The following is a 143203-nucleotide window of genomic DNA, read 5'->3' as shown; positions in this document are numbered from 1 at the left end:
TTCTCCAGAAAGGATTTCCAGGCTTCATCTTCTGTGGTGAAGGAGCGACGCTGGCCGCCATAGCCCGGCTCGTTCTGGAGAACCAGGACCGCACGCTTACTGCGAGAAAAGAAGAGGATGTTTCATAAGTTGCTGTGTACTAACCAAATTATTAAGATGCTAATGTTTTTTTTAATGCAGAGATGTGCTTATGTGATGTCATTTATCTTTATCAAATCATGTTTCAGTTGATGTCAACAATTGATGGCATTACTTTAAATATACTCTATGGATGCAATGTTGTCATCATGTTGAATCATGGTGACAAATAGCAGATATAGACTCTGGATTATATGAGCTTCTTATCAAGCATATAAATGATTTATTTTCCTCACTGACATGTACCAGTTTACAAAGCCAAGAAGTACAACCAAAACCTCGTTCAGAACACACAAACAGGTTATAAGAGCGAGAGATCAACCATGTAGATGTTCTTTATCTGTAAGACCTGTTGTTCAAGCTTTTCAATGATTGCACAACAATTCTCAGCCATCGAACCACTGAAGTGTCTCTAGCGAAAGATGCTCTACAGGCTCATCCAGTGTGACGACTCTGGTTCGGGGACTTCTCATTGGCTGAGAACTGACCGCAAATGACGCACCTGACCCTGCCACATTCCAGCGCCATGCTACTGTTTTTTTTTTGTAAGAGAATCATGAGTTTTTATTCTAAGTCACCGGCTGCATCCCTCTCCTCCTCTTCCGCCTTGTGAGGCCTTTAGAGTCATTGCTAAACAGAACTCAGTTGGACAAATTAGAACACAACGGCTTGTGTTTCTATGTGTCTCATCTGCTTGCAGTGGTATTAAAGGGGTACATTTAAGTTCATTGAACTCAGGTAAACAGCTTGAATTTAAAAGGAAATTAAGCTTCAGTTTCGAGAAGTGAGATACATTCAAAATTTCAACACTGAACATGCCTATTTACTGTAAATTGTAATGTTTGCTCAGCTTCTATTTACTTAGATGGGTTAAGCGTAACGCCTAAAACAAGGAAAAGTCATTAGTCGAGCTCTTGTTATTAAAGTTTCATATAGATCACTAGCTTTCTGTGTCAAACTTTAGAAACTACACACACATTCAATCATCCTGCCACCAAATCTGTCTGCTGGATTTTCTGCCACGACAAAGTAATTATGATGAAGTACAAACGGACTGGCTCAGTTTCCACATTGAGTATCTACAACAAACATAGCTTTTTTCCCTCTCAGTGGTCAAAGCAAAGTGATAATTAGTAATCTTATATCTAATTGTGCTATTCATATAATGCAACCTGATAAGATCCATTATTAACTGGCAATAAAACTCTAAGGAAATGTAATCCATTACTAAACCAAAACAAAGACGACTTTGATTGATTTAGCTTGTAGTCAGTAATGCAGCATACATTAACAGATTGTCACTTTTAATGTACAAAAGCATGAAAAAAACCCTTTAACATTTAGAAGTGTGCATGTAGTCTCTATTTTAAGATTTTTAACATTTGAGTCATGTAGTCATATAGCCTATAGTAAAATCCACCAAAACCTCATAAGGTCCTGTGCTTGCTTACATTGTCTGTGTTAGTAAAGGCGAGCCAACGCCTAGCAGGTGTACAATTTCACTCCCCTTAAAATTCTCCTTGTCATTGACCTCAAAAACATACAGAATATAGGCTAAGCATTTATATCAACATGAAAATTATTCATCTTTAAAAAAGAATACTTTTTTAGTGAAGCTGTTGATCAAAACTCTTACATGAATAGAATAACCATCTGCAGAGCCAGCTTTCTTTAGCTGACAGCTCCATGCTGCTGAGGTCCATGTTTATTCCTGAATAAACATAATTAAGACTATCCACATAACTTCTAGAGCTTAAAGCAAAACCAACAGGCGTTATTCTAACAGGCGCCTCTGCTCGCACGACAGGTGGAGATACACCTGTACAGGCTTGAACATGACAGGTGAAATGAGCGCAGTTACACCATGGGAAACTATGAGATATAATCGCTTTCCCACTTGGCAGCCCAGTCTTAAAGTAAACTTCCCTTGTTTAAAAAAGAAAGAATCTATAATAAATAATCCTAAAAGAATGCTTAAATATCAGCAGCCGCAGGTCAGAGGTGGACCACAAAGTTTCCTCGGATTTTAAAATCGGTCTGTGCAATGAACTCACAGAAAAAGTATAAAAATTCCAAAAAATATTTACAGTCAGTATTACAAGCTTATAGTGTCTCGTGCTCGTTCTGCAGGCTAAAAGTGGAGCGTCAGGACAACTTACTTGTCATGCTCCTGTGACATCTCTGTCGGTCGAACTGGACTTTCTAGTTGGTACTGAAAATCCGATCCGTCTTCTTTACCGTGAAAAACTCCGCCGCTAACGCTGGATGAGGGCCGCGGCAACAAACAAGGTGTCCCCTAGTGAGAGAACGGGTTTTGTCGGCTTTTCTCGCTTTTTTGGGGCAATGCTTAGATATTAAGGCCGGTTTTACCTATGACAGGCCCGCGGATTGGATTACAGGTGTCTGGGAGGGCGGGGCCAACTGTCAATTACCCTCTCCGAGGTTGTGATTGGCTCATCTGGTGGCCTACCTGAGAGCTGTAGAAGGACTCAGGGTGAGCCAGAGGAGGAGCAGGTTTTAACAGCTGTGATTTTATCATTGGGTTATTCATTTGGAAAGAAATAATGTCTATGTTCAAATTGGCTAGGCCTACATAATTTGTTTAAAAACGTGATTAAAGGGTTTAAGGTTAAAACAAAGGTGATTAAAAGAAAAAAACGGATAAAACACTAAAGGGAAAAAAATTATTAAAAAAAACTAAAGATGCATGAATATTACAACTATACAACTGATGAATGTGTTTGCACAAATCAGTGGTGGGGTGCTAATTTAAGGACTGGAGCAAGGAACATCTTCTCATGATTACTGCAGCATTATGGGCAGTAATGGTAATTATGTATGTTTTAGGTATGAAGACTTTATGTTCAGTAATGTAGTCTATATGTATGGAATGCCTGTCCTCCAATGAGAATCAAAAATAATAATTATCATAAAAAAACGCATGTGTATCTGCAGGTATTGAGTACTGACCAGATACAGTGCTCTCTTTTCCCCAAATGTCAAATCTGTAATCATCACTGCATGGAGATCACTAAAATCAATTTAATGTAAGTTAACATGAGGCTTAAAATTGACTCAGTTTATAATGACATCGACAAAGAAGCTGTTTTTAAAGTGTTGGTTCAACATTTTCAGTCAGGTGCCCACATGAACATTGAAACAGGTTTTACTTGCTGTGGCCATTAAAAAACCCACGCTTTGTTCTGTACATATAGGCTTTACTCTAAAGTTTATCCAAAGAAAATATGAGGTTTCAGCAGTCTGACTTAGACAAATCAAGTGAGTATCTTCTGTAGTTAATGTCTTTTACAGTAAGTTCAAAATTCAGAGACTGACTTAAAAAATTGTCTACCTATCCTTTGATGTCATGGTCCTATAATCTGCTTAAAAATGTCAGGATCTGAATGGATATCAGTATTGGATCGGTGCATAAAATATGAATATGTTTTATGTTTGGTTTATTGTTTAGATTTATAGTGTTATTGACCTGATTACAATTAATTGCTTGAAAAAAAATAATTAAAACCTGAACATCTACAATTTATATACGGATCCTGGTCGAAAGCTCCAGAACAGAGAGTTTTCCACTAAATGGACCTTGTGGTGAGATGGTTGTTTTGGCCGCTAATCAATAGTTTTGAAACCTTTTGTTGGATCACTTGATCATAAAACAATTGATTACAATTTTTGTAAGAAATGTAAATCCATAAAAATTGAAACGCTCTAGATCTGTCCGTTTACATCTTTGAGCATTTTGTGAGCTTGGAAATTTGGAAAAATCAATTTCAATAAATAAAATAATAAAATTAAGTAAAACATAATGTAAAAGTAGGTTTTCTTTCCTCCATTACATCCCCAGAAGACACCAAGAGACTGAATCCTAAAATCTTGTTTCAGATTACCACGTGCAAACTGACAAAATAAAATATACGTAACATTTTCCTCCACATGGCTGAGTCAGTTTTTCATTCTGCTTAGGTTAACTTTCCTCCACATTTTATGAAGAAATACTCCCACCTGTGCCAGTGTTACTGGATGATGACATAGAACGTTGTTGACATTCTCTTTGAGGACAGATTACCATCAGCCTGCACAGCTGCAGGTGAGAGGCAAATAAGTCCTGAAACCTCAACAGAACCATCAAAAGTGCAAATGAAAAACTGAATTAGCATGCAACCAAATCAGGGGGACAACTCTTAACAGCTAACATCTAATCTACAGCATCCTGCAGCAAGTAGCATGAATCAGTGGCAAATTACTCTCAATGGGGTTTTATTGAACGGGGAGTTTTTTTTATGGAAGACTGGTATGACAAATGTTAACAATTAGTTGCCAACTTTACTGTAAACAAGTTTATCAGTCTATCAGATATTTTGAGCCGGTCCGATGTGACATACTGTGTTTGCATTGGCTTTATTTTTCATAATCCTCTACAACTAGCTATGATGATTGTGAAAAAACCCTTTACAATAAAACCTTAAAACCCCAAAACAGGAGATGAAAAGAAACACCCTGAGTGAAAACAAACAGCTTTGTTAGAGACAGTGGGAGCTTAAAAGATGCTATCAGCAATATTCAAAGTTTCTCCCCACAAACACCACTGAGACAGAAACTAACATAAATCACTCCTCCCACCACCCACCCACACACACACGCACACACACACGCACACGCACACGCACACGCACACGCACACGCACACACACACACACACACACACGCACACACACACACACACACACACACACACACACACACACACACACACACACCAAAACGGACTCAACCTCCTGCTCCTGGATCCTGGTTTACTGTTTATTTATCCCAGTGGAAGGACACCTGCTTCTCCTGAAGCTTGTTTGTGTTTGCACTGAGGACATGGGATAATACAGTGAGAGAGGATAGGAGGGTGTGTGTGTGTGTGTGTGTGTGTGTGAGGCTGGGAATATGTGCCCGGAGTGCTGATGGTGGGTCCGACTTGATCCTGACTCGACATGGAGCCGAGAGGCCAAACCATGGGGGGAAAACAGACAAACGAAAAAGAGTGTGGATCAAAGCGTGAGATCAAACCTGAGAAAAGACCTGCCGAGTTATTCTCGGTAGGTGGAAGATAGATAGATAGATTTAGACAGATACTTGAGTAAAAGTACAAATGCAGCAATGCAAAAACACTCCATTACAAGTAGAAGTCTTTTCATTTAAAATCCTACTTAAGTAAAAGTTCAGAATTATTAGCAAAATGTATAGTTGACAGATGATGATTAATGGGAGAGGAAAGAATAAAAAGCAACATTTATATTCACCTTTTTTGACTTTTCTCTAAACTCGGTTACATTTTTAAATATTGGATCATTTTACCTCTCTGAACCTCAACTCTTGACTTGAAACATAACAAGCGCACAGTAGACACTGACTTTCTGGGTCACAAGCCAAAAAGCTTGTAAACCACAGGTTTACTATTTAACAATGCATTGTGTTTTATAATCTTAGCATGTGTTTTTTTATGTAAAATCTAAATCTCTAACTAATTTAATGTGCTGGTAGCTTCAAATACAAAGATAATTAAAGAAAAAATAGGTGTTTAGATAAACATATATTATTAATAAGTACCTCTCTTATGGGAGTTTTTCAACTTTGTGTCCTCTGCATCTTTGTCTTGTGGTGTGCCCCAGGGTTCTGTTTATGGTCCAATCTCCTTTGCTTTGTATACATATTAAGATGTTTTAAAAGTATATATTATCAATCAAAGCAAGCAAAACTTTATTTAGGTAGCATATTTCATTTTCCTGACCTAAAAGTCCTGATAGAGTAGCTAGAGTACAGTGGAGCAAGGCTGCGTCGGGTTTTATATACTAAATTTTATAATCAATGAAACTAACTAGAAACTTATGAAATGTGATCACTGCTATGCAGATGATATTCAATTAAACATCTCTCTTAACCCTCAACACATGATTTAATGTACATGACTGCCAAAATTAGATTAAAATGTATGGCTGATTCTTTCTACAACTTAATCCTGATAAAACAGAGGTTATCTGTGCCCCTGCCGCTCTTGTCCCTGAGGTGCAGGAAAACCTTGGTTCCTTCTTTACTGTACGTGTCACTTTTGAGCAGGCACTCATCTCTTGACCAGTATGTGAAGTGTTTGATTTGTTCCTGTTTTTCCAGCAGAGGAATTTTGCTTAACTTGAACGTATTGTGTCTTAAACTGAGATGGAGATAATTATTCATGCTTTTATTTCATCTTCACCTGTCTAATGTAAGCAAACTTCCCTGAATCATTTACAAGCGGTCCAGACTACTTGCTGCTGCAAGGCTTTAGACCAGGTCCCCATCAAATTCAAAACCCAATTCTTGTGATTACTTTTAGAGGTCTGTATGGTCTATTCCAGCCTTATATCACCAGTAGGTCTCTAAGATTCTCTGATCTGGTTTTATTTGTTTTTCCTTGTTCCAGACGCAGTCATGGCTTATAAACTTTGCGACTCTCTCCTGTTGGATTTAAGATCTGTGCACAACAAGCAGTTTTTTTTTATTATTATTATTATTGTGAAACACTTTGTGACGTCTAACCTACAAAGGTGCAAAACAACTTTGCTCCCTTTACTTAAACACATTCAATAACAGGAGTAAAAACCCTAAAAACATGCGAAAAGAGAAAGAAAACCTGTCTTGAAGAGAGAAAATAATCTTGATATCCAAAGCAAAAGAAGTACTCATTACTCATACTCATTTTTTTGTTGTTGCTTTAATTAAACCCACACCCAGGCCAGGCTTGCAGTAGTTGCTGGTGTTAAATAGCTCGAGGCAAAGAGATGATCTCATGATTGTTTGGAAGAGAAACAAACATACAGCGAGAAATGAAAGGCGGCGGTGCTGCAATAAAGCACAGACAGTGGACTTCCAAGCATGTGTCAGTGCAGCCTGGATGCAACATAAAGCCAATCTCAACAGTTTCCAACGACTCAAACCCTCCAGGATGCCTTGTGTCATCAATTTGCTCAGTGTGATTCAATCCCTCCCCCCTTGTCCTGTATCCCATCCCTCTTTTCCATCTCCCTCCTCCTAGAAGGCAGTTGGTTTTTAATGCCGTTTCTCCAGGCATCTAACTGGGATGGAAATAAGATGCAAATCCATCCCCACTTTTTTAGCATGTGAGCACTTGTCTGAGCTAAGAGCGCTTGTAACTGTATTGAGGTCTGTTTGAATCACACTGAACTGTCAGAGTAGGTTTGAAGTTTGGGAGCTCATAGTGAAGCTCGCTGTTGTTGGCTAAACAGCTGAAGAGCCTATATGAACAATGAAACAGCGTTGTAGTGTGTTTGAAGATCATTATCATGTTGTTGGTCGTTGTCTCAATAAATGTTGACAGACATACTATATGTGGACACAGACTGACAAAGAGCAGTTGAGGTTTGAAATGATGTGTAGGAATATTATTTGCATCTGCTCAACTCTACCTGGATGACAGATGAGTCTGATGCACAAATATCATTTTATTGACTTTGTGGGATTGTCATTGCTACTGTATTTAATTACTTGTGGTTTTCTTTTGCCAATACAGCTTCATCAGAATTCCTCCATGGTCGTGATACTTTTCAGTGCTTTGCTAAGGCCAGGGTTAGATGGTATCACACTGTTGATGACAGTAAAAACATACACAGACACTGAGGGCACGGCACACCCACATGCTGCTGCGCTACTCCTAAAACACTTGAGCTAATGCACACACACACACACACACACACACACACACACACACACACACACACAAAGGAGGAAACAGGTCAGTACTTTTTTTAGGTGTTATTGTATTCTGGGATTCTTGGGTGTTTGTGTGTTTTGCTTCACAACACTGCTGATGTTTTAGCTCAAACACTGCTGATGTTTTAGCTCTGAGCTGTGGATGTTACTGACCATTCAGTCCGATTAAAGGGGTTGGTTCCACTTTTCGGTAATCTTTTAATTATGATTTTTTTCTACTAAATATTCCATCATCCATTACATATACACTTACACTTTACTGTTTGTTAACACAAATATCTAATCAGCCAATCACGTGGCAGCAACTCAATGCATTTAGGCATGTAGACATTGCTACTTCCAGCAGGATAACATGCCATGTCACAATGTTCAAATCATCTCAACCTGCTTCTTAAATATGCAGCAACTGCGTGATGCTATATCATGTCACCAAAATCTGAGGAATGTTTCCAGCACAGCAATCTATGCCACGAAGAAGTAAGGCAATTCTGAAGGCAAAAGGACGTCCAACCCTTTACTAGCAAGGTGTAGGTGTAGGGTCGGCATAGATATCCCAAATACTCTGAAACCCCAGCAATTCCTTGTTTTCCTTTTAAGTTTAAAAACACAGTCATAACCCTAAATATTTAAACATCCCACCAAATGTATCATATGCAGCATACATTTACTGAGGCAGCACCTGTTGGTTGATGGTGAAACAACAGGGAAAGTGAAGCTGCAATTTGAGAACATTCCAACACGTTCCAAGACTTGATCTGATCCAGTAAATAGCTAATGTTTAATTCTATCAACAACAAAAAAACAGGCTAAAAACTTGAACAAAGACCCTCCAGGGTGTGTGTCTCATGCCTCATATTGTAAAACAGACTACTGCAGTAAAACTGTAAGCCAAATTAATTTTACATCTCCTTGCGTTTTTGTGACTTCCACTTCATTTACCTAAGGTTTTATTTGGAGGTGAGATGATGATCTGTGAAACGTTAGTGTGGGACTCAGCCACCTGATAAATAGAAAACAGCCGTGTTATGGAGGAGCTCCTCAGGCTCGAAAATTTCCATGGGTAAATGTAGGAGGATGTTTGCAAGTAGCATATACCCAAATTACACTCATCACATATACTATTGCTGTTATTAAAGGAAATGTTGTGTGCATCCTTTATTTTCCCAGCTGCAACTGTTGGGCTAAGTATCTATTTAGTAACATGTTTAATTCCATAAAAAGTGACTGTTTTTGTACTTACAGTCACCTATAAGTGTAAGGTGAGTGAGGTTTGAGTAATGCAGGCCAACACAACACATAACATTCTTGAGTGTACATGGTCGCTTCAATGTACTATTTTAAGACCTACATCCATGGGAAATCTTGTCACCTTCATTTAAAACACACATAGAGACATACTGTATGTCTCGAGACACAATAACAGAACTCTTTAAATTTACCTGTAGAAAAAAAAAAACAGCTCACTATTATCAGCTGGGATCATGCTCTCCAGTTTTAGATAGCATATCAGATGCAAAACCAATCCACTATTTTTAGTGGGGAGTAAGTGTGATGTTGTAACTCAACCTCTGCTGCTGTAACATGCTGATCAGATGAGATCTCCACGGTTGAAATCCCTCAATCTTCTAATCAGGCCTCAGACACAAGTGGTTTGTCTGGATCTGTCTCTCATTTTAGGGTTCTTGTTCTGACATATACGTAGAGCCTTGCATGTTAAGGCACCTGTGTACATCTCGGACCTGCTCCGTCCGTATATTACCAGCAGGTTACGGACGTTCTGTGGTCTCTGTTGACGTTTTTAAAGCTGAAGCTGAAGATGCACCTATTTAAACTGGCCTTTGTCTCATGTTTGTAATTTTGTTAAGTTTTATTTTCCATTTTTATTTTATTCTTTTTCATTGCTTGTTCTTTTTACAGTTTTTTGGTCTCATTTTTAACACTTTTACTCTTGTGAAGCATTTTGTGACTGTTCTGTAAAAAAAAAAAAAGTTTGATCTGCAAAGTAACTACTGTAGTAGCTGTGAAATTAATGTAAAAATCTGCTTCTGAAATGTAGTGAAGTTGGAGTAGAAGGTTACATAAAATGAAAATATTCTGGTACCTCATCGTACTACTTCAGTTCTTGAGTAAATGTACTTTTAACCACTGCATTGACTATTTGGCACACATGTCGTTTCCCCCCAGAGAGAAGACGTACAAAGAACTGCAGCCATCAAAAAGTAAAGGGGAGAAAGGAAAGCTGGATTTATGCGCGCAGTGGTCTCATTTTTAACACTTTTTCTCTTGTGAAGCACTTTGTGACTGTTCTGCAAAATGTGCTAAATAAACTTATTATATTATTGGTATCTGCTTGAATTGTAGATTCTACATTGTTTGGCATTCTGTGGACAGCAAAGGAAGAATGTCATTGTACAGGGGAACATGTTTCCTTACTGTGCATATGACAATTAAAAACTTTGAAACTTGAAACATGAATGTCTGGATGTTTACAACCTTCACAGGTCTTATAATATCAATGTTGATAAAGCATCCAAGGTTTAGGATAATCAAACAAAATCCTCTTTTTGCCTTTTTTTCTGTGGTTGATAATTGCTCAACCTTTATCAATTGCACTGCTGTGACTTGAGAAACATGCAGACAAAACTGTGGGCCTTATTTATATGTCACATGGGAGCTGAATGTAGTTCATGGATGGGAGCAGTGAGGGGACTTGTGACTGAAGGCAGTTATTGTTGAAGAAAGCGTGGGCGACTGCCAAACAAGCTCAGCCACTTGTCACCTGGTTCAACCACCCAGTCTGCCCAGTCCAGTTTTCTTTCTGCTGTGATTGATTCTAACTAATTGCAGCAATAAGCAGCAATCACAGCCTCCTCATGTTTCATTGCACTGAAGAAGTAGTCAGTTTTTTTACTCAAGTAAAAGTAGCAATGCTACAATGTAAAAAATATAATTTGATGTATTTACTTAGTTCTACTACTTACGTGTCAGCAAAATGTACTTAAGGTATAACAAAGAAAAACAGCTGTGAGTGTGAGTGTTCTACATCTGTATATCATTGGACTGATGCGTTAAAATGTACGTAGCATTTTAATGTTGTAGCACACCAAGGTGGAAGTCATTTTAACTTCTTTTAAAGATTCAATTCAAACGTATGAAAAAAAGATTAAATTATGAATATGTATGTAAATTATGCATATGCCACAATTTTAAGGCAATCTACTGTATATAATATATGTATACAATTTTGCACATGGTCAACTGCAAATATGCAGGACTATGCAAAGGATTTACAGAGAGCAATGTAGACATTTTTCATAGTGTTGTAGATTCAATGCAATTTATATCTTTTGCTCAGTAAAGGTTTTTAAAAGTTTGATCTGCAAAGTAACTACTGTAGTAGCTACAGCTGTGAAATTAATGTAAAAATCTGCTTCTGAAATGTAGTGAAGTTGGAGTAGACGTACAAAGAACTGCAGCCATCAAAAAGTAAAGGGGAGAAAGGAAAGCTGGATTTATGTGCGTAGTGGGAGTTCATGTCACATTCATGCACTCAGGCATACGTACGTTCACTCTCACCCACACACAAACACACTTGCGTGACAAACTCAGTCACACCACCCAGCAGAGAGGAATCCTTCCTGAACAGATTTGCTGTCAAACCTGAAATGTGTCTTCAGGAGGAAGCAGGAAACAAAAAGAGATTATACATGTTTCTGGAAAATGTACTTTGTTATAAAACAACAGTTTGACATTCTCAGTCATTTTGATTTGGCTGGATGTTTTCATGTAGCTTTAGTGTAATATCTCTTAGATACATGATGTCTTTAATTTACTTTCACAGCTGTCAAAATGACACAATATATAAACACACGATGCATAAACCCCACATATCATCAGTGATGTTTTGGTGAACTGAGGGGACTTTGACCAGACCTGATGTAGTTCCTTTTCCTGCCTATTGGTAGAGACGTTTCAACACTGCTCAAAGTGGAATCAGGCCTTCTTTCTGTTTCACTGTTTCCCCCTAAACACATTCCACAGAGGATACGACAGTACAACCAGAACTTTGTAAGGTGGCCATTTGTCTTTGAGTTGTATTTCAATGGTTCTTTAAACAGATGTTAACAGACGTTATCATGCAACATATAGTTTGATGTTGTTTTTATCTATAGGTTTATTATTAATTTCTGATGTTTTGTTAATCTGTGTGGGTTGATTAGGATGGAAGCATTGTCATTTTGAAACTTGAACCTTGAAAAGTCTTTTATTTTGTAATTATCAGAGGTCAAATCCCTCTATTCCTCCAACTTTACTCTATTTTTACACAGGGGAATACCTGTGAGGAGAGATTTTACACATAAAAAGTGTCAATCAAACCACTTTTTTTTTCATAGTGTTCACAACAATCAAAAGAGGTTCAAACAAGAAATATAGGAGAAGTTTCACTCAGGGATTATAAATCACACACACACTCTTCTTTTGTCTTTTAATGTCTCTGTGGTGATACAGTCAACAGGATCTCAGAGGGCATGTATAAACCTGCAGGAGTTTCTGTTGTCTTCAAGCCAACCGTTGCTTTTTGGCGATAACTGCAAGCTTCATGTTGTGAAGGAGCTGCTGTAGTGAAACCCATTTGTCCTCCTCCACCTGTTTAACCTGTAACATATAGAAAGCATCAACTTCGCTGAAACGCTGAGCAGGACCCTGCCTCCTTCTGAACAGGAAGATTTTGGGGAATCCTTGAGGAACTCCAAAAGATAGGTTGGAGGCAAGTGACAAGACAGCCACACTAAAAAAGTTCATGTTAGGCCTTGACAGAGAGTGGAAGAAAACAGAGGAGTTTCACTTGAACCAGGGCCAAACCTCTGAGCCTGGGGGAGGTGAGAAACAGGGAAGATTTTTCAACACACTACATTATAGAAAATTTTAAAGTTGATTTGTAGTACAATATGGTGGACAGTTTCCTCATCTGCAGAAATGTATATGCTTTAGTGAGGTAGTTTACAGTTAAAAACGTGTCCATTTTGTAATAAAGGCCTAAAAATGCCACACACAAAACAATATTCCAAAAACATGGCCATTTTGTTAGACTGACTCGAAAATCTGACTATTTTTAGAACAAATAAAAAAATCAATAAACCTTTCAGTATTGCCCCAACAAAATGTTATTCCTGGCAGCATGGAGAGATTGTTGTTAGGACACTAATAACCTTGCGTTCCTGAAAGGTCCTGAATTTCCTAAAAATTTTGTAGGAAGTTTCCAGGATATAAATATACAATATATAATCCATAGGTACAGTAGAGAAAAAAACTAAAAACAGGTCTTTTAGCTAGAGATGAGTTATTTTGGTTGAGTTTATTTTGCAAATGCAGAAAATATAATTGAGAAAATTATTAATTTAAAAAAAATATGTACTAACATTAATCTCAAATTTTTAACTCTACTTGATAATAATTTTACATTATTAAGCGTTGGAATCTTAATAATCTATGTAGTTGATTAACAGTTTGATAACAGTAAAGCAGTAAAATTGCTTTAGTCTCGATTTTCTTCTATCTGTCTCAACATCAGGTTTTCGGCTTTTACATGTGAACAGAGCGCAGAGCTCAGAGGGAGTGTGAAACTGCTGCTAAAACAACTTCTTTACATGAATGGCTATTGTTAGCTGATCTACAGACCAGTCAAACCAGCAACACCTCCGTCCTTGTTCTTACCAGGGTGGAGCAGAGAAATCACTGCAGTTGACAAGCTGGGTTAGGCTAACCGTCACCTTTGGTTTTGGATTTTAATGTGGGTCATTGTTTCAATTTGTGTGTTGTTGAGATATGTCCATAGAAATGTATGTGGCACGTGTATGTAAACGCACACATACACACGGAAAGACCCAACTGCATGCTCTCACAGAAAATCTTGAATAATCTTTTGTTTTTCATATGGAATATTCTTTTTTTTATTCACTTTTGAGTATTTTGAACTCTGTAAAACAATTTGAAATTATGTCTGGAGACGACTGCTGTCAAGACTCAAAGATTTGTATTGTATTCATCACCAGACATGACTTCTTATTTAAAGAGGCACCTAAACAGCCGGGCTATAAATGCACACCAAAGTTAGTAGAACCCAGAGACGTTGTTCTAATGACCTGAGACGCCTAGTGGGTGTATATGCAGGCCCAAAGCTAGAGAAAACTGAGGTCATATCCTCCCATTTTTGGGAATGTGGGAGATTTAGAAACCTGTTGCCTTGTGTAAATTTAAAATTTTAGTCGGAATTTTACTAGGGTTATAATCACTGACCACATCACAATCTTCCCCAGGAAGAGTAGCTGATGTTCTGCATCAGCTAATGAGGATCCTAATAAAATCAAATCAAATCAACTTTTAAAAAAAAAGGTCACATATGTGATTATTAAAATAAGATTAACATGATGTATGTCAGCCTATTAACCTGCTTTCTTTACAGCTATGTTTGCACTTTTTCGAGCCTTTAAATTAATTCCCTTTTTAAAACTATGTGTCCGGAAATGATCAAATAGTTTCATTTTTACAATTAAACCAGGCCGAAAAGGCTCATCTAGGATTTACCTCAGTATTTCTGATTAAAATCCCTGTTTGGCAGCAATTTCATGATATATGTTGGACTCGTGTTCGGCCCTAAAAGTCATTAGAAGTATTTTGAATTCAATCCTAAATTTACCCGGAAGCCAGCGATATGGCACCTCTGTAGACTCTTATGTAATCATGCAGCATAATTTAGAAAATACTGTAATGGTGGCACTGTTTTTTTGGCTGAAACAACAAGACGTTCCATTACAATGATCAGGATGAGAGGAGACAAAAGACTGGATTATTTGTTTTAGAGGTTGGAAAGGTCAGAAGAGGAAGTGTAGTTTTACAATGTTTCTTTCCTGGAAATAACTAACATGTTTCTTAAAAGTCAACTGAAAATCTAAGGTGATCAGTTAAATACAATAAATGCACAGTAGAAGCACAATGAAGCTAAACACAACGTCTGTTTTATTTTAGTACACCTCTAACAAAACGACAGACACAACAATGCATCATTATGATCCCCCCTCTCTGCACCTACAGAGACGAGGCAGCACCATCTTTAACAGTGCAGTAGTGTCAGCTACAGGCCAGATGAGGGCAGCATATGATAACATTTATGTGAAATCAAAATGCAGTAATCAAACCCACTCCACGTATTTTAAAAAGAAACAGGTTGTATAACATTGATCTTTTTTAAAGATCTGTTCCAACACACCTTCTGTCCTGTTCTGCCTTCAGGCAATAAACTGAGCTTCACACACACACACACACACACACGCACGCACGCACGCACGCACGCACGCACACACACACACACACACACACACACACACACACACACACACACACACACACACACACACACACACACATAAATAAATATCTTCCTGTAGTAGATGCTCTTGTCTATGGAAATTAGTAGCAGGCTTAAACTGACACTGCAGATAAAAGAAAATGTTTGATATGTAAGGGCCTGATATTAGGAATAATACTCACTCATACACACATGCATGCACTGTGTCTGACTCATTGTCTCTTTCTTTTCTGCTCGCCTCTCTTTTTCTCTCTCTTATGAATATTTCACCATTTTCATTCCCCTGTTGAGTTTTGCTCATGCTTCTCTCTCTCTAACCCCTTCTTCCTCTCTTATCTTATTCTCCCCTCCTTTCCTTTTCTTTCATCCTGATCAGTGCGAGCAGGGGGTATGGCATTCATCTGTTTGTGTCCAAAAAAAAAAGGAAAGAATTTATTATCACAGATAATTACACCCGTGAACAGGAGGGCGAGGGAGCTACCTAAACAGCGAGGGGTCTGTTACCCAAAACCTCGCGCTGATATCTGCAAATGATTTCTGCCGCAATTAAGAGTCTATTTAAAGGGGAAATATGCTCTGTGCTGCATGTTCCACAGACATGCACTGAGGCTGATAAGGCAGTATATTATAACAAGACAGATGGAGAATGAACAGATACTCCCCTCCACTCAGGAGAGGAAACAGGAAACAGGATATCAAGACGGGAAGTGCGGCAACATCATTCCTCCTCCTCCTCCTCCTCCTCCTCCTCCTCCTCCTCCTCCTCCTCTTCACCACACTCACACACAGTTGTCCCCATGTAGCCTACCTCCCTTCCTTCCCAATACCCTGCACTTGTAAAACGTTGGCGTGTCTCTGGTAACCATGGAAACTGCTGCATGTCGGGCCTGCTTGAAAATGTATTCATAAGAATCACGCAGTGGGGAAAAAAAGGGGACTGTCCCGCCCACTAGAGGGGAAAAAAAAGGCTGCATTCATCCCCATGACGAGGGCACAGTGTGCTGGGTGTTGATGTGGTCGACTTTACTGTCCACACAACACGTAGAGTCCAAGAATAACATATCCTCTTGATTCTTTTGTTCCACAGCACACATGGATGTATTATGTCCAAGAGAAACAATGGCTTAAACACAAGAAAGATGTGAACATTCAATGTTGCATTTGTCCTTCCATGTGTTTCAGTATTGTCCCTGTTGAATAAACAAACAAGTACAACCAATAAATAAAGTTCTCATAATAGGCTTAATAATGAATAAACCTAATAATAGTAACTTAAAACCTAACCTTCTTTCTAATGTCTTTTTCTCCTTCTCCTTGTATGTAAATAAATTAATCCACAGTAGTTTAACAGAGAACTAAAGGTCCACAACAGCTTTTTCTGGAGCTTCTCATCTCAGGGTCTTCCTCTGTGGATTAAGTTTGCTAACATCCATGACAACTAAAGTTCAAACTTCTGGTTGAAAGCTCTGCAAAAAGCTAGTAAGTGGACTACCTACATATATTTTTATTAGGGCGTCCCAGTAGTCCAGTGGCTAAAATGCACACTATATAATCGCAACATTCCTTGTGCATCTTTGTTGCATGCCATCCCCAGCTCTCATCCAATCTACTGTTTGTATCTACTAAACTTTTAAGTATATTACTATTATTCCATGTCCAGAAAATGACAAAAACACACACAAAAAAAAGTTTGTTTGTGAAGAAAGGTTTTGGTTTTTGAAAAATACTTTCTAAGTGACATTACTTATACACACACCTTCCTGTCTTAGTCTTTCTGTCTGGTTTCTCTTATTGTGTCTACTGGTGCACACTGCGGTCCAGTTATCAGCCCAGTTAACGCCCTGGGACAACTGTCATGGTGGAATGTAAACAGCACTGATGGAGTCATATCAAGAGTCACGGTTAAAGAGAGGGAAAATAACCTCTACTTAATAATACTAGAAGCCACAGTGAAGCCACAGAATCACCATTTATTCTGCCATTCTTCCTTTGTGTGTGTAGTACCAGGTGTCTGCCAGATTACTGACCAGTCAGCGGTGACACACTCTCCTGGCATCCTCCCGCTGTCTGCACCCCACGTGTCTGTCTCTGTCTGTGTTTGACTCTCTTCATCTGTCTGTCTGTCTCTCTCATGGTGTTGTATGCACCACATGCCCTCACTGCCAGGAGATCACACAGTGATGCCAGTGAGCATGTCAATCTGTTTTTTTTTTACTGCCCTTGGTCTCCATGGCAACAGTTAGGGAGTAAGTCAGGGAGTGGGAGAGAGAAAAAGCAATAACAGACAGAGAGAGGCAGGTTTTTAGAGATAAATCTCAACAGGATGCAGACCATTTTAAGCATTTAAAATGTGACTGGATGAGCACACTCACTCTACAGTAACAGATATACACTTAATTACCCAGGTATTAAGTACACTTAGCTAAAACTAATGCAGTTTAATACAAGTGTTGATTCAGGGTAGAGGATGCGGTTTTAGGTGCTGTTTGAGAGGTGTTTCTATTATTTAGTACCCTCATTGATATAAATGGGCTGAACAAAATATTAAAAATACCTCTCAGTGTAATCTAAAACAGTTTAAACAAAAGTATCTATTTTGAGGTGGCTATTTTAGGACAAAAGATCAGAAAAAGGGGATATAAAATGTAAATGTGACTTCCTGCTTAAATAAAACATTTTAAATGGTTTATGGTGGACAGCAGAAAAGGACAAACAACAGATGACAAAGGAGAGGAGTTTGGTGCAAAAGCTCTCTGCTGCATCATCACCGGGCAGGGTCACCTTGGGTGAGGAGAGGAGGAGGAGAGGAGGAGGAGAAAAGGAGGAAAAAATAGAAAGGACAGCAGAGTGCTCGTCATTAGAGCAGAACGTGACCTGAGGCCTGGACACAGATTGAAGCCTCTCTCTGTCTCTCTCCGCCCTGCCGTCTGTGCTTCTCAGCCTTTTATCCAGATTACCTCAGTAAAACAAAGCCGTTGCGTCGACAGTTTTGTGCTTGTGGAAAAAATCATCAAGTGTCAAAGCTGAAGACCATGCAGATATCCATCTGTGTGTGTCTGGTAGTGTTGCATAATCAGACAATAGCAGACAATAGCCTAAAGTTAAACCAAACAAACAGATTTACTGTCATACACAGGACATACAACAGTGTTGTAAATATGTTTTTAGAGAATAGAATGTTCTCTAGAATAGAATGTTAAAAAAACATAAAGTGATGAAAATATGGAGGAAACACACAACAACAAGCACCAAATATCGTATCAGATTTTCCATATATTGGTTCATAAATCACTTCCTGTTGAAGCATAGTGTCCGGAAGACAGTGTGGCAGTACTTCCTCCAGGGATATCCTTTGTGTGTTTATAGCCACAGGATATTTGTACCAGTCCTGGCTCCTTGCCTATTCCAAATATAGCATTTGGCATAGTAAACGAATAGAAATAATGAATAATAAGGACATTTTAGCCCACGTATTCTTTATCAGCCACAGTGACAGTAGCTCAGTCCGTAGGGAGTTGGGTTAGGAACCAGAGGGTTGCTGGTTCAAGTTCCCGTACGGACTAAAGTACGGAGTGTGGATTGTAAGCTGGAGAGATGCCAGTTTGCCTCCTGGGCACTGCCAAGGTGCTCTTAAGCAAGGCACCGAACTCTCCCCATCTGCTTCAGTGGCCTGTGACTGCTGAGTCACTGTGACATCTCTCCATTAGTGCATGTATAGAACCTGAGCATGTATGCGTGTAAATTGTAATTTCCCCATTGGGGATCAATAAAGAGTATAAATTATTATTATTATTATAGAATAACCTCTAATAATACAGAAAAAATGGGCAATGAAAGTTTACCTTAGATACTCAAAATATCTTCTCTGTTTTTAATTCTTTTCGACACAGCCATTGTCTTTCAATGATAATAGAAAGCGTAGGCAGGCAACTCACATTGCTATGGTGACAAGACCACAGCAGGAAGTAAGCGAGGCAAAAGAGTAGGAATCTGTAACATGAGAGTGAAGAGGGAGCAGATCAAATGAAAAAATGATAATGAACCATGGTGGAAATAAAAGCATAGACATGGAGATAAAGGGGCTCACAATATGGCAAAGGCAAAGAGCCTCTCATATCATCTCTAAAAGAAGTTTAATGTTGTAGAGGAAATGTCAGCAGCTCAATGGTATCTACAGCAAACACTTTAGCTGAAGGGCCTTGGTATGATGGAGTGATTTGTGGCAATAGGTTACTGGAATTTTGAAAGTGTGATGGTTTTCTTGCCTGTACTCAAATGTTCATGTTCTTTTTTATTTAACATGTTCAAAACTATATAAAAAAAAATTGGGATATATGTTTATTTGCGTTCTTGCTGAGAGTTAGATGGAAAGATTGATTCTGCCCTCATGTTTATATGCTAAATATAAGGCTACAGCGAGCTTAGCACAAACACTGGAAACAGGGGGACACAGCTAGCACTGCTGGTTCAAAGGTAACAAAATCCACCTTCCCACACCTCTAAAGCGACACGTTATGGTTCACAGCTGGTTACCTACCAGACTATAGTCTTCTCATCTAACTTTCAACAAAAAAACTAGTTTCTTAAACATTAATGATACGTGTATAGTGTTTATCTCGTTTTGTCTTCATTATGTCAAGTAAAATGCTTAACAAGCCAACAGAACTAACTAACTTTTTTCTGTAATTTCAGTGTTCATGTTGACCTGTTTTACCTGCTGTGTCTCATATATTCTGGCATAAACTGCATCCCCCACTCACTCACTCTTCCTCTTCTCTTGCTCTCTCTCTCTATTAGGGCTGCAGTCTGACCCGGCTAGCGGTTGCTAAGTTTATCTCTGTGCCAATCTGTGCCCCAGAGGCATGCAGAGGCAACCCAGAAAAGACAGAGTGCACTGTCAGTTAGAATAATCAGGGGAGGGAGGAGGGGATGAAAACTCATGATGGCCTGCTCTGTTTTACACAAACTGCAGAACAAGAACAAGGGACTGTGGGCGAGCGTCTGCCTGTAAGCGAGTGGTTATGTGAGCGCATGGGTGTGTGTGATGGTTAAACGTGAGAATACAGTAGCATCAAAATTATTAGCTGCAAATGATAGTAGGGTACTTTTTAATCATTAGAAATTAGCTTGATGCCCTGTTCCCGGTGACCTTTCTGCTGCTATTTGCCTGCTTTGGAATTGACTCAGACACTTAATAATTAACACCAACCCCCCAAACCATTTCATGTGGTCCATGATAATTATGCCAGGGTTACAGAAGCACGGTATTGTGTGAACTAGGTTTCCAGTCTGCCATGCTAGAGCTTGGTACATGTGAACTGAAATAGAAATATATATAGAAATGAACTATACTGTTTTAACTGGTGCACCGGAATATACTCCAAACAGTCAATATATTGATCCAAAGTGAGGCATCCTTGTGAATAATTGAGTCCATGACCTCTGTGCAGTGAGCTGACATCATCACTCTGGGTCTGGAGCCAAATGCCCTGCCGCACTGGAAAAGCCCCTCTGGCCAGGACTGGGAGATGCTGGTGGTGTGCTGCATTGGCTGCAGCTGAGAGCAGGATATGATGCAGTGGCTCACAGATAGGGGAGTTTTGGCTGAGGCCTTAGAGGTAATACTGCACTGCAGCAGGGTGTTGCTCTTTTTTTTCTTTACCTTTACCTTTCCTTTTTTTTTTTTATGATTATGCAACATGTCGCTGCTTATTACATAACGTCTTTTAAGTCATCATCGAGGTTGAAATTGTTTCTGAGGGGTGGTAATTGATATGAAATTCACCTGGTTTTCACCAGGTTTGATTCCTAATTCAGTAGAGACAATTTTGGAGGAAATAACCTTAAATTCAAAACACAATAGTTTAAAGGTTATCCTCTGTTTCATGTTTCTAGCAGTCAGTAACTGGTTTAGGACTGGTTTAATTTAGAAGGTCTCTTTTTTTTATAAGGTGTAATTTCATATGTATTGTTTTTAGACGTGTTCTTTTTAAGATTTCAGTTTATATTTAATATTAATTGTGCGAAATTATCTAATTGAATGCAATTTAATCTAAAAATTGCTATTATGATAATCTATATGATAATCTATTCATTGGTTTCTAAAAGCTTCATAGTCCTGTCATGTAACTATAAAATCACATTTCCATGACTCATCTTTTATTTAGCTGCAGGCACTTTCTCTTTGGGCATGTTTAAGCATAGTTAGGGCAGTGTCTATTTGCCTGCTGGCCCAGTGGTTGAGCCCTGCCCTCTGATGACTCAAAAAAAAAAAACACACATCCGTACAGGCTTCTGCACTTTGCAATTATGCCCATGTCTTGGTCAAACTGTTGCTATTTTGTTTGTCACAAGCAAATACATGCACCCTGCATTTATTAGTCTTAACTGCTAATCTGCGCCACAGTCACACAAGGGACACGCCCGGCCACACATTACAGAGCATGACTGTGAGGGATACTGCAGCACGCCACCTCACCTATGAGTAAACCACAGGGAGTGGCCGACGTACCATAAAAAACAGCTTTAGTAACTTTCCATTACAGTTCAATTCGCCTCACTAGAGAGGAGGAAGGGAGAGGCTTGTGTGATAGCCAGACTCCATTATTGAGCAATGGGTAGTTTTATTGTCTGAACATAATCACATAAACCTCCTTAATAATACGAATTGGAAGGACCATACCAGTGTTTTTGTAATTATTAATCATGATCAAAACGTGCTGCACATTTGCATGTGTCATGTAATCTATCATAGTGAACATTCAAGTCTGCATTAGCATTTTTGTCAAAGTTATCTTACTGTTGTGAGGCAACACAGTGCAGACTTTTTGTATCAATCTGAGCATCAACTACATTATTATGCAACAATAATGTACAAAATTAATCCAGACGTGATGTTTAGGGGAGACCGGGGTTGGTTGTCACACGGGTTGGTTGTCACACTGCTCATTACAGCTGAACTAGAGGGCACTGTGACAATGTATTTGTTATTAAACAGTTGTCCTGCTCATTTTGAACTGGTCGTTTTGTGAAACACTCACAAAACATTATGAGGTGAGGAGATATTTTGTGATTTTTATGTGTCAGAGTAATTTTTCATGTTGGTGTTGTTTTTGTATTAAAAGCTTGTTGGTTATTAGTCATTTAGAACTTAAAAATGTATGAAAAAGTTGAAGTTTATAGCTTTGATTTGAGTCAACTTCAAGCTAGCAAGCTATAGCAATGTGGTAGCTAGCTTAAAATGTTTGTCAAGAAGTCGGTTGGGAATGGTTGTCTCACTGCTCTGGGGGTTGGTTGTCACATATGTGGAGATTAATCTATTTCTCACTGCTTTATTTAACTTATATGCATGATGAATTGTTATGAAACAATGGCTTTAATAAAGGCTAGATTTTTTTCAGCACTGTAAATTCCTTTTTTTTTACTTCTCATTACAGAGAATAATTGAAACAAAGAATTATGGTTTAAAGTGCCCATATTATGAAAAAATCACTTTTGTGTGTTATTTTGTGTCTCTGTTGCTTCCACATGCATACAACCTTTGAAAAAAAAAACATCCATGCTGTTTTGAGTGAGATACTGGTTTCTGAATGAGTCCTGCCTTCAGTCTTCGGGTGAGCTGTTCAAAATCTGCACGGCTTTCTACGTCACTAGCCGAGAAGAGGGGCCTATGGGTTAACCGTTAGCATACTAGCTCGTTCTTAATGGCAAAACACTGCTACATCACACACAAATTCACCCTAATCTACAAAATAAATTGTATAGAACTACGTACATGTCCCTGTTCTGCAGGTATTCCACGCAAAGTTGGAAGTGCGCCCTCGTTTAGAAGAAGTCTCCTGGCTAATTCTGCCTTGTACAGGCCGAAGTTGGAGAAACAGCTAGCTAGCAATTATGAGCTTACCTAGCTACTGCGCATGTGCGACTGCCAACAAAGATGTTACAGAAGTTGAGAGGTCTCACTCTGTAGCTAAAACAGAGACCTGACACAGGGTGAAAAGAGGATCTGCAGCAATGGGCAGTACAACAAAAATATGGTGTTTTTTGAAAATTAAACCATATAAACCTATTTTGAAACAATCTCAAATTACAATTATGAACCTGAAAATGAGCATAATATGGCCACTTCAAACACAAGGGGCATTGATACGTACTATTATAGATGGGGTATCCTTTTCAAAACTTTAAAGGTGTTCCTATAAAACATTTTTTACTGAAACCCCATTCATAACAATAGGGAAAATCAACCCCATACCTTCTTGTTACAATAGGTTGCGAAAATAAAAGGGATACCAATTTCAAGGCATGATATGAAGCTTTCATTCAATGTAGGAATGACTATTGAAAGATGTTTTAATGATGAGCAATTTACACAAGAGTAAAAAGTGTAACAACCAACCCCGGTCTCCCTACTGTGATGAATTACAGAACTCATGCAAGTTTCAAGAATCTGTTTATAGATTTTTATATTGTGCAGAAATTAATGGAAACCAATAAATGCCTGGAACGGCAGATAAAAGCATCCAAATTACTAAAACACAGCAGCAGAGTTTGCCAAATAGTAAATGTAAAATACAGGTGATTTGTAGTAAATGTGCTGCAAACAAACACTCATTTAAGAATTAAGTTACTCTAAGCAAATGCAGAACCAGATCACTCCAGGGATTAAACATAATGTGTACATAAAATGCTTTTATGCACAGCTCTGCTTTCTACCACTGTTACAAAATGCACTCCCACTAGCACAGCAACACTACTCCCCTCAGGAGACACATGTCCTTATCATTTGCACTTCCTGGGAGAAAGCATTCCCTCTCTTTTTAAATGTATTCTTGGCTGCATTCCTGTGCAGAGTTGGCTGCATCTCATCTCTGCATGTCCACACAGGGGCCCATCAGCCATCCTGTCTGATCTCCCTGACAACATGCACACTGAGTAAGGGATGGCATTTGGGTGTGTACATGCATAAAGCAACAATGCTTACTACAAAGATAAATGGATGTTCTTTCCCATGGTGATATTGCATGGGGCTATGTTGCACGTAAGCTAGCAGCACAAAGCAAAAATATATTGAGGGAAAAGAGAGATGAAATGAAACAATGCAATAGAGACATATGGCAAATAAAAGAGAGGTAGGAGCACTTCAACCTACTCCTATCACTGTTTCATTTGGCTGAGTCTCTGGTACTGTAGCATAGGTGGGAGTATTGGAAACCCACTTGTTGTGTAACACCTTTTTTCCCTCCTCCACACTATCGCCAAACTGTGCTACAACAAGGTTGAATCACAACAGCTTTTATCTTCCAGTGTGGGATGTTAAAAAAAGAATGCTGTTTTTTTGTTCCCCCGTCTCCCCACTTCCCCCTTATCAATACTATTAATATAAAAAAATGAACACAGTTTAGTCAGAGAATCACAACTGTCTTTCGTCAATCAGTTGGACCGATAGATCAACCGCAGTTACACACAGATTATCAGATCAGTAGCCAAAATATATATATATACAGTACCTGGTTTTGTAAAGAAATTATTAAAACTCAACTCATTTTCAGAAAATGTTTCCTATTTTCATAGCACCATTAGGCTATATTATTCTTATTATTCTTATTATTTATTTCATAATTACATTTTTCTCAATAACACTTTTTTCATGTATTTTATGTCTTAATCTAAGACCAAACATAACGTTCATGTTCCATAAAGCTGCTGCACATGGGGCAATGACTTACACTGTCATATTGCTAAAGAGCAATCATGCCTTCTGAGGAGCCTCATTGATTTTTTTTGTTCTGATCTGCTCTTCGTTGACCTCGACAATAGTTCTCTATAGTGCTGAGTTGGAGATTAGCTTCCCTGCATGTGCAACTTCAAGATCAATGGAGACAGTGATAAAACAGCCTCTACATCAGCATCTAATTGTAACTTCACTCTCTTCTCTTACTGTATTGGACCAGGCCAATAACACCACAGCTGACTTAGCCAAACAGCTAATTAAATCCACAGAAATCTATAGCCGCAGGAATTCAAAAGCATTAGTTTTAATAATAACCTTCATCATATTACATCCTACATCTTTCATCTGTCTTTCACTTTCTCTCTCTCACTTCCCTCTAGCCAACTGCCTCTCCACTCTGCGAGGTGGAATGATGCTTGGCACGTTGTACGTGTGTGTGTGTGTGTGTGTGTGTGTGTGTGTGTGTGTGTGTGTGTGTGTGTGTGTGTGTGTGTGTGTGTGTGTGTGTGTGTGTGTATGTAGGTGCTTCATCCACGCTTGTTAGCTCAATGGTGTTTTAAGCCTCCAACGTCACCTTCCAGGCAGCTAACCCTAACCTTAACCCTAAACATAACCATTGCCGCGTTGCCTGGAAGGCGACGTTGAGGGCTTAAAACACCAAACACCCGCTTGTTAGAAGAACAAAACATGGAGAGGGAAAATGGGACTGAACAAGCAGTGTGATTTTCTGCCAGTGATGAGCCAGTGCATGTGTGTCTGAACATGTTTGAATGTCGAACATCCACGGAAAGGCTGAGTCAGTCAAGAGAAACATAGCGAGAGATGGGAGGGAGAACTGGCACTGAGCAGACTCCATACATTATGAAAGCAGAGGAGGTGGGAACACTACAGAGGACACTGTCTGAAGGGTACTGCATCTTGATTATTTTCAATATACTTCTGTGCAGAAGAACCATAGCAAAGGGTTTCAGTCTTATTTCTTCAAAAGCACAGAATTCAGGATTAAAAATCTAAAATATGATCTCAGATGCAGCCTTATATGAGTCATGATGGTTGTACCAATCTGTATGCAAGGTGGAGTCACGACCATATATAAAATGCATTGAAAGAATTTAAACATAAAAAACATTTTTTTTTTCTATGGACATGACTTATTTGTGTACTGCATTTAGCTATTGGATCATTATATATACAATCAGCAAAAGTCTTTGCTTTCTACAAATGTTTCCAAATATTCATGTCATTGTTTGAATGTGATTGCTATGTAGAAGAATGCACAGGTACTGTAAGCCCATCATTTGACATAGAGCTGTCGTTCATCATTTGTATTTTTGGGTACTTTTATTCAATTACTTTCCAAAGAAATACCATTATTATGTCAATCAGCGAGGATAGCATGTGTCAAAGTACAAAAGACTTCCTGCTATTGTCAACAAGCGACCATGGTGACAAATCTGTCAGTCGTCATCACAATCCTATAACTCCTCCTTAGATCAAAATATAAACTGTAGAGGTAATTTGTGTTACTTTAACTGCATAGAAATGTGTGTGTTTGCTCTGGATATTCTTTGTCAACAGGACAGCAGAATTAAATGTAACTAGCGCAAATCTTGGTGTGTCAAGAAAAATTTTCACTGCTGAAAAATATGAAGGTCCTCCCTATGTACTTTTTGGGCATCCAAGAATGATTACTCATCCGTCTCAGGGTGCCACAATATAAAACTGCATTTGCTTTCCTAAATATTTTATTTAAAGAGGAGAGGAGCGGAGAAGGCTAGTAAATATAATTTAGCTGACTTGTACAGTGTACAGTGATGGCTGCAGTAAGTATATCCTACGCTATTTGACAGAAAGGCCGACATGCATATGAGCACCCACCCACATAAATTTATATACATATATATATATATATATATATATATATATATATATATATATATATATATATATATATATAAAAAGCTTTGGTGTTGTGAATCTCTACAGCAATGTGCACTTTAGTGAGAACAGGTGATGTATTATTCATATAAGCAGTCAAAGAATAAGAGAGTGAATGCAACCTGCATACCAGGCTGTTTAACGAGCAGTGGATGCAAATGTGCAGAAACTGATTGCCAGTGTAAAGACAGATACAGTAAGTGGAGAGGAAGCTCAGCACGTCCGCAACAGTTAAATCTGCACAAGCTACACGGAAAAAGCACATTGACTTTACTGAAATTCTGGAGGAGAGTTTAAATCCTACTTGATAATTCAGTGGCGTTCTTTGTTGCATTTAATTAGAGCCTAGATCCTTGAACTCCTGGTGTGTGCTTGCATCTGTGCAAGTATGTGTCTGCATGTGAGAGAGAGTAAAAGAAAGTGTTTTAATTACCTCTAATTAGAGCGGAGAGATGGGCTGAGTCAACCTCCCACCACAGCATGGTGTGGAGTGAAGACCACCTTCTACTCTTACAGTCAGTCATTTGGCAGTCACAAACCACTACATTACGTAACACAATGAGGTTTTCAATCACACCTACATTTGTCACTGAATTCATCTAAACTTCATATTCTAATCAGTTTCTGCATTACAGAAAAATTTAGCAAAGTATTGTTAAAAACAGATTATTAAAGATGCCTCTTAAACACAGAAAGAATTTAATGGTTCAGAAAATAGCTTCATCTCTTATGTATTATTCAACCTCTTTCCATCAGCAGCTCCACACACACACACACACACACACACACACACACGCACGAACGCACACACACACACACACACACACACACACACACACACACACACACACACAAGCACGCACGCATGCACACACGCACACAAGCACGCACGCATGCACACACACACACACACACACACACACACACACACACACACACACACAATCTCCATTTGTCCAATGGCAGTAGCACATCAACAATGAGAGAAAGTATTTAGGTGCTCCATGTTTGTGTGAGCACAGCAGTGGTTGTGTGTATGCACGAACTGCATGCAATTTGATGGAATGAATTTGGGCAGATGATGTTACCTTTACCAAAATCAAAAAAACTTTTATTTACAGAGCAAGTTCTTTGTGGAATAAAATCCCTAGTAACATTCGTTTTATCACAGGAAAGGACCATTTTATAAAGAAAGTCAAACCACCTTAGTAAGGTGGCTCCAGTAAGCCACCTTAATGTTAGCCATGTAATATATTGTAATATATAACTTCATTTTCAAGATATTTCTCTATTTGCTTGGTTTGTTTTTGTTTTCAATTGTTTTTTTTTGCTTTTTGTTACTTAGTTATGTTGGCAGATATTGTTGCATGTATTTTATTTTATTTCTTTTTTTATTTCTTTTCTGTATATGTTATGAATTGTTTTAATATTGTTTGACTAAATGTAGTGTTGGAGACTAGCTGGTTGTCAAGGCGTCAGCTAATGGGGATCCTTAATAAACTAAACTAAACTAAAAAATTTGAATGATATTCTCAAGTAGATAGTCTGTAACAGAATATAATTTGATATCTCTAAAATCAATGCATTTTTATCTCAGTGGATAAGAAGGCTATGCATATCATTTTAATCAAGCAGCAAACCTGTACAAGCCATTAATGTTCCTTTCCATCGCAATACAGCAAAATGTACAGTACTGGATGTGGCAGACCTGGAAAACCTAAAATATATTACATTTATAACTCAGACTTATAATCAGCCAATATGTTGTCTCCATCTGGACCTAAAAAGTAGCCCTTTACTGTTCTTCCACAACACTAGCAATAGTACTTTAGGAGACTGCTATTACTGTAATATAAAAAGTTACATATAAGCATCAAATTAGGGGTGGGTGGTATTGCATCAATATCTGTTTTTTGTCTTATCTTGTGACTTAAATATGACAATAATACAGTAAATGACAAATAAAGCTACATCACACATTAATGTAAAATATACAAAAATCCAATACTGCGATGAAAAAGTTCTGCTCACTGATTTGCAACATTACCCACAATGCCCAAATACACCCAGGGAAGCATTGTCCATTTGAGCACAATTTTTTCAAACCTTATATTTTGGCTGCTCCACATATCAGATGGAACAACGGGATTTGTGAACCTGAGCTATAAAAGCTGCCATGCTGCTGGCTAATATTCACACAAGCAGCTCAAAACTAGAGCTGGTGCCGTGGGATTTCCCAACCTATTAACCACTACTATTTATAGCCATCTGGCCTACTGCGGACAAGAGACTCTTCATCTAAGAGCCCCATGTCTAATGACAGAAATAAATGTCTTTGTTTTCAGCCTATGGAGTGTAAGTGGTAATTCAATATAGGCTTTAAAGTTGAGGAAGAGGACCTGATTGTGTTGGAAAGTCAAAATGCATTATTCACTAGAGATATTGAAATTGAAAAGACACTTTGTTCAGAATGCATATTACATCACATCTAGTTTTAGATGTGTTTTAGTTTATATTTTATAGTTTTTTTTTCCTTTGCTGCAGGTGCTCTTAAAATACAAAAGGAAACTACTGTAAATGAGTCTGTAAAGGTGAGAAAAGGCTTGTGTGATTAGGTTTGACCATTAACAGGATGTTAATCTTAATGTTTTTCCTATTGAGAGTAGAAATAGCGTCGTAATGTATCCTGACCTGCAGTGCTGGCTGTAAAAGAGGCTCCTCATGCACTGTTTGTTGGTGCTGAATCTAACTCATGATTAGCTCTTTTCAGAAAAAACTTGCATGGCTTGCTTCAACTGGAGCGGTTGCATTTGCTGTAACATGACTCTTCTGAAGAAATAGGGTTTCAGAAAACATTTAACTGGCTTCATCTTTTGCAAGAAAAACACAATAAACACAAAGATCTATTAAGATATTAAACAGTGTTGGCATCAAATACTGTTGTTGCACCCCCACCATTTGGTGCAAAATTATGATAACAGATTCTTGATAACAAGGCTTACTGTATATGAGCAAAGCATTTATACCCATGCAAAATTATATATTAATAATATACATTCACTAGACTTTAGATCGTCTACGATTTGGGAGAAGATTCCAGAGATATTTAGCAGAGTTGGACTTTCTGTCATGCCCATTTTAAACCACTAATTAAAATGTTATGGAGTGAATGGACGAATACAAGAATGGGAATTGTATTGCCAACTATAAGGTTGCCTCAACTCTTCGCTTACTGTAGGGCAGGGCACATTCCCACCCAGCAGGCAGGTTTGAACAGTTTATTCTAGCTCTGAAGAGTTTTATGTGATTGAGCTGTAGAGTGGTGAGATCCAAATCAACTGAGATGAGTACTAATTAACTGAAGAGTAATGTAAATGGCTGTGTCCGTTTAAGTAATTTAAATCTGTATTTTTGATTTATTTTTGATTTTATTTTACTTTTTTTTTTAAATCTTTTTAATCAATTAAAAGTATGCAAAAGAAGAATTTAACACTTATTACACTCTCAAAATAATTTAAAAAAATGAAAATTTGCTCTTCCTATTTCTTGTAAAATATGTTTCCATGATTTGCATAAGAGCATCAAAAGTTGCTCCTTGACAGTGCCAAAACTCTGTGGACAGAGAAAAATGCACCTGCAATATTGGGCAGCTGAGCATAGAAACAGAGAGATAAAGTCTAACGTGATGGCTCTCTCAACATATCTTTCTTACCTAAATATGGTAATCTCTTACCTGTATTATAATGTATTGTGTACTGTATTAGGATGAATTGTAAAAGTGAGTCAGATTACACAGATTTTGTTTGAATTTTCTTTAAATCGCTTATGACTCCTCACTGCCAACAAGTCACCAGACGGCATCAGACAGCTGGCTTCACCATTGGGGAGTCAGTGCAAGAGCAGGCCTGCAGTCAACCGTGAAGAGGAAATGAGTCAAAAAGTAAATAACTAAATAGAACAACAAGCTTTTTTAAATTACTTTCTCCGTTACAATCATTCACTATTAGTCTGTAGTCTGGGAGTGACTCTTGTGATCCTGTAAAAATGTGCAATCCAACCATTAACACAAAGAAGAAGGAAGAAAGATACAAGGCAGCTTGTTTTAGCAAGATTTAATCCTGTCTGTCTGTCTGTCTGTCTGTCTTTTTTCCAGCTGCGAGTTTGATTAAAGCTGTCATTACCTTGACTGTTGTCTGTCAGCAATGGTAAATAATGCATCTGTGGTTACCTTGGGCATGTATGACTGAGCACACAGTGATACAAGCAGCTAACAGTATAGGAGGAAAACTAAGGCTGTATTTTATTACAGCATTGTACTGCATGTCAACCCCAGGAACATATCCCTTAATTTATCTGAAATATGTTTTACATTTTCCATATCATTCATATTATTGGTTTGGTTTGTACCAGTCATCATTTAGACCAAAGCAAACTGAATGAGAGGTCTTGCCAGGTAGAAAGGTTTCAGCTGAAACCAACTACCCCCATTCAAACATTACATAAGCCCACGCCTTTTCATGACCTCAGCAGCTTGTCACTCTGCCTTCCTCTGTGACTGAGAGGTAAAGCAAGCACAAAGGTCAGAGTCAGAAGGTTTGAATTGTGTAAGAGAAGACATTGGCTTAGAAAAGACCTTTGAAGAGGGTGGCTGATGGCAAACAAGATTTGAATAGAGACTGCCCATTATATTTTCCCAGAGACACATGGTACCTGTTTGAGCCACTGTAAGCTGAGTCAGTTATTAGAGAGAAGTGCCATACACAAGAAGGCCTGTCAAGGTGTTGTGAATATGACACATTCCATTTTGTGATTGAACATAGCCTATCTCATCTGTTTTAATTGGTATCATAAATTGTTACACTGTTTCCCTCCCTGAAGCTTTATCTGTGTGAACCTACCCATTCTTATCTATCTACTCTCACGAAGTGAATAGAACGATTGTTACCAAATGTATATATTCTTGTGTGTCTTATTAAACCTTTAGAACATTGTTGAACTGAACCCTGCTTTGTATCACTTTTTTCTCCGAGATCTTGTAACTGCTTTCAGAGTCAACTCACAGAGGTCAAGCCAGCACATGATAGGATACAAACCAACAATTGTGATTGGATTGTTTAATAACAATAGGTATTCCTTTAATGCACATACAAGGTACAGCTGTATTTGCAGCAACACAAATGAAAGGTTATGTCTGGTGATATTCTGTATTTCTGCATGAAACCTCCCATGCCTGATGTAGCTTTTTTCCTCTGTCCCATAGAGCTCTTTTATCAAAAAAAAAAACAACTATTAGAAACAGTGAGCCATACTGCACTGGGTGCCATGTTGCTTTATTACAACGAGCATCATCTCAAGATCCATTTAGTAGCTCATCTGGCGCTTTCACTAATATCACATCTTAATCAGCAGATTGTCATGATGTTAAAGTTCCCGTTTTTTCTGAGCACTTGAGGGAGTTTTTGTCCATGACGGCTTTAAAGTTGAGTTTCAAAATTATTTTTTGACCCAGGAAACAGCAGTTGACATAACAATCTCAAGGTCCATTTTGTGACTTTTCTGTATTTTCGGTATTGAAATTTTACTGCTGCCATTAATATTCACCAGAACACCAAATCCCCCGCTGAAAATAGTCCCCAACAAATGCACTATTTCCTTCTGTTTGAATCAAATGTGCTAGAAACTACAGGGACATGCTGTTTTAGAAAATGATTGATATATTAGTGAGTCAAGATTTAGCTCTGCAGTAGGAATAATGGGGTTTTGGGGATGAGAGTCACAGACAGGGTAGGGAAGTTGGGAAGTAATGAATGACAAATAAATAGTGCTGTTTTTACTCTACATACAGAATAATACGGAATAATGGCATCATTATCCCTAAACAGCAAAGGGACTGGCATACCAACATGTGTGAGAGTCAATCCTTGTCTGCTCATTTATTGCCAAAGGTTTCAGGTAGAATTTCATTTGTCCGGGGGGGGCATTCCAGAGTGGAAACTGATCCTTCTTAGGATGTACAGAGGCAGGGGTTCAAGTAGGATATGGCAGTGTGTGATATGGCAGTGTGTGGCAGTGTGTGTCTCTATCGATTAAGCTGGAGTTATTCTACAGTTTAATTATCTACTGTCATCTCATGAAAAGACCATAATCACTGTTAGTCCATCACTAAAAACTTTTTGACTTCTCCATACCCATGGTTCCTACTAAAGAGCCATACAGCCATTGAATATACTTAGGCTATCTTTGTAAAAAAGGGCAAACTATTTCCTAAAAAAGCTTTACACTGAATTCAGCATGTTACTCAAACAAGAAAGAGATGCTGTTTGTGGGACTGACTTGAAATAAACTAGTGCCCATATTCCTGGTAGTGAAGGAACATGTCATCCAGTGCAACAGTGTAGCTCATTGATGTGTCTATATGTTTTTTAAGTAGTTTTTTTTAAACAATGGAGGTCTATGGCACAGACAAATAAGCTACATCAGGCTTTGACTATGCAGACAATAGGCTACTTGTGAGAGAGATAAATTCATTGTTGATGTTGGTGTTTGGTGTTGGAATTGGTTGACAATATGACAAATATTACCAGATAATCCTTGAATAAAGATTTAAGAAAGATAATGTCTAGTGAGTGCCAGGGCCACACCCGCCTAGTGCCTACAGCGTGTGAAAGCAGGGAGTGATTGGATGAGCATCACCATGGCAATGGGATGACGTCTTCATCCCTTGCTCTAATTGGAGGAAACCCCGTGGCCCCAGCCGCTGCAGTGTTCCGGTCTGTCAAACTATCCCAGAAGGACCTCCTCTTTCCCCCGCGCTAAACAACTACTGGTTTACACCGCTCAACCTTGCTGTCGATCAAGTGAGATTACGAATTATGATTGGAAAGTCAACATTCACATGAACCGCCCTATTTCAGCATGTTCAGCTGTATTTTCGCTGCTATTGCAGTTCTTTGCCTTTCTGACCAACCTCTCAAATCGGATCAATTTGAGGAGCAAATTTGGACCTCCGTAGGTCAGAAACGATGAGTACTTTTCTTTCCCCTTTTCTTTAAGTATATGATCGCTGTTTGATCGCCAAACTGGCTGTGGTTCGTTTAGTGTTTTGTATGTGTAACGCTAACGTGACATTTTTTACTGAAAGGAGTGGCCGATGTAGCTAACGCCAACTAGCTTTTGCTAACTTGCTAGCTAGCTGCACCAGACAGCTTTGTGGCGGGTTGCCGTGCAAAACGGGCTTGCCAGCAGATCCGATGCACTTCCGATGCTCGTAGCCGACCTCAGTTTAGTTTAGAACCCGTTTAAAGACAGGATTTGTTCGTTTTAATTTACACTGCAGTTTATCAGATTATTGTGCACATTAATGGTGGTGAAAACGGTCTGGTAATTAAAGGTAATTGTTTCTGGAAACGTTTTTTTCCGCTTTGATCGTTTATTAATGACTGCTGTCACCTAGATGGTGCCACTTTCCAGCTCATACCAGGCGGATGTATGTTCTTTTATGTCATGACGGTCGGCGGGCTATTGTGTACTCAAGTTGCATAACGTTACAATTTTATCGACACCTACTAATGTTTTCTACTCCTTTTCGCAGCTTGTAACGTTACTGTGGGGAATAACATCGTCGATCACTTGCTACACCCAATCTTCAACTCAACTGATTGTCACATACAACCGGATTTCCAATTTATCAGTCCCCAAAAATATATTAACTATGGAGAGAACGGATCTTATTCAGAAGGCCAAGCTGGCGGAGCAGGCTGAGCGTTACGACGACATGGCAGAGTCCATGAAGGCGGTTACAGAGAAGGGAGACGAGCTGTCAAACGAGGAGAGGAACCTGCTGTCCGTCGCCTACAAAAACGTGGTTGGGGCGAGGCGCTCCGCATGGAGGGTGATGTCCAGTATCGGACTGAAGACCGAGGGGTGTGAGAAGAAGCAAAAGATGGTCAAGGAGTATCGGGAGACGGTGGAGAAGGAGCTGCAAGAGATCTGCAACAACGTTCTGGTAAAATAGCCCATATACCACTGCATCATTATAATTCAACATGGTTTAGCTTAGCTATTTAGGGATTTACTTAGAAATTGGTGGAATAAACTATATTTGCTCATCTTGAAGGTTAACGTGTCCGCATTGAGTCTTTCACAGCTGTCTGTCTTCATGACGTGACACATCTGTAGTCACAAAATTTGAAGTGGCACATGGTTATTTTAGTCCAATAATGTGTGTCAAATGGCATCAGCCCTGTTTCCTGTGAGCTCCTATGTTCTATGACTATGGCTGGAGAGGACAAGGAAGTATTATGTAGTCCTCCCACTGTTGTTGCCTTTTGGGAATCTGGATTTAGAACAATGGGCTTGAGGGCGTGAACTGACAAAAGGTCATAGTTAATACACCAGCAAGGTGTGTCTGAATGGGTGGCGAGAGAACTCAGAACATACACAGGAAATATGCCAGTATAATCTGTGTTCTGTAAAGCTGTGCTATGTTAAGTATCCATGTAGTCCCATCTGGCAGATAGAAGCCTAATGTGGTTAGCCAAGTGCAAGAATTTACATGTCTAAACGACTCATACACTCCCTCAAGCCCAGTTTGCACAGATCATCATACATGACTCCCTCCTGCTGATCAGAAAAGAAACCAATGAGGCTGTGCTTGACCGTTACGCGAAATAAATGCATTCTCAGACTGTGTGTGTGTGTCTTGTAATGCAACATCACAGATTGGTGCTTTGCATTATTTCTAGCCTGCCTTGATAATGGATTAGGAGATCTGGGTGAAAGCTTAGCCGTAAGATTGAGATCATTTCCCTGAGCTGCTTCTTTTTTTAAAATGCACTGCAAAGCTGCAGGGGCAATTCATTTTCAACCAGGTTTCCATACGTGTTCTGGAGAATATGCACTTGCACAGCTGTGACTCAGCTTTCAGTATCTCTGCCAGTGAGTGTTGACTGGGGGTTTGTCAGCAGAGGAGGGTGTGTCAGTCCTCATGCGTTTACTTGTCTGCAGAAGCCTGACAGGTTAGTTATGCACCCACAAAGGCAGAAGCGCAGAGACCGCATTAGACAAGTAAGCTGCTTGTGGGCCCCTCCACCCCTTGATTTCCTGCAAAGCAGACTGTGAAACCAGATGGACTTGGATCTTAGCTAAGCTGAGAAAAAACTAAGTTGTATAGCAATAAAATAATGAATCTTAAATCTTGAGAAGAAGTTGGGAGGCAGCAGGGGCTTGTGGATGTTTGAGCTCCAGTTTCCACACAGGATGTGAAAGTAGGGCTTGTAGACCAAACAACTGAGCAAATTCAGGCTATTCACTCTTCTTCAGAACATGACACTGTAGACAATACCTTGACATCCGAAGCTTCAGAACAAATAAAATGCTACAAAAATGTGAATCGGATTCCTCCAACTGGATTTCCAGCATAGGCTCGTCTGGTATTCTAGTGGTGTGACATTTCAAAATCTAATTTATGTCAGAGTTGTCATAGAGACTGCCACATGCTTTTCTTTTTCAGTTATCATGTCTGATTATCACTATTATTTTTTTTAAGTTTAAAAAAACAAAAGAACCACCTAACTGCTAATTGAAGTGTTGCTAATTGAATCGATAATGAGGGAGTAGTCCATGCTTGAAAAAAATATATAAATTCCTGACATTTAAGGCGCTCGCACACATAGCCAGTCAGGCTTAATCCAGCAAGACTGTTTGTGCTTTCTTGTCGGTACTGGTGACTGAAATCAGAGCTTTGTGTGAAAGCACTGAAGGCGAGGCTACCCCTCTTCTTGTCTATTGTGCAGAGCATCGAGTGAAAGAGGAATGCTTAGCACTTGAGACATGCATGTGTTTCGGCTGAGCCAATCTTTGTGTCAGTAAATGACCGGGGAGTGGCGGCTGGGGTAGGTTTGGCTCAGACAAGGGCAGCTTCTTTCTCCCAGGGTTTGGAAGGGAACGTTAAATGTAATATATTTAAGTTAAAGAGGATGTTTAGATCCATCCTAAACATCATATTGCTTCTCAGTCAGGACCGTCATTCTTGGTTATTGGCAAGCATTTTCATTCTGAGTGACCGGTTAATCTGCTCTCTAAACCGTTTAATTTGATCATAAACCACGGTTTCACTGACCCAGATTAGCCCCGGTAATCCAATTCAAAGACGGCTGATTTAGCCTAGAGTGTAATCAGAGGATGTGATTTCTAACGCTTGTTTTATATTTTAGCTATATTACCACATGTTTTACTACGATTACTATGTTGTTTAAATCCTGTTGCTGTTTTAAGAAAATATGCCTTTTCAGTGGGAGAGCACAGATTACATTAATTTAAAGATTGTGAAAATGAATATTTAATTTCACTGTTCTGCTATATATTGTGTAATTATATTCAAAATGTGTGGGTGATCTAATAGAAAAGGAGCAGGCAGTTCCAGTAGTAAACTCATCATTGAACATGTTTGAGCTGTTATCTTATTTCTGCACTATATAGACTAGATGGAGGCCGATCCTGCTTGCCGGCCAGAGATGGAGTTGCCTTTTTGTTTTTTACATTCACCTGCCACATTAGGTCCACTTTGCTAGTACTGGGTTAGAACCCTTTTTACCTTCAGAACTGTCTTCATTCTTTTGCAGCATAAGTTCAACAAGATGTTGGAAACACACTTCCTCAAAGATTTTGATGACATGATAGGATAGCATCACACAGTTGCTGCAGATTTGTCGGCTGCAAATCCATAATGTGATTCTCCCACATCACCACATCCCAAAGGTGCTCTATTGGATTGAGATCTGGTGACTCTGGAGGCTGTGAAGATGATTTGAGCTTTGTGACATGGCTCGTTATCCTGCTGGAAGTAGCTATTAAAAGATTGGTTCAATGTGGTCATAAAGGGATGGATTTGGTCCGCAACAATACTTATCTCAATTGGTACTAAGGGGCCCAAAGTGTGCCAAGAAAAATATCCGCCGCATCATTACACCCCCACCTGCCTGAACCGTTGATTCAAGGCAGCATAGATCCATACTTTAATGTTGTTAATGCTAAATTCTGACCCTACCATCTGAATGTCGCAGCAGAAATCGAGACTCGTCAGACAAGGCAACACGTTTCTAATCTTTTATTGTCCAATTTTGGAGAGCCTGTGCCACTTGTAGCCTCAGTTTCCTGTTAGCTGACAGGAGTGGCACCCAGTGTGGTCTTCTGCTGCGGTAGCCCATGTGCTTCAGGTTCGACGTGTTGTGCATTCAGAGATGCTCTTCTGCATACCTTTAGTTGTAACGAGTAGTTATTTGAGTTACTGTTGCCTTTCTATCAGCTCCAACCAGTATGGCCATTCTCCTCTGACATCAACAGGGCATTTTCAGCAGAGAACTGCCCCTCACTGGATATATTCTCTTTTTCGGACCATTCTCTCTTAACCCTAGAGATGATTGTGTGTGTGAAAATCCCAGTAGATTAGCAATTTCTGAAATGCTCAAACCAGCACATCTGGCACCAACAACCATGCCTTGTTCAAAGTCACTTAAATCACCTTTGGTCCCCATTCTGATGGTCGGTTTGAACTTCAGCAGATTATCTTGACGATGTCTCCATGCCTTAATGCATTTGAGTTGCTGCTACGTAAAGTGGCTGATTAGATGTATGCGTTAACGAGCAGTTGAAAAGGTCTACTCAATAATAAAGTGGCCGGTGAGAAATTGTAAGGATGATGCAACGAAGGCAGCGCTTGTATCTTACCCTAGACTTTCAGTAGGGAATTAAATAGTTACACTTAGTCGTTAATAAGGCTGGTGTCAGCGATAAGACACAACATTGCTATACAGTGCTGACTGGAGGGGAGTTCTTGTGGAATCTGGGGCAGAAGACAGTTGGGGACACAATAGAGGCCTGGCTGGGTTGTAGACAAATTTGGAGAGACTTTAGCTGAAACGGACACAGAGAAAATGTTTTCCTCTAAATGACACCGGGTGAGCACATGCACTTGACTCCTGATGGAGCAGAACACTCAATCATTGAGCTGAGCAGCTATGAAGGGCAAAGGGAGTAGTGCTCTGTGGTGGATGGAGGCTAATGGGACACTTACAATGGGTGAGCCCCACCTACTTTTAGTGTTGTAACATTTGATTTGGATATTTGTTCTCACTCCTTAATGTGTGCCTAATTTGGCACTGTTGGTTACTATTCTCTAAATGTAGTGTGTCTGCTGTTTCAGTGAATGTTTTTGTTAATATCCTTCAGATTTAGCTCAGTGTGCAATCTTTCTTTTTAACTGTTCAATATTTGCTCAGTGCATCTAATTCAAATGATCTGACATTTTCTGTCTTCACAGAAACTGCTGGATAATCATTTAATTCAAAACTCCACAAATGCCGAGAGCAAAGTCTTCTATCTAAAGATGAAGGGGGACTACTATAGATACCTTGCTGAAGTTGCCTCTGGAGACGAGAGATCAAGTGAGTTCAGTTTTTCACAGGGACTGCATTTATTTTATTTAGAAAGGCATTTCATCCTGGAAGAAAGTTTCAGTGCTTTGCGTTTCTTTGTATGTACTGTATGTTGTAGTGGGGAGTCTTTGAGATGCCCCCCCGCCCTTATTTTTTATAAATATAAATCTGTGCCTGTTTACACTCCATATAGGAATGTGTCTTCCAGCTAAAAGTTGGAAATGACGTCAAGTAGGGCAATGCGTCATGGCCGTGTAACCACAGGGCCCCATCTCATTGGAGGGTATAACAGGAGTGGATGGCAGCTAATTGGCCTCCAGCTTTCCTACATGGAAAAATGTGTACTGACAGCATTTCTTCCCCACCTCACTGTTCTCTTATTAGCATTGTGTATTTGAGATCCAATTTTAACATGAATAATCATCAAATTATCACCACTGTCTGAGTCAACTGGTTATCTTTGTGCCACATTGATTTCCAATATTCCACTTTAATGTCCCTTTTTTAAATGGCTTTGAGCTTGGATAAAACATCTTCATAATGTGTAAAACATAAGGCTAGTGATAGGATATATGCTTATAGTTTGCTCAGTGAATGTGATGCTTTGAGTCAGCCACCAAATAGCTTAGCTAAGCACAAAGACTGTCCAAAGGTAACAAAATCGATCTACTAGCACCCCTAAAGCTCACTAGTTAACACATTATATCTAGATGTTAAATATGTACAAAAAACCAAAATGTAAAAACGTTTTACTGGCAGTTATGTGCTATTTCTTGGCCAGGAGCAGTAACCTCCTGAAGTCTCTGCTGGCTACTTTGCAACAAGTGCGGTGAATGGTCTAGCACATAACTGCCCACAAAACCACAGATTTATCATTTTTACACTTGCATTTTTGTACAGTCGAACTATAGCTTTAATGTCATGTTCGATCCAATGAGTTAATGTTTAATTTTTGTAGCTTTGAGTAGAAACTTGTATAATTTTCAAAAACTTTTGGAGAAATGTTTGGACAAATTTTGGTAAAATCAAACTTTAAAAAAATGACGTTGCTTTGAGTGGACATGAATCCATACATACATTGACTCTTCTATTCTGTTTGATTCCTTCCTCTGTCTCCAGAGACCATTGAAAACTCACAGCAAGCATACCAGGAAGCGTTTAACATCAGCAAGACTGAGATGGACTCCACACATCCCATCCGCTTGGGCTTGGCACTTAACTTCTCCGTCTTCTACTATGAGATCCTCAACTCCCCACAAAAAGCCTGTGAATTGGCTAAAACGGTCTGCAAACTGTCTTACAAAAATCGTGTCACTTTCCCTTGTTCGCAGTTGTACAGTGAGGGGGTAACATGTTCCTTTTTGCTTACAGGCATTCGATGAAGCCATTGCAGAGCTTGACCAGCTAAATGAGGAGTCCTACAAAGACAGCACTCTTATCATGCAGCTTCTCAGAGACAACCTGACAGTGAGTGTTCTGCTCTCACATGGCACAAAAATGATCTCCATTGTGTGACAATTGTTATGTTTGCCTCAATATGTCTTATGTTCTCTGTATGCTTCAAACAAACTAATTTGTTGAAATGGCCTCACTTAAAGTTAAGGACAAATACTAGCTGTCATAGTAAGGGGTGAGATGCGATGAACCGTTCAAATGGGTATAATGGCGCACGCTTCCGGACAGTCTCTCCCCGGAGGCATTCATGAGGTTTTAATATGGTAATGAACAGCCTGGAATAGGCATGTACCTGAAATCCCAAAAGGTTTTGGAAAACGTCCAGGACACATCCTAAAGGTGTGAGCAAAGAATCTACTGGGTGTGGTGTACTAGCAGCTGCATCATTGCTGCTGCGCAGACGCAGACCCTTTCGTTGAGGAGGCTGTGTGCTGAACAACGTCCACTGAAAGTCGGTAAAGGAGACAATTGAATGATTACCCAGTCCTACTGTGTATACAAATGTACTTTGGAATTCGTGTGGTTAATTTTGACACCCAATATTATACAAACTTGGCACAGAATGATTGCACATGAAAATAGGGTTAAAGACCTGATCCATGGTCTTGCCAGAAAGAGAAGCTCATATCCTACTACACTGCTACGATTGTCAGATTGCCTGTTGCGTAAAGTCACCCCCCTCATCCCCGCCAATTCCGCTGTTTCAAATGCTGTTCGACAATATGACCAGCACTTCTTTTGAAGAATACAGAGTTGCCTCAATATTCATTCACTTACCAGTAACCAAACTTTGTAGGCAGGATTTATTTAAAAAGAGAGGTTTAGTATTTGCATATCAAATGTCTTCATTGTTGTGTTAATCAATCAGAGACATGTGTAATCACTGACAATTACAGCGAGTGCCTCTTGAAAGAAGAGCTTAAAAGCTTTTGAAAACGTGTAAAGGAGCGCTCAGATTGTTTTTTGTTTTTTTTTTCTTAGTACACTTGCACAAATTGCTGATCATGTTTTTACAGTTATAGGATTGTGCATAGACAGAGAAAGTCAAATTTAATAAACTCTAACTCTTCAGAATTCAGAAATAGTGAAGTATTCTGGATATTTGACTGTATTCCACTGTGTTTTTAACAAATGTATGTGTTTCTCTCTTCAGTTATGGACATCAGACACCGCTGCTGAGGAGGGCGATGGTGGAGAAGGAGGAGAGGGCGGCGAGAATGAGAACTAAAGAACACAAGCCCTCGAAGTTGGGGGTCATCTCCAAAAACAACAAAAGGAAAAAAAACAACTTTTTACACATCCTTCATTCCTTATTGCTCCACTCAAACATTCTACCAATGAAACCCATTGCTGAAAAGAGTCATGTAAGGAAATTATAAAAAAAAAAAGAAATTATTCTTTTCACAATGTAGATTTGGACAACTGGTGAAAAGAGAAACCCTCCATTCCTTTGGTTTGTGTTTGTCCTGGCCTTCCCATTTGTGCAGTTTCAGCTGTAGAAAAGTGATTGATAGCTTGACATGGTATCAGACTCCTAGTTTAATTAAGAGGCAGAAAAATAAGTCAAATTGTTGAATAACTGGAAGCTTAAATCCCATCAATTGAGAACGTTTGGATTTTTTTTTTCCAACAAGAAATGTAGAAAGGAAAAAAAACTAGTTTCCCTATAGCTCTTATAAGTGTGTCTATCTCTACACAGTTATGTGGTACGGTTACAGCAGCTGAAGTCCAACTTCAAACAGTTAAAATTTTCTTACTGCAGGGAAAGCTAGTGCACTTTACATGCTGGCAACACAATATAATACAGCCAAGTAGTGCCAATTGGTTAAATCCTCACTTTCTGCCCTGGTTATGATGCCACTCTTTCACTGAAGCATGCCTGTTGTTTGGGGTGGTGGGGGTGGTGGGGATGGTGGGGCTTGTCTGAACAATCGCAGGGACCTTTTTAATGGGAAGAAGACAATTCTGTCATGCATGTCTCTTGAGATATTACACTGGAATGGAAACAAATGCTGTAAAACACAAGTCCAAGTGTCAAGTTTAGTAATTTTCAATGCAGGTTTGTACACATCCTACAAGTGGGTGATTTGTTAGTCTGTCCAGTGATTGTCATTAGAGATTTGGACCACTATTGTTTTGCTATTCATTCAATTGTAGTCCCCAAAAGCCTTGTGGAACTGTTTGAATCCCTATGTATCAGCTATGTTAACATGAATAAAACATTTTATAAACCAAGTCCAAGTTGGTCTTTCTCTTTATTTTATTTGCTTCATAATGTACTTGAATGTTTGTAAGTTCCCTATATCTATTCTTAAATAAATGCTCTGACAACCTTAGACAGTAATGCGATTTCAATGCATTTTGAAATTTAACTCCATTATTGTAAGGGAATTTGACAATTTTGACCATATCATTCTGCTATTGTTTGTATTACAATTTTAGGGTTTTTCTTTTGTGTTTGAGGGGAAATTTAACATTTACTTACTTCACCACTGGCTTGCCCTAACCTGAACTGAAATTGCAAGTTGACAGTTGAGCATGCTCAGTGATGCGAGCATCCACTTATATACAGTAAAGGCGAAATAGCTTTAATAAGGGGAATCTGATATCTGTTGATTGAGTCATTATCTTTGTGTTATAGTTACACAAATGGCACTTGAAGTGGACTAAAAATATTTTACAATTTATGATGACTATAAGTACAATGTATTATAAAAGATTAAACTACCTGTAGTGGCCATTTTCCAGATCCAAAATCAAAGAAATTAAGAATCAATGGGCCATATTAATGTATCCTTGGTAGTGGTGAAATGTGCTAAAGAACATTTATTTAATTACTGTACAGTTTTAAGTGTCTTTACTTGAGTATTTCTAGTTTATGCTACTTAATACTTATATTACTCTACTACATTTTATAGGAAAATAATGTACTGTTTTTTGTTACAGATACTGGTCACTTTACGGTTGAAGATTTTACATAAAAATAACATGATCAGATTGTAAAATATGATGCATTATTACAGATTAAACGGTCCAACAGTATATATGATATTGATACAGTTGTAACTGGTAACGACTCCACCAATTACAACTTTTTTTTTTTTTTTTTTTTTTTTTTTAACTGCCTCTCTTTTGCAGGAACGCCCTGATCACATTCATACAGTTACACATTCATACCTGGAAGCTGCCCAGTACAACCACAGTCTGATCTGCTGCCACTGAGCAGCTCCACTGGAACTTAAAAATAAATTCCAGTAGGGTCCAGTATGCAGTTATTTTTTATTATTATTTTTTTAATATTACAAGTGCATTAACAGTATGTACACACAAAAACTGTCCATACTAGAGGCATATGCAAATATATGTATAAATACAGTATAATATATAAATAAAAAACGTGATACAGTCCATGATAAATTTATCAAAAACAAAAGTCTTAATTGCCTTCTTATTTTTAAGTTCTCCTATAGTGTAGCCATACTGATGCAGTTCTTGATAGAAATGTCCAAAGTTTGGTTTGGAGTCCACCCATTTTTTCTTAAGAATGTGGAAGTTTCCCAATAATAAAATACTGTACAAAAAACATATTTTCCATCGCATTAACTTTAAAACATATAATAATGTTTTTATCCTGAAATTAAATTGTTTGCCAGTTTTACTTCTTACAAAATGTTGAACATCAACACAAAATATTCTGGTAAATTATACTGCAGTGATCAAATAAATGAAAGATTGTTTCTTCTTCTTGTTCACAGAAAGTGCAAGAATATTCAATACCAAGTATACATCTCTAATGTTTTTTGCTGGTTATATGTTATTTCCAAATTTCAAAGGAAACATTTTATCTGTGTCATTAAGACAATAGTCTTAACAGCTAGCCAGTCTCCAACTAAGTTACCCAAATGTCCTGCCATTTAATTTCTCAATAAAGTGAGGCCCAAAATAATCTTCCTGAGGCAGAGTTACAGCTTGTTTATAATTCCTGATGTATTTATTTGAGCATGTATTCTTTGTAATGTCAACTCCTCTAAGGAATATACCACTATATGGATCGATCGTTGAAACGTCGATTACCAAACCTCTAATGTCATAAATTACCTGTGTAGCATGTAGCGTCACGTATTCCCAAGTATGCTAAAAGCGGATGTTTTCCACTCGGTGCCCTTACTTCCGGGTAGCTTAGCTAACTAGCTAGTTGTCCAGACCGACAAACTGACTTAACTTGTGACAATGACAGCACTAGTATAGTTGACTGAGCTGGCTGAAAATGAGGAGCATACTTTTAATTGCTTTGCTGGCTCCTTGTTGGGTCAACAGTGCAATTAAATCAAGAGTTATTATGGAAGAGAATCACGAAGAAAACCCCGAGTTCGGTAAGCAACTTAGCAAGCTAACGTTAGCTTTAATGTTAACTTAATGTTATTTGTGCTATGTTTATTTTCTGTGATTATCAACACTGATATTGATCCCGTTATGTGTCATAAAATGTTTAGGCATTGGCAAATAAAACCACATAATTCAGACTAGAAAGCGGATTAAAGTATTTGACCGTGTTTATCTGGTGATTTAACGTTAAACGAACAAACGCAGTTTTTGCTTGGTCGTGTGTGACCGTTACCGCCATGTGTTCCAGATGCTCTGAACTCCATCCTGTCAGATTTTGAGGTGCTGCCATTGTCAGGCCTCCAGCTGCACTCTGTAAGGAAGAGGGACGTCCACACCCAGTCCCACCTGGAGCGCCTGGTGAGCTTCAAGGCCCTGCACAGGTACAGAGCCTACCTCGAAGTACAGTTGTTTTGATCTTTCGAGTAATGATGGACATCTTTTCAAGACTATTAAAATAAAACTCACACGCCCATGCACATATCGAAAAAGTTATTGGTTGCTGCAGTGTTCACCAAGACCAGAGTGTATTGAGACCAAGTCAAGACCAAGACCAGACCAGTGCCAGACAGCCAGAGTTTCTCCTGCATTCACTTTGTTGGGAGTGTGTGTTAAGGGGACGGGGAGAGGGGGTTAACAGTTACAAAATTCAAATTAGAAATGAGTGAAGTTATTGGTTGCATTTGAAGCAGACAGTTTTACATCCAATCACAGTAATGATGTTAACACATACAATTAGACAACGCAGAGGCAACTTAGTGATATCCCTGCAGTTGTGGTCTTGAAATAAAATCCTGAGTCCTCTTTATCCAGGACCAAGTTAAAATCCACAAACCTTATAGCTAATATAATGCTTCGGCAGTTAGTCTGATGAAGTAGGTATTTTCCAAAATTAGTCTTTTGATTAGGAAATTCCCTCTCTGTATTACTCTCTGTCCATTGCAACTTAGAAACACTGTCAACAGAAACAAAAAGATGGAATTTCTTTTTTTTACTTAAATGACTAACTTTGGAAGATACCCTCTTGATAAATTGCTAAAGAGTCATATTGGTCTCAGCTAATCTTTGCATTTTTGCACGGAACAAGGAATGTGGATTTTTTTTACCCCCCATCACCTACATTGAAGTCAGGCTGAGAAAGGATCGCTTCACAGCCATTATGGACAGGGCGTAGAATTACATTTACAGTGACCAATAACTCCAATGAAAGTATTGTATTGGGATAAACTTGGAAAAAATGTCAATTTTAAATTAATTTTAATTTAAATAAAAAAAGAAAAACAACCTCATTGATCAGACTACAGCCTCAAATAAAGAGACATTATCCCCAAAGTATTTTTGGCAGTAAAACACTAAACACTAAATTCCACGTGACTCCTTATAGTATTGACGGCATGTCATCATGTTTAGGTTAATGTAGATATTGTGCTTCGTTTTGTCTTTTTCAGAAATTTCAAGCTTTACTTGACCACCAACACAGACATTTTCACTGACAACTTTAAAGCGGTGTTTGTTGATAAACATGGAAGCGAGGAAAACTACGATGTTCATCTTCAGAACTATTTCACTGGACATGTTGTAGGTGAGTGAGTAACTTCTAGGTCTAGGGATTCACCAATATGTTTTTTAGAAATGAGATTTTTTTTCCCCTGATCCCATGTTCCCCAGGAGTCTTTGTTTGCATGTGCAAAACAAGTAAAGCTTAACAGACAAAATTATTGTTTTTAAGACCTTTTAATCTAAGAAATTCTGATCAAATAATTGCCACTATTTGCCAAATATGAGTGATAACTGTAATGTTGGGCTTATGCAGATACTGCTATGTTAAGATGATACTGACTGATACAATAGTATGTTAATTTATCATTACAACTTTTACTTGATAGATTACTGGATTTAGTCTGCATATGTCATTATTTTAATAAAACTAACCTGATTTGTGTTGTGTTTGCAGGAGAGGAGAATTCACGTGTGCAGGCACACATAGAAGGAGATGAGTTTTCTGCTCACATTCTAACTGATGAAGCAGAGTACAACGTAGAGGTAAGAATGATAGTTGCGTATTGTAACTCCAGATTCTATTTTGTGTAGGCTTTGCCCTCTAAGAGCTGTTGCTATTGGGCTTATAAACCCAATAGCAACAGCTCTTAGAGGGCGAAGCCTATACAAAATAGAAGCTAGGTGGAAAATCATCATGTCTGTGTAGAATCCAAATAGAGAGGGTATTGACTGTTGACCTTTTTTTATTTTTGTAAGACACTTAACCGTCAGCCATTTCATCCAAGGCATTTTTGACTTTGACAGTTGAGAGCCCACACTGTTGAATACTGTGATGATATTATCAGCATTACTAAAGCCACAAAGAAATCAAGAAAAAGGCAGTTGTACTCTGAATGCTCCCAACAATATTAAATTGATATAGTAGTAGCTGATGTAAAAGATTCTAGAGTAGGAGAGGTAGGTTTTATGTCTTGTAGCCCAGTTTATCTCATGAGGATTTAACTGTTCTAATGTACCACATCTATAGTGTAGGTATGTCAAAGAAAAGTATGCAGCATTTTGTAAGGATTTGAAAGTGACAAATATGCTCTCCAGCAAATTGGTTTTAAAGTGAAACATTTACAGTGAGGGTAAATTCCTCTTGGTGATTCCTTTTTTTTACATCCAAAATGGTTAAACAGTGTATGAATTGTAGCTCCATTATTGTTCTGCTACAGTTTTTTTAAGAGGGCCATACACCACTTCATTCATACAGTATCTTTTTTTACAGTGTCTTTTTTCTTGTCATTCCTCGCCTATATTTTCTTTTTCTGCTTTTGATTAAATGTTTTTTTCTCCCAACCCTGTCATCTCCTTGTGACCTCTCTGACTCCTCTGTTTTGTTATCTAACTCCACCTGTCTTTCTCTGGCCATCCAGCCCCTGTGGAGGTTTACAGATTCCCCAGCTGATGGCAGGTTGCTGGTTTATCGCTCAGATGACATCAGGAATCTGAGCCGCATCGTCTCTCCAAAGGTGTGTGGTTACATCCATGCAGAGGCTAAGGAGCTGCTGCCAGAGACTGCCAGGGATTTGGATGGGCAGGAGGAGGTGGACCAAGAAAAGGGTGAGCTGAGCTCTGCGGTTTGTTTCCCTCACTAGGGGTGTAAAGTCTTGCAAATGTGTGTGTGGTCATATTTGTAGTGAAAATGTGTAGGAGGGTTGAAGATCACAAATCTGGTGGAGCCTAGGCTCTGTGCTCTTGTTTGTGGATTGTAAAGAGTAGATAAAAGAGTAGGAGGATAACAACGGGGAGAGAAGGAAGGAGGAGGCTGTAGTACTTAGACAAAGTAGGTAGGTGTTAGATTCTGTAACAGTCACTTTTAATAAAAGCCTTTTTATCTATAAAACCTAGCCTAAGTTATGCACATATACACTGCTGACAAGTGGCTATTATGTAACAACCAAATGCCTTTTGATTCTTTTGTGCTGCTTTGGAAATGTAAAGCATGTAACAGTGATAATGTGCCAGAGATATCTAACACACCTCTCACTGGCTGCTGGTTGAAAGAACTCATTGGGGATACAAGTTAAGGTGAAGGTTCTTATGGAGGAGGCATTAAAATTCATGGAGGCTCTGCTGCCCAATGAGAAGACTCTGAGTCGTCACTGGTCTCCCACTTCTTGTTGTGGAAGCCAGGGCAGTGCACACTCACACTTCTGAACAGTGTACAGCCTGTGTATGATGTAATGCTCAAATGGGATGTCTTCCTGTTGTCCTTTTCTGTTATTCTTCAACTACTCATTGTTTGAAGAGTTTAGGTTGTATGAAGTTATGAGGCGTCTCTTCAGATTTTTGAGATTTTCTGTGACCGTGAGATCAAACGGATCTTTACTTCCAGCTTCTAAAATGTGAGGATTTGCAATTTAATATATTTGTAAACTACAAAATTGATAAAGTTAAACTTACAATTTTCAAACATGAGAAACATGCATGGATAAAAAGTTTCACATTATATTATGTCAGTGAAATTTAACTTGGCTCATTTTAATAATAGTTTTGAGAACCACTGTTATAGACTAAATGATTATTGGATTTTTCGAAGAAGAAAAAAATATTAATATAGGCAACTATTTATTGCCTATGAAAATTCTTGTTGGGGTTGAACCCCTAAGCATTACCTTTACAAAGTTAAACTTTGTATTGCAGATGCTAAATAAGCATCACTTAATCTATTTGGAAAAGTCAAGTTATGTGGTAACAGATTCAACACAGTTGTTTGTATAGAAGTGAAAACCATCGAGTATACCCCAAATACCTCTGCTCTAGCTGGGTAATTGAACCTAACATTGTGCGGTCTATGTGTGAAATTGGCTGTAGTTTACTGTCGTTGTGTATATACAGCAGACCCCTTAATACTTACTTTAATCCACTCTACTATAAATATAAAATGCTATTTTATTCTGGCTTGAAGAACAGAAGCAGCGCTTAATCAGTTCACTGGCAAACAAAAAAGAACACATGCGGCTAAATGTGAAAATGAGGGCAATTAACAGTGCAATACTTGAGCATGGCCTCATTGTTTAACTTGCTAATGTATCTATCTTTATGCAAGATTAGTCGACTGTTTGAATATGGCAATGCTTAAAAAAATGGATCATTAGTATTTCTTTTGTCTGCCTGCCTGTGACCATTTTTCTTTCTCTACCCCTTCCTGTCTCTCTTACTGCTCCTGCTGCTTCTCCCTCGTAGGGTCCCACCACAGAGAGAAGAGACAGGCTCACGATCACAAGAAGAATACCTGCCCCCTGTTGCTAGTTGCAGATTATCGCTTCTTTAAACACATGGGCCGCGGACAAGAGAGCGTCACCCTCAACTACCTGGTCTGTCTTTAAGATGCTATGTTCAAAAGTAGTGCAGAGAGAATTCACCATCTAAAGTGTTAAACGTAGGGCATTAAGTTGAACAGAACTAGAGGAGAATGTATTGCTTTATTTTTGTTTTTTTTGATTTCCACATTTTAGTTTTATGTCATTAAATTGACAAATCTATAATCTATCAATATGTCTAATATAACCGTATTAAGTTATTTTGTTTCATTGTTATTTTATTTTGTTGTTGTAATATTGTTATATATTTCTGTATGTTGATAATTCTTGCCTCCTTCTCTCACTCCAGATTGAGCTGATTGATCGAGTTGATGACATTTATAGGAACACAACCTGGGATGATGAATTCAAAGGGTATGGGGTCCAGATCCATCAGGTGTGTGTGGCTGGCTGTGTGTTGAACTTCACTGTAATATGGTTCAAGTCTGACTTGTAGCATGATAGCTTTGTTTTACATCGTGTCACTCCCGGAAGTGAAGCTGAGAATATCACTGTCCCTCAGTGTGTTTGAGGACAGCATTCTTAGGAGGAACTGAAAGCTTTTTGTGTGTGCCCCGTGGGGTAATTTAATTTGTTCCACAGGATTTGGGAATGAATGGATACACTGTTTGTCATTTTGTGAGTCACGGGTTTTCTCACTGAAAAGATATGCACTCATTTAGCTGCCCAGAGTTATTTTCCAATTTTCTTTACCATACATGTCCAAAAAAACTTGTAATGTGCCGCTTTCAATCAAAGTACTTTTTTTTTTTTTTTTAGAAAATGTTTATTGCTTGAAACGCAAACCCCAAAACATGATGCTGACTGATTATAAAGCGAGATGTATGCTTCTGCGTAAAATCTACGCCGTGGCTACGCACGTAGGTACGTGGAGACACAGACCTACGCCGTAGCCTTTAAAAAATGTAACTACACGTCACTCGGCCCTGGCTTGGTAGTGTTGCATTTCCCTCTACTCATTTCCTGATTCTCCTTCTCCATAAACAACATGAAATCAATGAGAGGGTTAACTTTTCCTGCTACAGATTTCCGACCGTGGTCAGAAGACACTTTGTTTCTCCCACTATGACTCTAGAGTTGCTACTCGCTCCGAAGCTAATCGCTGTCACGCTCTACCCCACACCAACATGCCGGCCCTGCTATTGAGATCACCGCACACACCAACGCACAAGTATAAACTTGAGGCCACTTACGTAGGCTACGGCGAAAGCTCTGCGTGGAGCGTCCGCACAACCATAAATCAAGGTTAAGAGCCACATGGTCACCTCCCCCTATGCATTACAGCTTTGCTATAACAGGTTCAGGGGCTCTCCTGATACACTATGTTGCAGTTCAATGTAAAATCATTTATAATTCATCTGTGATTTGAGGGGCAAAATAAATTGAATGTGCGTCTTAAAATCTGAACTATGAATTGTTTCACATAACATTAATCATGAGCCAGTACACTAAGATTTGTTTGAATGCTTTGAATACAATTTGATGAATTGTTCATAAATTGAGTCTTTGGTTACCATTCTCAGATTATCATAAACAAGGAGCCTACAAAGCCTCCCCCTGGCCAAGCTGACACCGGCTGGGTCCACTATAACATGGAGGACAGCCCTGTGAGCGGAAAGGCGGTCTGGGACGTAAAGAGACTTCTGGAGGTAGGAAAAAAAGACGGAGAGAAAGATGTATATGAAGAGAGGGGAGGTGTGTGAAATACAGTGGGTCATTTTTCGGGAAATGCAATTGTCAACCAACGGAATGTGGAATGTGTTGACACAGATGTGTAAAATGTACTATCAAGCTGGACCTACAGAAGCTTATCACAGATACATCGGGAATGCTGGCCCGATAAGGAACGTGAAATGCCAGTGTAAGAATATCAAAGATATGTTCGAGGTCATTCGGAAAATAGGTTGACAAAGTTTATGTGAAATGTCCCGCTCAGTACAAATCTTGGTTAAAAAACATAATAAAAAATATTTTGCCAATGCTGCGGTTTATCCTCGTGGTGTCAAGATTTTAGTAGAAACAGGAAGTAAAACTGACTTTGACATATACAAATGTTAGCAGATGATAGTTCTCCTTTTGTCCCTCAGCAATTCAGCTCAGACATAGCTGACAATGCCTCCACTGTATGTCTGGCCCACCTGTTCACCTACCAGGATTTTGATGAGGGCACACTGGGGCTGGCATATGTGGCCCCCTCCAAACCTCAGGCACTGGGCGGCCTCTGCCCAAAACGTAAGGAAACATCCCTTAGTGGCAAAATAGCATATAATATATACGTCATGCAACACCTACAGTACATTACCAATATATGGTTGATGCAGGCTGACTTGAATGTATATCATTTAAATATTTTAAAATATTGTGCTGCTTGTGTCACGCGTAAAGAATATCGGTGTTGCAGTTTAATGAAAATCTGCCACAGTCACGTAAAGGGAAAGTAGTGTGTGAAGCTGTTAATAGAAGTTGGACAGACTGTAATGAATACAGACCAGATAAATGCCAAAAAAGTTCAGTCGAGCCCTGGGCTTTTGTAAAGCAAAACGGATACTGACATGTTGCTTTGATTTTGTCCTTTTGTAGCATACTACCCATCTCACTCTGTAAAGAAGCCCAGTTACCTCAACACAGGCCTGACCAGCACCAAGAACTATGGCAAAACCATCCTAACAAAGGTCTGTTTTACCTCGTCTATCACTCCTCTTCTTTGACAAAACTAATTACTAGGTGTACTCGGTTTTAGCCAGGAAATTATGCAACATGTCATCCTGCCAAGTGTAGGCTCTTAAGTAGAGCAGACACACCTTTTTTGTGTGGGTGTTATGAGTGATGATGTTAACACGGTTGCATTTTGACACCTTAGTAATCAGTATATTGCTGCTCCTCAGCACAGTGTACAGTTAAGTCTCAAAACATTAATGTGAGCTGGGATGAAGTTTGGGGTTTTTATCTACTGTAGCCTCTATGATAATATGAATGTTTTTTTTTTTTGTCAGTGAAATCGGTGTTATGAGTAGGAGATGCACATAGTGTCAGTACTGCATTTGTTGCTTGGTAGAATTTAGTTTTTGTGTGATTTGTTCTTGATTGATAAAGTAGTAATCTATACGTTTAAATCATACCTGCAAACTAGTCGCTTTTGGGTGAAAATCGGCGTTTTGAATGGGGAAAATGTCATCCACATGAATCGTGTAGATCCGAGTTTTTATTTTGGGGGGGCGGGCGGTGCTCATACGGCACCGGTGCCTTAACGACCGTTATCTACCAGACCGAATTGCAACGCGGATTTCGGTGCCATTGAAATGTTTGCGCTTCTTTCTGATGCTCCAAAAACGGACGTTAGAGGCAACCTAAACATTGCCGCATGTCACGCTAGTTAACACTACACTTGGCAGCAGGTAACGTTAGCCTACCGTTAGCTAGCAGCTGGAGTAAACACGGTTAAAATGCTGACAGCTAAACGGTGTAAAAGTTTGTCTGTATTTCACTGGAGAGGAACGTATGTTAAATGAATAACTCTGGTGTGTTTGTGTCCCATCAGGAGGCAGATTTGGTAACCACTCACGAGCTGGGCCATAACTTTGGAGCAGAGCACGATCCTGACAACATCCCTTACTGTGCTCCCAGTGACGACCAGGGCGGGAAGTTTGTCATGTACCCTATAGCTGTGAGCGGAGACCATATCAACAACAAGGTACCTTCTGAAATAGTGAACAAGTAAGAAGTGGTATTCGAACTCCAACATAAAGTAGGATACAGCAGAATCATTTTTTTTCCTTATTTAACACAAGCTAAATTTACAAAACGAGACAGAAACAATTACAAAAATTAAGGAAATAATTCTATCAATATTGGTTGAAATGATGCTACAACAAAATCAAATGCAATCAGTAAACAACAGAGGAACCATTATACTTAAAATCAAGACCATCAAGGAACTGCTAGGAATATAACTTGACAGTTATTGGGATACACTGCGGTCATACTGCAAAGTGTGATATGCAGTGCGAATTTGAGTTGGTTAATCTACAAAGTGTTGGATAAATGTGAGTCACAGTTGTTCCAGTGAAATATAATGACAGACAGCAAAAGTACTGTACCTCCTCCGCCATTGGCCTTAACAGCTAATATGCATTTGACTTTTTTGCTGAAATTTATGGTACAAAGTGCTGCTGTTTATCTGTTGTGACTTGTTCTAAACTTGAAGCCAGACCCTCTTAGAGAGATCTTGAATTGCATCAGAATGTAAATTCATGCTTAATTTTGTCAAAAAAAGAATCACTATTGTTTCACTGACTTTGTATACATTTTATCTATGCAGCCATTTATTTGAGTAAATAGCTGTTGATTTTTTTGCTTAAAAAATACATTTACATCTATTATTCTAGTATTTAGCTTCATAGCAGTCTTTTGTCACACCACCTTTCACAGTTGAGCATAAAGCATCCACTCCTAGTTAATATCTAACCTTGTCTACCTCGCCTTCCCCCCCCAAAGCGCTTCTCCAACTGCAGCAAGATTTCCGTAGGAAAGACGTTACGTTTCAAGGCTCCCGTGTGTTTCAAGGAGAGGAACAGTAAGGTGTGTGGGAACTCCAGAGTGGAGGATGGGGAGGAGTGCGACCCCGGGCTACTCCACCTCAACGAAGACCCCTGCTGCTCAGCCGACTGTAAATTCAGACGCGGTGCACAGTGCAGGTATGAGATCCAAAAGACTGATTAATTGAACAAAACACACTCATCAGGTCTTAAACACACTCAGACTTTGGATTAATTGGACCTAAAATTGCAGAAAATTATTGTGGAACACACACGTTCACGTCTCTGTTCTCTCCACAGCGACAGAAACAGCCCTTGTTGTAGGAATTGCAAGTTTGAGCTTGCAAGAACGAGGTGCCAGGAACCCATTAATGCCACCTGTAAAGGCATATCCTCCTGCACAGGTGAGGGCCTCCTGCCTGTCGAACACGAGAACTGCAGCGATCACTGGAATGCTGTTTGCTGTGGTGTTCGGTACCTTTTTTGAATTGATAAATACAAAATATGTATCTACCTTTCCTTCACGTTAGGCAACAGCAGTCAGTGTCCACCTCCTGAAAACGCTGCTGACGACACAGTGTGTGTGGACAACGGCCGGTGTCTCAATGGAGAGTGCAACCCTTTTTGCGAGGCCATGCAGAAACTTCAGTCCTGTGCTTGCAATGGTAAATAACAGTTCATTTGTCACAAGATCAGGGAAATAATGATAACAGTTTTAAGTGGATTGTTGTCTATTGTTGTGTATCGAGAAATAAAAAGCAGATTCCCAGTGATCATGGAGGTCCAGGAGTGTCCCCGATAGGCAAAATCAAGACACTTGAATGATAGAAATTGAAATCATACCTGGGGAAAAAAATGTGTTTCGTTGAGATAAATAAAAAAAGTATCCTTTCATTGATGTATTCGGGAATATGTTGACAGTTGTACACTAAGATAAACTCTCAGGAAGACACTAGATACGTTTTTATATTTGACCTTCAATCAAGGTCATTAAAAGGATTATTGAGTTGATGTGAAAAGTCTACAAGCCCCAGCCTTATGAAACCATTTAAAACGGTTAAACAAACTCAAACATTTAAATATTATATATAACAAACTCAAAATTGTCACAAACACAGCAGGATGTTTTCAGATGGCAGTGGCTTATTAAAACAATTTGAAGAGATGGTTCACAGGTCTGAAGGAATCTTTTAATTTCTGCTCTGCAAAATAAAGTGAATGTGTGCAGTGAGTGTTAATGGAGGGTATAGTTATTACAATTTTGCAAACATATCAAACAGTTGATCCCCTCTTCTGTTTGCAGAGACCGAGAACTCATGTAAAGTGTGCTGCAGGGGAAAAGGTGGCGCCTGCTCTCCCTTCATCCAGACCAATGGCAGTTTTCTTTTCCTTCGCAAAGGAAAACCCTGCACTGTGGGCTTCTGTGACGGGAACGTGAGTCACCAAATCTTTTATATCTGTCCAGACAGGCTTCCAGCCAATCCTAGCATGTTTCCATCATGTTTAGTTTTTAGTTCCTAGCACAGTCCAGCTCTGAAAGCTCTTACAAAATTGTATGAATGTTACAATGAGTTTGATTTAGCTTTATTTGGCTATTTGGAGAGCTTCAACTTTCTCTTGTTAAAACAGGGAAAGTGCATGAAACAGGTGCAGGACGTAATCGAGAGGTTGTGGGATTTTATCGACAAGCTGGACATTAACACATTTGGTAAGTTGGTTACAACAGGCCACTCTGAAATATAATCCACCCTATGTTAATGTGTAAAAAGGTTCCCAAATCAGACAAATGAGTATTTAAAAAGTCTGTCTTTTTGTTTTATATTGTTGATGACTGTTAGGGCTGAGTCAAGGTCTTGCCACTCGCCTTACCTTACCTGTCTGTCTGTTCTGTTGTCTCTACCACCATCTATGACCAACGTCCCCTCTCCATCAGGGAAGTTTCTGGCTGATAACATAGTGGGCTCTGTCGTGGTGTTTTCACTTGTCTTCTGGATTCCTCTCAGTATCCTGGTTCACTGTGTGGTAAGAATCTGCTGCACACCATTTTACACTAGTTCCCAGTGTCTTTAGTTTGCCAATAACTGCTCCTTTTTGGGTTCTGTAGCACTTTATTTGAAGGCAGATCTTTTCTTTACAGTAATGACCTTACTTATTTTACTTTGTCAAATGCTGACAGTCCTGACCTTTTTGTGCTTATTTCTGCAGGACAAACGACTTGACCAGCAGTATGAGGAGAACACAAAGTCCTTCTATTACCCTCCAAGCGTAAGTTTTTCATCTCTCAAATGCCCATATATGATTCTGTGCACTAGCCTTGCTGCCACACTGACGAAACTAATACAATCCCACATTGTTTTTTAAACACACTGACATCTTTAATAAGAGAGGGAGAGGGGAGAATGAAGGTTGATTGTTCATGTTAAGGTATTTGCCTTTTTGTCTGGATCCCTGCATGATCTGTCACCATTACACTGGCTGCTACATGTACATTTAGCAAAAGTCCTGATGAGAGGAAAATAAGATTAAATTACCAACAATACAATACTAATTTCCTTTTTGCATATTTACCACCAAATGCATCTCTGCTATGTTTGACAGTGGTTAAAAAAAAAGCTTAGAAATTTAAGAGTATTTGCTAAAAATCTAAAAAATTGTTTATGTATTTTTTATTTAGAAAGGCCCAAAAACATATTCTGTCTCAATCAGCGTTTTACTCTGAGAGGAGTAGTACATGAACCCAACATAATGTGCTGAAGTTAAAACATGAGAAATCTTAGTATTTGGGTTTGTGTCTGTTCTCTTTTCACTGCTTTGAAGTGCCTAAGCTTCACTGGAAAAATGTATTGTTAACGCACATTTTGTGCACCATTTGGGTTTTTAGCAATATTTTAAATAAAACCTGATAACAGTTGTGGGGTTGTGTGCTTGTGCTGCGGGCAATTAAATGTGATCAAACCTCATGCACACAGTCCTGATAATGCAGATCAGCTGAGTGTATGAGTGTGAAACACTTGATAATATCTGAGGGTGTCCATTTCAAAACTAACTTTGATTGTTGCTTCGTTTAGTCATAAATATTTAATGTTATTGAGACATATGCAAGATTTGAAACCAAGTTATCTGTTAAAGAAAAGCTGTGTGTGGCATCACAAGAGCTTTATGCCTTACTTTGTAATTTGATAGTGTTTATTGTCTCTTTGACATACCTGATATAAATGTGTAACGGCATCCCCAAGACAGTCCTGAGAAATCTGGTGCTAAATTGGCTTACAGTTTTTAAAAAAAACAACGGGTGAAAGCAGGACACAAATGGATTCAGAATCTGTCAGTAAGGGCTTCACTGTCACTGCCAGCTTCAAGCTCCAAATGACCTGTCCATCACTCTTTGCCTTGGCCCTTTCCATTCTCATTGGAACTGCAGCAGATGGTGGAAGTTTGTAGTAGAGCTCCCGCCATAGGTGAGTGCGTGTGCCATGACTTGGTGTTGCGTTGCCATTGAGTCCATGAAGATGCATGGTCACTGGCCCACGTTTGGGATACTCCTGCAGTCACTTACTCCTTGATGTAATCACTGATCTCGTTGCACATTTTCAGCCCTCGCACTCACCTGCGTCTTTCATCTGGAGAGATAAAATGAGTGAGACTTAAACTAAAGCTGATTAATGTGACTTTATAACTGTAAGTGTGCTCCTCTGCACACATGTCGTCTACACAGTCTTATCTGATCAGAAATTACCGCAAGATTGCATTTAAGGAGTATTCAAACAGAGAGAGGACTGAACGGGTTGCACCTTGTTGTCTTTTGTGAAATCGGATGCGGTGTTTGTCAGCATTTTTAATTTTGCATCTGCTGTTGTTCAAAGCCACAACATGAGGAGGGTAATGTCCTTTAGGTGGTTGTTATTTTTATTTACCTTTCTTTTTGTAATGGCTGTCCGCACTGTTTTTTTTTTTTTGTTGTTTTTTTGTTTTTGTTTTTTTAAGGTTTGATTGGAGACTAAGGGTACATTCCTCTATAGGCCTTTGTCATGGCAGGCATTTTGACTCGTGATAGCAGGAAAAGCAGAGGAGCATCTAATAACATTAGTGATGGCTTAATTCCATTTAGGTTTGAAAGTAAGTCCTGCAAGTGAGCCAGCATGCACAATGTCAAGGCCCACGTGCTCCTAAATGGACCGCAGCCATTATTATTAGCTATTCCTCTGTTTGACAACACAAAATGTCCACTGTGAGAAATGTTTGTTTTACTCATTCCCATTTTTAAAGGGGGTATTGGGGATAGCAATGGGAGGGAGATAGCAAATAGCTATTACTAAATTTCTGAAAGTATAATGGAAACGGCTTTAGGGTTTTGACTATTAACTTATTTCATTCTGCTCTAATCTTCATAGTTTAACTATGAAGATTTGAGCAGTCAGAGATGGTCAGTTTTGATGTGCTTCAGTCTCACATGTAGTTCTTGCTCTTCAGAGTCAAGAAATGCTGAGCAACCTCGAGTCGGCGGCGGTGCGCATCGTCAAGCCTCCTCAGCCTCTCTCATCCTCCGTCGGCCGGACCGCGCCCTTCTCCCTGCCCCCTCAGCAGCAGAGCCAGGTCACTGCCTCTCTCGCGGCCAGCACCAGTACCCAGGCCCCCGACCCGAGCTACGGCGCCACCCAGGACAGCGCAGGGGGGCCGCGGATGGACACCATCCAGGAGGACACCAGCAGCGACTCTCACCTGGGAGAGGAGTGCCTGTCGGACGATTTCACAACCGCAGGAGCCTGCTCGTCGGCTACGAAATCCTCCTACGAGGATCTGACAGAGCAGAACCCCGCAGCCAGGGACCGGCGGCGCCTCAAGAGGCAGGAATGCTTTGAGGCGGACACAAAAGAGACGGAGTGCTGAGATGAAATCACTAGTACTTTTTGTTTAAAAGCAACAACACTTACATGCTACCTGATATGTGTTTAAGGGAACATGCAAATAACATGCAGCATCATAAAAAAAAATTTAAATCCCAAATTAGACGGCAATTGTTCAAAGGTAATAGCATACGTGTTTTGCAGGTCAGATTTGGTGTTAAACAGAACTAAGGACAACATGAGATGTGGATATTATTCAGTCAGCTTCAACTTGGATTGAACCAACACAGATTATACATGAGAAGTCACTATAAGAAGTAAGTAGTTACTGAGTGAATTCATGTTTTTGTGTGCCTGTGGTGAAATAACGCGGTGCCTTTTCTGTTAGGTAGAGGGTCCTTGTCCAGAGAAAGCCTGGGAGGTCTGAGTAGGGCTGTGGAAATAAATCTACCGCGAGCTGGTTGCCCAAACACATCAGAGCATCAGAGTTAAATTATGTTTTTGTCTTAACACAGTGGCTAAATAGTTTCTGAATATGCAACATAAAAACAAAAAAATGTAAAACTGACACACAGATCCCAAAGCTCTATCCAATTTGGCCAGTGTGTTCTGTAAAAAGAAGCCTCATGTTAACAGCCTCAGCCTGGCCTTTTCTCCCCTAAATGCTTGTTCAAAGTACTGTGTTCATAGCACTAACAGTTTAACAGTCAAATGATTAATTCTGTAGTTGTTATTTTACCATAAAAAGAAAACATTTTAGTGTAATATTAAGCAACAAATGTTGACTTTAAACTGAGATGTATCCTTAATCTCCGTGTCATAACTAGGGCTGGGCGATATGGAGAAAATCAAATATCACGATATTTTTGACCAAATGCCTCTATCGATACCGCAACAATATTGTAGTGTTGACTATTGGTGCTTTCACAAAATATTTACACAATAAGATTTTGATAACTCATCAGTAATGTGGATATGACTGTGGGTAAAGGCAAATAATACAACCGTCTGGTAAGTTCAGAAAATGACATAACTACTGTAATGCAGCCTTTAAAACCAGGAAAAGACAACCCTTATGCCATATTACGATATCCAAAATCTAAGACGATATCTAGTCTCATATCATGATATCAATATATTGCCCAGCTCTAGTCATAACTACACTTGGAAGTATTTTTCACGTCACTGGAGCATTGAAATGCATTTTTTACATGTTCTTACTGTGCTGTGTCAATGTTTTTTTTCTTTTTTTAAATTGTAGGCTTGTATAATCTTGACCCCTTTGTACTTATGACATTTTAATACTGTGCAGGGACAAGTGGTAGTCTGTTCAGTATTTCATTTATTTGTCCAGCTGTTGAAACTTTAAGAGGTTATATCATGTGTATGAAACATGGTGCCTTTTCTGATTTAGTGCCTAACCGTTCTGAGTCGACTTTGATTTCTGTGCAAAACTTCCAGCAGTTGAACATGAATCTGGACAATCTGGAAATTAATTTTAAAAAAACTTCCAGAGGTGCTCAAATGTTATTTTTATGCTTTGTTTTCTGTCCTTGTGCCAATGTGACTTATGCACCTCTGTTATTATATGTCTCACCACTGTTGCCTGCTGTGCCACATGTTAAAATTGTAAAATATGTATTTAACTGTAGGTCAGGAAAAAAACTAGACCGTGTAGCTAACAGTGACTACCGAGTTGATGTGAACTGTTACACAATGAGCAGATGTCCTGTGTCATATTCTGATGTGTATATTCTTAATGTTTCTCACTTTTTTTTAAGTTCCTCGCTTGCATTACCTACACACATCTCAAAATAAAAATCTTTATTGTGCATTTTAAACATTAATATGTGGTCTCACATTTGACATACTGGCAAATCACAGCTGCTTCATTCATTCACCTGGGCATTTCCAACAAGTGCAACAAAGGAGTGCTGTTGAGTGTTTTGTTTTTCACAGAATATCCAGCCCTGTAGGATCTTTAAAATATTTTTCAAAGCCAACGTCCTCTCCTTCACTGGTTACAGAGGAGGCTGCTCTCGGGACTCTTGGTGTCCACGTCTCCCCAGTAAGGCAGGATGAAGGGCAGATCAGCCACCCGACTCTCCAGCAGCTCCCACAGGTGCTGTGACACAAACTGGTTTCCCTTCTGTGAGAGATGCAGCCCATCAGACAGATAGACTGTGTAGTCCTATGAAGCACAGGACAAAACAGGAAGGCTTTCGTTAAATTATTAATTTAAAGGAAGATAATGGGGTAAAATGAAATATCTCGATACTAGGTCTGGTCACATTGTCAGTGCTTTCAATTCATAATGAGACATTTGTAAGATTTTAAACATTTAAGGACACTATATTGTAAGATTTTAAACATTTAAGGACACTATATTGACAATATATACTACATGTATCTAAAATTGTGAATGTCCAACAAACAAAAGAAGCTTACATTTTTCCTGCCCATTCAATTTATTGGATGATTAAAGAAACTGGAATTTACTTGAACGAAGAATCTAATGGTCAGTTTTTGTACTGCCTGTTTCAGCAATGCTTTATATTATGGTTCCATGATTGTCTAATAATTCATTTGGAACATTCCTTCAAAGAAATGTGTAATCTGGTACTAATTATAGGGGGGAAAAATACAGAAGCTAAATTTAAATTAATTAAATATTCATGTATTACTCTTATTATTGGAAATTGTATTCTCTGTATATGTTGATTTGTATGCTTGTCTGTAGACATGTTCATGTTTTTTCATGTTCCGCTGACCTGTTGTGCACTGACTTAAAGAATCTCTTACACTAGCGGTTAGCATTAACAATTGGGATTAATGTACTGGAAGTTATTACTACTTTCCCTATATTAAGTCCCATACATAGTTCTTTCCATTAAAATTCTTGGATGTCATTTGGAAGTTGCATACTTGTAAAACCAAAGTGTTATCCTCTGCAATGTGTGAGGATTTCATGTTACAGTGGCCTCTAATGAAACGCAGCAGCTACAGTAACAAGTACCCACCTGTCCATCTTTCTGCATGAGTGTCCAGAGGTCCAGGACGTCTGTACCACACTGACTGGCAGCCTGGACACATGCCTGGGCATACTGCCCCGCTGCAGAGTTGTGGCGATTGAGTGGACATCCTGAAAAAAGACATGAAGAAGCACTCAGGATCTTTGTAGGCCTGGAGTGTAAACATGGCCTATGTTACCATACAAGAACGAAAGAGAGGAGATTGTGAATGAGGGTTACCTTTCAGAATGCACTCCTTCTCCCAGGCCGGCTCATGAATAGGTGGAGGGGTGATGAAGATAACTCTGTCTGCTGACACTCCAGCTGAAGCCAGAAGCCTGGTGATCTCCTTTAGGTTCTCTGAATACTCCTGCAGAGGGATGTGCTGTTGGGGGTTTTTATCTGCATGACAGCAACAGATGAAAGGAGGCAAACTCATACAGAAACATTAGGAAAGGATAATTAATTATTAGTGACAATGTTTCTAAGCACATTGTTTTCAATTAGTCATAATCACAAAAAGCCTAAGCAATGAAGTGCAGAGAATGACATCTGAAAACATTTATAGGGGTACTCCAGTAACTAAGTATTGCATTCCCATAAATAATTTAAGTAGCAGAAGCTGACACATCCTGACTTTTAGTCTCAAGTATGTGCCAAGCTCCAAACACACAGGATCCTAAATTTAGCTGCAGCATCGTGTCTTGTTAGAGCTCCCTGCCTGATAAATATGTACGTCTTTCTAAGCATGTCATAAAAAAAAAAATGCATAGTATTTCATAAAAAAGTCATACCATATGTCATAAAAAATCTCCATGCGCAAAGTCTTGTGAGTAAACCTTTAAGCAAGAAAACAATTATAAAGATGTTTTCTTCTGAAATCGGATACAGAAGGTTTGTAGCCAAATTTGTATTACTAAACTTCCTAAATTGTCATTAGAGGTCGTGTCAGTAAAATTGTACCTTCCAGTGCACAGTCGTTGGCTCCAAAGAAGACAGTGACAGCAGCTATGTTGTCTGCTGAGTTTGGGCTGTTTATGAGGCGAGGAAGTACTATCTTAGCCCATCTGGAGTTGTAGCCAGACAGTCCTCTGTTTACAACATCACACTTTCTGATGGGAAAATATATAACGTCAGATTCATATATTAGTCGAAGGCACGTTAGTCTGGTTACATATGACTTGTATTTAAAAAAGAAAAAGCACACCAGTGCCATTTCTGTTCATAACTCCCAAGAAACTAGCATGTATGAGAAATTAAATGAGCACTTCCATTACGGTTACAACAAATCAAGAACCAATAAATGGGAACTACTGACCTTGCTAGTTTGTCGGCAATTTCTGCACCCCAGCCATTGGCTTGAAATGAAAACTGAAAGAATTAACAGCACTGTTTCATTAAGTATTATCTAGAAAGCTAGCAGCTAATGCTAACTACTGCGTTAGTGAGTTGGTTAGAATTAACTGCTGGCTTGCACAATATTACAGTATTTGAAAATGATTTTGCATTAGCTAACCTGTGTGATGGAGTCCCCAAATAAAATGACTTTAGGCCAAATTACGGTTTTGTACTTCGACATAATGAAAGTGGCAGCGCAAAACGAAATTTCCGGTTAGGAGGTTGTTGTGACGTGTGGTCAGACTTCAAAATAAAAGTCTTCATCATGACTTTTTTTTTACACAGATATTTAGCTAAATAATGCATTTTGTATAAAATTATACAAACAAAAACGTGTATGAAATATAATTTCATTATAAAAAGAATGACAAAAGTGTAAAAAAAATACTTATTATCAAAATGTTGATTTACTGACTTAGCCTACTATTATAATTTGGACTTATTATCTCATCGTTTTGACTTAGAAAGTCAAAATCAGGCTAACTATCACATAAGTTTGCCTCATTAAAGTAAATATTTGGATTAATATCAATAATGGTAGGTTAAATGAAAAAATACTCGCCAACCGGGGGGCGCTGCAGTTAGAACGAGCCACCATCAGCAGCCCGGAAATCAGCTTTCGTCTTTTGCCCCCTTCAAACATGGCGGAGGTCAGGTTATGTTTTGGAAGGGGAGCGTACAACTTTGCACACAAATTCTACAACCGACAACTCCTTGAAAGTCAAGATAAAGGTGCAATACAGGCTTCTTCTCTATCGACTGGGTTACTGTTGGGTGATATCCAAAATGGAGAACTGCATGGAGCCGATAATGCAGCAGACAAAGTGACCGGTGGAGTTTCAAAGGACAATTACACAAGCGTGACACTACTGTATGGTTCGGTTAACGAGGTTTGGGAAAACGCAAATGTCGCTGAATTTTACGATTTTTTTGGACTCAACAAAGAGTATTCACTTTCTAATAAGTCCAAGGTTCAAAATATAGAGACAAATCTACCCTGGTACCGGATTAACGCCATGTTTCGGAGGACGTTGTGCACCTCCGGGTCCGCTCGTCGACAACAGACTTTCGGTTTGTGTTGGGGACATGGACAGTTCATCAGAGCTTACAGCGGCAACGGAACCCGATCTGAGCCCCTTTACAAAACCAAAACAGGCTACTATGAAATCCTGGAGGTGTCCCCTACCGCCACTCAAGTCCAGATAAAAACAGCCTACTACAAGCAGTCCTTCATCTACCACCCGGATAGAAACGCCGACAGTGAGCACGCCACTGTCCGCTTTTCTGAGATCAGCGAAGCCTATACCGTGCTGGGCAGTAAGGCACTGCGGAAGAAATACGACCGGGGTATGTTGAGTCAGTCGGACCTTATGGCAACAGCCAGACCCTCCGCCAAGGACACAGGGAGCTCCGCGAAACAGACGACCGAAAGCCGACGGTCTATGGTGGGCGCAGACAGCCGAGGAGACGTCTTTGATTTCGACAAGTTTATCAAGGCCCACTACAACGAGCAGCTGCAGAGAGAAAGAGATATCAGAGTCCGAAAAGAGGAGATGCTTAAGAAGAAGCAGGAGACGATTGAGGAGAAGAAGATGGGAAGGATGATGGAGATGGGAGTTGCGGTGCTGATAGCGATGGCCGTGGGTATACTGGCCAGCTTAAAGCGGTGATGAAGTGTTGAAATGAAATATTTCAGTTCATCAGTTTGCAATCCCAGCACAGTGCTGTATACTTTCATACTGTCTGAACACAGCATTCACTGGTTTTTGCCCAGTGTAGCGTTTGTCAATCACACACGCACACAGTCAATGCGACTCCCAGCAGTAGGGATTACTAGTACTGACAGTTTTGAGTCTGCCATACATATCAGAATAAAAGGACATTATTATTTTATTTTAAATCAGTAATTATCTGGTTAAAGAATAAATAACATGATTATGAATCTTACCAGGCAATCGCAACATTCTGTACTTTCCAGTTCTGATACAGAAACATTTGAGTCCGTAGAGTATTAGGGTTCGACACCCAGCTTTACCCACGAGTAATGCACTGTGCCGTGAATGCTGTCTTCAAATTAAATCCACAAGTCACTGGTTGATTTACAACCAACAACCGTTCAACTTTGGCTTTTATAAAGTCATCTGTCTTGCAGATATCTTTATTTTTAATGGTTAAACTGGTTTAAATTATATTTAACGTATTGCTATTTATGAAATATGTGTGGCAATGTAAGGAATTATGGGATGTGTGTGTCATCAGTCATCTTGAGAGCCCATGAAACGGGGGTATTATAGGAACTGTAGGTTTATGCTCATTAAAAAGGTGCCTTGGATGATAGCTATTGTAAACATTATGATTACATTGTTCAGATATTTAACTAATAAATACATCTTGAGCAGTGCCTGTCAGAGCACAGTGAAACAAATGTTTGAGTATTTTGTTAGTCAACAACACCAACACTGATTAACCTTATTGTGTGAATGCTGATTCAGCACCATTTACAGTATTGTTATCTGATTCTTCCGTACGATTTTCGGTCACCTACTACTGCATACTTTCAGCTACAAAAAACATTCAAATATCAAAATGGGTCTCATTTTAGTAGGATCTTTACTAAAAGTGTACATACGCCCAAAAATGGCTTACGGCAAAAAAAATAATTCTGATTTATAAAACAGTGCATACGAGCATCTGTAAGCAATGTTCCCTTTATAAATCACACTGCAAATTGATTTATAATTTTAGCCTGTTCTCGCACAGTGTAGGGAAACCTGATCTATAGACTACCTACAGTATATTAATAATACCGTCCAAAACGGCAGGCATTACGGCACTTGGGGACGTCCTCGATATACCAGACCTATATGATAAGATTTAACTACTATACTATGATTTTCTTAGTACCTTTTTCAACATACTGTAAAATAAGATAAAATAGATTTTATTAATCCCACACTGGGGAAATTCCTGTGCTACAGCAGCTCAAAAGAAGAAGAAAATGTACACACATCGAATAACACAAATACACGTTAAATAGACAAAGGAGAAAAAACATACAGAAAGTATTATAAGAAATAGAAAATATAGAATTAGTTATAATATTAATAGTAATAATACAAACATTTTTACACAATAAACACCCTTATATAAACAGAGTATATATACACAGATATACAGATGAGTAAGGTGCAGATGGATAGAAATGACATATTGTACAGTTGGAGGTGATACAGAGTAATAAATATGCATAGTGCAGAATATTGTCTAGTGATGTTTCATATTCAGAAACGGCTAGCAGTGCTACATTATGATGTTGCATTAAAGAGTCAGACCCCTGCTGGAAGAAGTACCTGCGGTAGCGCTCCTTGAACTGAGGGTGCAGCAGTCTGCTGCTGAAGGAGCTGCTCAGGGAACTCAGTGTCTTGTGTAGGGGGTGAGAGGTGTTGCCCATGATTGATGCCAGCCTGGCTAACATCCTCCTCTCCCCCACCTCCTCTATGGTGTCCAGAGGGCAGACCAAAACAGAGCTAGCCCTCTTCACCAGTCTGTTTAGCCTTTTCCTGTCCCTCTCTGTGCTCCCAGCTCCCCAGCAGGCTACTGCATAAAAGATTGCAGACGCAACCACAGAGTCATAGAATGTTTTTAACAGAGTCCTGCACACACCAAAGGACCTCAGCCTCCTCAGCAGGTGGAGACAGCTTTGGCCCTTTTTGTACAGGACGTCTCTGTTTTTGGACCAGTCCAATTTATTGTTTAGGTGAACACCCAGGTATTTGTATGTCTCTCCACCATCTCGATGTCGACACCCTAGATGTTCCCGGTGTAGTACCAGGCGGCCTCCTGCGAAAGTCAACCACCATCTCTTTTGTCTTGCTGGCGTTGATGTGAAGGTGGTTTGACTCACACCAGCTGACAAAGTCCCAGACGACCACCCGGTATTCCTGATCATTCTCATCTGATAGCCTCCCAACAATGGCAGTATCATCAGAGAACTGCTGCATGTGACAGCTGCTTGTGTTGTGCCTGAAGTCTGCTGTATACAGGGTGAAGAGAAAAGGAGCGAGCACTGTACCCTGTGGTGCTCCTGTGCTATACTGTGACTTTTTTGGACATAGTACACTATGACTTTTTATAACTTTTTTACAACATACTATAACAGTATGTAGTGGTATGTTGAGAAAAGGTCATAGTATAATATATTAAAAAAGTGATAAAAAGTCATAGCATAGCATGTCCAAAAAGTCACAGTATAGTATGTCGAAAAAAGTACTAAAAAAGTCAAAAAAGTGATAAAAACGACTTTTCATCACGTTTTTCAATATACTATGCTATGACGTTTTTCGACATACTATGACATTTTGTCACTTTTTCGACATACTATACTACGACTTTTTTGGTCAATTACTATTGACACTATTATCCCTTATTTTCGATATACTATACTATGACTTTTTCGACATACTGTACTTTGACTTTTTTTAATCACTTTTTTCAACAAACTATACTATGACTTTTTCCGACGTACTATACTATGACATTTCTGGTCAATTACTGTGACACTATTATCACTTATTTTCGACATACTATACTTTGACTTTTTTTCACGCTTTTTTCAACATACTATAACTTTTTTTATCACTTCTTCGACAAACTATGCTATAACTACTTTATCCCTTTTTTGACATACTATACTATGACTTTTTTTAATCACCTTTTCAACAAACTATGCTATGACTACTTTATCCCTTTTCAACATAGTATACTATGACTTTTTATCACTTTTTTCAACAAACTATAATATCACTTTTTTCGACATACTATTCTATGACTTTTTTTCAACATGCTATACTACGACTTTTTTCGACATACTGTACTGACTTTTCGACATACTATACCAGTGGTGTAGTCCAGGGTATACGCTGGTATACGGCGTATACCTACTTATTTTTCAGTCAGCATTGCGTATACCCACTTCTAAATCCCCCCTGATGCGCACCATTCAGTAATATCTGTGCTTTTGCCCATTTTTTCCTCAAGGATAGTGAAGCCATGACCCACCCTCCTCTGCCTCTAATTGGCTGGTACTCGCTGCTTTCACTGATTAGATTGGTTAACTTTAGGCATGAGGACTGGTGAGCCAATCAGAGGCAGAGTAGGGCGGGTCATGCCGAGGAAAATATCGCTAATACCTCAGGTGCCAGTGAAAAAAAACAAAAAAAAACCTCAGGTGCCGGTGCCACTTGACTACGATAACGGCAGCAGACCAAACAACAGATGAAGAAATAACACAAGCGGCGGTGTGCCACCCCAGTTGATGGAAGACATAATTCTGAGGTAAGTTTTAAGGTGGTTTCCAAATGAATCATTATTTTAAACTACTGGCAAATTGCCAGTGGCAATATGACTGCACATTTAGAGGAGAAGAGATAACACCATGTTTGCCTCATGATAAATACATTTTACATTCATCCAGGCTGCTTGTGACCAGTAGTAACTACAAACTGCTCCTAATCAAGTCATGATCATTTTATAATAGTGAGCAAGTAGAAATGACAGATTTTTGGGTAAACTAAATCATAGTCTTACATGTCGCTGTTTCTAAAACAGGGCTTTTTTCTGGACTACTTTAAAAAAAAAAAAGAAAGAAAAAAGAAAAAAAAGGTGAACACTGAGAGTATACCCACTTCTCCAGGGACCACTACACCACTGTACTATACTATGACTTTTTTAGACATACTATAGTTCGACTTCTTTCAACATACTTTAATGACTTTATCACTTTAACCAACATCCTATACTATGACTTTTTTTAATCACTTTTTTCAACATACCATACTATGACTTTTTAATGGCTTTTTTCAACATACTATACCATGACTTTATCACTTTTTTTCCAACATACTGTACTATGACTTTTTTATGCTTTTTATGACTTTTTTGTCATTCTATACTATACATTTTTTCCATATACTATACTATGACTTTTTATGTTTTTTTTTCCCCGACATACTATACTATAATTTTCTTCAACATACTATACTATGACTTTTTTATCACTTTTTTCCACAAACTATACTATGACTATTTTATCCCTTTTTCGACATACTATGACTTTTTTTCTCACTTTTTTCGACATACTTTACTATGACTTTTTCTCACTTTATTTGACATACTATACTATGATTTATTATCATGTTGTCGACATACTATAATTTGACTTTTTTCAACATACCATACTATGACTTCTTTATGGCTTTTTTCAACATACTATACCATGAGTTTTTTTAATCACTTTTTTTCAATATACTATACTATAACTTTTTTTACATTCTATACCATGTTCTTTCTTTAAAAAAAACATATTCCACTTTTGTTTAATACATTTTAGTATTATTCAAAATATCAATGAAATTCATACTAATTAAAACCATTCCCACTTTTCCAACTATTCTCACTAATTCACCTTCTTCTTACACCATTATGCCAGCAATCCAGTTTAGCTTTAGCAATTTAGCTTTTCAGCATTCACAAGCATTTTCTGCATGGAATGCATTTTCTAGTTTAAAAAACATTCCTGACACAAACTGATGAAATAACCAAAGTAAACCAATGATACAAAACACAAAGTTTCTTAAAAGTTTGTTTTAAACATTATATAATGAACACAAACATTTAGTGCATTTAGAAATTCACAGTTCACGTCACAGTTAAAAGTCAACAAGTCTGTCATATCAGTGCACATTAGTAACAAACTCTGGTCAAACAAAACCTACAATGCATCTACAAAAATACAGTAAACTTATTAAATATATTTGAAAGTGCTTGTACAATAAAAAAACAACACTAAAATCTACGAAAAAAAATCCTATCTACACAGTTTATTTCCCTTTTCTTACATGGTAGCTCACAGGTCATACAATCTCCTTAACCTTCAGTTAATTAGTAGAAGGCCAATCTGGTCTTTCCAAATTGTATTCACATGGTAGGACTGGGATTGGTTATTGAGGTGTTCCAATTACACCACACCAGACAGGGCAACTGCGTAATGATTTTGATCTATAGATAGATCAATCATGGATCAATCATTTGCATTGTGCTGTTTTTTTGTGATATGTAGTTGGAATAAAACAAGCTAAAAACCTATAAATCCTGGTAGTGTAGAAATATTGACTTCAGACATGTTACTCTGATTCATGGGAATACGCTACCCAGTTTTTAACCACACAAATACAAGCCGCTTGTTAACTTTTTAGCACAGAACTTGTAGTTTTTGTTTTATATATCCGTGATGACTTAGCTTAAGAAACCCTCAGAAGTCAGTTTACAGGTTAAGTCTAACTGGTTATGAACACATCTGCAGTCCCATCTCCGCTCTCAGATGACCGGGTTGAGGGCGTCATAGAGGCGCTGCACTGCCAGCTCCACCATCTCTCTCAGGGAGTCGTCCTCTGTGCATTCATCCTCGTAGCACACCGACTGATCGGGGGAGAGGAAGTCAGTGAGAGAGATATAAAACAACAATCCTACACCACATCATTGTCCTGTTCCTTGGTGCCAAACTTCTCACCCTCGTTTCCAAGCAGATGTGAACAGTCTTCCCATCGATTGTCAAAGAGATGTTTTTACTGTCACTGAAATCCACACATTCCTCACCAAACATGTCCCTAAAGACAGAGAGAGAAGCAATTTATATACTAATAATGAAAGTAAAGTACATTAAACCTTTCAGAGAGTCTTCAGATAAACCTAAAAACACACTGTACTTATCACCCAGCTAGCGGAGGTGCAGTGGAAAGTGCTTACCAAACCCTGAAAAAAACAACTAACAAAACTAATGGCTGAAATAAAACTGTCTTGGTTTGAAGTTTTACCTCTTGCATTAATGTACATGAGAGGCCGCCCACATAAGACGACTGGACTCTCCCCATATGAGATACTCACTGGGCGTCCTATGCGGATGAGTAACACCCCTCTTCCTCAAAACAGGTTACCTTTGACAGAGATGGATGATGACATGTTAAGATACTGTTGTGCACTTAACTATGCTCCGAAGATTATCTTCCCTAAGGTGAAAGCAGTCCTTCCTGACTCTACCTGAGCACAACTCCACAGCATCCAGCCTGGACACTGGGTTGTAATCAAGGAATTCCCGGAGAAAACATTGGCATCAGCCTCGTTGGACAGGACCATACCAGGTGCTGTTAACAACTCCTACTGCTGTCCGGGAAGCTGAGAGAAATATATGGATCCATGCATCTCAGTGCAAAGTTTTTCCCAGTGATGCATCCTTCAGCAATAACTTACCTAACATAACCTGTGGAAATGGAAATGGGATACTCTGCAGGAAAACTTTTCACCATCAGGTTGGAATTGTTGAATTCAAATCCTTGATGTGCTATGATCATTCATGTATTTTATTATGTTTTGTTTATTTTTCTTTTAGTACAATTTCATATTTGTGTACCTACTTTTCACTTATGACCATTTTTGTCTTATTTTGTGTGTATAGGTAGATAGTTTAAGGAAAATCAACACTACTGTATTTTTTAAATACCATTTGAGCCAAGTAAGGATAGCAACAGATGAAAAGGTGGTGTAGTTAATTTTGTTTTGGTTTTATGTTGTTCCTGTTATTTTATTGTTGGCCAATCAATAATTATACGTTTTTTTATTTATTTATAAAATAATGTTAAGTGATTTTCTAAACTATTGTGTCAAAAGGGGGGGATGTGAGAAATAAATATTTTAGATGAAAGATTATTACATTAGTCTGAGGGATTTTAGTTAAGACAGAAGAACAAAGGGTTTGTTTTCTCACCAGGACGGCGTCTGTTCTTTACACAACAAAGGATTTCTACAATTCTAGAAATAACTCAATTGTAATATGCATGGCTCAAAGGGTCTCCTGTCTGACACAGGGACTATTTGTCTCTTCTGTGAGTTCCTACTTTGTATATAAGGGAGATGCTTGGGAGAAGAGGGGAAGAACATGTTCGTCTTCTCCCCGTGCAGCACGTGATAAAGATTTGATTCATTGCACTGGTGACTCTGTGATTTTTAAGAGAACAAGGGGTTTCTTCCACGGTAAACTTCTACCACACCTTTCAAACACAGTGATTCCAATGTTATAAACAAGTTAGAGGATTGTGTGTCACTCACTGCAACATGACTCCTAGTCGGGTTTGGAAGATGTCCATGTCCATAACGGCACTCTGGGTCTCCATGGCTGTTAATCATGAATCACATTAAAAAAGAATTCATAAAAACAAAGTTCCTGACAATAAGACAAAATGTGTTAAGCTTTTTTTGTAGTTGGGCAAATAAAACATGAGGAATATATTGTATGCTTCCTACAGTCCACAAAGCATTTAAAACTAAAGATCCAGATAAACAACATACACAGCTGATTGCCAGACTGACCTTTCTGAGCCTTTGGGTTTGACTGGACTTCCAGCACTACAGTGGTGACAGCGTCGGCATACATGTCATTGAGAGGGTTGGCTAGCCACTGAAACAGGAGATATTGGGTAAATGAGAAGAGAGAATAGTCTTGCTATCCTGCATCAGACTAAGCAGGACCACACCTTGTTGAACTGGCCTGACCGCTCACCTCCAGCAGAACCATGCCGGCCTCATAGATCAGAATGATATTTTTAAAAATCTTCAAAGTGTTCTTCTCGGTTCCATCCAGCTCTTCCACGTCACCTGACACAGGAGAAAAAAAGACTGCCACAGTCATTATGGTCTAAACTCACAATCAGTGAAAGTGTAAACAGCTCTGTTCTGCAAGAATGGACCAAAAACAAGAATTTATTTTGAAGTTTGCACATGCGCAAAAATAGCGGTCTAACCGGTGAGGTTCCTCAGATGGCAGACGAGCAGTGAATAAGGTCCAGTGAAGGGGATGGCCTGGGTCTGTTTCACTGTGCTCATGGCCAGCTCTGTGTATGCTACAAACACATCACACACATTACGTCACTTCATGATGCCTTGTCAAATATTAAATGAGGCAGCAGTATGCACAACTAAGGGCAAAAACGAAAAGGCAGTATGTCCTTTTTAAGATCTGTACATTTCCTCATTATAAAAAAACTGGAACCAACATGTTGAAGATTACTCTTTTTTTGTCTTGATTCCCAGAGTCACTGACTGAAAACCGACTCAGATTCTCAAATTTATTGTAGCCAATGAACTGAATCTACTGGGGCTGTAACTACCAATGCACATGTGGTTCTATCCTGCAGCCTGCAGGTGCGATCGTTTTGGTGAACTAAACAGAGACTTACTAGAAAGGTCAGAGGGATTGAGGATGTGGTAGTTGAAGTTCTTTTTCACCAGTATGCCTGACACCCTCTGGCCCTGAACACTCTTCTTATCAGCCAGAGAGCCCATCACCTGAGAGGACGAGCAATGTTCAGTTACCTCATTCTAGTTTAACATGTATAACAACATCAGCAGTGTCAAGTAATACATGCAACAATCATGACTTTGCATTTCATTTTTAAGCCAGAAGGAGCCTTTGTGACCATAAAAATCAAATAAAAAGGTCTCAGAGAGAAGAAAGAAGGACAGAGACAGACAGGCAGTTTACTGACCTTGGCCAGTTTCTCTCCCCTGAAGTTGAGGGTGACAGCTTCTGTGTTGCGAGGGTTGTGGACTTCGATGTGAACCTGGTCATTATCCTCGTACTCCCTGATCAGCGCAGCCTTCAGACGGGCCATCTCATTCTGCTCCCCGTGGACCAGGATCTGACGATAACAAGCAGACAGAAGAGTCAAAGGTTTTTCTTTACAACTGATATAACTGAAGGGTACAGACAAAACAAATCAATCAATGTTCCCCCCCCCCCACCTCCTACCACATGTGGTGGTTTGAGGGCCCTGATGAACTCGCTGGTTTGCTGGTAGTCAGTGTGGGCAGAAAAAGAGATGTAGTCCACTGACATTTTCAGCTGCAGCTTCTGTCCTGACATGGTGGTGATCTCCTCCGGCTCAGACATAATGTGCTGCAGAGGGCACACAACACATCACAGTAAGTTGCTGTAAGCATACAAATCTCACTTGAGTTAAGTTGGCCAAAAAATGTTGGAAATGATGGCGCTTTTTCACCAAGAAGCTGTCTATTATTTATTCGAGAAAAACCGTCTACCATCCTGTCTGACCTTAGCCAGTGTGCCCTCTACACAGTATCCAGCGATGATGACCCCGTTCCTCTTATCAGTGCACCAGCTCTCAAAGAGCTCTCTGGAGAGCCCGCTCTGCATCATACCTGGAGACGCCATCACCACACTGGGACCGATGTCATCAAAATGATCCATGCTCTGAAAAAAAACACCACAGTTATAGATATTCAGCAGCAGCAGCCAAAAGATGTAACAGTCTGTATCTGTGGAACTCTCTACCTTGAGGTTGCTGATATGCTTGAAGACAAAAGGGTTGTTGATATTGATGGCCTTGCGGATCTTGTCGTTCATTGCGTTGACGTAGGTCTGGTACACAGCCATGCACTTCTTGGCCAGGGACGATGCATAGTAGATGGGGATGTCATGGAGCTCCGGGTGGTTCTGCCAGTACTCATCTACAGGAGAACATGAAACACAATTTTACAGACTCAGATGCAACAGACAAAACTAACTTAAAAAAAAATACAATACAATGCAGATATTGAGCATCTCATGATAAAGGGTCATAAATTATAGCGTAGAGGCTACCAATGTTGTACATTTGCCTATTTAGAGGCATAATCCAAACCAGGGAGTCACACTTGACTTCTCACCCAGGATGAGCAGCAGTTCCTGGGCCCTCCCCAAGGCGAACACAGGGATTAAACAGCGGCCTTCTCTGTTGACAATGTCATGGACTGTGTTACAGAACCGAGCCTCACGCTCCTCCCTCTTCTCATGGATGTGGGTGCCGTAGGTGGACTCCTGCAGAAAATATAACTTCACCACGTTGTGATCACCTAAAGATTAATTAAAAATAGTGTTTGATGTTAATTAATATGCGGCATACTATGATTAAGATGTCAGGTTTGACACTGGGGATCTCTGCTGCCATCAGATGCCTGTCTTCCTGTCGGGAGAAGTCTCCTGTGTACAGCAGCTTCGGAGGGGAAAAACAGACCGAGAATGGTCTTGTTAAGTCAACTTAGCTTCTGTGCATCAACAGGAATCTCTGAAACAAAAAACAGGAGTAGTTACCTTGACTCCAGCTATCTCGATCATGAACATGGCAGCTCCCAGCACATGCCCAGCGTGGTAGCACCAGAACTTGATTCCAGCCACCTCCTTGACCTCGTGGAAGTTGATGGTCTCAATCTTATCCATGCTCTCCTCCAGGTCAGTCTCCGTGTACAGCATGTCATCTGCAGAAATGTTGCTGCGATAAATCAACAACAAAATTATTGTAGGTATTATTAACTTGCAAGAATGCCATAATGACGACTGCTCCTGCTCCTACCTGACTTTGACGTAATCTGACAGTAGCCAGCGGTAGATGGCCTTCGTGGCATGGGTCATGAAGGTCCTGCCTTTAAAGCTGGTTTTCTGGAGAAACCAGGGCAGAGCTCCACAGTGATCCAAGTGGAAACTGGTGAGAGGATACATACATTAACATCAAATGACATATCCTTAGTTATGTTTTAGAATATAATCAAAATAGAATTCAAACAGAACATGCCTTAGTTAGGAAATTACCAATACATGTATGGTTGAGCATCTATACTACTATTAAAAAATATAGACAGTTCAACGCATAAAAGAGAGGAAGGAAAACTCACTGGCTGATGAGCAGCAGGTCTATCTCAGCTGGGTCAATCAAGTCTATGTAGGGGAGAGCATCCATTCCCTCCAAGCCAGGGTGGATACCACAGTCTAGCTGCAAAACACAAATATTACTGTATTTATTTCACCCCGGATAATGAACTTGGTAGCAGTACTGTTTTCCAGGGAGTCCTGGGTACACCAAATGAACACATGACTCAATAAAACAACAATAGAATGATTAAAACATATACAATAATAACAACAGGCTGCATATGAGAGCCTGCACAGACTAAGAACACAGAATTACAGGCTTAAGTTATTGCTGTTCTATAATATAAATGTGTTATTGGGTTATGGAATATTGTGAGACATTTTAATCTAGAGTGATATATACATGTCTGTCTGAAGTCACACAGCAGCATGCAGTCACAACTAAATACTTTAGTTAAGATGTACCATAATTTTCCTTCCTTTGAACTCCAGGATGATGCATGACCTCCCAACCTCCTGACCAGCACCCCTATAGTTACATAAACAAAATAGCGTTTAAGATTACATTTTGGTTACAGGCAGTCACTCAAAACCTTAATTCATAAAAAAATCATATAAAAATGGAACAAATTAACTTACAGTGGACGAATTAGGAGCTGGTCACTCTCCTCTGCGGGGACAATCACCTCTACTTTGCGTTTTGTCGCCATATGTGTCAAATTTTGCAGGTAAATATAAAAATAGAACAAATAAAGCCGGTCATACTGTAAACTGCACTGTTTGTTAAATGAGAGAGGGAGCGACGGCCCTCTTGTGACGTCACACTTCCGGTTGTGTGTCAAAATACAGCCGACGCGAAATCAAAAGCGTCGACACACAAAGTTCCGAGACAGCCGTGGGCCAGTTTTTGCCGTAACGGATTTACATTATTAAAATGGCTAAAATGTTACAAGTGGCACGGTAATCATACATATACAAAAACACTTTTCTGTAGGCTAAAGCTTTGTACACACTTAACAATATATATTATCCACAGGCCTCTCGGCTCAATACTCAACTTTAGAGTAGTTTTTGGAGTAGTTGTTCGTCGCGTCCCCTTTAAGTGGTGTTGGGTGTAGGCTGTGTGAAACTCGAAGGGAAGCTAAAGAGTCAAACTGAAGGTAACAGTTCTTTGAAGAAATTTAACTCCAACGGCACATTTAGACTGTTCAAACAGGTCTTATGTAGCTGGCTCTAGATTCCTCTAGGGCGTTTAACAAACCTCCATGTGAAAGCTTTTCAACTTCAGTGTGAAAATAAATGCGGTGGGGGACATTTAAGGTGGAGTAGGATGAGTTTTATCCAGACATTTTCTTTTCTTTTCGCACGTACAATATAATATAGCAAATGATGAGCAATATCATGTCTTCTACTGAGCATGTAGCGTTAGGTTAGTTAGCAAGATAAATTATGCGTTCCTCACAAAGGTAACCTGTTGATTTTGGTGTCTGGTGTATAATTTGAGTCTTGGGGGGGTTTTCTGCCCCCCCCCCCAACCTCACCCCGGTACGGATGCACCATATATAGACTATATAGAGTAAGCGATACACCCTCCGACTCCATCACAAAACCCTAGAGTAACATTTTGCTCTGATGGAGGAAGGATATATTGTTACAGTAGCAGGTGTAACAAATTTGTGGTTTCCAATTTAACTGGTGCCCCTTCATGAGAAGCTAACCACTAAGGTAGTATGTATTACAGTGTTTTATTAGCATATTATTGTTATGATGTGCCACCGTATTTAACAGCTAACGTTCTCTTAACACAGCCTTCCTGTTGAATGGAGAGGTACATAAATGGTCTTCTTACAATTAGCTATTGGATTCACATTTTTCTTTTGAGGGCCTTTCCAACTAAGTTGCTGATATTTTAAAGCATCTTTGTGTTCATTTTAATTAGGATTTCTGTGTGTGTGTGTGTGTGTGTGTGTGTGTGTGTGTGTGTGTGTGTGTGTGTGTGTGTGTGTGTGATTACTATTTTGTCTTGTTCTCAGGTTTCTCTTGCAGAGACCTAGATCATAATGAGGCTTTCTGAATTAATAAAGATGAACTAACTAACTTAAAGCTTAACACCCCTACAATATGAATAGCTGTGCAGCTGTGACAGTAAAAATTGAACCATGCAAAGGGTAGCTACAAGATTATTATGTAGCCATAGGTACACACTCTCATTTATCCATTATTCAGAATTTAGACTACATTCAATTATTCATCATCTCTATTGAGACTTGATAAGGCCACTTGTGGACTGTTTAACAATGCAGTCGTTGATGATTCAGGTTAGGTGAGGCTGGATGTCTGGATGCAGTCGTCATGGTGAAGGATGTTCCGGAAAGTCAAAAAGCGCCACAGCAGCAGCAGCTCGCAAAGCAGTGAGATCAGCACCAAAAGCAAAGTACAGCAACACACACACACACACACACACACACACAAATGTTAACAGAGCCACTTTCTCCATGTTGAGCCAATACCCTCTCATTACTGACTCCATGTAGTCTGTCGACTCCAGTTTGGGAGGACTCTCCAGATCCAGTACCGTCGCCAGCCTCGATACAGATTCCACCAAGAGCTCAGGTCAGTCAACTAGTCATGGAAGTTAAAAGTTTTCACTACTTTTTTCTTTTCTGATTGATTTTTTTGATGCCCTCCATAGGTAACAGCACGTCTGAAACATGTGCTGAGTTCCGTGTAAAGTATGTGGGAGCCATTGAGAAGTTACAGTTTGACATGAGCAAGACCCTCCAGGAGCCTCTGGACCTCATCAACTACATTGATGCCACTCAGGTAAGACGCTGGAGGGACACCCCTCAAGTAGGCTTACAGCCGTTAATATCACACCATTCATTTATGAAGTTGCTATAAATATTCTGCTCCTTTTCACAGCAAGATGGAAAGCTACCCTTCGTGCCGGGAGACGAAGAGATGATTCTGGGAGTGTCAAAGTACGGAGTCAAAGTGGCGTCGCTGGACCAGTGTGTGAGTAGAAAAGCAATAGAAAAGTTCATATACTGGGGCGCCCTGGTGGCTCACCTGGTTGGGTTGGGCTGCGTGTCGTCCCCTCCCTCTCCCACTTTCCTGTTGCTGTCCTATCCAAAATTAAAAAAGAAAAGAAAAAGTTTATACACTGTACTTCACATTGAATGCTTATGATTAGACTGTGCAGTATTGCTGGGTCATCAAACAGCATGGTTATGAATTTAGCATCAATTTATATTTTGGACCTGGTTCTGCACAGAGCTGCTGACTCAAATATTTGTTTACATTATTAACGGAGATTTACCTCTGAAGCCACATTGATTGATGATGGTTATCTTTCTTAACCAGGTAATACAAATGAAGAAATGTATGCTAAAGTGCTTTTAATTGTACCTTTTGGTCCAGGATGTGCTGCACCGGCACCCTCTGTACCTGATAGTGCGTATGCTGTGTTACGATGATGGCCTGGGTGCAGGGAAGAACCTCCTGGCTCTCAAAACCACCGATGCAAAGCAAGAGGAGTGCAGCATCTGGGTGTACCAGTGCAGCAGCTCGGTGAGTGTGACAAAAGTATAAGATTAAATGTTTTCTGGATTTGAGGTATTTCCCCTGTGTGTTATGTTATCTATCATCTCTCTGAACAGGAGCAGGCTCAGTCCATCTGCAAGGTGCTGTCGGCTTCCTTTGACTGCGCTCTGACATCAGACAAGTCCTGAGAGCAGGACGGGAGCTGAGATCTGTCTAGATGAGAAATGAAACAAACGACAAAACCAGCAACAGTAAATCAGAAGATTCCCAAAAAATTTAAATCATTTCCCTTTTGTCCAACTTTACTCTGTTTTCTTTAAGAGAGATACACCTGGAGGACACATCCTGTATGTTTTCCATGTTAGTTTGTAGGAAAATATCAAGCTCAGTTTGTGGTACGTACTATCACCCGACTATCATTCTCCAGTTGAGACAAGTCTGTGAATTTGTCTGAATCATTTCCTTTGAATTTGTTTCCTTTACCTCATGTGTTCCATTGACTGTTCACATAAAGTCAAGAGCAAAAAAGAAACATTTAGAAAAAAAGTAAATTGTTGCATTTTTTTTTAAAGCATTGGAATAAGTGAACAATGTAAATGATTCATAATTAATGTAAGTGATGGTAGAAAATGGTACATAATATCTCTACCCAGCTGTGTCAATATGGGAAACATTCTTCAGAGGAGAAAATACCCGGTACAAACATTTTACAACATGCATTTTGTTTCTCTTCATGTGGAAACCACTCAGATCTCTTTTTAACTTTAGATCTCCTTTTGTGTGTTTTGTTGTGTATGCTGAAACAAACAGTATTGGCATAGCAGTCACTTTTTTGACTCAAAGGTACATTATACAAAGCTAAAATCTAACTGTGTGTGTGAAGTCTTACTCTTTTTTTTTTTTTACTTGTGGGATATACTCATTTTTAATGACAGTTTTGACTTTTATTGTATCTTGTTTTAAAGTTTCTTGGTACCAAAAGCTTTGATGTGTTTTCATTTTTTTTAATTCTTTGTTTTTATGCAGTGGATAAAAATGCATTAAATACATTAGACTTACTGAAACCACATAAATCCTAACTGTTAGGCTGTTAGAAGCATATGAAAGATTTCGGAGGAAAAAGCGTGTTTACAGTCGTGGTACTTACTTGACTTCAGTGTACATAATAATAGCCCATTCCTCCTTATTCTGTCCTCCTTTTCAGCACTGACCTGTTAAGATTGGGTTGAAAATGTGCGACATTAAGGAAATTAAAGAATTTGATCTGGTAGAATAAAGGCTTTTGTTTTGTTTTTGAAGTGTAATTTATGCTTTTTCTTTTAGTGTTATCTTGACTTTTGATTGTGTCTTTGTATGTTTTTAAATGTGCTTGGACGCAACATGCTGAAATATTCCCCATCAGAGGGAGCTCTTGATACATCATCTGACTTAGTTTGATAAGAATCACACCAGTCAAATGGTGTCATGTTTTTTAAATGCAGGTCATTACCTTAAACCATTTTTTTGAGACTGAAATATCCCCAAACAGGATTTGGTGTCAGCAATAATAATTGAGTAAAAGTGGGAATTGTTTACACGAATGGATCTTCATTAAGAAACAGAGCAAAGCCTTGTTTGTTCATATTTTATTATTCCAGTTTCATTTTCCCATTTACTTGCACAATAGAGTTAAGAGTCGATGCAGTGATCCACAGACAGTTAATGAGAATGAATTGAGTTTATTTTCCTAGTTGTGTGTGTATTTGTGTGTTCAGCACACACACACACACAGGTCCAGCTGAGGTTGTATCTGTAACTGCTCGTTACCACAGCACACAGACATTTACTGCCCAGGGTTAACTTTTCTTTACATATAAATATCAACGAAATCAAATCTATTTACATGAATAGATTATTAAATCTTCCTGTTTTTAGTGAGTTCATTAAACATGAAGAGAGTATCAGCTACAATGCACTTCTCTTCTTGTCAACAAATCCATGGAAGGCTCTGGTTTCAGGTTAAATGCCTAAATATCAACATTATGAACAGAGAGAAAGTTGCTCTGCAACCAAAATGAAGTTAATTACTACATGTATTTATATTTCATAACACTATTGATAAACTCATCTTTCTACATTATGGGACCCCAAAGGTGTACAGATACAGGAGGCTTAAGCTGGAGGAAGTCTATTTCTTTCTCTGTATAGTGTCAAAGATGGAGACTAAATTCAGCTCATTTGTGAACACAAAAAATAATCAGCAAAGAGTCTTGAGTGCTCTCAAAGGCAAGGGGAAGCAACAAAAGTCAGAGAGCCAACTCCTGCTTTTCATCACATTCCCATGTTCTCTTTTTTATGTCCTCTTACTTCAATATTCTTTCATTCTCAGCTTATTCTGTGCAGACGAGACACACAAACACACAAACCCTTCCTGTTCCTCTAATAAGGCAGATGACAGGTGAAGACAGCCCGAGGTGTCAGACTCGGCATAAAAGGTAATTACTGGCTGCTGCAGCTCCGTGTCAGTGTCAGCATTCAACCTAAAGCAGTACAGGAGGAAGAACTGGAGTGTTGCTGTTGAATATTATCCTCTACGATGAAACAGTGCTCCATCACTCCACACACCTGGGAGAAAGTGGTTTCTCGCAGGTGTGATGAGTTAGAGGCTATTTTTAAATTATTTTCACCCCCTTTCAATGCCAGTCCGTCTTTAAAATGGGGACAGGGAAGCGATCCCTCAGGTGCAGCTTCTAGCATATTCCAGGTTAATTTAGCACCATGAGAAAACCTCCACACTGGAGGCTTACTACAGAGTTGAATGGTCACAAAGATAGGCATTTAAAACCGCTCATGCACAGAGGTGGAATGTAAGCATGTTGACTATTTTCACATTTAAAGACGTTAGTAAGTTAAAATACATTGCTGTAGTCTTCTCAGTACTATCTGTACAATGCAGCTGAACAGAAAATTGATGAAATGAATACTGTACATATTAACCTTCATTACGTTGCATGTCGTCTTATGTTGTAACAGGGATAAAGACAAGCAAAGTGCATTTATTGCGAGAGGTCATTCACTACAATCATTGTTTTTAAATCTTAAAGAGTCTTCGTCAGAAACATTAACAGCAAGCATTAAAACCACATACAGTCCCATGATGCCTCGCAAAGGAGTGACACCCAGACTTTCTGCTATGGTTGCCCTGACGACAGCCATACTAAGTTGCAGCCGAGGGGGGTTTATCCAGCAGTGACACTCTAAGAAGCTTGCAGATGATGAAGATGATGATGTCGACAACAAACACTGGGACGATGGTGGATGTTTTTGCCAGCTGGCTGGACAGACGGGTGAAGGAGGGGCGCTGCATCCTGCGACGCTTCTTGAGACCCAGAGAGGAATGTTTCAGTCAGCAATGAAGTGTACAAACGTCACCGGGAAGGCTCCCCTTCTCATCGGTTCGCCTTCAATGTGGCCCAGCTGTGACGAGGGAAGACAGAGGCGACGTCAGAGGATGATAAAAGGCAGCTATTTGTAGCCATGTTGGGTTTAAGTCAACAAAATAAGTTATCTAGAGCACATACACAAGACTAAAACACCACTAAATACTAGGGCTGGGTTTTCCAATGAATCGCCATTGAAAGATTCAATATCGATTGTTAAAATCCCAAGACAGATCTGCCTTTTCTCAGTGAATATGTACACTAAAAATTATGTGTAGAGTCGTTCCTTGTAATAAAGGGTACAGTTGTGTAAAATGTCTACGTAGTGGAAGTCAAGATATTACAACATACAGAAAAAGGTTCCGTTGAGTTAGTCCGAAATTAACGTATATGAAAGCTGTATGTGTGGGAAAAAATAAAATAAATATTTGAATCTAATTTGTAATCTATAGTTTAAAAACAAATCTGAGAACTGCTATATAAACTTAAAGTTGAAGTGCATTAGGAGATCAGTGCCAATATCTATCGTTACTAACCACCATCTAATGGAGCACACATAGTGGACTATGAGAGGCTAAAACACAATTAACATCTAAATAATATTTAAAATGACATTCCAACATTACCATTTATTACCTTGGTCGTAAAAGAAGACAGTACTTATTATGTCCATTTAAGTCATTTTAAACGTCTTCTATACCTGAAAATAAAAAGCTAGGACATGTTTCTGCTCCAACAAAACAAGGCTGAAAGTGAAACATGCCATTGAGGAAATAAATACAGAATAATAAGCAATTTCGAAAACTGAAAACGTGTTACAAACAACAAAACATCCTATCATTTATTTTTACTTCTCTTATGAAATAAATGTATACTCAGAAATGAAAAATGAAACTTGGTAGCTTGAGTCATATAATACAGTAATGTTTTCCAGCTAAGAGACCAACTAAGCACCACAGTGGCACTCACTACAGCTGACTTCATCTCCTCTTCGTGCTGCCATCGTTACTGTGCTTTCATTTCGATATTTCAGACACACAAAAAAAATAAATAAAAAAAGCTGAATACATGACAGAGGGAGCATGGCGGGACCTTGGGGGACTTAAGGGTCCATGCAGGGACAGAGAGAGAGAGAGAGAGAGAGAGAGAGAGAGAGAGAGAGAGAGAGAGCGAGAGAGAGAGAGAGAGAGAGAGAGAGAGAGAGAGAGAGAGAGAGAGAGAGAGAGAGAGAGAGTGACTAAATACGGTCATATCTGCAGAGGTGGCTTAGAGGAAAACAAGTTGCAGCTGGTCGCTGCTCACACAAGGGGCTCCACAGAGGAAGCAGCAGCAGGCGGAAAAAAAGGAGGAGGGGGGATATCAGCCTGAATGAGGTCATGGCTTTTTGCTTTAGCCACCATGGTTACTAAGTGCACGGACATCCATATGGTAAAACTGGGACCAGAGTGGGACAACAGTTAGACTGGGAGCGCTTTGTGCTTTAATCTGAGAACAAGTATTCAAAATGCAAAAACACACCCCGAAACACTGAAGCCTGCAGCATGAGAGATACTGACCCACCACTCCTGGTCCTCCTCTCCATCCACCACGATCACCTCGCCCTCAGAGAAGGTCAGCTCGTCTGGGTTGTCGGCTACACAGTTGTAGATGGCTTTCACTCGCTTCGGCCTCTGCTTCTGAGAGGCAGAAAAAAAGCACACAGAAGAGAGCATTCTGTCTTGTGTTGCCTTTTTTCCTATCTTGTGTGTGTGTTAACTATTTGGATGTTTTTTTTTATTATTATTTATTATTATTATTGGGAACTAAGGCCAAGTTACACAGAGAAGATGAAGTCAGTGACCTGTACTGTGTCCAATTACATTACAAGGCAAAGCTCCCTGGGACGACAGTGTACAGTCTTCTGGTTTTGTTCCTCTTTTTTAACCAACCCATTAAAAGGTTTGGGGGAGTTTTTCCTTTTACGAATTGAGGTTCTAAGGACGAAGGACTGCAAAGCCCTTAGAGGCAAATTTGTGATTTGGGGTTAATAAAGGCTGAAAACTTTTGGTCTTCTGTAAATAAGGTGACTTCTTGCCACTGAGTGCACTCCTCCTCGGTCATCATTAGTCAACACAATGAGTATAACACCGCAATTTTTCAGAGCGTGGAGGTAACTCTACATGTAGGTTTGGGCTATACAAATAAAATGGACTTTAGGATTCGGCTCTACTGTTTTACTTTTTGTATTTTGTACTGCTTCTGTGTAGTTTTTGCACCTATGACCAAAAGAATTAATCTCTTTGCACAATAAAGTTCAATTTGATTGAAATTGTACAAAGGACTAATGGTTAAGCTGGAAGGAGCGGATATAGGACCTTGAAAACCACTGATTCATCCAGTGATAACATGTAACTGGTGCAGCACAGGCTCTGAGACAAAGGCACAAAATGAAAAGAAAAAGTTGCTTTAATCCTAGGATTCTCCATTGACTGACAAACTAAAATAAATGTCATTGTTATTTGTAATTGCAGGCTAGAAAGCTGTAAATATTCTTCCACCTTAAAAACCCCAAAGGGAGCTAAAAAGCTTCTCTACAAAAAGTGAGAAGAAGCTCTTTCCACTGGACACTGGAAACACTGAGACAATAGTTCAACCTGCAGGGCACTGAAGGGGATTGTACAACACTAATAATGGAATAAACCATGACTTGGAAAAACAGCAACCAGAAGATCTGTACAACGGTATGAATGATTAAGCACTTTACAAATAAACAATATCTGGATGATAATGAGCAGGAAGAATAGGGGACTCACTGGGTAGGCCTTCCTCGGCGTGGGGGCTGGAGGCAGCGACTGACCCATGGAGTTCTGGGGGCATCTTGGCACTTCCTTAGCTGGAACAGGAAGAGGAAATTATATCACAACGACAACCAAAGAAGAAACAGAACCTGACATATGCTAGAACAATGTGAATGTAACTTTCTGGACACTGGACAGAAACAGATCTAGCAAAACTGATATTTTACCTCTCTTATCTGTATACTCACCGGGTCTTTCAATAGATGTAGTTCGATTTAGAGGTCTGTTGAAGCTTTTATCATTGCTGTAAAACAAAATAAAAATGTACACACATCAAGACTCTCAACAGCTCTGTCACAGATTTATTACAGCATGATCAGCCCTGTGGAAGACAAAAGGGCGACTGCCTGGAAGCTAATGAAGCGGCTAAACAGCAGCCATGTCGGCTCATTCCTCTTAGGAAAAAAACACCACATTACAAGCAATCGACAGCAAGATACACAACCCTGGGGTAAAGCACGATGTTCTTGTGTATGTGTTGTAAATTATATGTATCTATTGTTTTCCTGTGTAGCTAAGCTGCAAAAGCGCCACTGAGCACTGACTGCAGAATTAAACACTCTAAACATGTTAACATTATATTTATAGTTGCAGACACCTTGAAAAATTGTGTTAGCCATGTGCAAACATGTCCCCCTCCCCTCACCCCTTCCCTTTTCTCCTTACCCTGCAGGGGATTTAGGTGGCACTGCTCTGGACCCCGGTGGTCCCTGGCTCGACTTGGACTGTATGCTCATGGCCTCCATCTTTGCCACAGGAGGACCAAGACCTGGGCATCCAAAAAGAAATCATCACACTGGGTTTTTGCATGATAAATGATTAATCACTTATTCACAACTAATTCATCTCTTGAATTAGTTCAAATCGAATTATCAATAATGACAGCAATCATTAGTTGTAGCTCTGGTTTTGAAGCTGCTAGTCCCCTCAGTTTTGTTTGCTTCACGTTAATCATATCATCTGGATTTTATCCGAAAACATATATATCGATTTCAAAATGATATTACTTTTTTTTCTTATGGGTTTTTTTTTTCTCTCCCAGCCCAATATGAAAATGAAACATTTAGATGCCTCCTCACAGTAACGTTTTCAGTAAACACTGAACTACGCTCCACAGACATAAACAGACTACTTTGAATCTAAAACACTATTTAAACTAATATGACTTCACTGTAGCAATGGTCTAGTTTAAGAAGGAGGAACGGCTCTACTGGGGTCCATACCTCCGGTTGAAGTGAGTCTTATGGGGGGAACAGGAGGGTGCATGTTGGGGGGGTCTGAGGATGACCTCTGTCGGCCACCCAGGTCTAAAGAACCAGGCTTCCAGCTGCTGGACGCTGAAGACTGACCAATCCCCGCAAGACCGGATAACTGGACTGAGACAGAGAGATGGAGAGAGAGAAGGGTTATTAAGATGAAAAAAAGAGACACAGAGAGAGTGTACTGCACTTTGCCAGAACCAGCGTCCACTTTAAAAGTCAAGCTGTGTCTATTTGAGTGTAATTGAAAGTGGCAGTTAATGGGGAGAGGGAATGTGCAGAATGCCGAGGCTCGGGGCTGTGGTGGGGCAAGGTGGGCAATACAGCTAGTTGTTTCTCCTCTGCTCCGTTGGCAGCACTCCAGACGGCCACTAATGTTATTAAAGACCGACTGTGGTGTACGTGTCACAAGTTGGTTAGCCTGTAGAGCTATGATGAGGTTTTTCTTTAGCAGCACATAAAACGACTCATCAGTAAAGGTTTTAGATTTTCTTTTCATCAAGTCATCTTTTATTACATTGAATTTGGTATCCCAAAACACTTATTTCCAACATAAAAAGTAGCCCTTTAGATTTGAGATCATTTGGATGCACGAGGCCATATAGCAATTTTTCATATAGCAAAGAGGTCAACAACTTTCTGCAAAAGTTGCCCATCCATCCGTCTCCAATGTGACTTTTCCCTGCTTCAGTACCCAGAGACATCTGTGGTGTTGAAACAGGTCAAAAAGTCACTAAGACCTGCATAGTAATTAAAACAAAGGCTTTGGAAACCAGGGCCAAATGAGACTAGGCCATCACTTACTGTAGATCTAAACCAGGTTGTTCCTCCAGGGCATATTTTATAAATATCTCTTCCCTGAGGCGGACAAATAGGTCAGACTCAGGTCAGAAAGATTATCAGGTTTAGCTGGATCTTTTTCCTCTATTCATTGATATAAACTTTAACATATTCATAAAATGAGGATACTCCATTTTGCCTACAAATGCTTCCATCTACACTTGCCTTCCATTCTTAAAGTTCTGATGCTGCCGTGTCTGAGCTTACCCAGGTTTCTCGGGGGCAGGGGTGGAGCAGAGGTGGCGGCAGACTGAGGCGAGTTGGTGTTGAGGATGGTGCCATAGGTCTCGTTGTTGACCAGGTTGGGCATGTAGGCACGCTGCTTGTCCTTGGCGAGGCCGATGGCGTCGCGGCCCGCGGAGCCCAGACTGGCCTGGATGTGGGAGTTACTGCTCGGGGTGTAACAGCTGACCGGACGCTCGTCTCTGCGGTGAGGGCTGGGCTGGAGGCGCAGCAAAAGGTCAGAGGGTCAGCGTGGGCCAAAAGTTACATTATGTGAGAATGTAATGGGTCAGAAGTGATTTATCAGATTTCTATCATTTCACTGTATGTGACTACTGTTACTTTGTACAGTGTACAGTCACACAGACTTTTGCCATTTTCTGTCTTTTCTTCTTAGGCTTGTTTTCATATATTGTTTTTGAATTTTGCCCACTTTCAAATGTGATATTTGGTCTTTTAAAATGAAGACTCAAGAAACTGTTTACCAGTACTACAGTAACTATCTTCAGATAATTCTAAAACCAATTAAGCCAATTTCAACATTATTCAACTTTGTCTGCAATACTTCAACATTAAATTCCAAAAGATTGCCTATTAACACACTTTCCACATAAAGCTATCCACTCCCTAACAAATGCTATGAGCTCAGGTGAACTCAAAATACACTTCAATTTCCCTGCAAATACTGAATGATCAATGCTCAAGGTAGCAACCCTAACTCAAAAAAAGTACACACATGGTACTTTCTTACCCTCAACTGAGCCTCTCCGGGAGTGCAAACTGACAAACATTTCTAGTTTAACTGAAATATTTAACAAAAAGGTCAGCAAAGGCAATGCATTCTTTGAACAAAATGTGCTACAAGTTCAGAACCTTCAGGCAGAAATCCTCACATAAACACAACATGGTGGGAATATTTTATATGTCAATGCATGGATTTCAAAGAACAAAAGGAAATAATTAATTCATCTTTTTTTATTTTTGGAAGACAAAATATTTCTTTATTAGTAACAAAAGAATAGAAAATGTTCATTCAGAAATATTTTAGGGCTCTCCAGGTTGTTGTTTTAAGTTTCATCATCCTCTAAGAGCCCTTTGCCTAGGTGTAGCACTTTAACTCTTCTCCTGCTTACAAACGTGTTTCTCACCTTCTCATCCAGATCTTCGTCACTTTCATCCAAGTCTTCATGCTGCAGGCACCATTCATATTCAACATGGACGTGGGCGTTGAATTTCCCTGCCAACGCTTGGTTCAACTATACACAAACAAATCCGCAAACATGAATGACTGACAGCTCATGGTTTCAGGAAGCAATGTTTTTGCAGGCATAAGCCAGGTCTAAACATAGTAAGCTCACCAGCTCTTCGCACTGTAGGTGTTTGAGCCTCCGGGCGATATCCAGCGGTGTCTCCCCGGCCTCATTAGCTAGCAGGGAAAACAACAACAACATATAATCACTAGTGTATCCACATGCCGCGTGAGCACAAACACAGCCCATTTTCTTTCCTCCCATTTTACTGCGACATGAGAAATGTGTAATTAGACTGTTTCCCACACTGAACAACTATCTGGTTCCTCTCTGTATCTATTATCTGGCTGTTTTGTTGATGTCACAGTGGAGCAGAAAGATTAGTATTGTGAGAAAGAGTTGCCATGGTCTGTTGGCAGAGCCCGCACCTCTGGGAACTAAACCTGAAAGACTTGGACCGAGGGGTGTGTGTGTTAGTGTGTGTGTGTGTGTGTGTGTGTGTGTGTGTGTGTCTGTGTGTGAGAGAGAGGATGATGCAGCAAGAGAAAACATTTGTGTGAGACAGTGGTAAAAGTAGTACGCAGATCATTTAAACTTCGTACTTACTAAGTAAAAGTAATACTACAGCAATGTAAAAATGCTTGGTTTCAAGTAAAAGCCCTGCACTTTAAATCTTACTTAAGTAAAAGTGCATAAGCATTAATAGCCAAATGTACTAAAAAGTATTGAACATACGCATTATGCCCTTTTTCATATGTGTATGGTTTATAGGATTCTCTTTACTGAAAGAAAGAGTCAGTGAATGCATCACGGCTGTGCTGTTCGCTGGTGTGGTTCCTTACCGATCTCTATGGAGGCCTTCCCCCGCAGCAACAGTTTCAGACACTCGCTGTTGTCGGTCAGGCAGCAGTAGTGCAGTGCTGTGCTGCCTTTGGCCGTCTGCTTATCCAAATTCAAACTTCCGAGGGACACAGACAGAGGGAGGAAAACTTTAAATACCAACACAGGAGTATAAAAAAATGTGAATAAAATCCTTGGTTTCTCTTTTCCAACCCCAACAAAAATAGTATAAATAATGACTGTCTAGAGTGTAATTTGGTGTGTTAAGAGACATAAATCAGTGGTGTCTTTTAATGGTGCATTCAATGTTTGCTGCACAGTCAGATGGAAAGTTAAAACTCCATCCAGCACATTGCATTCTATAAGTAACAAATAACCAAAATTAATTGAAAAAATGTTTTGTCCTCTGTTGTTTTCTGGCTTTGTTTACCTGTTCTGCGTGAGGAAGTCGACGATGTGAAGAGACGTTCTATCCACCAATCTGACTGCGAGATGAAGGGCTGTCTCCCCTTGTTCCTGAAATAAAAAGATAAAACATGCATCATGTTTTCATATTCCCCTGGGAATGTGAGGTGTTTGTAGAGGATGGAGGTAAAAAGCAAGAAGGATGCATCAGATTGTGATGAGTAAGAAGTCAAACTCCTGATGGAAAAACAATTGGGGTAAAGTTTCAAAGTCACCATTGAAGGACAGACTCAGTTTCAGACATCATACACAGGTTGAATATTTTGTGTACTGACGTGTCCGTTGGCCAGAGGTATAGGCTCCATGAGGTCAACTCCCTCAGCGTAGACCTGGATGAGCGAGAAGATGTCCCGGGCCTTTACTGCATCACACAACGTGTGGAGCCGCGACGGCGCATCAGGACACTTCTTCCTAGCGAAACGTTTCTCTGTGTATTTGGCTGTGATGAAGTCTTTCCTCGCCTGCCTGGTTAGAAATGTGAAGAGGCAGCTGCTCAGTTACGGCTGTATCATTTATGGTCTTTATGTGAATGGGAGCGATTGTGCATTAAAACCAATCAAAAGCCACTAGTCATAACTAGTTCATAAAAACACTAAATTAGATTTTTGTAATCAACTGATTAACATTTCAGTGCTTGATTGAGTTTCATAATTTGGTTTAAACTGCAAGAAAAAGCAGGATTTTTTTTCAAACTGAGAAAATATTACCAATTTGGTGACAATATCAATTGTGCATATACTACTACTCAACGTTAAACCTCTCTATTAAAGGCACTCTTTTGTTTGAGGAAAAAATGCCATTTCCCTGCAGGCATAAGAACAAAGGCATGCATTTTAAAACATAAATCATTACTAAAGGTAGGAGAAAATGTTTAATTTTAAGCACCAATTAATCACATTCAGGAAACCTGATGACAGTACAATGCTGGTTAAGATGTGTCAATATGACACAGTGATGGTGTCAACAGTTGTTGATCGGCTGTGGCAGAGTGTAATATGATACAAGTGAGAAGAGAGAGAGCTAGAGTACAGGGAGAGAGAGGAGGGGATGGGGAGAGTGTGGAGGAGAGATGTTGGAGGGGTGACTTACATGTCACTGGCTGGGTTGGGTTTCACCACATTTTCAGCACTTAAACAAGCCTCCATGATTTCATTAAAGCCTGCATTCCCCACATTCTTGGCCAGCTGTGGAACACACACACAGACATAGACACACACATATTAAAACTAGTTATTCTAGACCATTATCTGCACCACCATGCATTCATTTAAATTAATTTAAAAATCTTTGCCTGTTCAACTCACACCTCAGGAGGCAGTACTGTGTGCGTGGAGCCCTATAAACTGCACAACGCCCAATTGTGGCTAACAAAACTGGCGTCTTAACACTAAGGAAAGCAATCATGACTGGAAGCATTTAATCCCAACCGTCCCACAGACGGTAAATCTCTACACCAAACAGTGATTAGGAAAGCCATAAAAAGTCTCAGTTATTCTGAGTGTGGAGACTTCCAGAGGTCTTGGGAGGAGAGAGAAGAGGAGAATGAAGCCTGGGGTGATGCTACTCTCCTTCCTTCCTGTCTCGACTTCTTCCTCGCTCTATCTACTCCCACCCGTCTTCTCCTCTAGTTTTATTCCACCTAAAAATCCCCACAGCGATTCGCACGGAAAAATCAATACAATGGAGTGACTCAGACTGCGACAAAAACAGTGGATGTCAAGTGATTCAGCAAGAAGACGGACGCCAACAGTGATTTACCAAGAGCTCTGAGGTGCTGAGTACGTCCAGAGTGAGGGACTGGATCCTGGAGTAGTGGACTCCAAGCTCCCTGTGGATCCCAGAACATTCAATACAGGTGAGGATGCCCAGGTTGGTGGACAGCCACGTCGGGTCTGAGAAAGACAAAAGGAAAATTGTCAAGAGAATGGAGAGAAGAGGAGGTAAATGACACATGAGGCAAAAGAGGGAGAAATTAATATGGGTGACACGCTGTCCTTGAGCAAAAACCACTAAAGCTAAAGTAATTCCTGCAGCAGGTGAGCCACCTTTGATGTGTCCTTGTGGAAAGCCGTGGGCTCTGAAAATGTAATAGCTGCCTGAAGGGCTTTTTACTATCTCACAGCACACAATTTCAGAAGAAAATGACCAAGCTGTACTGTAACCAAGTCCGACCTAGATACTCAGGGTATGTGTGGATCTAATGTATGTGTATACCATACACAGTATGTGAAAGTATATACATGTCTGGAGGAGGAAATTTCATGGGATTGGAAAAAAAATGATTAGGGGAACTTTGTGTATTTGAGGAAAAACAGATTTTGTTTCGAAGTCATGACAAAATATCTCCAGTAATATCTCCATATCCAGTCTGCAGGACTTTCAGTATTTTCTGAGCCAAATCCATTAGCTCATAACAATGCATATACAGTATATCACTGCTTTCCCAAAGCATACCACACATTTTCAGACTGATTTCCTACCTTCCAGACAGCAAATAGTTTCTGTTAATTTATTTCAGAGTCATGCTTCAAATAATCCATTGCAGTCTACATATTGTTGGCTTTATGTCCTTACAAAGTAGGGAAGCCAAGACTAAAATTAAAGGATTTCTCAATGCTTTTAAAGTCAATACTTCCAGAAAATATTTCACTATTTTCCCAGGTTTTTTCGGCATAAATGAAATTTGATTTTAACCACAGAACCGTGGATAATTACCGTTAGATCCTCCTTGATCCTGTCCTGGTGTCGGGAGATTTAAATAACCAATGAAGTTACTACTGCTGTGCGTGTAAAATGCGCACAGCACCTCTCTCAATTTGGAAATGCACATATCCTTCCAGCTGCTGTGTGATAAAACCTCAGATTACAGTGACGCAAATTGTGGCAGTAGTGTTATCATAATTACTGCATCTGAAGGCTGGAACATGCTAAACATGCTAAAAATCTTGAGTTCCCTGCAGGTATTTTTCCCTGGAGCAGATTTCAAATCCCGAGAAATCGAGGGATCTCAATTCATAACAATCAATTGAATTGGTCTCCAAAAACAGTACGGTATGTTGTCAGTAATCAAATTAAAATAAATAAATAGACAGTTAAACATGGTTGTCATGAGAAACAATATAAATTTGGTCATTTCGTTGCATTAAAAAGGTTAATGTGGGATAGGTGGGGTTCTTTGAGTTTTCCCGAACAGTCTCTGCTCGTTACTGCATTATCATGCAGTGATCATGTAACAGGAACAAAGCAATAAAATATAAACAATAATGAAATGGTAGAATCATGTCTGTGCAAGTTGATTTTCAAAACTATTATTAATTATAAATGAAAATTATAATTAAATGTTGCCTGGAAGGAAGAAAATGAGTCTAATACATATGGCATGCTCTGGGAAAAGGTCAGTAACAATGTAAAGTATATGTGCCACTCACTGGGCGCTCCGCAGTCACAGCACACGTCATTTCCTGTCATCCTCTTGACCTCTCCCAGGATTGCCTTGGTCAGCTCCTGCACGATGTTGTTCTCGCCGACATGCTGGTCCCCTTTGAAGGCCTGATTCAATGCCTCCTCCTTACTGTTTTGTAGCACCGAGATCCAGCTGGAGGAGGGAGGAGAGGAGGGGAGATAGGAGAAGTAAGTCAGGCAGATGAAAATGAGAATAATGACAGATGAAGAAGGAGAAATAGAGGGAGGAGGAAAAGGAGGAGGAGGAGGAGAAAGTAGGTTGAGAGGTGGGGATGGGAGCAGCCGAAGCAGAAAGAAATGTGAAGAAAAGGAGGAGGGAGTTTAAAAGGGGAGAGAAGACAGGAGTAAAAGGCAGTTATTAGTCAGGAGGTAGGAGGTAAAGACAAGGCCAAGCGTCTGACTGGGTGTGAGGTAGGAAGTGGCCGAGGTGGTAAACAGGATGCACTTAGGAACAAGACTGAACACACACAACACAAAACACACACACACACACAAAACACAACACACACACACACAGGAAGGAACAGGCACTTACATCTGACAGTCCTGGTCGTCCTCTGCCTGAAAGTGATACGTTCTGTCGTCTGAAACAAAAAAGAAATGGATGACACAACAGAAGAGAGAAATGACAGAGGAAAGAGAGGAGAACATGAATCAACGAGCAGTGGAGATGGAGGGAAAAGCTCTGAGCTCCCTACAGAGGGCATTAAAGTATCCTACTGACAGGTCAGACTGAGGGTGTCAAGTCTTTAGATGTGAATCACTCTCTAATAACCAGGGAGAACTATTTTTACACCACTGTATCCAAAGCAACTTAAATCATGTTGTGTATCTAGTGGCTGAAGCTTAACCTCTGCAGCTCAATGCCAGGATCTCTTATGTGTGGAAAAACTGTCTCATCTTAAATTACCGTGAAATGCAATGTTTGTTGCAGGTTATGTCCCCTTCATTTCCTGTCATCTCTCTACTGTCAACTTGGTAATAAAAAAGGCCTAAAATGCCCAAATGTTTAATAATATTATTAGTTACATCTCACAGAAAAGACAAATTCTGTAATTGACTGCAGAGTGTACAGCTTCACAAGTGCTGTTAACTTAATTTATTTGACAAAAATTGACTCTTTTTGGACTATAACAAACAAACAAACTGATGATTCATGATTGATTCATTTGCAGACATTTTGATTAATGTCAACAGTGAAAAATGTCTATCACAATTTCTCAGGGACTGAAAGGCAAAATAGTTGCCGATCTGTCAATTTTGTTCGCTGTTATTTCATTCTAAGATTAAGGCTAAATGCTAGATTGAGATGTGCTGCATGTGTTAATGTATATTTAAAAAAAAAAACATTTGAAAACCACACTGCTGCACAACAAATGTCGGCCTGCTGCTGTCTGGATGAATGGAGTCAATTAAAATCAGGCATTTGAGTGAAACGTTTACAGATTAAGAAAAGAGAAAACGGTGCGAACAGACAAAAAGGTAAGGAAGGCCACATATAAAATGAAAAGACAAAAAGAGAGAGATGAATTTACGAGATATGAGGTCGAAGCTTCTCTTCTCTTCAGGATTGTGTTTCACCTGGCAGGTGAGCAGGTTGAGTTTAGCCGGCGGCCGGTTAGCCTGCCAGAGAGAGAGAGATGAGGAACAGAGAGGGAGGTGGGGAGGGAGGGTAATGACAACAACATAAATAAGTGAGAGTGTTGTGTTTAACCATATCTGACTACTGCTGCTGCCAATGAAACATCTGATAAGCTGCTACGTGTGAGATGAGCTGCATCAGTGAGAGGAGTTGACCGGGCCACAGCTAAATCTTTATATTGAACAAACAGAGTTAAAAGAGGCTCAGCAGAGGCAGTGATGTGAGAAGAATGTTAACTTGTGAACTGTGGCTCTCAGCTACTTTCTGTTAATATATTCATGGTTAATGGGTGAAGATAATGTGTGTGACTAAATTAAGCATTTATGGAAGTCTATTCACGTGTGTGCATTTAAGTGTGCATGTTTTAACCAGAACAAACACATAGATCCTGTCCGTGTGTCAAAAAAGCTGTATTGTCTACTTACTGTGCCGTGTGAGATGGTGAGGTAACCGTTCTTCGCTGTGCACTTTCTCTTCTGCCACACTTTTCTCAACCTGGAACACAGAAGACACATACACTGTGAACTCTGAACTTGAAGAGCAGACACTTATGATATAATATTTATGATCACAAGTTATAATACCGAACATGCATTAGTTATGACACAGGCTGAGCAGCGCATTCAAAAAGATGCATCATGTGTTCTCCAGCTGAAACAATTAGCTGATTAATTGATGAGTTGATCCACAGAAAATGAATCTGCAACAGTTTTGGTAGTCAAGTCATTGTTTAAGTCATTTTTCAAATCATTACCAACCTCTCCAATGAGAGGATCTGCTCCTTTCCTCTCTTTTATATCGTAAACTTAAAAATCTTTGGGATTTGGATGGTTTGGTCAGTTAAAACAAGAAATTTGATTGCATCATCTTGGGCTCTGTAAAATTGTGATTAGCACTTTTAGCTATTTTGTTATCTATTTTATAGACTTAAATGAATCAATTAAATGAAAAAGTAATGAGCAGGTAAGTTCGTAATGAAAATAATTGTACATGGTTCAAAAATCGTTTCTACAACTGGTATGTACAGCACACTAGTATTTTCTTCACCTACAGTACCACAACTGATCTTTTAAAGTTATTTTTAAAAACTCACCCGTCACTTTTCTTGTAAAGATACCCGCTGCGCTCTGTGCCATGCTCCTTGTTACCCTGCGGCTGGTGCAGGCTGTAGGTGGTGCTCTGCCGCACCTGTGAATCCTGGGAAAACACAAACAAATAGAGACAAGAAATCAGAGCCTTTACACAAATAAGAAAAAAGCTAAATAAAAAGCTTGATTTGCACATTCAAATTGCAGTCAAGTGGGAGCCACTGAAGCGTTAAATGGCTCAGATTTACACTCTGCTTCTGAGTCTCCTGCTCCTCTGAGAATCTGGAAGTATCAACAACAATAGAAGATTGCTGCTGTGAGCCTGAATGATTTTATACACATGGGGATAACAAAATAAGAGGAGCTTTTACACCACTTATGAATCAGAATCTGCAATGGCAGGTGGCAAAACACTGCCATTTTAGTCTCATAAGCCATTCTGAAAAGATCATTCAGATGAATCACATTTAGATTATAAGCCTGGATGCAGTTTTAACAGATTTAATCTTAACAAAGATTAAAGATTTTTCTTTTGGATATTCAGGTTTGACTGCAATCTAACAACTAACCGTTAAAAAAGGACCAAACAAAGGCCAAAAGATTTGTATGAGTGATGTCATTTCCTGTCTGGAAATACCACGGGAAACAGAGGATGACTTCTGAAGGCAGGCGTTGACGGGGCTTTAATGACTTTATTGGTGTGTACCGTTATCGGCAGACAAACACAGCCAACAGGAATGAAGCTCCAGCTCAAGCTTTTCTCATTGAAAAGTCAATTAAAATAAAAAAGCACAACTAAAATGAACCAAAGCACTGAAACACGACAATGACACATTTGAACAAAAACATACTGTATGCTGCTGTAAAAGGGCATTAAAAAAACTATTAATCTAGCACTACAACTGAAGCAACACCACAATGAAAACAGGATGCAAACAACCACAGGAATTTTTTTTTTCTTCTTCAAAAAATCCACTTACTCTCCTAGACTTGTTTCACAAAAGACGGAGGCAGCGGAGGAAAGAAGAAAACAATCTTCAGGTGAGACCAGGAGCTGCAGCATATTTAATGGTTCGCTAAGCACAGGGCTGGAGTTAGTTAAGAATTACAGTACGTCCACTCATTCAGGTGGTGGAGATAATCATAGCATAGATAATAACAATGCATGTATGGATCAAATGGGCAACACCTAAGCCCAAGACAGATTCAATTTCCACAAGAAGTTTAATTAGAAATATGCTCTTGAATCTTGAACTTGTTAAATTTAACATCAACCTGCCAAAGGGACTAAAGATGCATATTTACATAAATCAATCAAAATGCACTGTCCCTATAAATAAATCTCAAATCAGCTTATACATGGTAGTGTTTGGACCCCAACCCTGACAGAGTCCTACATTATTACCAACATATTACATTTACATAAGTGTGTGTGTGTGTGTGTGTGTGTGTGTGTGTGTGTGTGCCAACTCTGAAAAGAGCTGAAGGTTAAGCTATTATGAGGTTCAGGATTATAATTATAATAATAATCTGATTTTAGAGCAGATATATAGGAATTAAGAAGATTAAAATGTGATATTTGATTGACATTGACATCTTTGACATTGGAAAGTCATAGAGGACTTCAGCGCTGTGTGTGTTACCTCTTTCTGCTCCACCTGTAGCGCCGACTTGAGGACCTCTCGTAACTGAGTCAGCTGTTTCCTCTCCTCATCCTGCACCTGCTTAATCTGTCGCAACGGTAAATTTGAGAAAACGGGAGAGGAAGAACAAAGAAGAAACACATGATGATATATGATATAAATGCCAGAGTCAAGTGAAGGAAAGAAAGCAGCTGGTTTTCTCACCGTGTGCAGATCTGTGGCCAGTTTTTCTATGGATGGTTTCAGGTTGTCCACAGCTTTCAGACCATCCTGAAAGAAACTGAACAGGTAGCACATGAATTCAAACGGACACATTAGCAACACAGAACAGCCACAAAATGGGTCTGAATTTACATGTGAGTGCCTTCATATAAACTGACACTATTCAGGTCAACCTGAACACATTTCCCGTATAGGATTTGTTTGTCTTACTTGCACTGTGCGTGGAAGTACTTGATGAGGTTCTGCAGCAGGTCCACCCCTTTCTTGATTTTGATCTCATTGACTTTAAGGAGATACTGTAAACATATTGAATACACATTTAGTCAGACAGGTGAGGCCAGGTTCAGTCAGAGGGCTCCATCTCAAACATATACATCCCTTTCATCTCATATCCAGACACTTTAAAGTAAATGTGTTCATCTTTTAAGTAAAGCTTCATTAAAAAACATCAAAGGAGGTACAGACCGAACAAACATACTAAATGTAATCTAAGATTTTTATTTCAAAAGGCTATACAACCATTCTGAAATATATATATATATATATATATATATATATATATATATATATATTTTGCCTAAGTTTGACAGACCTAGCCAGTAAAAAAGTCAATTTTCCAAACATCAACTACCCGTCAGACGCACTAAAGTGTGTGCCGTCAATTTCTGAAAGCAGGCGTGTCATTTTTAATAATATATGGTGCATATGTCATTATGAATTACTTCTTAAAACACAAACACAGCAAACACCCAATCATCAGTCGGACTAACCTCACACATCTGAAGCTGGAAGAATCTCCTCTCCTTCTCCATCTCCTCAGCGATTTCAGCCCCACTGATTTCAGTCCTTATCATCCCGTGCTGCCTCGCATGCTCCTTCTTCTCCTTCTCTATCTTGGTGCTGGCAAGAAGTGACATCACAGGGGTCAAAGAGCATACAGCACATCCATGACAGCCCCGTAAACGTAGGGGAAAAAGTGTGGTATTGTGTAAAATCAGCCCTATTGCTGTCCGGCAGATAACAGGGTGGCCTTGTTGGGGGAGCTGGCTGCCTGAGAAGACTACTAATTAAATGGTCATGGGTTAGAGATGGTTAGTTATAGCTATAAGGTTAGAAATGACTGGGATTTGGAGGGTTTATGGTGCAACAGTAACGTTAGTGTGTCCGTGTAGGTTCATCTAAGCCATCCAGGTAGTAAGCAGTCTTCAAACTTTAAAATTAAGGTGTGCAATATGTTCTTTTAAGTTCTGTTGTCGGGCGAGGTAACCTTGGCATTTATCCCAGTAAACACAATGTTTTCCGTTGGTTTCCCTACCAGACAACAGAACTAAAGCCAGAGCAAACAGTCATCACCTATTTTATAGTATTGCATTTCCAGATGTAACATACTGAGAACGAAATTTGCACATCTGGCTAATTGCACTGATTCCGCTGAACGAGATGGGGAAAAAAAAGCTTTGTGTTGTTTGAACTTCTGAAATCAGAATTGTCAAGAGAGGGGTTAAACTGCACTAAGCTCATTAGTGCTTTTGGAGGGTGTCCAAAAACACTTGTTTCTTGTTGTTTCTCACTGATGATGGCAATTGGAACCGAAAAAGGGAGTGCATGAGCAAATGAGATTGGTAGCTCAAGATTTTGATCGCTGTTGCATTCTTGCTTCTGGTGAAACCTTTCACACACCAGGTTACCCAACAGTCAGTATTCAGGGCTGATTTTTCACAAAGACCATACACTCTGCATACAGTATCTCTAGCAGGCAACACACACGCACGCACGCACGCACGCACACACACACACACACACACACACACACGCACGCACACAAACAACAGAGGGGAGGCACCAGAACATGCAACAGGGCATTCTTTTCCATATGCTGTTTTTCTGACAGCATATTCCCTACAAAAAGGATGCAGTAGTTTGTTCACTCTCAGAGAGACGGAACAAGGGTGTTGGTGTACGCCAGCCATTTGAGAGCTGTTCAGCCTGGTTCATGTGCATCAAGACAGACTTCACTACGTCGTGTTCAACTGTGTTATAGCTTCAACCTGCAGCTAGGCTCAGCACAATATATGACAAAAACAAATAAATACAAAAAGGCCATTCCACAACTCAACTTTAAAGAGGGAAGATCAAAGTGGTGGGGCTGCATGAGCCGTCTTTTAAAACATATTGTTATAATATAAAACTACCAAATAGTCTTAAAGGAATACTTTGGCGTTTTTGGGTAATACACATATTTGCTTTCTTGCCAAGAGTTAGATGAAAAGAACAACTTGTTGTCTTTACACTTGTTTTTGTATGGATGAAACAAACAAGATATAGCACGTTAATAAGTGAGCTTTAGATGTGTTGGTGGGTGGATTTTGTTAACTTTTGACAGAGCCAGGCTAACGGTTGCCCCCTTAATTCAGTCTTTATGCTAAGCTTAGCTAACCATCTCCTGGCTATAGCTAAATATTTAACAAACAAATGCGAGCGGTAACTATCTACCTACCTACCTCTATCTAACTTTTCAGTCAGAAAGCGAAAAAGACTATTTTGGCTAACAACTTTCTCCAACTTAATGAGAGTAAGAAGTCATGTTGTTTGGCCCGCCCAAATTCAGTTGACGAACTTTCGACAAATTTGGGGACTTTAGCCTCAAGTGTGTCCCTTTTTGCCAGAAATCTAGGTTTCATCTTTGACCCAGCATTAAAATTTGACAAACAAATTAGGAATTGCAGGAATTGCAGTAGTCAATCTACTGCAATTCCTTGTATTCTGGGATTTGCCAATCATCTTTATCACACCTGCAGCTTGTCCAGAATGCGGCTGCTAGATTGTTGACTGGTACCAGGAGGAGGGATCATATCTCCCCGATATTGGCTTCTCTTCACTTTTTACTGGTCAAATATAGAATCGATTTTAAGGCAAGGATTGGCCCCTTTATATATTGCTGATCTCCTTACCCTACATCACTCCTCCAGGAACCTCGTCTAATCAGTTCCTTTTAGCTATTCCACAGTCTCCGATGAAAACAAAGGGTGATCGTGCCTTCTCAGTTGTGGCCCGAGACTCTGGAACAAACTTCCCATTCATATTAGGTCCTCCTCTACTGCCGAGATCTTTAAGTCTTGTCTTAAAACACATTTTTATTCTTTGGCCTATGATTTAGTTCAGGGACATTTGTATAGAAGTGTGTTGTTTGTATGATGTTCATTGTGTCTATATTTTTATTGTCTTCCTTTGTTTTTAGAACATAATATAACTTTGTACAGCACTTTGTTCAGCCTAGGTTGGTTTTAAATGTGCTCTATAAATAAATTGACTTGACTATTTTCCAAAATGTCAAACTATTCCTTTAACATTCCTTATCAGCTGCTTTCTTATTAAGATTCATGATGTTGCACCACTTTAAAAAAGGAAGCAAAAAACTAATTCTTCTTCTCTATTATTGCTGTTGCACAACATCTAGTTTCATTTGGCATGTGCACAAAGGCTGTGTCACATGGTGCTGTGAACAAATGCTAACTTTGACTTGAGGTGTGAGTCATAGTGGGAGGAGACAGTTAGCAGTTTTGTTTCTCTTTATGCTATTCCCAAAAAAATAAAGCAGGTTTTGTTTTTACCACGGTAATCTTTGCACTGTCTTTGTACTGGCAAAATTTCCCATTTTGCCAGTGCGAACGAGCCAAATTTAATTTCATTAAGAGTACACTGCTGGCCTTTGTCAGCACATGAATCTTCAGCCCTGACAGCGTTACAGCATCATCAGGGCTGCGACTAATTGAGAGACACATGTTAGCCAGGCTGTTTGGCCGCCAGCCAAACTGACAGTTGTTAAACTGATGATCGGCTGAGAATCGAGTCACTTTCAGTTCCGTCAGTTCAGGAAGTATTCATCATTTAGCAAATACAGACAGAAGACACTGGAGTATTAAAGATATGTTCTGCATTCAAATTTACACATGATTTGTCTGATTTTAGTAATTACAAACACTCTTCCTGAATTAACAGCATTCAAAGTGACTCCCGACCTGGAGACTGAAAACAGAAGGCAAACTCAGGTTTGCGGATGCAAAGAGCTTGCAAACCAAATAAGGGAATCACAAATCAATAGTGTGTTAAAACCAAATAATGCATCTCTTTGTGTCTGTAAATATAAAAACAGCAGGCAGCAGAGAGATCAGAGGCGGTCAAAGTGTCATCGAAAAGGAAGAGCGGCAAGATATGTTACGATGTTTGTGTGGTTTTCTATTCAGGCAGAAAACTGGACTCTATTAATGGCCTATGTTCGCCATCAATAGAGTCAAATCATAAGAATAAGTTGGGACGGTCAGGAACAGTCGCATAGCATCGGGCTGAACTCTCAATGTCAGTACAAAGCCTGTACTGTCTGATTGAAATGGTTTGGAGAGTAGATGTATTACCCTTTCAGTAAAGAATGTCCTTTGCAGCTTGTAAAATATATGAAAGTGCTATAAAAAGTCATGTGTTCTTTGCATGCACAGTCACAATGGTGTGTCAGTGGAAATGGTGCCTCAGTGTGGAGGTGGAAGGGTGATGGTGAGGGATGGAGGATAGAGGGGGAGAGTGGTTAGTCAAGACAAGTCAGACAGAGACAAGACACATACTGCACATTTCATTTTAACATACTAACTGACACGTGGGTGGCTTTAAATTGGCAAGTTAAGACTTGTTTGAATTGCTGAGCATATAAATTCAAACGTATGATGGCTGTGCAATCACAAGATTGTAAGCATTGGGGCAGAAGGTTGCAAAATTTTAACCGATTCACAAACTGGTTCTATTATGAAAAATTAATTAAAAGATGTTTAGGATACACATTAGGTTTCTTACACTTTTGTTTCGTAGTCTTTCCAAGCTTTGTCAAAAGGCTTTTTGAGATCCTGTGAAAAACAAGCAGAAAGTTTAAATTGTAAACAATAGTCAGGCATATAGTGCTGAAATGATTTGTTCATTGATTGGTTAATCAACAGAAAATTACTCAACAATTTTTGATATGGCAGAAAGCTCTAGAACGGCTCCTAAATGGACTTTGTGGTGACGTTGTTTCAACTTTCAATCTATTCTAATCTTCAAGAAAAAAACATTTGCTCGTTCTAGCTTCAAAAAAGTGATGCTTTGCTGCTTTTCTCTGTTTTATATTATTGTGAAGTGAATACCTGGAGATTTTAAGGTGTCACTTTGTGCTCTGGGAATTTGTGACAGGAATCTGTCACCATTTTTTGACATTTTATAGACCAAACAGTTATAGGAATACCTCCAACATAAGGCTGTTCACTGGAATTTAAACACACACACACCATTATAGCAACCAGGAATCACAAAGATGTCGCAATCATGATCACTGTCACGTGTTTAGAAAAATACTTTCCTTTCTCAACCATTAATGAGCAAAACTACTGTATGTGTGAGTGGATTCACAGGTGTGTGTTTCATCACAATGTGTGTCAGTAAGCTGAATCATCCTCCTCACGGATGCAAAGCAGCCCACAGCTGTCTCAGCAGGGAGCTTGGCGAGGTTACTGTTAATGCGCAGGGGTTTTGGGGAAGGCAGGAGCATGGTGAAATTCTTTTTGGCATTCATAACGCAGGCAGCTGATGTGTCGTTGTCATGGGTGTGCTTTCAACAGCTGCTTGAGCAACAAGCTTGATTAAAACAACATCCCCAACACTGCAGTGCCTATTAAACAGTGATTATGACAAACAAAAGCCAACATTACTGGGTGCGATCAGCCGTGTCATTCCCTAAAAAATTGTTGCCCGATCCCAGAGCCAGAACGCCAGAAAGAAGCAGCACTCATATCTGCTTACTGTGCATTTCTGTTCATACATGTGAAAAGTACAACTATTTATTTTTGGCTGGACAGACAGCTTATGGCTTTAGTGCATTGTTAGAGCTCCAGAGAGGTGCGTGATCCCACTGTTGACCTCCACTTCAACAGCAGAGGAGTGGCAGGCTCAACTTGTGAGCCCACAGGATCACAGTCCGCTTCACTGAGCCAAGCCAAGTAGCACTCAGCCATTCAGTCAACCAGCTTAAGGGCAGAAACCACCAGAGGAATGAGAGCATAAAAGACTATAAAAATACAAAAGCAGAAAACCATAAACTGAAAGAATGAGCCAGTGAAGAAAAAAGCCAAAGCAAAAGAGGAAATATCCAAAAGAATGTACTGTAGGTCAAGAGAGAGCCAGAAAGAAAAGAGAGGGTGAGCGGAAGGAAATGTCAGCGCCAGAGAGAGGAGAAAATGGTAACAATGGCTAAAAATACCAGAATCAGGCATCGCTGGGCAGGGAATGGCTGAGCAGAATAGGCCAAGGCACGGGGCAAATCACTCCCTGAGAGAGCAGCGAGCTCTTAGTGCCCTGATTCCCTGTCTGGCAGAATCCAAAGGACAGAGGAGGAATGTCACGGGCCTCTATTCGCAAATGTATCACCTCTTCCTACCTACAACCACACATGTCCACGAATAGCACTAACTTCCTCACACCTTTTCCCACTGCGGTAATGAATGTACAACCTGGTCAGCAGCAATGAAGGTAGAGTTTAATTTGGATCTGTAGTGTTTTTGGACGTGTACACTTAAAACGGTCAGTTCACCCAAATAATAAAAAAAACTCTGGTGGTATCTGATAGTTTAGGTTTAACTTGGTTTTTGCTTTGACATGTTTAAGTTGCTTGATTTGTCTTACAAACCAAAACAAAGAAGTTCAAGTTTAAATAGAAAAAAGTTCAATTTAATATCACAGAAAACTAAAATCAGCAAATCCCCAAAGAATCAACCTAGAACCAAAGAATATTTGTCATTTCTGTTTGAAAAATTACTAACAATTATTAAAATTGCAGATTAACTTTCTGTCATTTAACAAAAAAAACGAATTGGCTAAATATTTCCTGGCTATTGCTCTGGATAATCCACAGACCACAGCGAGTGCTTCTGTGTAGAAAGTAGTAAGCAACCAGGACAGGCATTGTTTCTGCAAAGTCTGCACGTTATCATTAAAAAATATAAATGTCCTTTTTCATGGTACAAACTACCTCTGTCATATAAGTAGTGGAGGCAGAAAACTAAGAAACAGATATCTCAAAACAAATAAAAACCAAAATCTGCATGACTAGGTAGCAATAGAAGCTAGTGGGGAAATGTGCTTTTGTTAAAATTTGGGTGAACTGACCCTTTAATCTACTACTTCTGCTGTTTGTATACCCTCTGTTCGGTAACTTTAAAAACTACTGATGCTGCTGATGTTTGAGTTGATAGTGTGCAAACTAATGAGAAACGCGCCTCGTTTAGTATTTGCTCTTTTCTAAAATCTCAGAATGCGTGGGTGTTTCGGGTGTTCACGACCCACTAAACCACAATGAGACAGGGTGCAGGAGCCCAGAGTCCCCCTCCTTACACTCTTTACTTACATAAACACACAACAGATCTGCAGCAACTATCCAGACACTGTAACTGAATAGTGATAAGCTAATATGATATGACTCATGGTGGGTTAGAAACACAGACTGGCCAATGAGGGGGTCGGCTGTAGGCATGACATCATGTCGGCGTCCACTCTGAAAGTCCGCTGTTAGCAGAAAGGTCTTGTGGACTCAGCATTTTTCGTTTTCCACTGACTGGAGTGTTAGGGGTGTGTTCATCTTCAGTAAAAACACTACTGGGTCTTCCAGGTGACCCACCCCAGCCTTTTATGCTAGTGCTGGACTAAGTGAACTGTATCCTTAACAAAGACTACTTCAGTTAAATATTTCTGTCAAACAAAGGCTTTTTACAGTTATCCTGTTCATGAAATACCAATTGCCCTCTGTGGTGATGAGATGAGGTGGAAAATGGTTGAGCAGCAGTGACAGGTTGCTAGGTGGTAGTACTCTAATCACAGAGCCATTAGCGGCTGTCTCCCTCTGGGTTAGTTCATTGCACTCATTGCCAGACAGCAAGACAGCACTGGCAGAATATTAACAAGCTCCAAGAGACCAACGGCCACCAAGAAGCCATTAAGTCCGGAGTTAAATCAAATGAAAGGACTGGTGGCTATTATAGCTGCCACACAGCTGCAGTAATTGTGGAGCATTTTAAGATACCAGATTGATCTTTTAGGGATATTTTGTTTATACACTTTCTTCAGAGAGATGCTCCTGCTTCCCTGGCCGTTTTGTTCCTTAAAAGTATTTTTCCTCTGTATGCTCAGTCTCCCATGGAGAGACATTAGTCTTAATTTTGCATTTATTTACAATTCGCTAAATGTGTCGATTGGGTTACATTTGTGTGTGGAGTTTTGAGCCTCTGATACACACATGCACAATGCGTTTAAGTGCTGGTGGACAACTTCACAATTCTTTTCAGCACGTTCATTTGGAATTTCAAAGTTGGAAAGGCTCGTCACCGTTCTCACAATATTTAAGGAAATATTTTTAAATGTAATATTCCAGTGTCATATGGCTTTAATTTTGGCAACTTCAAATTCACTGACTACACTGTTTTTGTCAAATGAAGCATGTAGAGGCTGTGCCCCATTCATTACCCCTATAGATGAAAATAAAAACGTATAAAAATCTTTAGACATGCAGAAGAAGCTTTTCAAAAGCAGATGTTATTAGATCAACTTGAAGTTGTTAAAATATATGCAGACGTATTTTGTCCTATATGTCATACACAAATCTTGTTTTTATTTGTGGATCATGAAAAACCCAACACTAATTTCTCTCCATAGACTTCTCTGATCTTTATATACATCCCTTGTCATCTCCAATGACATCCATGACATCTGACTTCATCCTACTCTACTTCCTTTTCTCCCTGCAGTCTAAACAGCCTTTCATGCAGGTCTGGACTTCCTGCTTTCCCCTCTCCTAACAGGTACTTTCCCTGGGAGAGGACAGGAGTGAAGAAGCAGAATAATGACAGAGGAGGAGGAAGACGATGAAGGGGAAGGAAGGGACAAGTGAACAGCCTGGGGCTGTGGAGGTGAGCAAGAGGTTGGAAGGGGGGTGTAGCCTTGAACAAAGACAAGAAATAATCCATAATTTCATCTACTTTCCTTCCTCTGACACTTGAAGCTTACTTTCTGAGGTTTATTGACATTACAACAGTGGTGACATTTATATAAGTGTGTGAGTCCTGAGGTATAAAATAACCAGCAGCTCATTAGCCCCCATGTCATTGGGGTAATGAGAATCATCATAGGGGTAATGAGCAATAAGTGGGTAAGTATTACAGATGTGACTGGCTGCCACAGCCTGAGGGAGAGGGTGGGCGGCGGGGACAGAGTGAAGGAGACAGAGAGCGAGAGAGTGGAGTTAAGAGAGAGAGGAAAGGAAATCATGGAAGAGAAAAGCAGATAGATGCTGAAAAGAAAACACTGCACTTGAGAGACGCACAAAAGAGCAAGAGAAAAAAAAAAGAAGAGAACAACAGTTCAGAGGTCGAGACAAAGCCAAGCGGCCGAGGGTCATGGGGACAACTGCCGTTTCTACAGCAACCAGACTCATTAGAGAGCTGGCTTAATCGCATCATACCTCGGTGAAAACCACAGCCAATCATGTGACTGGAGAGTGAAAGGTCACAGACCGCCGTGGACAGTAACAAGTGCTGATTGCATTACAGAGCTGCACAATGTTAACGAGTGTCTGTCTGGGTTTGGTCCGGTTGGTGGACACACATGACTGACTGGCTGACTAACTAACTAAGGGGTTGTATGTCAGTATACATAGGGCTGCGTATTGAACCTCAATTTATTTTGTGTATTTTTATATACAATACATGCCCGCTGCGGTTGTTTTAGTGTGTCCCCCCTGCGGCAACCCCCGCCGCAGCCTAAACGATTCCATTGAATGGAAAGACCTGCGTTATTGCCAGACCGTCAGTTTTAGGGAGACCTTGGTGGCCTATGGGTTTAAGGCACCATGAATTGCTAAGCCCCAGTTTGAGTCTGGGTAAGAAGAATTGTTGCATGTCATTCCCCATCTTTCTCTCCCCTCATTTCCTGTGATCTCCCTACAATCAGATCTCTAAGAAAGGAATAAAATACAAAATACAAAAATAATACAATACAATTTTAGGCCATTTGTGAGACAAAGATTTTGTACACCTACCTGACAACATTTAACATTTATGAACTCTGGACTCTTTTGTTAAAAGAAAAGAAAAGGATTTTGTAGAAAAACATTTCTCAAATTAAAGTATTCAAAAAATATTAGTTTGGCATTGGTACCAAAACTATCCAAACATTTCAAACAAAACTAGGTCATAAGAAGGGCAAGTCTTTCTAAGATAATTCAGATTTGGGTCTTGTATTTGGTAACTGGCCTGTTGGTCAACTTCAAACAATCAGTTCAACACTTCAATCTGTTTTCATTTAGTTTCTTGAATACCTCTGTACCTGGCGAGGGGCCACTTTGTGTTTGATAAGTTTTACAAAGGCTGCGACATATCGCAAAAAACACAGATTTTTTGTGTTAGTTGACAGAAAATATCAGTAGAAAACTGCACTTTAAAATGTAACTGTCATTCTTTTTTTTTTTTTTTAATGGTGCCTTTTATGTTCAATTCAATGTTCAAATTGTTTAATAAAAGAATCTTGGAAATTATTTCCTTCCGTTTGTTTTAAATTCAACAAGCAACTTGTTTTATTTTAGCAGAATACTGAAAGTACACTTTAATATCTGTGTATTTATCGCAAGTAATCTCATTATCGCGATATTCAACAACGTTATCACATATTGCATATTTTCTTCATATTGTGCAGCCCTACTGTCTATCTAGTCTCTTCTCAACTTTTATTTTTTATGAAAACAGAAAGAAGCCTGAGGCATATCAGAGAAGCTTGTTATTAACCTTATTAGCAAGACAGCATGACATCAAGGATGGCACTGATTGTCAAGGTAGCTTTAAACCACTTTAAACCAGCAGATTCAATTTTACACATGATAAAACTTATAAAACTTCTTGTGGTCACTGATGATTCAGCACAAAGCTAAGCTCTGTTCATCTACTCATATAACACTTCCTGTGCGGTAGTAGAGTAACACAAGACCATGCGGTTTTGTTGCCTTACCCCTTTGACTCCTTTCAGGTCTCCTTTCAGCAGGCTGTCCAGAGGAAAGGTGATGATGTTGTTCATGTTTTGGAACTGGAGGAGGGTGAGGAAAAGACAGATAAGAGTTGAAAGGTTGCATCAGAGGATTTAAACCTGCAGGAGACTAAAAGTCAGGGGCGCCTGACACCACAAAGATGTAATCCTTTTACTGTATTGTTTGAGTGTGTGCAATACGAAAAGAGCTAAACGACAAAAGGAGCCTCTCAGGCAAAAGTGCAAGCAAGTTTTCTTCTCATTATAAGAGGCTGAACGAGCTAAATGAGGCACAACATTACTAGGAAATACCCATTTCTAAAGCAATTGGGGACAATGGGTTAATTATACTTTGCCAGTCTCTCTTATGTCCCAAAGTTTGTACATCAGCATTTGCACCGTTTTTCAATCGCTAAGAAATTGAATTTTCACACCATTCAAAATATAACACGATCCATTATGAGACAATTAACTCCCCTGTTTGTGAGTTACTGAGAGCCTCTGTGTGTAATGCTGCACATGTAATCTAGAAACCGAGAGCTTGCTAAAGCTTTGAGAGATTACATCTTCACATCCAGGTCATATTCTTTAATCACAGGTCATCACATATTTCTTTAATATACGGTGTTGAGATAACACTAATATGAAAATCTCAAGCTCCTGGTCTCAGTGTGAGTCGATACAGTGTCCAGGGGGAAGCGACATACCTCACATGATGGTGTCAGATTTTTCTAATAAAGCTTCGGCCTTAATACAAACCTGGCTTTAACAGATCAGGTTGAATTAGATCCAGGAGATATTTGGTGTTGCAGTGGCTCTTTGGCCATCTCAATGGAAAAACTCGAGCTACCTCCCCAAGGGCTTGATGTTCCAGCTGGACTCAGTATGTGCTTGGTGTGTGTGTATGTGTGTGTGTGTGTGTGTGTTAGAGAACGCAGACAGTGACTCAAGGGGATAGAGACAATTAGGGAGAGGATGGAAATCTTTCTTTGTCCACACATACACAACACACAGTAGACTCACCAGATTTTTGAAAAGCGCAGTGAGCTCCTTGGTGAAGACAGAGAATTTGAGGAAAGCTGAACCCAGATCAGGATCATCTCTGTACACGCAATTTTCTCCAAACTTCTCCAGAGCCTGAGTGTACTGCTCCTCGTTCTCTACGTGGGCTGGAAAACAAACACACACACACACACACACACACACACACACACACACGTCAGCTTTGACAGGTTGTAGGAATCAAACTAAGGGCTTTTACTCTCTGATGATTGTTACAAGTCAACATCAGTGAAAAAAGATCCACTTTTCTGGCTGGTCAATCCACCCATTACAGTTCAAAGTATTCCCAGGTGGTACGAGCTGCCCACCACTGATTGGTCCATTTGTCTCTACTTTTCCCAACTTTCTCCCACTACATTGCAACATTCTGCTCTGATGAATTAGTGCAAAGCAAAAATACAATGTGATCAATCAATGAACCGCCTGCTGAGCTGAATCAGACAGATCATCTTGTCAATGTAATTATTATGATGAACCTTTAATAATGACATACATGGCCTTTGCTTTGAGATGATTTCCCTGAAGGTTTGCATATTATATTGCAGAGGTAAGGCCTCCATTATAAAACACGGCAGTTTTCTCATGTTTCCAGGTTAAAGCAATAGCCCCTCCAAATATCTGTGCACATCCCTGCCTAGATGATTCCACTTAATTCACTTCACGCCAGACTAGGCAGCTGATAACAGCTAATGCCATTGGGACAGCGGTGGAGCGAGGGATGGAGCACTGGGTACTGTTGCTATGAGAACACTCACTAGGAGACGTGAAGGAGAGAGAGGGAGGGACTCGAGGGAAAAAAGAGAAGAGGGATGTGTAAAAATATGGGGATGCACACTAAAAGACACATGCTGCCACATCATGACTCAGCTTTTCATCTGACACGCACGCACACACACACACACAAACACACACATGCACGCACACACAAGGCAGGTTTATAGATGAAGCTGGATATGCTCATGTCTCTGCTGCAGAGATATCCATCATGTTATTAAAAGGGAAAGCTGAAAGCCTCTGAGTCACTACCTGCTGATCTCACATCAGACAAATCCAATTTAAACCACTGCTGAGGTGCATGATAAAGCTCATGAGACACAAGTGGTAGTTTTGAACAGCTAGTACAAAGTACCTAAGATAATGTTTTTTTCTCTCAATACAACTAGAGACGACGAACCCAAAGTAACCCTTTTTTTTTTTAAAACAAACCAAGCACATTTAACTAACTGATTTATCGTTAAATTAGTCAATAAAATGTTATATAACAGTGAAAAAAACCACAAAGCTCATCAGCAAATTGCTCATTTTGCCCAACCAACAGTCAAAAACTAAATTCACAATAATCTAAAACAGAAACAACAAATCCTCCTCACATTTGAAGTTTTACTGCAATGACAAATAATTATTCAATGATTAAAATTTGCAGCCAATTAACTTTTTGTAGATCAAATCTAAAAATGTACGTTACCATGCGCATTTAATGCACTTCATACAGATGTTAGCTGTTATGACCCAACATTTGTTTTGACAGTAGAGACATATTTTTTTCCGAATGATGGAGCCATTTAATTTATTTGCATTTATGACCCAAAATTGAAATAGCACAAAACATACCCTATCTTTTCATTCAGTAGACTAAAAACTAGAGCTGAAACACTCAACAATTCAACAATTATCAACAACTTAATCTGCAACTATTTTGCTCATTGAGGATTAAAAATAGCTTCTGGTTCAAAGCAGTGAAACAGAGATATAATAAACTTCAATCCTGTGTCAGACACCGAGCCTTACCACACACCCGCAGTCTATGGCTTACACATCAGCTCCAGCTGTTTGGCTGTGGCTCTGCCAGGCTCTGAGCTGACAGGGCGGTGGCCTGCTGTTGTTTTTGAAGTGGCACGAGAGCTCTGCTATTCAGCGCCGACAAACAGCCCAAACTCCCCTGGGCTGCTTAGTGAGTACATGTGTATTTGTTGTAACGTGACCTAACACATTACACATGCAGTCTACAGTGTATTGCAGCTTTGAACCTCAAATGACTACATCACACACTGAGCTAGTTTATGAGTAACCTGGCAGAGAAAGGACACAAAAGAAGTGAGTGAGAAATGAGGGCAGAGGCAGCCTTTTCTTTAGTTTACACTGTAAACAAAACCTGCTAATTGAGTGCTGCTCTACATGTTGCCTAAACATTTCCAATACATAAACCTGGTGTTCAGGGGCTTTCTTAAAGAAACATGAGCTTTGCATGGTTTCAAGAGAATCACTCTAAAAAGTAGACCCTCTTCTGAAACATTTTGTTAACATTGTGTTAATGTTACATGTCCTTTTATTTTTACACTGAACATCCTCTAATGTAGCATTTTGATGCTGAAATGACCTAGATCAGTGGGTCCAGACCTTTTTAGCTTGTGACCCCTCTACTTGAGACCCCTGGTCATCAGTACAATAAAAGAGTTAAGATTAGAGCAAACTCTAAAAAGAAGAAGGCATAATTTTGTGTAGCAAAAATGTGTTTTCATTGCTTTCCTATCCTGTTAATCATCTTGTGATGCACCAAATTTTTATAACAACCTGCTGAACTAGATCTAAAAAACTCTATTAGCATAAAACATACTACTTATTTTACAAATGTTATTTAGCACTGTCAATTTTTTGGTTTGGTTAGTCTTTCCAGAGTGTATTGCCTTTTAGAAAATAACTAATTAAGAGTTTCCATAACATCTGAGATCTTCCTAAATTACTTAATTGGTACTTTCTGACTTTTGGTATTAACAATAAACTTAAAAAAAAATGCTGGGTGTTCATCTGCATTGGTTTTACACCATTTGGCTACTTTCATTCAAAATGTACATATTTCCTTTTGAAACAAAACTGGGTATGTGGGCTTTTTCCACATTTAAAACAAATTACTGTTTCAGAGAAATGTTTGAAAAAAGGTTTTGTGTGTGTGTGTGTGTGTGTGTGTGTGTGTGTGTGTGTGTGTGTGTGTGTGTGTGTGTGTCAGAGAGAGATAGAAAAAAGGATCCCTGTTGCTTGACCTCAGGAAACGATGATCTTGTGTTTACTGGAGGACAGAGACCATGACGTGGTTGAACATACACACAATTTTACAACCAACATAAATGGCCTGCTTATACCCAGTTGTCTCAAACACACACAGAAAAAAATACATACTGTAATATACTAGTTTCCAGGCGTCTGCTGAGGATTATCTGACATCCCCAAGGCTTGTTTCTCACATACAACAGACAACACACACAGTTTAATCACCAGACTGCAGACTGGCCTCCGCTTCCTCTCTCGGTCTCTCCCACACTCATTCCCTCACACTCACCTCCATCAGGCCTGGTGCTCTGACGCTCACTAACACAATGTACAGCCGACCTTAGATCAATTCCATATCTCTCTACGGACTCTATGAAAACAACACTGGACTCCATGTCCACTACGGCCACCGGCACTGAGATAAGAGAGTGTGGCTAACTTTTACCTACAGAAGACAAAGGAGACTTTGTCCTTTATTTCAGTGTCTCATCGGGTATTTTTCCTCAGACATCCATCCAGTTTAATTACATTAGAGCTTGTGGAAGTCTCATTGTCATTGTTTGATTGGCAGCCACGACAGAAATGTACAGTATGTGTATGTGTGCAGCAGTGACTTAAAAGACATGGCCAGCCCAGACGCCATCGAATTGAGTGTTTTTCTAATGCAACATTGGCATAGTGCTGCATTATTCAGCAACTCCACCCAGCCCATACTACAGCAGCTGGAACACGACATTGACTCGTCTGCCTTGTGTCGTTATCTGTTCAGCAGCTTTGGCAGGTCTGTCCAAGAAGCTCTGCTCTATCAGCTCCAGGTTCTTCAGGGGTTTGAGATGCTGCTGCTGGTTTATTCATCAAAACCCACAAGCTGACAACCTGACAGGCCCCTGCAGCAACACAGGGCTCTCGCTCATCTATATACGTAGCTTTCACCATCCATACCCTCTCCATCCTCACCTCCTCATCATTACTGTTCCTCATGTCACTGCCAAAAAATATGCTTCCAGTGTTTTGGGCTCGAAAGCCAGTCATACCAGGATTGTATTCTTTGAGTATTGAGGCAGTCATGTTGAGGCTCCCTGTTATGCGTCTCATTATTCAGCCTTTATCTCAGCATCCTCTCTGAAGAACATTAATAAAGTGATACAAAACTATATTAAAACATTGAACAGCAGGGAAAAGGAGACTAATTATGACCTAATCGGCTTTGTGTGTTTCATATGATTGATTGCTGAATGTTTGTTGTCTTTTGTGATTTTTTTTATATTTTTTGCTGTGGTGGCAAAGATGCTACCAGCAGAAACACAGTGGCGCTCTCGCTTTTCTGCAGTCCAGCCAAAAGCAGATGGCTCTTTTCTTCCTATTTGGCAGTGCCTTTCCTGGTGCACCGTGCTAATTATGATACAGCGTCCCCACATCGGCGCAATGCCAAAAGCGCAGTTACAAATGACAGAAATCAACACTTGATAGAAAACTGTGAAGACACCTGTGAGAGTTTTGTTGGGAACAGGGGGCAGCATAAAATTTGATGGAGGCGGACACCTCATAATTCTCTGTGCAGTAAAAACCTTGGATGGGGAACTTTTTAGCAAACGGTTGCTTATTCAGACATCCAGCAGTTACAGAGCAACATTATCAGTCATTTGGAATCGCGTTCCTGGCCACATGAATATAAGTCCAATATTTATTATTTTTTTAGCTCTTTTTTTGGTCTCTACCAACTCCTGAGGGAAATATCTGGCTCTTTAGTAGCTAAATGCTATGTTCACCTGCTAGTCGCTAACTCTGTCCATCTGGCATTTAGTGCTGAGCAGATAGTTTACAATGGGTTTATTAGAGCTTTTTTGCTGAAAACAGCTGCCTGCTGCAGCACTGAGAGCGGTGAGAGTAAACTAAAACAGTGAAGTTGCGGGCCATGAAACCAAAACAATAAGCCGAAAGTCTGCTCTGTAGAGCTGAGAACTGCAGAGTCAGGTAATAATTTGGTTTGTCAGTAAGAGAGACCTCTTTTTCACATTACACAGCTATTTGATCAATTGTTTGATAATGTAAAAATATTGATTGGTGCAGCTTTAAGTATAGAGCACCTGTAGTAAATGGGCTAAAACAGCTGACTCTATATTTAAAACGCACGCACGCACCTTTCATGTCAATCAATTTATTATTTGTCACATGAAATCATTTAAAAATAAAATTTCAGTTAAATGTATCACATCTGTCCTTCAATTTATGCATTGAAAACAGTAATGGGATGACAAAATACAGGTTCTGAGTCTGGCAGCGGCAAAAAGACATGAATGTGTAAATGCATTTTTAACAGTGAGGTGAGAACAGGAGTGTGTCCATGCCTCAGTACCCACACACAAACACATTGTGCGCCCCTCCCCAGCTGTTCCTTTGGGGGTCTGGATCAGACAGCTGTCCCTCTGGTCTAACAGAACAGAGCTCATACTGTTCTGAAAAAAAGATATGCTCAGCACATTGTTCAGAGGTCTCTCTCCCTCTTTCGCTCCCTCTCTCTCTTTGGCTCAGCGGGGTTCTGTCAGGCAGGCCAAACAAAAGACACTGGAAACACCCAACACTGGCACAACCAGCCACAATGAGTATGGAAATAACTATCCTCCCTACCTTTGCCTTAAAGGCAGTGGAACAAATGCATTGGGGTGTAATTAATATTTGATTTTTATTTTAAATTTATTGTACATTTTGTATTAAACTAATTATCCTGTGTAAAAACAATACAAAGAGAATAAAACACCAATGTTTAAGATGCCACAGCTCAATGTGATGTCTTGAAATTGCTTGCTTAGTCTGTCCAGTGGCCACAAAACACCAAATTATTCTTTGTTATTTATCAAAGAGAGAAATACATTATGAAAAAGATATAAGATATGTAATAAATCATCAGTCATTCCCAAACTGTGGTCCGCGGACCACTAGTGATCTGTGAGAGTAGTGCAGGTGGTCCTTAGAAAAGCAATATAAAATATAAAATAGTTTTTTAACCTTCATTTTACCAGGAAATTCCCATAAAAATTAAGAATATGTATATTGATATAACATTTAAATTTAAATTAAATTGTCAAGTTATTGTGTGATTACTAAAATAGTCTAGTGGCACTCGGCCGTGACGTTAAAGCCCAAACTCTGAAGATTAATAATCCCCTTAAAATCGCCAAAGGTTTTGAAATGTTGACTATATCCAAGTGTTTTTATTACTGTATAGATTTAATACTCCATTGATATGGAAATAAGCCTGCTGTTCAAATGAACCTGATTATGCCCTCGGGTGCTTGAGTAAATAAATAAATTAAATATGTCGCAGCCGTTGTGTGCAGTAAACTTTCTTTTAACAAGCCTGTTGTACTGATGCGATAACCAGTTATAGTTTTAGTGCTAGTAGGCCTATTAAGAGGTGTGGATTAATTCAGGTAGGACTGTGTGTAGATATATTTTATTATGTGTATTATGAGGTGGTCCATGAAAATTCTTGATCACAAATAGTGGTCCACACACACAAAACATTTGAAAACCCTTGCTCTAGTGTAGAGAGGATACAGGCAGTCATGGTGTGTCAAAGAATAAAGGTTATAAGGATTTACTCTTTTTTTTTTATACCTAACATCATGCACAGTATTGCTATGAATTATGTAAGAGTGTTTTTTTTTTTAATCTGATGAAACATCTACTCTATTCCCAATACTAATACAATCCCAAAACTCACTTACTTGGTTCAGTGCTTTCGCAAGTTTCACAGCGCTAATTGCCGAGATAATGTTTTAATATATTGACTGGGTACTTGTGGGGGAAAGAACAAATCCAAGCTAGAATAAATGTGTAAATGCTGCTTGTTGGTTGAAGGAGAATTAAACATAATGAGAGAAAGACATTTATCTCTTGATTGGGCTTTGACCGGGCTTTGTTAACATGCTGAGAGGATGTGGTTATTTGGGGAGCCAGCTGAGAGAAGAGGTATAGATAGAGAGATAGAGAGTAGATAGATAGATAGATAGATAGATAGATAGATAGATAGATAGATATAGAGAGAGATATAGAGAGATAGATAGACATAGAGAGATATAGAGAGAGATATAGATAGACAGAGAGATAGATAGACAGACAGACAGACAGACAGACAGACAGAGAAAGAACAAAGGAAAGAAAGAAAAATGTTGGCCTTTTTGTGCAGTACTGTGTGTGTGTTTCTGTGTGCGTGTGTGTGTGTGTGTGTGTGTGTGTGTGTGTGTGTGTGTGTGTGTGGTGTGAGGTGGTCCGCGAAAATTCTTGATCACAAATAGTGGTCCACACACACAAAAAGTTTGAAAACCCCTGTAATAAATAACCGATTGACTGATCATTTTAACACCAAAAGAGCTAGCTGTTTGTCATAAAATTGAGCTTGAAAACATCTTTGAAGGTTTCTGACTAAAGTGGATTTTCATTTCCTTATCTTAGCACTTTGCTAAGATAAGGAAATGAAAATCCTGAAGTCAGACAGGTCAGACAGGAGGACTCACCCAGACCAGATGTGTAGATGGCTTTCACAGACTTCTTCATCTTGTACAGAACACTTCGGTCCACATCCAGAGCCTGGACAGACACACAAAGAAGCAGACATTGGGATGTCACCACTCAAGTTAGATTTCAAGTTGATTAAAGAAATATGTCATTTTTAGAGTACGTCAATTTTTGAGTTGTTATTTCTGCAAATCATGTTTTAAAAAGCCTGCGTCAATGTAAATCACGCTTGTCGCCATTTTTCTGACACTCTTTCATATGACCGTTGCTAGGTAGCAAGCCATGTATGAGGATGACATCCCCATTTTTAAGTGGTGGGTACTGTTTGTGTGTGTGTGTGTGTGTGTGTGTGTGTGTGTGTGTGTGTGTGTGTGTGTGTGTGTGTGTGTGTGTGTGTGTGTGTGTGTGTGTCTACGCCATCTCAACTCTGACTGCAAGTAATGAATTATTCAAGGAAAAGCTAAGAATAGACCTGAACTCCATCATCGGTTATTGTGTTAGTGTGTGTGTGTGTGTGTGTGTGTTATTGTGTGTGTGTGTGTGTGTGTTAGTGTGTGTCTTTATTAGTATAATAGCTTGTAGGGCAAGAGCAGTAAGCATCTGAGGTCTCTTACATGAAGGAAAATTTCCCTGAGAGGTGTATACACGGGCACACACATGACTAACCATAGTCACACACACACTTTCACATGCATTGAGCCCAGACTCACACACTAACCAGAACAAACACTGGGAGTCCAGCTGAGACAATGCAGCACTGTACCAGTGATGAGTGAGGGAGTCTCTCGGGATGAGGGGGATTTTGGAAAATTAGTTTTTAGGGACTTTATTAAGTACGTCCGGCGCCACTTTTCCCTGCCCTGCTCCCCAACTGACTGACACATATCAGAACCCCCTAGACCCTTTGACAACAAAAGCACACAATGGCCCTCATTCAGCTGCAACACACAACAAATACTATACACACCCACACTGCACAGCAACACCACTAGATGTGATGACAACACATATTAAATCCATAAATCTGTGCAGTATTAGCTGTTTACTATTGCGAAATGAAAAACCGCTCCGCACTTAGTTTTCCATGTGGACACACACACACACACACACACACACACACACACACACACACACACACACACACACACACACACACACACACACACACACACACACACACACACACACACACAAGCGAGAGAGAAAGACAAGCGTGACTCTAAAGGGATAAGTGTCACAGAGGGACGGGCAGAATAAAAAATTAACCCAGAGATTAAAGAAAAGAGGAAGATTGACAATTAGCTCTGACACACTGCAGATGTATCACCATCTGCAAGCGTATCCATAGCATTTTTGGAGGTGCCCTTTTTTATTATTACACTTTTATTAAATAATAAGGCTTGCTAAGCTTCAGGGAAAAGGAGCAGTGGCTCTACATCGCACAGCAAAGGCCACGCATTTAATGGCTGAGGTGAATGGTTAAACAGCCATCTAGTAACAACATTTACTCTGTCAGATTCGGCTCAGCAGTTGAGTTGAGTTTTTACAAGTTGGGAGGAGTAAAGACAAACAGCCTAATCAGTCACAAACAGTTGCTAATGTGTGAAAAAAAACAAAACTCAAGGCTGCATTGCAATTCAGACACAAGGCTGAAGTTAGTTAGATAATCACCAGCTGGACACACATTTTACCATATCAGCCATTTTTACAAACAGACATGTCGGAGTAGGGAAAAGCACAGGTGTAATTGATAACGACTGAATTCCATTTAGCTGCTACAGTTTCAGGGTCCTGGTATTGTGCATACTGGCTCACGGTCATCGTTAATGTTATTAGTAACACCTGTGCTTTTCCTGCTATGATAAGTCTAATGATGCATTGCAGGCAACCCGTAACTCGTGCTTTCACAACCCGTAACTCATGTTTTCACAACCCGTGAAAGTGCCCTTACGGCAGTCAAACCTTACTAAACTAACTTACAAAAGTTACTACTCGTGAACTCGTACCAGATCGTTGTACTCCCAGTTACAGTCTTGACGTCACATACACATATCAACACATATCACATATCAATAACAACAATATCAACCCCTGTTGATGCTGTACAGACGGTGATTAACAGTGAGAAATAGAAATAAATATACATAAATAGGCAATTCCGCACATTGTAATAAAAAAAATAAATACACATACGATTGTGTACTACTACAGGTTATGTTTATTAAATGAAGCCCAAAATATGTCACCGACTAGAAATCGCTAGCATCAGCTAGCGTTAGCTAACGCTAGTTAAGGTTAACATCAACGTTAGTTAGCTGCTAGCTAACGCTAGCTAGAAGAGTTTGTCGTGACTTTGCCTGGAACGCTACCAAGTCGTGAGTCGTGACTTGAAGTCGTAACTTACGGGCTAAAAATTGTGTCTGGAACATGTCATTGCAACCAATTTTCTCATCTATGTTGCTGTACGAGCTGTGTCATAATTATTCAGAAACATTTTTAGAGAGATGGACAACACCAGACCTGAATTTACTGTTATACATTTTTCCAGCTATATGTGGCTTTATTACTTCTTCACCTTTCATGGCTTTAGCAAGGATCTTAACAGCGTTGTTGAGTTGCTACATAAGTTACAGTCTCACTCACACCAGACCTCAAGAAACAAACACCTTAAAACAAAATGATTATAATCCAAATGACAAAAAAAAAATCTGTGTAGATTAGATTTAAAAAGAATCATCACAACCTTTACCCGACAAATGTGTTTACACAAATAAACTCCTTTTAGTAAAAGTTACACATGCTAAAAATAAAATCTGATGTATGAAGGGAACTGTGCAAATTAAAAGAAGCGGACCAGAAGCTACTTGTTCCTCTGAGTAAAAGCAAGACTTACAGTGCTGTGGTTTTAGTTCCTTCAACTACTGTTATCTACTACTTAACTACTCATCTGTTACATATGCCATTATTCTATTAGCTCTGTCTGGCTCGGACAGACTCTGCAACTGTAGCTCAGACCCCACACAGCCATGTGTGTCTGTATACTGTTGAACAGTTATTTTCAAAACAAACGCAGAGAAAAATACAGCTGCAGAGTACTGTCTAAACCACCAAACCAATCCAACCACACAAAGACTTTTTAAGGGTAACTGGAGACAGCCACTGAGTGTTTTCTTAGAATAGCTGATACAACCTTGGGCTCTGCTCTCTACGTTAAATCTACTTCCAGTACTCAGAGCGAATGCCTTGAGAGCACTGAAAGCATCTCTGCTAATAGCTGAGCTTTTGTTAGACAGTAAAAGGCTGGACAGTGGATCTGGCTTTGACATGAGTTTCAGTTTGACCATACTGTATGGATATTTAAATCTCTAAATTGACATATATTTCACAGAACTGCATCACTCGTTCCTGTTCAGTATTGCAGGAAGCATTTCAAAATTAGCCTATGAAACCTGAACTTTAAAACTGTCATTTATTGATTATTTGATGCTGTGAATGTGTTTGGTGGGGAGGACGTGAGGTCAAACAAGGGTGAGCTAATGAAGTAAAAGCATGCAACGGTGTTTACCAACTGAGTGGAGCAAAGAACCAATAAGACACCAGACTGTCTGTGTGTGTTTCATTCATAATTTCATAAGAGAACTGCAAAAATGTGTTGAGACATGTTTGATTCAATACATCAACTGTAATGTCATTATGTACCTTTCTGTTAATGGCTGTCTATGCTTAAATATTGGTTAAATGAATGCAAGTCACATATTCTTGTAGTTAAGCATGTCATAGAAGTGGAGTTGGATAACTTCACAACGTACAAAAAATAATAAATATGACAAAAGAGGAGGCAAATACAAACGCAGCACTCTGACCAAATCAGCTGGGCTCCCTGGCAGTAGCGTTGATGTTTTTGTAGAGTAAGACAAGCCAAATGGACAAGAGATTCATAACAATCTGTTCACTTTGTGACTAAAGCTTTTGGTGCATATGCTGCATTAACACAGTCAGATGGCAGCTATGTGTTCCGCTCTAGTGTCGTGTAACTGCTTTGGTATTAGAAGTATTAGAAGTACAGCACACAGCAACTGTGCAACCCTTCTTCACTGGTTCATTGGCATTCAGATAACTTCAATTTGACCTCATAATATCATAATCATGAGCAGCCTCGTGACCTAAAATGTTTCAGCTGAATTTTCCCAAACACGTTTTGAAAATCGTGATGAATTCAGTTACACTGGGAAAGCTCCCGAGTACGAGTGTGTTGAACTCTGTTAATATGAAGTAGGCTTGTGTTAAAACAGAGCATGTCATAATGTTATCTGCATATGCAAATTACAACACCAGATAAGACTTTTGTAAACCTTTGCAGCTTTAAGAGCAAAACCTTTGCTGTATCCCAATTCCATACTACAATTCGAAGCAAGTTTGGAGTGTGTAGTGTGAAAATGACATTAATTAAAAGTACACTCAGAAAAGCCAGTATGCACTAAATCTGCTTGATTTTGGGGTGTCCCACAAGCAATGCACAAAGGATCTAGAGGAGCTTATAATGGCTTCATAGATTTTGCGTTACTTTTTGTTTACTTGGCAGGGGCTTTTCAGTTCGACTGACATCAGTTGGTACACATACTACTGCCTCATTTCCTGTCAGTATAAAATAGTAAAAGCTATCAACAATGTGGTCTACTGGCACACTGGTAGATAAGCCCCTGGTTGACCTTCACGTGACGTCAGTAATCAGCCTGTGAATCAGTTTGACCAGTCGAAGCCTTACACGCACACTGACATGTACATCACAGCTCCCATCAACCCAAGGTCTCCCTCTTTCTCACACAAACACACACACATAATCAGGCAGTATCACGCTCCAGCAGACCCTTTCAATCTGCACAGAGTGGTCTGACGGGGAAAAGGGGCGAGACAAGAGGGGGGCAGACAGGCGGGGTAATAAACCAATCGCAGCTGAACACAACAAACACACTGCTCTAAATCGTTCACACTCAAACACACAGGACTCTTTAATCACTTTCACACATTTCCACTCCAATGTGCTCTCCATGGTTGAGCAAAGCAACTCTTCTCCGAGCACCGGGCCACCCTATGTGCGAGCCCTCGTTTGTAGCACTCTAAAATTAGAAACTTTTAACCCAAAAAAAACTATTCACAGCTAGAGGGGAATTCCATTGCCGTGTAGCGTTTCAACAGCGCAGGATCAGAGCTGAATCCTCACACAATAGACCGAGCCTCCGAGCCCGGAGCTGCTTCACAAACTCACTTTACATGATGTTACTGCGATGTCAGCATTTTTCATCTCCTGATAGCAGCTCAGAGTAACTAACCAGAGTGGCTCTTTTCTCCCTTCCTGCCGCTGACTTTGGCCCTATCAGAAGGAGGAGGAACCCCAAACTGAATTGAATTAATCTGCGTCTTAATGCATGGCATCATCATCACCATCGTGATTCTAATCAGGCGCCACCTGCTGCCAGCCAATCTACAGAGACTATCACAACACTGATGGGTCATGAATGTTGTTGCCACGGTGATCCATTCACTTATGGTGGTGCATTTCCTGAATAGTAGAGTAACGTGTGTCAGGTTACAGATCTCTGTGAGCACAGTACAGATAGAGAATATCTAATGGGTGTGCATGGACAGACAGAGAGGGAAAGAAGACACTGTAAACCTAATTAATGTTGAGGATGCTCAGATAGATTACAGTATACATTTACATTCAGAGGCAAGCGGACAATGTTTCCATCCTGAGAATATGTAATGTTTGGTCGTTCTGAATGAGACGGTACAACTATTTTAAATATGACACGAGTACAGAGATGAATATGTGAATAAAAAAGAGCAAATCCTGAAGAGATTTCCCTCTCACAGGCTTCATAACCACCTCCTGTTGGCCCTGCAGTTACCACAACCACCATTGGAAGAAAAGACAAAAACAGCATAAGCAGACAAGAGCCCCAAAATAGGTGACCGATTTCTGTATAAAGTAGCATTTTTGACTGCTGTCACAAGGCAAAGCTCAGATGGGTAAGCACATACTTCAACTACGAGGACCCAAGCTAGAGCGAATGGATCCAATGTGCTTGGCCCAGCATTTGTCAAGGTCTTCAAAACCAAAACAAGAAGGGGAAATTAGAAAAAGAGGGTCTCCAAGTCTTCACATAGTGCAGCCATTGTCCACTTTCTGAGTTGTTCACATGAAACATTTGAAGTCCCTTTATACAGCTACAACCCAAGAAGAATGCAAAGCTAATTCTGGATACCAAACTAGGTGGGGGAATTTGTTCTGGATTGGTTTCCGTAAAAAAGTGCACTGCAGATAACAATTCTTTTTAATTATTGATTATTCTGCTGAAAAATAGTTTATTAATGAATTAATTGTTTGGTCTATGACGAATCTGAAAATAGTGAAAAATGCAAGAAACAATCACAAGTTCCCAGAACCTGAGGTGGTCTTCAAAATGCTTGTTTTGTCTGAACAACTCTTCTAAAAGGAAAGATATTCAATGTACAATCTAACATAATTGCAGCTAGTGTGACTGTGAAAAAGACAGAGAAATAAAGGGAAGTGTAAGTGAGTGAGTGAGTGAGTGAGTGAGCATCTTTATAGCATGAATTATATTTAATTAATTTTTTTCATCCTTTAAATGAAATAATTTGGTCATCCTCAAAGACAAAAGGCTATTTTAAGTATTCCAACACTAATGTAAGCTACTGTGAACAAAAAGCTGACTTCACGTGAAAACAGAGGGACGGGGAAAGAGGGCATGACGCCGCCTACTACAGTAAGTCCAGTTAAGAGGCCTGTTTTATCGTAGTGCTCTCCACCTCTTTACTCGGCTGTCTGAAGAAGAAAGACATTCCTGGATGATTGCATGCTGGAGTGACTGACAGACCCGGCAGAGAGTGAACCCCATTGTTCCTGCCGGCTAACTATCTGCTGATGACAGCATGTCTGCTTGGCAAGACGCTGTCCTGTCTGTAGTATTACTATCGGCATTACCACACACATTTTTTAAGCTTGGTTCTGGTTGCTTTATTTGTACCCGTAGGTATATTTGTTTTGCAGCAAGAATATGACATCCATTATGAAACACAACTATGAAAACATACTCAAAACTGATACGTACTCAGAATTTGATACAAATACTCAAGGTTCCACCAATCAGGACATAAAAGAGAGAGAGAGAACAATGAAAAAAAAAACACACACACACACACACACACACACACACTCTGGTATCTCTTTATAACTTGTCTACTAACCTTGCCTAACCCTTTAAGCCCTCACCCTGCGACAGTCATGCGAGGAATCGGTCTGCCGCATATACTGTGGAAATCAGGCAATAAGAAGGCTGCAGTCTGGGATGCAATTATCCAATTTATTTGATGCACGTGTGGGTACAGTATCTGTGACGGCTGTGGTTCGTTGTAATCCATGTTTTATGAAGGTGCCAGATGTTAAACCATCAAAACTTTAAACCCAAACAAACTTCACTCCTCAAAGAAAACTACTAAAACATCTAAGAGTTTTAAAAGGGCTAGCTCTTGTATAACCCACACTCACCCAGGAACGTAGATAAAAAGCCCTGCTTTTGATGCGAAAATCATGGGCAAGACTTGACATCATGTTAATCATATTTATTCCACCACGGCGGTAAGGTCGGCTGACACTGTTTGGACAAGCAGCAAAAAGTGAAACTGGATCTTTCAGCGAGATGGTTCTTATCCATTTTCCTCTTAGAACAATTTTCATATCAATAACTGCCACTGGCGGTGGCACATTCACAATATCCATCCTCGAGACATCAAGCATCACGCCACAATTACAGATGAGCTGTGATATTTTAACAAAAACCCAAATTACATTTGAGTAAAAGTACCACCAGCCACCATATATAGAGCAGTTCATTACTGGGACTGTCAAGCAGAGGTGGGGGGAAAGAATTGATAAAGGCATAGTATCTTGATATTTTCCGTGGCAATACTGTATCCATACACGGACGCCAAGTATCTATTTTTTTATTATACGAGTTGCACGTGAGAATTTAACTTTTTATTCAATTTAATTTGAACCTTTTTGTTTACTTTAAAAGTACATGTTGTATGTTATTTCATTTACATGTAATATTTGTATTTTAATGTAAGACTACATGTTCTATTTTATTTACATTTAACAGTAATATAATTTCAGATTCCCCAGTTGCTGAAGAGCCTGCACAACTTTCTATGAACAAGTTGCATTGTTTAAAATACCTGTACTGCAGTGCATACCTGTTTTCATTTAATTAAGGTGGACTAGACTGTAATACAAACAGTTCAGTTTGTCAGGTGCATACAACATTTATGACTGTTTGACAATCCCATTTTGGGAGATAAACAGAGAAATGTATCTTTTTAGGTAGAACAGATGTTGTAGTTTTCCTTTGGGGACATACTTTGAAGTTGAAAAAAAGGTAATAAATTGCGATATACCGCACAATATAGCAATATGTTTAAAATCGCTAATAATATCGTATCGTGACACAAGTATTGTGATAATATCGGATTGTGGGGCCTCTGGTGATTCACACCCCTACCGTCAAGATGGTTGCCCACCTCCCCCTGCCTCCTCCTCCTTGCAACACAGCAGCGGCACATAGCATCCCCGTTGGATGTTAATGGGGAGAACACATAATGTTGACGTAGTACACCACAATTCTGTTTTCCTTATGGCTGCCAGCAGTTATGCCAAGTCACCTGACTGCAATCTATGGAGATTTCCACTGTAGAAAAATAAATATAATACCATAGCATTAGTAGTCTTGTCCACAACATTAGTGGTTCTCAAACATTTTCACATCAAGGACCCCTAAACTGACACACCTGATAGATTTTTGCTTGTAGATGTTTTATAACAGAAAGTGAATGAAACCTGTGTGCAAAATAGTCTTACAATCTGTCATCGTGTTACTTGAATGAAATGAAATTATAGTGAAAATAAATGATTCCCCTTTGTGTTGGGGACCCCCTGGAACCCCTATAAGGACCCCTGGGGGTCCCTGGACCCCACTTTGAGAACCACTGCACTATGATGACACGTCAGCTTTTCTGCAGGTGTGGCATTCAAGTGGTCGCCTGGTGCTGTATATGTACTGCTGGCCAGCTCTCAGCCAGACACAGAGCTGCTGTCTACAGCTCCACATGTGGCACAGTAAGAGCCGTGACTCATTCAAAACATATGTCCAATATACAGTTCAACCCTGCAGGCATCAAAGAGAAGGCAGATCCCCGAGGAAGCTGTGCTTGACTCAGGCCATTCACTGTAACTTTTTCTGTTACATATTAGAGATAGCACCACTGTAAGACAGACTCTTAACATCAGCCTGAGTATGTTCAATGGACTCAGAACTACAAATCCACTGTAAGAAAAAAATCTGAAAACACCCTTTAAAGTGTTTCATTCACAACTTTTCTCCAAGTTGAGTGAGTAAAGTCAATATTGGGATAGAAGTGGGTTCCTTCGAGCAGACCGCTAACAGGCCATGGTTGCAGGGTTTCTCTGTTCTGTCAGACAGCAGATGTGTGTAGTCAGCCTGCCCCGGGGGGGGGGGATGGAAAACTCCAGTATGCAAGTTCAGTGGAAGTGTGGATCAGAGAGAAAGGGAGGGGGAGGGTGCTTTTTACTATGTCATAAGACTGTCTGACACGAGCTCATTAACACGCACAAACACACATGTACAGATATTGAAACGCCAAGATTGACTGCAAACTAGAAGGATAGGACTTTTTTTGATTCCATTTCTGTTCAGGTTTTTCAGCCTGGCTGCAACTATTCAAACATGTCATCTACCTACAAGCCTTTTGGTATTTTAGCACCGAGACACTTTACAGCTCCTCAGTGAGCACTACAAAGACCACTGTTGGAACAGAGCCTTGACCGTCAGCTGCCAGAAGTCCCACTGTGATGACAACATCAACTGCAGTGCTTTAAGTGTTTGAGAAAACAATCTTTCATGTTAACTGCTGAGGCGTTGTTTAGGGCGTTTTTACAAGGTGAGAGACCAGGGCAGAACTTTTGTTTCCGTGGTTTTCTCAGACGGCTGGTGATAATACTACGGTGGCAATGTATCTTTTTTGTTTCTGATTTGTCAGAGCCCCAACCGGTTTAAAAGTTAAAGTTAAAATTGACTTTGTTTGGAATTGTTTTCATTTGAAGATTAGCATTTTGTCACTGCCTTCATTTCTTCAAACATCCTTTATTTTTTATTTTATTTTTTAAAAAGGAGGGTTACACATGTGTCATGCCCTAAAATACAATGGATAAAAATCACAGTGGAGACCTGATGGCGCCAAGTTTAAAACCTGTTATAATGGTCTCCCTGACTTTGAGGGGAGTCTTTAATGAAGTTTGTAAACTAGCAGGAGACTGATCAAAACCACGTTGGAAGGAGGGGCCGGGGAAATAAGGACCAAATGTGCTGCGCTTTGAGGGAGGAAAAAACTCCCCTAACTTCACCTTGGAGTCTTTCTTTGGCTCTTTTCACAAAAACGTACGTGTCAACCTCATGGTGTCAAGGCAGTGAGGCCAGAGGCAAGGTGGCCAACAGTTACTGCACACTTCTGTAGAGTGTGATGATGCCTGAGAGAGAAAAAGAGGGAAAATGACCTGTAAACCTGTAACAATTATTAAATTATTGTCTAATCGCAATTATTTTTTTACTAGGGCTGTCAAAATAACGCATCAATTTCGATTAATTAATCTGAGGAAAAATAACGCGTTTTAAAAAAAACCCCGCAGATTAATCCATTCTATATTGACCTTTGACCCGGAACCGTTCTAGCCGCCATTGAAGGAGTAAAATGAAGGAGGGAGACGAGAATGTGCTGCCTGGATCATTGATGGAACATTTACTTATAAAAATCTTCTTCCTGAATAGGGTTGGGTACCGAAACCCGGTGCTAATACTGCACCGGTGCCTTAACGACCGGTATCTACCAGACCGAATAGCAACGCGGATTTCGACTCCTCATTTCGGTGCCACTGATATGTCTGCGCTTCTCTCGGATGCTCTGAAAACGGACGTTACAGGAAACAGAAACATCGCTGCACGTGACGCTAGTTAACACCAAAGAATTTCTAATAAGGGAAGAAGTTCCACTCTCTCGTTACTTCCGGCTTCTGAACTGGTTGCAGTTCCACCAGAGTTCCATATAGGGGGCGCTCACAGGCCAGTGCAGAATGAATGGGACTCTATGGAGCTATACCCCTCAAAATCCACTTTTCTCAGAATATAATTTTTTGTCTAGTAATTTGAATGTTGCATTTGAAAGGGGAGGCTTAGAAAATACACACTGCTGGGTGTTAGATTTTTTTAAAGTGGCTTTTTTGTTCTAAAAAGCCTTTTAAAATGTCAATGATGTCATACACATATACGGCCAGAGATTCTGCTTTACGGCGAGCTCTGAGTCACTTCCTTTTTTCTCTCGAGGCATCGACAACACAGCTGACAGGTCAGACTCTCCCTGTTAATACACGGGCTAGAAAGAGGTTTGCTAATGTTTTAAAGACCACGCCGAAATATTCACTCTGACATTCTGGTTCTGCTTCGGATGGCGTCAAGCGGGATCTCCGATCGTAATCAGTCCTTCACTGACCAATCAGCATTCATTAGCAGAATGCTAGCATGTTATGGGCAACAACGACTCAACCTGTAACAAATCGAAAGGGCATAAGTACTCGTTCATTCAACTTTCGACCTATAATCCATGTTGAACTTGCAGAAACTACAATCAAATCTGAGATTTCTCAACGACAATCAGGTGAAAGAGACAAATTTAGCCGTCTAGCTCCATAGGGTCCCATTCATTTTGCACTGGACCGTGATCACCCCCAGTGGAACTCTGGTGGAACTGCAACCAAAGTAGGTACAATGGGGCTAAATAGGGAATGGAACGGCTTTCCGTAGACGGGCTTTGTTAACACTATACTCGGCAGCAGCTAACATTAGCCTAGCGCTAGCTAGTAGCTGGATTAAACAAGGTTAGAATGCGGACAGCTAAACGGTGTAACGTGTGACTGTATTTCACTGGAGAGGATCCAATACCGGGATGTAACAATGTGCAGCTGCCGTTGTCAGAAAAACACAGACGGTGCGTTCAATGAAACTGGTATAAATATTTAAAATACTTTGACAACAAAAATGATGTATGCGATTAATTAGATGATTCATTAATGAGTATGTAATTAATTTGATTACATTTTTTAATCGATTGACAGCCCTATTTTTTTACATAATTGCGGTTTCTTTGTTTAACCGTAATTAATTGCTATTATTAGCTAAGGTCTGGAAAACTATACAATACTGTACTACTGTCAATTTGATGTTCATCTAAGAAAGAAATACAATGTTTTTATGATAATAAAGAGGCGTGGTTTACTTCATAGGCTGTGTACCTGTGTTATTACATTATCTGGGTCACATAACAGTGATATAACCAAAAGATGTATCCTGGAATTCATTCAAAACTTTATTTTGTTTGGAAAAGTAATACATAAATATTTTTAAATCTGACTGAAAGAGACAATTTTATTGTTAATCGCAATTATTTTTGAGACAATAAATTGTACAGCAGAATTTGGAAATGTCACAGGCCTAATGACCTGCTTTCTCCTGGAAAACACTGCAGCAAAACACTACAGAAAGCGTGCGTGCGTGAGTGAGTGAGAGAGAGAGAGAGAAAGAGAAAGATTGTAGGTTTGAGAGCTCATTTCAGTGGCACAAAAATGTTTTTGTTTCAAATAAGTCCTTTTGAACTCCGCTGGGAACTTACATGAAGAGTTTCCCTTGACGGAAACCCAGCCTTTCAGTGAAACTGAGACAATCTGAAGGGTCGACTTCAGGAGAACTTTACCAAAAGTCTCTTCAGATTAAAACTTGCAATGAGAAAGGGTTTCATTTTAAATGTACTTAAGGTTCTACAACTCTTGCAACAATAAAGATGTATCCTACTGTGCAAAAGACAGAAGGGATTCAGGTTTTTCAGACCATTTGAATATTAAATAAATTATTACTTATACAGCAAAACACGGACTAATTTAAAATGATAATGAGCAAAATGTCTTGACCCAAAAATGCCTTTTTGCAGCACCAGACATCAAATTTGGTCTCAGCTATGTCAAAAACAACTGGACTTCAGATCCCTTGAGAGCCTCCAAGGAGTTCAAAACAATTTCCCAACAGAGAAGAAAAGGTGTGGGTCTGTTCCCTGAGTGAAAGTGACAGCAGGACAACACAACTGTGAAGATTCACCCCTCCCATCCCACCCCACCCTGGCCCCCAGCAGAGCCAAGTGGCCAGGACTACAAATCAATGGTGGAGTTCATTAATGAAGAGGCAGGGCCTGTCAGGAAACAATAGACGTCAACAGGAGCCGTCTCAGATAATGAAATGGTAATGAGGACAGGACACTGATGGATGAGATGAGCTTTAAGTTCCCATTTACCCCCATTGCCCCTGGTGTCTAACCCCCTAACCTCTGTGAAGGACAGAGAGCAGCCAGTCTCGCCTTTCACCTCGATCCCCTACACCATGCTGGACAGAGTTTCACCATCCTCCAAACCAAACAGACCTACCGGACTGACAATGGCCAATGGGCTCCACACAATAAATTCACTCCCACCATCCGCACTCAATAAGGATAGACGGTGTACAAGAGTGAGTAAATCCCCCCCCCCATCAGGGGATAAGGGAGATCATGGCTTTGAATCGATTAGGACAGGACTGTGACCTTCACCCCTGGTTGATCCATGGGGAGGGCTGCTGCATCATAATGAGGGCCGGGTCTGAGCCTGTCTCTGGGTGATAACACAGACCCTGCTGTACCCGGCAAAGCTGGAGAGAGACCTCTCGTTTCAAACAAAGATCCAATAGGAATCACTGAGATCCCACATCAAGGACGAAAAGGGTTTTTGCTACTAAGGTAAGGGTGAACCACCACTGAATCTGAAAGTTAGATTCCCAGACTCCGGGCTTTGTTGTACATGTATTCCTCCTGAACTGTTCGGTACAAAATAGGAGTTCAGTACACAACAAAAATATATGTCTTATTAATCGAATATAGTGTAATTACTGTTCACCTTTTGGCATGTGCACAACATAAATTCAAAAGTGCAACCAAGAAGGTGTCACAATAAATTAAGTTGTTGACTGTTAACTAAACCCAGTTAGCAAAGTTAGCTCAGCTCATACAGCTAGCATCATGAGTATGAACAACACAAATGAGGTGCCAGAGATTGCACTCCCACGTCACCCGTTTGGGATCATTTACCAAACTAAACTCTTGCTGTGAACACAGCATTCAAGTATATGCTAACAGTGCCTGAACCCCAACTATAAAAATGTAGTGCACCTATATCCAAGACCAAAACAATGACACTAAGACTTTCCTATCGTTCTTGAGCACAAATGCATCGGGAACACATGAACATTTCTTACCTAAAAACCGAGAGTTCTCACACAGGAATTGGAAGAATGCGTTGTTGGCTTTGCTTTAATGCACTTGGCCTACTCTGGTGTACTAACTACAGTAAGGCAAAGTCAAGGGACAGTAGGGACAGCCGACGTAGAGTGAGGGTGAAGAGAGGAAACAGAACTGCAGTGATCCTGCCAGAAATCCCATTTCAATTATAGGAAGCATTAAGCTTCTTAGGTGGTATCCTGAAAAATGGCCATAGTGGCTGGGGGTTTGGACTGCTCACTTGGGCCAGACTGCACATTTAGGCCATGTGTGCGTTAGAGCTTATATATCCATCCGTGTGTCTCTAAAGCTATTAAATGTGGATTGTCCCTGCGTCGATAATCCTACTGTCTGGAGCCTTGTTAAAACTTTCCTCCAGGCCACCTGTTGCAGGGGGGCAGCTGTTGTCCCCAGCCAGGCCAGCCCTTCCCGCCAACCTTTCCTGGAATGGGGGAAGAAATCAGGGCAGATAAAGGCTAGGGCTTCCCTTGGCCCGGGAACTACTCCAGCATCAACACAAGCTGTCAGACTGTCACATGGAGAAGAGTTACGAGAGCACACTTGCCTTCGGATGTTAACACATCAGCCATAAATTGTTACACTTTAAATGAGACGTTTCAGTACAATGCAGTAGTAGAGACAATGTGTTTAGTTCTGCAACAACCTTTAATGCAAAAACAGAGCAGTGTAGCCACAGAGGCAGCTGGAAATTAAATGAGATATCATCTTGTGTTAGCAGAAGATACAGGTTCATGTCAAGTTAAAGTACCCAATTTAACACTCAAGTTTATTGAGAATCTACTTACTATTTTACAAGCCCAATTACCTTGCTGTTCACCAACATCAGAAACAGTCCATGAGAACCAGACTGGAGGCTGGTATGGCCTGCACAGCCAGTGTCAACGGTTGCCTACAGATGCTGAAAATACCGTCCCCATTCCCAGAGGTACACCCTAATAACCTCTCAACAAAATCAAGCAACAAGGCAGCATGCCATACGAGTGCATAGCTGGCATACCAGTGTGATGGACCTCTGTTGGATGAAATAATAGCCAGATGGAAGACTAATGATGCTAGCCTTTAGGACTGAGTCACTCTCAACCCCCCTCAACACCACTAATGACCCAAGAAAAGCTGACTGGGCTATAAATAAATGTTATATGGGCAAAACATTAATAAACTGGACAAAGGGATATGGAACAGGCGGGAGAGGCCAAGTGGATGGGTAGATTTCTGGCACTACACAAGGGAGGATATAGACAATGCAGCAGCTCTGTTTTCTCTCTATGGATAAAGGCCTACAATTATTGCAGTATTGTTGGTGGTTATTTGGGTTCATGCGAGGCACAGGATCCCCACAGCTTCTATAATAATTAAGTAATTTCTCCAAAACATCATTTAGAGAGCCGTCTTTCTCTGTTTGAAAGGATCTCAAAAGGCACCGATAATCAGTTGCCTTACATTAAGATTTTAAGGGTACTTTGTATTGTATTACTGTTTTGTTTTGTGCTGTTTTGTATGTTCTTCTATTGAGCTGTGTGTATTTTTACAAAGCCCATCTAGGGACAAGTGTTGCAAACTAGCTTAGTTCGTGACTGCTGTGGTATGTGGTGGTTGATGCTATGTACTTGTCCCTATAAAAATAAACATTACGCAAATACTAGTGCTGTCAGTTAAACGCGTTAACGCAAACCCATTTTAACGGCGTCAATATTTTTATCGCAAGATTAACGTTCTTTTTGGCATAGCCAACTTTGTAGTTTTTTCACATGCTGTTGCAACAACTAGTAACGTCGCACACACTTGTTTGGGCTTGCGAGCCGGCCAAAGAGTAGTAGGCTAAAGTTACGTTTTGAGTGCGAGACGCCAAAATGGATGCCAATAAGATGTTTAGTGAAGTTTACTTTTAAAAAGACCAAAGTGATCTGTGTGCTTTATTGTTGTGAACTGAGCTATCATCGCAGCACGTCCAGTCTGAAATACCACTTGATGGCCAAGCACACAGCTGATGCGAATTCTCCGCCCCCTCGTCAAAGCCAGGCGACAAAAGCACAAAGCAAGCCGATCCACTTTTCCATGTTGATAAGAACATTAAAATGAGAAAAAATAATTGAACAAAAAGAAATCTAGGGACATTTAGAATAGATAAAAATGTGCGATTAATTGCGATTAATTGTGAGTTAACTATGACATTAATGCGATTAATCGCGATTAAATATTTTAATCATTTGACAGCACTAGTAAATACTGTATACAAGCAGGGCTAGAGAGATAGGCATACTGAGGACATCAAGCACATAACTTTGCTTATGGGCCAGGGAGGGTCTGAAACAACTTGGGGATATTTCTATTCATGCATAAATAACAAGGGATGTCCACGATCGCATTATAAGCATGCACTCTACCTGTCAAGCAACTGTAAATTACAAAAGCAGCTGTACTGTCATGAAACATATTGTGTCTCTGTCTGAGCAACTATATGCAGCTGACACACTGATCAAAGGGTTACACTGCTGACAACACAAAAGCTTGTCTTGAATGTCAAGTAGTGATGGTTGTTTTGCAGCCACAAGCCCTAATACTCAGCAATCTTCTGCAGTCTACTGTTTGAGTCAGATCCGTTCATACTCAACTCATTGTATTCAGTTTGATGTAACACAGTCCCAATAACTGATCCACTCTGCCAGAAAATGAATACACCATTAAAGCTTTTGACGCCTGCCACAACTGCTCAGTGAGCCATAAGTGCAACACACAAATGTACTTGTATTCATACCTGAGCTAGAAGAATGCACTTGAGATTTGTTCAAGGAGATAACTCTACTGATTGCATCATTTTAGAAGTTTCTCTCTGCCGGGAAGGATTCGGTAACTGGTGCATAAAAAATAGTCACAGATGCAAAAATAGATATAGGACAACTACAATGTGTGCCAGTTTCTGGCCTCAGACAGACATCCTGCAGACATCCCCATGAGTTTTTCTTAGACGAGACAAAAGCACAGGGGCATTTTCATCAAGATCAATACTTAACACAGAGGTCAGCTCAGCCCTCGGGGCCAATGCCTCCTTCAAATGGAACTTGTTAGGTCATGCATTTCAATGTCACACTTACTAAACCAAGAAAGCAAAAAACTAAATTCTATAAGATGTGCCATTTTATAAAACCTTAGCATATCACAACGTTTCATTAAAATTAACTACAAATCAGAAATGAATTTAACACAAAGTATTTGACTAAATGATTATGATCAGGGTTACATCATAGTGTACTAGAGTCATCATTACTTGCCATTCAGATCATTTTGAATTCAACTTTGAGGGGAAAGCCAGATCCTAGAGCTTTTATTTCTGAAAAGTCTGGACTCTGGTCTTGCCATATAGTCGACACAAGTGTGGAGGAAGAAAATCCATGTTTACAGTAGCACAGAGGGGGGTCATGACACAAAGCCTGGCATCCTCTTACTGGCTAAACACGTTTTTGGTTTTACCAACACACACCCGCAAACATACACACGCGTGCACACACACAAGCTCTTTGAATGGCCTCTTAATAGCCAGGAAAACTACTAGCCGAATTAAGGTTGTGTCAGATGCAATTAAAGCTTAGAAAGAAGTAATTACACAACATTTGTGCACTCATCCATTAACGTAAAACCTCTGAGCACTTGAGTCTCCTCTCCTGTTAATGTGTTTAAAGGCTTCCTGTAAACAACCAGACCCAGAGGTCAGTTTTAAAGGTTTTTCAAGAAGGTGAGTGCATCAGCTATTTTAAACAAACGCAAGTCCGATTTGGAAATATAGAGCAATTGATGGACTCTCAGCTCTGTTTATTGGTCTTGGGCAGTGCTATTGCATATGTGAAAATGGTTGTATAAAGACTTTTGTGGCTCCAGAGGGAGCTGCAGAAAGTCTGATTCATTTGTCAATTTGGGCTGAAGACTACAAGTTTGAAAATTAAAAATATCTGGGGGTGTGGACTTAGAAAGTACTAAGCTTACCAGACGTCTGTAGTCCACTCCTTATCTCTGCTTGAGGCTAGCGGCTAGAGGCTACATTAGCTGCTACAAAGGCTGAATCTCATGTCTCTTATTTGATAGCTCCTCGCTTGAACCAGAAGTTGTTCTGGCCCTTCTTCGTGTAGGTCTTCTCAAAGGTCTTATTTCTGCCTTGAGGAGCAAGGATCTAGGAGGGATCTCCAGGGAGCTGTGAGTGAGGATACACGAGAGCAGCCTTCCCAGAAGCTGTGCAGCTAAAAGACAATGCTAACTCTGCCCACACAGCTGACAAATTCAGGCGACGCTTCAAAAAGGAAAGGACGCTTCATCAGTGGCGATTTTAGACCCTTTTTAGGGGGGCTCAAGCCCCCCCTAAATTTCATCTCAGCCCCCCTAAAAATTATAATAATAAAAAACAATTTTTTTTTTAAATTAATTTTATAGCTTCAAGTTAGAGTTTGCGAACTTGTCTGTTAGTCTCATCCCTCTAAAAACACATTTCCTCGTTTCCTCTCTCCTCGCATGATTTCCTCGCGTCTCTCCCATGCTTCCTCTTTAGGACGGACTAAGAGGCAAGGAAGGGAAGCAAGGAACCGTGGATGCAATTTAAGAGAACTGAGATTCAACCTATATGTCTGGTTCTTTTTGATCATTTTTGTTTTAAACTGTCCATTGTGAGTCTACCAAAGTTATGGGAGTGTAGTCCAAAATCGGTGGAGTATACTTTATTTTTACACAATGCATAATCATACACTTCACTTGCTTGCACTTTGAAAATAGGCTACTAGATGCATATTGTAAAGTAAATATATGCACATAGTATTAAAATGTTTATAAACACATTTTTTCATATCCGGAATATTTATTTAGAAAATAAAAACAATAGGGCAACAGAAGATTGTGTGCAATAATATTGAAGTCAGCAACAAAACATACATTAACACTCATAGGCACCAATTCACAAAAAATCAAGGCCTTTTCTAAAATGATACACCAGCCCCATGTAGCATCACAGAACACTGTGCTGCTCCATGCAGCCAGTCCTCAACTGTCAGTTCAAGGGTAAAAGCTAAGAAGTGAGCGCTTGTACAGTATAACAAACTGCTGTTCTAGAGAAGGTCGGAATCAGCACAATGTTTGAAACACAGCACAATGCTGAAAACAGCTAAATCTGATATTTGTGTTTCATTTAGTCTTCATGAATATACAGAATATGGATGCATCATTACACTCAAGGGTGAAAGCGTCATCCTCTTGATGATTCTTCAAAATTTTCAAGAAACACTAACAGGAATATATTAAAAAGTTGTTTTTTAACCTTCAAAAAAATACCAGCTACTTGGGGACACCTGTGTACATATGTAAATGAGCTTTTATTTGTGTGCGTATGTTTGAGATTCCAGGAAGGCGGGCAGACAATAAGTGGAAGTGTTCCCTATCCACTGCAGTGTTTAATTGGTCAAACAGACCAAAGTGAGTGAGGTCCTGTTGTCCCAATAATAAGGCCTTGTGTTCCATGAATCCGAGAGTGGGGAGGTCAATGTGAAACACCAACATGCTACTCCTCATCTCTGCAACAACAATTCAGCAGCTTCAACTGCAGCTCATCACTAGTACAAAGTTGCTGAATTTGATTCTCACACCAACCTCACCAGCCAGCAATTACTGCTGAGCTACGATTTAAAAAAAGTAAAATCCACACACGTATTTGCTTACTTCTACAGAAAAGAACATTCCACTCTAAGCAGTGCAAGTCCTTCCCAATAGCAGAGTAATTGCTATTTTAAAATAGGGGTGCAAGATATATCGACTCAATATCGCTATCGCAATATCACGATGCGCAATATTATATCTAGGGGTGCAAGATATATAGACTCAATATCGTTATCGCAATATATCGAAAGTGTCGCAATACGTATGCAATATTTTGTTTATATTGTGGAGTGCTGTGTCCCGACCGTTGGCTGTGTGGCTTAATTGTGTTCGATTTAGAGCCCGCTTGAAATGCTATAATGATCATGTTTCATTGGCCAGTTACCGTGCCACTTGTACATGTTAGTGCACGTCAGCGCACGGGTCCACTATGTGACAAACCCTATGGAGCGTACCACGTGTGTGCATATTTCGACAGAGTGACAGTGTAAGTGAAGAAATTGATAGAGACAACAAAACGGAACGAATAAGAGAAGAGAAAGAAAAGTTGTGTCCTGTTCCCTTTATTTATTTATTTTATACTGTACAACCAGTACAACAAGGGTCCTGTTCTGTAGACATGGTTGTTATTTATTTATTCATGTTGTACCAGTCCAATATGACTGTCAGTTGAAATAAACCTTGTGTTGTAAGAAAACTTGTTTAATTTGTAATGAATCTATTTTGATGCGTTTTCCCGTAACTTTTGTAATTTAACATAAGTTTAAAAATATCGCAATATTCACAATCGATATCGCAATATCACATTTTGTCAATATCGTGCAACCCTATTTTAAAACCACCAGCAGCAGCAGAGGTTTGAACAAAACAGTGGATAGCAAGGTGTCTGACGCCCAAGTGAAGCACCTGCCAGCCTGAGCAGGTGTGTATGTCTGCCTGGCTCAGCACTCCACAAACACAGGTTCAAATAAAGTAGGAGTAAAGCTGACAGACGCCACGACTTATCTCGCCTCTGCACAAATCATGCATGTGGATGTCTTTTTTTACAATAAAATGTCACAACACAACATCGTCTGTCACAATTCCATTCAAATGACAACTAAAACTTTCCAGTGAAATCAGGAAGAAACTGTCCATTTCCTCACACAACACCTAACATCTACAAGCGTGCCCTCACGCAACAGAGCAGAGACACACTAACACACATAATACACTGAGCTGCTCATGTGGGAAATTCTATTTTTACCATCAGGCAGGGCGAGGCTCTACCATACAGCACACAAAGTAGGGAAACTATAACAAGGGAGGGAGGGAGGCAGTTGAGGGCTGTCAGGGAACAAAGCGGAAGTGTCCTTCTTCCTGATGACCTGCAACAAAGTGTTCTCTGTGCACATACAGTGTGATGCGACTGTAAAGTGGGGAAGCAGAGTAACATTTCTTTCTCTATCACTGTGGGAATGAATATTTATCCAAAATACTTGCATTTATCCCTAGTAAAAAAGTGCTGTATACTTTTTCTCACTTTACACTATATGTTTGCAATCTATTACCTTATAATGTCATTGTGTTTCTCAATGTTACTCCTGTTTTTTGTCTACGCTCTGCAAAGGACATGTACTGCATGTCTGTGTCTGTCTGTCTGTCCTGAAAGAGGGATCCCTCCTCTGTTGCTCTTCCTGAGGTTTCTTCCCTTTTCCCCATTCCTTACCCTAATTGAGGGTCTACAGATAGAGGGGGGGGGTCACATGTTGGACAGATTGTAAAGCCCTTTGATGCAAATGTGTGATACACGATTTTGAGCTATATGCAACTGATTTGACTATACCTGCTCTTGCTGGGTACTCGTTAAGGGGACAGAAATAATTATAAAACTACCCTAGCCTATAATGGCACACTAGAGATCCAGTACAGTAATACAAATCTTGATGAACAATGGCTGGGCTGGTTAGAATAGGAATATGGAGCATGAGGGATGGGTAGAGGTGCGGTGGAGGGCAATTTCCCTTTTCAAATTGTATAAAGATGACCTACAACTCTGAGCTGACATACATCTTTATTATTAACCAAACAGGTTAGTTTAACTAGGTAAATACCATGGAAGGATAACCCAAGAGAAAATATTTTGGTCAGATTATTAATGAGGACTACAATCCCAGTCCCACCACAGTCACTCACCTCCTCCAGAGCAGCCACTGTATTCCTGCAGTGGGACATCCTGGTGGTGAAGTTAGAGGCAGTCGGCGATTTATAATCTTCATTCGTCTCTGCCACAAACTCTGAAACTGTGATTTGGTCCGGCATAATTAATCCCTTTGCTGGTAATAAGAAGAATAAGCACTTTTTGTAATCCCCCTTTTCGTATGTACGGTTTTAGGACATACACGTTCACAGCAATAGCAGCAGTAGTGTCTCTGTGGTCTCTGAAGGTCCCCGCGGGTAGTAAACCATCTCTGTGTATGTTTATGTCATTCCCTTGTTTGCAACACAATCCAGAGGAGCGGTGTTGCACGCTGGCTCGAGGAGTTGCACCGCTGCCGCTTGCACACCGCGCTGTGCTACAAGGTGATGGGTAGGTTATATCCCCCCTGGCTTTCAGCCCACTACTCTCTATACTCTCAGTTTCACAGATCGTCCTCTGGTCACAGAAGAAAGTGAAGCTTCCTCGGTTTAGCGTCTGTTATCCTCTCTCGGTGTTCCCAAACCTCCGACAGCGCGGGTTGAACAACTTCTTCCTCTTATCCCGGGGAAACAACAACCAGGCGTTTCAACTGGAGCGCAAGAAATCGACAAAGGTAGAGGAGGGGATTCAATGGACGCGCAATAGCCAATGAGGGACACCAGCTGGTAATTGGGAGCCAATCAGGATTCATGGGAGGCGTGGACTCCTTCCTGCTGCCTTTATGTGCCCCTCGTAAACGAAGGACTCGTAGCGATGTGTGCCATTAAAGCCCTCAACAGCCTTAACAATCAAAAGTTTCACCAGGGTATACAAAAAGTATGGGGCTTGTGGCCAGGATAGCTCAGTTGGTAGAGCGGGCGCACATATACAGAGGTTCATGCCTCGACGCAGAAGGTCAAGGGTTCGAGTCCGACCTGGGACGATTTCCTGCTCTCTCCCTCTTTCATTGCTTTCCTATCATTAAAGGTGGAAATGCCCAAAAAATAATGTAAAAAAAAAACGTTTAAGTATCTCAATAACACTTACAATCACTGCTACTAATGTGGGATATTTGGTACATCATTAGCTGAAATGGATGTTAGCAGAATTTTTCAGCAAACAACAAAAGTGTGACAGTCAGCACTTTAATATCTGTATTAGAAAAAAAAACATAAGGAAGAGCAGATGGTATAAAAAACCCGTGAAATTATTCAACACATCAAAAATGAAGAGAACGCCAGATGAAATTTAAAAATGTTCTCCATCTCACAGTGTTAACATTACTTTTCTGTAAAACCTGTGATTACATTTTGTTATAAGCTTAGTCAAATTTCAGTCTTATAGTGGTGTGTCTTAAACATGGTCTTAAAGTGCTTATGTTTATGTTTTACAGCATTGACCAACTGTATGTTTAACTGTTCATAGTATCAAACTATTGCAGTGCATATAAGCAAGTTTGTCATTTTTCTTGACTAATAATGATTCTAGGTCTGATTCCCAGTGGGGAAAACACTTTAGGACCTGTGTTTAGTAGTCTCACATTGTCAGAGCGTGTTTAATGACTCTGGTGCAGTTATGGTCATCTGTGAAGGTGTTAGCAACTAAGGTTTGCTGCGATTTTGATTGATAAAGCTTGCTAGCAGCAGTAGGTTACATATCCTTGGAGTAAATAACAGTGTATTTGTCTGTAGACAGCGTTAATGCCCCCATTACTATGTGCATTCGAAGCACTTTTGGGAAAAAAATAGAGCCTGTAATAGTGGTAACTTGTAGGTTACTATTCAGTATACTTTCCAAATCAATCAGCACAGACTAACTTTCTCTTGTAGTGTTG

The 143203-nt window shown here is 39.8% G+C and overlaps 8 protein-coding genes across 18 annotated transcripts in view; 4 read left to right on the top strand and 4 right to left on the bottom strand.

Annotated features, from left to right (window-relative positions):
• The window catches only part of grhl1 (grainyhead-like transcription factor 1), a 16134-nt gene extending 13613 nt beyond the window's left edge, over positions 1-2521 (bottom strand). For 3 of the 4 annotated variants that reach the window (XM_035994833.1, XM_031278842.2, XM_031278844.2), the window contains exons 1-2: positions 2298-2521; positions 1-99 (exon numbers count right to left, since the gene is read on the bottom strand). The exon at positions 1-99 is cut by the window's left edge and continues 91 nt beyond it. In XM_035994833.1, the coding sequence (XP_035850726.1) occupies positions 1-99; positions 2298-2317 (119 nt within the window). In that variant the 5' untranslated portion in view covers positions 2318-2521. Of the gene's footprint in view, positions 100-1774; positions 1894-2297 lie in introns of those variants that run through there. The other variant, XM_035994834.1, reaches the window with a different exon arrangement.
• Positions 2522-33689: 31168 nt separating this feature from the next.
• LOC116035636 (14-3-3 protein beta/alpha-1) lies at positions 33690-43066 on the top strand. Of its 2 annotated transcripts, none has more exons than XM_031278828.2 (6): positions 33690-33954; positions 34534-34947; positions 39262-39385; positions 40496-40659; positions 40748-40843; positions 41985-43066. In XM_031278828.2, the coding sequence occupies exons 2-6, from the start codon at positions 34654-34656 to the stop codon at positions 42057-42059; spliced, it is 753 nt and encodes a 250-aa protein (XP_031134688.1). In that variant the 5' UTR covers positions 33690-33954; positions 34534-34653; the 3' UTR covers positions 42060-43066. The 2 variants fall into 2 exon arrangements, with proteins under 2 accessions (XP_031134688.1, XP_035850528.1); XM_035994635.1 differs by lacking the exon at positions 33690-33954 and adding an exon at positions 34409-34428.
• Positions 43067-44932: 1866 nt separating this feature from the next.
• adam17a (ADAM metallopeptidase domain 17a) lies at positions 44933-60079 on the top strand. 2 transcript variants are annotated; one of them, XM_035994557.1, is made up of 20 exons: positions 44933-45204; positions 45465-45597; positions 46663-46796; positions 47169-47257; positions 48133-48319; positions 49946-50076; positions 50372-50458; positions 51606-51731; positions 52170-52314; positions 52663-52754; positions 53621-53773; positions 54577-54776; positions 54918-55021; positions 55148-55282; positions 55921-56051; positions 56247-56325; positions 56551-56639; positions 56823-56882; positions 58039-58075; positions 59088-60079. In XM_035994557.1, exons 1-20 carry the CDS (start codon positions 45099-45101, stop codon positions 59474-59476), a joined length of 2607 nt encoding a protein of 868 aa, XP_035850450.1. In that variant the 5' UTR covers positions 44933-45098; the 3' UTR covers positions 59477-60079. The 2 variants fall into 2 exon arrangements, with proteins under 2 accessions (XP_035850450.1, XP_031134841.1); XM_031278981.2 differs by lacking the exon at positions 58039-58075.
• A 585-nt stretch (positions 60080-60664) lies between these two features.
• Positions 60665-64126, bottom strand: iah1 (isoamyl acetate hydrolyzing esterase 1 (putative)). The gene is made up of 6 exons (XM_031279035.2): positions 63989-64126; positions 63791-63843; positions 63436-63584; positions 62713-62874; positions 62482-62603; positions 60665-61652 (listed from the first exon to the last, which is right to left on the bottom strand). Exons 1-6 carry the CDS (start codon positions 64049-64051, stop codon positions 61476-61478), a joined length of 726 nt encoding a protein of 241 aa, XP_031134895.1. The 5' UTR covers positions 64052-64126; the 3' UTR covers positions 60665-61475.
• Positions 64127-64431: 305 nt separating this feature from the next.
• LOC116035737 lies at positions 64432-66295 on the top strand. The gene has a single exon (XM_031279034.2). The coding sequence runs from the start codon at positions 64512-64514 to the stop codon at positions 65538-65540; it is 1029 nt and encodes a 342-aa protein (XP_031134894.2). The 5' UTR covers positions 64432-64511; the 3' UTR covers positions 65541-66295.
• A 4202-nt stretch (positions 66296-70497) lies between these two features.
• On the bottom strand, positions 70498-77437 carry LOC116035533 (cleavage and polyadenylation specificity factor subunit 3). The gene is made up of 18 exons (XM_031278647.1): positions 77264-77437; positions 77090-77153; positions 76648-76745; positions 76329-76457; positions 76070-76247; positions 75882-75971; positions 75646-75796; positions 75272-75447; positions 75032-75190; positions 74729-74875; positions 74466-74618; positions 74157-74265; positions 73722-73820; positions 73481-73575; positions 73291-73378; positions 73030-73096; positions 71438-71534; positions 70498-71346 (listed from the first exon to the last, which is right to left on the bottom strand). The coding sequence occupies exons 1-18, from the start codon at positions 77332-77334 to the stop codon at positions 71245-71247; spliced, it is 2073 nt and encodes a 690-aa protein (XP_031134507.1). The 5' UTR covers positions 77335-77437; the 3' UTR covers positions 70498-71244.
• A 122-nt stretch (positions 77438-77559) lies between these two features.
• itgb1bp1 (integrin beta 1 binding protein 1) lies at positions 77560-81466 on the top strand. Of its 4 annotated transcripts, none has more exons than XM_031278653.2 (7): positions 77560-77784; positions 78943-79058; positions 79159-79237; positions 79317-79447; positions 79547-79639; positions 80045-80194; positions 80290-81466. In XM_031278653.2, exons 2-7 carry the CDS (start codon positions 78987-78989, stop codon positions 80353-80355), a joined length of 591 nt encoding a protein of 196 aa, XP_031134513.1. In that variant the 5' UTR covers positions 77560-77784; positions 78943-78986; the 3' UTR covers positions 80356-81466. The 4 variants fall into 4 exon arrangements, with proteins under 4 accessions (XP_031134513.1, XP_031134508.1, XP_031134509.1 ...); XM_031278648.2 differs by having other exon boundaries at positions 80284-81466; XM_031278649.2 differs by having other exon boundaries at positions 77560-77840; positions 80284-81466.
• Positions 81467-81777: 311 nt separating this feature from the next.
• On the bottom strand, positions 81778-142002 carry asap2a (ArfGAP with SH3 domain, ankyrin repeat and PH domain 2a). 3 transcript variants are annotated; one of them, XM_035994527.1, is made up of 29 exons: positions 141387-142002; positions 119060-119132; positions 111459-111604; positions 110421-110495; positions 104199-104248; positions 100127-100256; positions 99567-99652; positions 99339-99414; positions 99135-99221; positions 98472-98480; positions 97497-97600; positions 96829-96898; positions 96297-96384; positions 95297-95345; positions 94728-94894; positions 93058-93191; positions 92389-92483; positions 91575-91764; positions 91265-91350; positions 90837-90952; positions 90103-90170; positions 89893-90000; positions 88730-88964; positions 87647-87799; positions 87090-87192; positions 86612-86667; positions 86379-86458; positions 85143-85262; positions 81778-83623 (listed from the first exon to the last, which is right to left on the bottom strand). In XM_035994527.1, the coding sequence occupies exons 1-29, from the start codon at positions 141510-141512 to the stop codon at positions 83549-83551; spliced, it is 2955 nt and encodes a 984-aa protein (XP_035850420.1). In that variant the 5' UTR covers positions 141513-142002; the 3' UTR covers positions 81778-83548. The 3 variants fall into 3 exon arrangements, with proteins under 3 accessions (XP_035850420.1, XP_035850421.1, XP_031134506.1); XM_035994528.1 differs by lacking the exon at positions 141387-142002 and adding an exon at positions 124327-124421; XM_031278646.2 differs by lacking the exon at positions 98472-98480.
• Positions 142003-143203: the final 1201 nt, after the last annotated feature.

Source organism: Sander lucioperca, chromosome 18 (assembly GCF_008315115.2).
Source record: "Sander lucioperca isolate FBNREF2018 chromosome 18, SLUC_FBN_1.2, whole genome shotgun sequence".
NCBI classification, from domain to species: Eukaryota; Metazoa; Chordata; class Actinopteri; order Perciformes; family Percidae; genus Sander; species Sander lucioperca.
This window is presented reverse-complemented; position numbering and strand designations above follow the sequence as displayed.

What these genes read in the sequence shown, in the direction of transcription:
- LOC116035636 (XM_031278828.2), top strand. Translation starts at nt 34,654, where the DNA reads ATGGAGAGAACGGATCTTATTCAGAAGGCCAAGCTGGCGGAGCAGGCT. An exon ending in AGATCTGCAACAACGTTCTG is followed by an intron (nt 34,948 to 39,261) that starts GTAAAATAGCCC and finishes CTGTCTTCACAG; the next exon opens with AAACTGCTGGATAATCATTT. An exon ending in CTCTGGAGACGAGAGATCAA is followed by an intron (nt 39,386 to 40,495) that starts GTGAGTTCAGTT and finishes CTCTGTCTCCAG; the next exon opens with AGACCATTGAAAACTCACAG.
- adam17a (XM_035994557.1), top strand. Translation starts at nt 45,099, where the DNA reads ATGAGGAGCATACTTTTAATTGCTTTGCTGGCTCCTTGTTGGGTCAAC. An exon ending in TTTCACTGGACATGTTGTAG is followed by an intron (nt 46,797 to 47,168) that starts GTGAGTGAGTAA and finishes TTGTGTTTGCAG; the next exon opens with GAGAGGAGAATTCACGTGTG. An exon ending in TAGTAGAGCTCCCGCCATAG is followed by an intron (nt 58,076 to 59,087) that starts GTGAGTGCGTGT and finishes CTTGCTCTTCAG; the next exon opens with AGTCAAGAAATGCTGAGCAA.
- iah1 (XM_031279035.2), bottom strand. Translation starts at nt 64,051, where the DNA reads ATGTCGAAGTACAAAACCGTAATTTGGCCTAAAGTCATTTTATTTGGG. An exon ending in CAACGACTGTGCACTGGAAG is followed by an intron (nt 62,875 to 63,435) that starts GTACAATTTTAC and finishes GCTGTCATGCAG; the next exon opens with ATAAAAACCCCCAACAGCAC. An exon ending in TCATGCAGAAAGATGGACAG is followed by an intron (nt 61,653 to 62,481) that starts GTGGGTACTTGT and finishes TGTGCTTCATAG; the next exon opens with GACTACACAGTCTATCTGTC.
- LOC116035737 (XM_031279034.2), top strand. Translation starts at nt 64,512, where the DNA reads ATGGCGGAGGTCAGGTTATGTTTTGGAAGGGGAGCGTACAACTTTGCA.
- LOC116035533 (XM_031278647.1), bottom strand. Translation starts at nt 77,334, where the DNA reads ATGGCGACAAAACGCAAAGTAGAGGTGATTGTCCCCGCAGAGGAGAGT. An exon ending in TCAAAGGAAGGAAAATTATG is followed by an intron (nt 76,746 to 77,089) that starts GTACATCTTAAC and finishes TGTGTTTTGCAG; the next exon opens with CTAGACTGTGGTATCCACCC. An exon ending in GACCTGCTGCTCATCAGCCA is followed by an intron (nt 76,458 to 76,647) that starts GTGAGTTTTCCT and finishes TCCTCTCACCAG; the next exon opens with TTTCCACTTGGATCACTGTG.
- itgb1bp1 (XM_031278648.2), top strand. Translation starts at nt 78,987, where the DNA reads ATGTTCCGGAAAGTCAAAAAGCGCCACAGCAGCAGCAGCTCGCAAAGC. An exon ending in AGATTCCACCAAGAGCTCAG is followed by an intron (nt 79,238 to 79,316) that starts GTCAGTCAACTA and finishes TGCCCTCCATAG; the next exon opens with GTAACAGCACGTCTGAAACA. An exon ending in ACTACATTGATGCCACTCAG is followed by an intron (nt 79,448 to 79,546) that starts GTAAGACGCTGG and finishes TCCTTTTCACAG; the next exon opens with CAAGATGGAAAGCTACCCTT.
- asap2a (XM_035994527.1), bottom strand. Translation starts at nt 141,512, where the DNA reads ATGCCGGACCAAATCACAGTTTCAGAGTTTGTGGCAGAGACGAATGAA. An exon ending in CTTTACAAGAAAAGTGACGG is followed by an intron (nt 96,899 to 97,496) that starts GTGAGTTTTTAA and finishes TCTGTGTTCCAG; the next exon opens with GTTGAGAAAAGTGTGGCAGA. An exon ending in AAGACTCACTTCAACCGGAG is followed by an intron (nt 87,193 to 87,646) that starts GTATGGACCCCA and finishes TTGGATGCCCAG; the next exon opens with GTCTTGGTCCTCCTGTGGCA.